This window comes from Esox lucius, chromosome 2 (assembly GCF_011004845.1).
Source record: "Esox lucius isolate fEsoLuc1 chromosome 2, fEsoLuc1.pri, whole genome shotgun sequence".
Taxonomy (NCBI): Eukaryota; Metazoa; Chordata; class Actinopteri; order Esociformes; family Esocidae; genus Esox; species Esox lucius.
The window spans coordinates 15,728,182-15,862,249 of record NC_047570.1 but is presented as its reverse complement, the minus strand read 5'-3'; the positions used below and the strand labels follow the sequence as shown (position 1 = coordinate 15,862,249).

Genomic DNA, 134,068 nt, shown 5'->3' with positions numbered 1-134,068 from the left:
GAGGTTGTGGAGTCTGTTTGATTGAGTGTGTGAACAGGTGTCTTTTATACAGGTAACGAGTTCAAACAAGTGCAGTTAATACAGGTAATGAGTGGAGAACAGGAGGGCTTCTTAAAGAAAAACTAACAGGTCTGTGAGAGCTGGAATTCTTACTGGTTGGTAGGTGATCAAATACTTATGTCTTGCAATAAAATGCAAATTAATTATTAAAAGATCATACAATGTGATTTTCTGGATTTTTGTTTTAGATTCCGTCTCTCACAGTTGAATTGTAGCTATGATTAAAATTACAGACCTCTACATGCTTTGTAAGTAGGAAAACTGGCAAAATCGGCAGTGTATCAAATACTTGTTCTCCCCACTGTATATATTTAAACGAGTGGCCACGTTAATATATTGGAAAAACAGAGTGCCTTATCAATTGATAATAAATACTTATGAAAAGATAAACACTCTGTTATGATTTGATAACCTTTCCGTTTTTAGCTTCTGTCTTTGAATTCTTTCAGTCCCCAATAAATGGTTCATGCGGGGGGATTGGAGTTGCGAATCAGCCACTCCAAGAATGTGCACAAAGCACACTCTCTGGATGACTAAATAATTGCCCGTTGTTTTTTTTCCAAATGACACAACTGATAGGAGAATGTTACAGCAAAATAAATTTGAATGTAGACTACTTCAAAATGTACTTTGTATGTTTAGAAAATATGCATCTACCCTACAGTAGCTTGTGTTCGCAGCCAAAGCAGCGGCGACGTCTTATCTTAAACTGGTTTAACTTACCATTTACCAAGTGTTAAAGTTAGCTTATTTAAAAATCATAAATTGACAAGGCTGTAAAGGAAAAATATTCATTATATTGTTAATGTTATGAAGTTCCGTCAAATTTTGGAACTTCAGATATTGAAAAAACAAAGGATGTGCATTGTTCCTCACCCTCCCCTGATCAATAATATATACTTTTCATAGTTATTGTATACTTTATGTAAGAGCTATTGAAACTATAAGTTTGAAGAAGATGGCTGCATTTGTACACAATTTGAACGCTCCCACAAAGCAGCACCTGCGAAGATCGCTTCCTTTTCGGTTTCGGCTCTGATACACAGCGGTTAGTTCTCCGTGGCTCGCTAACTTTATGCTCGGTTAAAATATAGGGGAAATAAGACCTGTGCAACATCGTATGCACTTTTTTAATCACAATGAGACCAATATTGGATTTCATTAATTCTTCGTTAAAGAGATTTTGAGATTTGAAGAGCCGAATGTCTGTCGAATGTCCAATCTGAAACTAACTTCACCGCAGTGGAAATAATTCAATAAAATGGGACTTGACAGGTTATCTTTCAATTTATGTTTTTTTCGGTATAGTAAGAAAGTTTAAGTTTTAAGTTTCACTTTATTTATCAAATGCATTGGTTGATGATCGCTTCATTCTCCATTTTATTACGTTCAAAATATGCTCATACACAAGACATTCTGTTCGCTTCAATGTACACTCACCTAAAGGATTATTAGGAACACCATACTAATACTGTGTTTGACCCCCTTTCGCCTTCAGAACTGCCTTAATTCTACGTGGCATTGATTCAACAAGTTGCTGAAAGCATTCTTTAGAAATGTTGGCCCATATTGATAGGATAGCATCTTGCAGTTGATGGAGATTTGTGGGATGCACATCCAGGGCACGAAGCTCCCGCTCCACCACATCCCAAAGATGCTCTATTGGGTTGAGATCTGGTGACTGTGGGGGCCATTTCAGTACAGTGAACTCATTGTCCTGTTCAAGAAACCAATTTGAAATGATTCGAGCTTTGTGACATGGTGCATTATCCTGCTGGAAGTAGGCATCAGAGGATGGGTACATGGTGGTCATAAAGGGATGGACATGGTCAGAAACAATGCTCAGGTAGGCCGTGGCATTTAAACAATGCCCAATTGGCACTAAGGGGCCTAAAGTGTGTCAAGAAAACATCCCCCACACCATTAACCACCACCACCAGCCTGCACAGTGGTAACAAGGCATTATGGATCCATGTTCTCATTCTGTTTACGCCAAATTCTGACTCTACCATCTGAATGTCTCAACAGAAATCGAGACTCATCAGACCAGGCAACATTCTTCCAGTCTTCAACTGTCCAATTTTGGTGAGGTCGTGCAAATTGTAGCCTCTTTTTCCTATTTGTAGTGGAGATGAGTGGTACCCGGTGGGGTCTTCTGTTGTTGTAGCCCATCCGCCTCAAGGTTGTGCGTGTTGTGGCTTCACAAATGCTTTGTAACGAATGGTTATTTCAGTCAAAGTTGCTCTTCTATCAGCTTGAATCAGTCGGCCCATTCTCCTCTGACCTCTAGCATCAACAAGGCATTTTCGCCCACAGGACTGCCGCATACTGGATGTTTTTCCCTTTTCACACCATTCTTTGTAAACCCTAGAAATGGTTGTGCGTGAAAATCCCAGTAACTGAGCAGATTGTGAAATACTCAGACCGGCCCGCCTGGCACCAACAACCATGCCACGCTCAAAATTGCTTAAATCACCTTTCTTTCCCATTCTGACATTCAGTTTGGAGTTCAGGAGATTGTCTTGACCAGGACCACACCCCTAAATGCATTGAAGCAACTGCCATGTGATTGGTTGATTAGATAATTGCATTAATGAGAAATTGAACAGGTGTTCCTAATAATCCTTTAGGTGAGGGTACATCCATGGTGCTGACGTCCAGGCCACTTTCCTGTACTGCTCAACATCCCGCTCAACATCCTTCATCGCCCGTGCGTCCGGCTCAAATTCCAGCACAACATCCCTCGTCGCTCATCCGTCCTGCTAAACATCCTCTTGAGTGCTCCCCCTAGCGAGGACGTCCATGTGACGTGGTGGACGTCCGGGTCACTCTGAGGGATGTAGCCCCTACTGAATTTGGCTCCATACCGCAACGCTTGTGATGTCACACCATCAAGGTATGAATGTTAGCTTGAAATGTCTAAAAAGTGTGTGTTCAGTTTACATTTTGTATAGCTCAAAGCGTTTGAACACAGGTGGGCAGTCACCTGTAGCCCCTACTGAATTTCTCTTGGGGAAGGGACTCAGAAGGCCACAGGTTTGTGTCCTATGTGGGAAATGGTAAGGTGTGTGGGGTTAGTTTAGGTGGGGGTGCGAGCTTAGTGGTGGATGAGTTAACAGCACGTTGACGATGGAGCTATACAATTGGTCGTTTTTTTGGTATAGCTGGAAGGTCGTCAGGGAACGTGGTGACGTGTGTTATGAAGTATAGGCCCGCAAGTTCTCGTCCAGTATGGTACCGGCGAACTGATTGTGGAGGAAGTGATGGCAACAGCACACTGACGTCGACATCACTGAATAGTAGGGAAGGGCTAGACATTATTTAAACCCAATAATAATATCTGGGAGCGGACATGCAATCTCAGAGAGAAACCTTGTCATTTACATAAAAAATAACGTTTGTTAATGTTTTCCAGTGTAAGTAAGTTCACATCTCAAAAAAGTTAAGGGAACACGTAGTCATCAGAGATTAACACCAAGTCATTTAAACTTCAGGGATATCAATCTGTCCAGTTAGGAAGCATAAGCGACTGTGAATCAATGTCACCTGTTTTGGTGCAAATGAAAGTTGTTTTGTCGGTGGTGGGCACAGACAACTGACCTCTCCTTATCCTTCCTGACAGATTTCTCTCTAGTTTTGTGTTTTTCTTGTGTCCTTGTCACTACTGGTAGACTGAGGGGGTACCTGCAGGTTGCACATCCATACGTGCTGTTGCAAGAAGATTTGCTTTGTCTCCCACTACAGTTTCAAGAGCATGGAGGAGATACCAGGAGACGGGCTGTTACAAGAGGAGAGCTGGACAGGGCTGTAGAAGGGCATCAACCCAGCAGCAGGACCTGTATCTGCTCCTTTGTGCGAGGGGCAGGGAACAGGAGGGGCACCGCTGGAGCCCTACAAATTGACCTCCAGCGAGCTTCTGATGTGCATGTTTCTAACCAAACTGTCAGAAACAGACTCTGTGAGGGTGGCATGAGGGACTGATGTCCTCTAGTGTAGTGTTTTTCAACCCTGCTCCTGGAGGCACACCAACCAGCATGTTTTAGATCTCTCTCTGCCCTCCCATACCCGATGTAGCTCATCAAGGACTTGATAATGAGCTGATCATTTGAATCAGGTGTGATAGAGCAGGGAGAGATCTAAAACATGCAGGGTGGTGTGCCAGGAGCAGGATCGAAAAACACTGCTCTAGTCGGACTTGTGCTCACAGCACGGTGCAACTCGATTGGCATTCTCCAGAAAACACCAGAATTGGCAGGTCCGCCATTGGCATCACAGATGAGAGCAGGTTCACACTGAGCACATGTGACAGATGTGAAAGTGTCTGGAGATGCTGTGGTGAACGTTATGTTGCCTGCAACATCATCCAGCATGACCAGTTTGGTGGTGGGTCAGTGATGGTCTGGGGAGGCATATCCTTGGAGGGTCGCACAGACCTCCACGTGCTAGCCAACGATACCCTGACAGCTGTTAGGTACCGGGATGAAATCATCAGACCCATTGTCAGATCTTACGCTGGTGCAGTGGTCCCTGGGTTCCTCCTGGTGCAGGTCAATGCCCGGCGTCATGTGGCCAGAGTGTGTAGGTAGTTCCTGGTTGACGAAGTCATTGATGCCATTGCCTGGCCCTCACATTCTCCAGACCTGACTCCAATTGGAAACCTCTGGGACGTTATGTATTGGTGCATCCAACACTGCCAAATAGTGCCACAGACTGTCCAAGAGCTCACTGATGCACAGGGTTCAAATTACAGGGGGATTGCCTGGGTGGACCCCCCTAATTAAGACTTGCCCCCCGCCCAAAGAGGTGAAAACAACAGGTCGGGGGGTTGAAACATTTATTTATCGTTCTTACCTGTAATCGCAAATATTACAATACATTTTCCATATTCATGCCTGGAAGAATCTTGTCATAAGATTTCAGACACCCCTAAAGTGGACCATACAATTTCCTAACCTTGACGTTAGTTAAACGTCTTGTCTGTCTGCCTGCCTGACTCCCAACGTTGCAGTGGAGTTCTTAATGAAAGCCCCCCACAGAAATGTTGACTTAAAGGCAGAGGATATTACACTGCCATCTTGTGTATCGCCAGCCTTGTATTGAATGAACGAATGTCTTCATAGTTTCGGTTTACCTGTTGTAGTAGAGGGGGGTCTTAAATTAATGACACAGCAAAGACATGTGAGTGAAGTCCCGCAAATTCTCAGCAAAAGTTGAACAGCTTTTGAGCTAGTAAGATGTTTTGTGATGCTCTCTCTCTCTTCAGTGGATTCCCTTAAGCTTGCACGTTTAAAAGTAATTTATTCTGGATTAAACTACATGGAAATGGTAACGATAGAAAATTGCTAACGTGTTCTTGAGTTTTGCCCTTCGTTAAAGTCGGCAAAAACAGACGTTTTTTTCTGTTTAATCTGTAGGAGATTGCCCCTCATTTGCCTGTTTTCTGACACGCTGTGTGCCTATGGCTTGGCATTTCATTACAAATATAAAATGTAATATATGATCTAATGTTGGCTAAAACTGATGCTCAGTCATGAGCAGTCAGACAATGGAGGATTTGTTGTAGATTGACATCAATAACACATTTGCCTACCTCTTTGGCATGTTGATAGTGTTTTTGGTTCTGGTACAGCATTGTGTGGGTCTGAGCGCTGCTGTTGGGTCTCTGGGTCAAACTTGCTGTCAGTTTTGCTCTTGAATACTTTCTTGCTGACCACTGAATACAAAGGTTGTGCGGTACGTGCCCCGTGAGGTTTAATGGATTGGATTAATCATCATCTACAGACCAGGCCTGGCGCCACGACTTAGACCAGGTCCAGTTATCACAGTCACATGTTACGATTGACTGTATATACCGCTTCGGTGGACAGTTTGCGTGGTGATTAGATGTGCCCCCTAATTTCTAAAAAATGCCCCCTCAGTCATACCCTTCTGCAGGGCCTGCTACTGACTGTAGACATTACCTTAAACAAGCAAGATACACTGAAACATTCGCCTACGCTGTACTGGGTTCCCTTTATGCCCTGGAGAAAAAATTTACCCCTGAGTGTTCCTGAGCCCACGCAGAATGACTGACAGGACGGTAGAACATGAAAATTAGATTTTCATTAAATAAGGAAAACAGCGTTAGAGCGTGGAAATTCATTTGCAAAGGATGGTGCTGTTTCTCACTTTTCACATTTGAATTAACATTTGAATTATGTTATGTGTTATTGATGTCAATCTGCTACAACAAATCCTTCATTGCCTCACAAAGCGGGGCATGACTGAAGAAAATGACATGCTATATGGCTTTTCATTAACATTTTAATATTGACAGCTAATGTGCATACCAATACATGAAAATTCAAATGAAAATCACATGATTGCATTTTAATTTTCATGTTGCCTGAAATAATGGAGGCAAAAGTGGAAAATGAAAATGCAATGTGGGATTGCATTAACATTTGAATTAAGTTAACTATATGCTTCCATAGCTCTGTCGGTGAAATGACTCTACCATCATTTTAAGATAAAATTTGATCGTACGCACGCTTCATGAATGAGGACCAATGTCTTTTTCAGGGATGACAATGCCAAACCACATTTTCTATGTATTACAACAGCATGGCTCCGTAGCAAAATAATCAGTGTGCTAAACTGGCCTTCCTGCAGTCCAGACCTGTCATCCATTGAAAACATTTGGCGCATTATGAAACGAGAAATGAGAAAAGGAGAACCCGAACTGTTGACCACCTGAAATCCTATATTAAGCAAGAATAGGAAAATATTTCACTTTCAAAACTACAGCAATTGGTCTCCTCAATTCCCAAATGCTTACAGAGAATTTTTTAAAGAGGTGATGCAACACAGTGGTGAACATGCCCCCATCCCAACTTTTTTGAAATGTGTTACTGGCCTCAAATTCAAAACAGGAATGTTTTTCCAGAAACAATAACATTTCTCAATTTCAACATTTAATTTGACTTTGTACTATTTTCCATAAAATATAGGGATAAATAATTTGCACATCATTGCATTGTTTTTATTTGCATTTTAAACAGCGTCCCAACGTTTTTGAAACAGGTTTGTAGAACGTCACGTTTTCAAACTCGATCAGCACTGATCAATGTGAGTGGAACTGCAAGCAGCACCTTGAAAAATGAAAAGCTTACTTGTACTGTATTCATTCCGGAGTGTCCAGCAGTTACCAAAAATTAAACGGTTTTGAATACAATGACAGACCTTGATCGATGACTTGGTTGACACCACCTTGTCTGTTGATTGTGATTACTTTGGAAAATGTGGTTTTGGAGACTGAGTGGCATTGACTTAAACTAAGATTCTATGATAGAAAAAGGGATTTATTTAGACAGCCAGAGAAAAATCACTGAGTCCTACGATGTATACTCACCAGCCACTTTAGGAAGTTAGGAACACAGTGTTGTCTTCTGTTGTTATAGCTCATCCGATTTAAAGTTTGACGCATACCACTGTTTATTACTTTGAGGTCTTTGTCAGCTTAAAAGGAGTCTGGCCATTCTCTCAGCCATTTCATTAGCAAGGCGTTTTCACCCACAGAATTGCCACTCACTGGATGTTTTCTTGTTTATTCATTTTCTGTAATCCCGAGACCGTAATGCACAGATACTGGAACCACTACCTCTAGCGCCAACAATCATACCGCAATCAAAGTGGCATAGATCACGCATCTCCCCATTCTAATGTTTGGTTGAATAACAAAAATCACTTGATCAATTTAAATTGTGTTGTGGCACATGATTTTTCATCTGGCCATTTGCTTTAATGAGCAGGTGTATTAAAATTAAAGGCTGGTGAGTGTAACCATATAATCCCCAAAAGAAAAACCAACTATTTTTAAAGCCCATAAAATTGGTAGCTTTGCTTAATACAGTTCTGTAAGTGAACTGGATTTCAAAAGATCATTATAATTCACAGAACTATATGAAGATATTTTGACACAGGACTACAGAAGCACATTTGTCATTTGTCAAGTTTATTTGTGATAATGGCAGGTAATTGCAGATGAACATATTGTTTTATTTAAAAATAATTAAGTTGTAGAGCATACATAACTTTTAGAACACGAGAAACCTTCAATCGCTAACATACGAGACTAGAATGTTAATCACACTTAAAGACAAAAAGGGGAAAAAGCCTGAAGTAATTCCATGCAACAGCACAGTTTTGATACTTTCTATTAAACTGTAATTGTTGAAAAATATATTTAAAAGTCCCTTATTTTCCACATTAATGCAGATTGCAAGAATTAAGTAAAAAAAAAATGGAAAACTTCAACTCCATCATGACCCACAATGAACGAACCAATTAATGAACGAACCAATTAAGTTCATTCCACAGGTCTCATCATGCCATTGTCGGTAGATATCAGCCAGGTGGTGAGGTCACAATACTAGACAGAAGTGCCCTCTGTGGGAAGGGCTGTCTTGTTGTCATCAGGCTTCATGGCAGGGAAGAGCAGCACCTCCTGTTTAACAAAATCACCCCCATCAGTTGGTCACACAACACATACAAAAATGAAAATTATACAAATGACAACATTTGCACAACCAAATATAGATTAATATAGCTACATGCTAGTGAAATGTTTGGATTAGTTCTGCTAATAAGATTAGTCCAATTATGTGCCCTAACCTTACCGTTGCTAACATTTACTTGGCTTATAATAGCCATATAAGCCTGCTATTATCTTACAATAGGGCAATTAAAGATGTGTAGGCTTGATTTTTTTCTGGCTTAATTGCAGCAAACTGTCATAACTGAAAGTTAGAAATCAAGTAAAATTTCTGGATTTTCTATTTTACACTTATTACCAATTTTAAGGTGGAGCCTTTGTCGAACTGTTCGTTTAACTGCTCATTTAATGCAATGGAGTTTGCAGCGTTCGCTATGTTTGTGCTTATTGCCATAGCTGGTTAGGCAGTATTTCTCAACCCTTGAGGTAGATTTTCTTCCATATTAGGTTTGTTTGTAGGCACCGACATTGAAGACGAAATTTAAATAACCATGCTGTTGTGTATGTGGGACAATATCTTGGTGGCACTCACTAACTTTGATTAATTGTGCAGCTCTAATCCAGACTTACAATTTGAATACAACACAAAAAAAACTGGTGCATTCATGCTTTTACCAACTTAGAAATATTGCCAAAAGAAGATTTATCTTTTGATCGTGTCAAAGGGGTTTTATCTTTTGTGGACACTGAGAAAATTATACACACTTATTTTATCTTGCCTAGACTACTGTAATGCTTAGTTTACATGCCTCAACAATAAGTCCCTAGGTAAACTCCAGGTTGTACAGAATTCAGCTACCAGATGTCTTACAAGGACTAAATCAAGGTCTCATATAACCCCAGTGTTGGCAGCTCTACATCGGTTACTTGTAATATTCAGAGTAGATTTAAAATGCAACTTATCCCTTTTTAGGCACTACATGGTCTGACACTTGATTACATTAGTGACATGCTATACCCATACTGCACTGTTAGGCCTCTCAGATCAGCTGTAAAATGACTTCTGGCTGTCCCAGAGTCTAGACTGAAAACTATCTGGAACCGGGCCTTTGCTATACGAGCCCCTAGACTCTGGAACAGCCCACCACAGAATGTCAGAGATGCTACGTCACTGCATTCCCTCAAATCTTACCTAAACAAAATTTTCATAAGATTTTGATTTTTTTTTACCATTGTGATTTTATATTTTGTTCATTCTTTTCACTTCATTTTTTGTATTTGTATTTTTTTATTATTTTAATGCATTTAAACTTATGTTAAAAACACTGTACTTGTACTAGAAAAGCTCTATGCAAGTTAATATTATATTATCTAGATGGAGATTAAGTCAAAAAGGACCCTTTAAAGCCATCAAAACAGTGTTTAAACTATTATTTTCTCCTTTTGATTTTTTACCAGCTGAGTATGCAAAAAACATTTTCAGCAACGACCTGGAAGCAATTAGGATTGATTTCTTATTCAGGGCTAGAATGACAGGGTTTTTCCACCTTTTGACCACTAGGGAACAAAAGTCACCCATCCAGATGTACTGGCTGGAAGGATGACAAGACAATAGGGGTGGGATGATATTAGAATTTCATGCCACGATTAACCTGGCCAAAATTATCCAGGTTAATCGGCCAGAATTGTTATTATCCCGATTAATAACAATTCTGGCGTCTAGCTCAAAATGGTTGATTGGAAATGCTTCCATTACATAAATATTGTTCTTGTGCATTTAAAAAGCCATTACAATAAAAACCAAAGAAGGTTTTTAATAATTAACTAATACTATAACATGTACATCTCTAAATGTATATGGTTGCCAGCTTCACTGAGGATGTTTAGTGGCATTTAGTGAGGTTTACTCAGGTTTGACATTTCTGTATTGTAAATGTATTAGAATATTTTGAGATACTGGATTTTTGATGTCCATGAGCTGAAACAAAAAAGGCTTGAATGTTTAACTTTGTTTAATTAATCTAGAATATATGAAGTTGTCACTTATTGATTTGAATTACGGCACAAAAACTTTTCCATGATATTCTGATTTTTTTAGATGCACCTGTATGTTTGGCTGTGCCCATAGAACACTACAGACAGTCCTTCACTCCAGTCAGAAAAAAAGGTAACCATCCTATGCCGTCAGTCATACATGCATGCAGGAAAAAAATATTTGCCCTCTTTCTAATTTTCTAAGCCTTTCCATATTTAAATAAGTAGTGACTGAAATCTCATTTTAAATAAAGGGAACTATAATGACCAAATACATGTGAAAAAACAAACCGTTCTATAGTTATTTATTGAACTGCAACACCCTGAGAAAAAGTGGTTACCCTTTTATACTAAACTTGTTAAGCTGCAATGACCTCAACTAACGGCTTCCTTTAGTTGTTTAATCACTCTCACCACTTTGGAGGTGTGTGTGTAATGGCATAACTTAAATATATATTTATTTTTTTACACATTACCTTTATTTAAATTTAGGTTTTGAATGAAGATCTGAAAACATTCAATGACAAAACTATGCTAAATACTCTTCCAGTATTGTTTGTTAGGAACATTAAAAAAAACACTCTCTCCCCACAACTGATGCTAACTCATAATTCAAATTTCCAGGTTATGCGATTAATGTCTAATAGCCTTCTTTTCTATAAAGATGTCCAGTGAGAGCAGGCATGCAATTTGTTGAATCCCCAGTACAGACAGATCATCCCTATTGCTAATCAGTAAAACATTAAAAAAATTAAAAAATCTAATTTCAGCATGGCAGCCGTTCTAAAACCATGCCAAATTCTTATTGATTGCTCTGATGCCATTGTATTTCATAATAATAAACAAGTCCCAGAGATCAAACAATAGATCTAAATTGCCCTTTGTATGTTTGTATGACTGTACCTTGATGTTGTTAGAGTCTGTGAGGAACATGGTAAGGCGGTCAATGCCCATGCCCCACCCAGCAGTCGGTGGCAAGCCATACTCTAGTGCTGTGCAGAAGGTTTCATCAATGGACATGCTCTCCTCATCACCCTCTGCCTTGGCCTACAAAGACAAACATGAATAAACATATTAGCTAGACGAAGAAACAGTCAGGTCAGCTAAAAGTACATTGTCGTGACTCAATCAGTGAAGTTCCCAAAGATTACATTTATAATTTTATGTTGATCAATGATAATGTACGTTTATTCTGGAGACATTTCATCAGTTCATTTCTCACTATTACTTTCTACCCTTGCTTAGTCAACACCGCCAGGCACACTGACCTTAGCCTGTTGCTCAAACAGCTCTCTCTGTCTGATAGGGTCATTCAGCTCAGTGTAGGCATTACAGATCTCCTTCTTCATTACAAACAGCTCAAAGCGCTCCGTCAGGCCTTTCTCTGACCGGTGCCTGTATGGGGACACATCAAGGTGAGGATCCACAAACAGGGGCACTGCTAGAACCACCTCGACAATGCATCATGTGTGTCAAAGGGTAAAATTCAGTCCACAGAATTGTGGATTAAAGCATTAATGCTTGTTTTCAGCTGAGTGTAGGATAGGCTCACCATTTGGCTAATGGGCTCATGATCTGTGGGTGGTCACAGATGTATGTGGGGTTGATACATGTGACTTCCAGGAAGTCTCCCACCAACTGCAGATACAAACATCAACTTCAGTTTAGTCATTATGTCAATACCATTCAGGGGGTAGAGTTATGAGGTATTCATGATGAAGATTAGAAAGGGTACCTTGTCAAGGAGGCGGGCAGTGGTTCTAGGAGGAGGACACTCCACTCCTTTCTGGGTACACAGATCATCAAAGAATTTACGGGTCTCTGTGTTGGATAGGGGCAAGCCAGTTAATCAACACCGATAATGATTACATACATAAAGCAGAGATACACTTGACCAGCATACATTCTCTTACCGTCACTGTCATATGTGTCAGTAGCTGGGAACTTGACACCCATCTCCTTCTCCAGGTCGTGTGTCATGCTGATTCTCCTGAATGGAGGAGTAAAGTCAATCTCAACAGCCTGACCCTCTGGCCCCTCTGGATGATACTTTACTTTGTACCCTCCAGTGATGTGCTTAACCATCCCTGGTGGGAAGAAACAGAGGGGGGGGGGGGGGGGGGGATAAAGAATCAGTTACTAATGGAGGCCAGGAGCTACACTTACATGTCACAGTGAGTGGACAGTACTTAGCAGCACTAACACCATAAACATTCAGGAATGTGAATATAAGTCACCTGAGAGCAGCCTCTCTGTGATGTCCATCAAGTCATGGTAATCGGCGTAAGCCATATAGAATTCACAGGTGGTAAACTCAGGATTGTGGGTAAGGTCAATGCCTTCGTTTCTGAACTGCCGTCCAATCTCATAAACTCTGTCAATCCCCCCAACCACAAGCATCTGGGGAAAGAAAACATAAGCATGGAGCTAAAAAATTTTCTCCTCCCCTTGTTGTTATTGTGTCTTCCTAACAGAAGGTGTTACCTTGTGATAGAGCTCAGGAGCGATCCTCATGTAAAGGTTCATGTCAAGGTCGTTGTGGTAGGTGACAAAGGGTTTGGCCACAGCTCCACCAGGAATCAGATTCATCATGGGTGTCTCAATCTGTAAGAAACATGTGTTGTGGTCTCTCAGTTTCAGTTAACGCTCAATTAAGACCCTGTTTGTGTAAATGGCGCTACTTTAAATGATTTTACAGCGTGGTGCAAGTCGTCTTTTATGAATATCAACGCGGCAAAAACTAAAGAAATGCTGATCGATTTTAGGAAGAATCCCCCCACCCTCTCTCCGACCCTTATTAATGATCAAGCTATCGAAGTGGTGAAGCAATACAAATACCTCGGTATTATAATAGACGACAAACTCACCTTCGAACCTCAGGTTGACGCTGTCTGTAAAAAAGCACACCAGCGTATGTTTTTTTATCGTAAACTTCGCAATTTTAATGTCGATAAGACTTTTATGAGGATGTTTTATTGTTGTTTTATTGAAACTATTCTTTCCTTTGCCTTTGTGAGCTGGTTTGGGTCCCTCACTCTTAAAAACAAAAACAGGCTGCAATACATTACTAAAGTGTGTGGAAAAATTTCCCTGAACTCTCTGACTGACTTAAAATCTCTATACGAGACAAGGACCCTGAAGAAGGCCCAGTCAGTCCTGGCTGATATAAGCCACCCTCTGAACAGCTGCTTCATGTTGTTGCCGTCTGGCCGCAGATTCTGTCTGCCTAAATGCAGGACAAACAGACACAAAAACTCTTTTGTTCCTGCTGCTATAGGTTTTGTTAATTTACTTTACTGTTGTATTTACTTGTGTTCTCCTTCGATAGTATCTGTTGTATGTATGGCTTATGTGTCGTTTATGTTGCACTTTATTTTGCTGCAAAACGAATTGCCCCTCGGGGATAATAAAGACTCCTTGAACCTTGAACTAGGGTGGGTCAGCAGTATATGCTGGGGCCTCCAGTGCACATGTACTGTTGTGGCGTGAAACAATAAAACAATGAATAATATGTTTTATATGTTTTAATAATGAATAACACACACACACACACACACACACACACACACACACACACACACACACACACACACACACACACACACACACACACACACACACACACACACACACACACACACACACACACACACACACACACACACACACACACACACACACACACACACACACACGGCGCAGCCGGGGCCCCACCCTGGAGCCAGGCCCGGGGTTGGGGCTCGTTCGCGAGCGCCTGGTGGCCGGGCCTTTCCCCATGGGGCCCGGCCGGGCCAAGCCCGAACGAGCGACATGGGGCCACCCTCTCGTGGGCTCACCACCCACAGGAGGGACCATAAGGGGCCGGTGCAGAGAGGATCGGGTGGCAGTCGAAGGCGGGGGCCTAGACAACCTGATCCCTGGACACGGAAACTAGCTCTAGGGACGTGGAATGTCACCCCGCTGGCGGGGAAGGAGCCTGAGATCGTGCGTGAGGTTGAGAGGTTCCGACTAGAGGTAGTCGGGATCACCTCTACACACGGCTTGGGCTCTGGAACCACACTCCTTGAGAGAGGATGGACTCTTCACCACTCTGGAGTTGCCCATGTTGAGAGGCGGCGGGCTGGTGTGGGTTTGCTTATAGCTCCCCAGCTCTGCCACCATGTGTTGGAGTTTACCCCGGTGAACGAGAGGGTCGTTTCCCTGCGCCTACGGGTCGGGGATAGGTCTCTCACTGTTGTTTGTGCCTACGGGCCGAACGGCAGTGCAGAGTACCCGACCTTCTTGGAGTCTCTGGGAGGGGTGCTGGAAAGTGCTCCGAATGGGGACTCTATCGTTCTACTGGGGGACTTCAACGCCCACGTGGGCAACGACAGTGACACCTGGAGGGACGTGATTGGGAGGAACGGCCCCCCTGATCTGAACCCGAGCGGTGTTCAGTTATTGGACTTCTGTGCTAGTCACAGTTTGTCCATAACCAACACCATGTTCAAGCATAAGGATGTCCCCATCAATGCACGTGGCACCAGGACACCCTAGGCCGCAGGTCGATGATCGACTTTGTTGTCGTTTCATCTGACCTGCGGCCACATGTCTTGGACACTCGGGTGAAGAGAGGGGCGGAGCTGTCAAATGATCACCACCTGGTTGTGAGTTGGATCCGATGGCGGGGGAGGAAGCTGGACAGACTCGGCAGGCCCAAGCGTACTGTAAGGGTCTGCTGGGAACGTCTGGCTGAGTCTCCTGTCAGAGAGATCTTTAACTCCCACCTCCGGCAGAGCTTTGACTGGATCCCGAGGGAGGCTGGAGATATTAAGTCCGAGTGGACCATGTTCTCCACCGCCATTGTCGAAGAGGCCGCTCGGAGCTGTGGCCGTAAGGTCTCCGGTGCCTGTCGAGGCGGCAATCCCCGAACTCGGTGGTGGACACGGGAAGTAAGGGATGCTGTCAAGCTGAAGAAGGAGTCCTATCAGGCCTGGTTGGCTTGAGGGACTCCTGAGGCAGCTGACGGGTACCGAAAGGCCAAGCGGACTGCAGCCCTGGTGGTTGTGGAGGCAAAAACTCGGGCCTGGGAGGAGTTCGGTGAGGCCATGGAGAAGGACTATCGGCTGGCCTCGAAGAGATTCTGGCAAACCATCCGGCGCCTCAGGAGAGGGAAACCGTGCCCTACCAACGCTGTTTACAGTAGAGGTGGGCAGCCGTTGGCCTCAACTGGGGATGTCGTCGGGCGGTGGAAGGAGTACTTCGAGGATCTCCTCAATCCCGCCCTCACGTCTTCCATTGAGGAAGCAGAGGATGAGGGCTCAGAGGTGGACTCGTCCATCACCCGGGCTGAAGTCACCGAGGTGGTTAAGAAACTCCTCGGTGGCAAGGCACCGGGGGTGGATGAGATCCGCCCTGAGTACCTCAAGTCTCTGGATGTTGTGGGGCTGTCTTGGCTGACACGCCTGTGCAACATCGCGTGGCAGTCGGGGACAGTCCCTCTGGGATGGCAGACCGGGGTGGTGGTCCCTTTTAAGAAGGGGGACCAGAGGGTGTGTTCCAACTATAGGGGGATCACACTTCTCAGCCTCCCCGGGAAAGTCTATGCCAAGGTTCTGGAGAGGAGAATACGGCCGATAGTAGAACCTCGGATTCAGGAGGAACAGTGTGGTTTTCGTCCAGGCCGTGGAACACTGGACCAGCTCTATACCCTCGACAGGGTGATGGAGGGTTCATGGGAGTTTGCCCAACCAGTCCACATGTGTTTTGTGGATTTGGAGAAGGCATTCGACTGTGTCCCTCGCGGCATCCTGTGGAGAGTGCTTCGGGAATATGGGGTCCTGGGTCCTTTGCTAAGGGCTGTCAGGTCCCTGTACGACCGAAGCAGGAGCTTGGTCCGCATTGCCGGCAGTAAGTCAGACTTGTTCCCTGTGCATGTTGGACTCCGGCAGGGCTGCCCTTTGTCACCGGTTCTGTTCGTAATTTTTATGGACAGAATTTCTAGGCGAAGCCAGGGGCCGGAGGGTGTCGGGTTTGGGGACCACACGATTTCGTCTCTGCTCTTTGCGGATGATGTTGTCGTGTTGGCCCCTTCAAGCCAGGACCTTCAACATGCACTTGGAAGTGTGAAGCGGTGGGGATGAAAATCAGTACCTCCAAATCCGAGGCCATGGTCCTCAGTCGGAAAAGGGTGGCTTGCCCACTTCAGGTTGGTGGAGAGTGCCTGCCTCAAGTGGGAGGAGTTTAAGTATCTAGGGGTCCTGTTCACGAGTGAGGGAAGGATGGAACGGGAGATTGACAGACGGATCGGTGCAGCTTCTGCAGTAATGCGGTCGATGTATCGGTCTGTCGTGGTGAAGAAAGAGCTGAGCCGCAAGGCGAAGCTCTCGATTTACCAGTCAATCTACGTTCCTACTCTCACCTATGGCATGAGCTTTGGGTGTCCTCGGTGTCCCCCCGGAAGAGCTGGAGGAAGTGTCTGGGGAGAGGGAAGTCTGGGCATCCCTGCTTAGACTGCTGCCCCCGCGACCCGGCCCCGGATAAGCGGAAGATGATGGTATGGTATAGTTAGCTAATTAACGCAACCACGCGAACAAATGACAGGTACCTGTAACGCGTGTTCCTCTGGCGACTGGCCTGATGTCTGTATCTATAATGCGTGTATTGGTGGCTCTGACTACTATGACGCTATCAACGTTTCTCAAATTGCATGCAGAAAATAGTTCAACGCGCTGAACACCCATAAGAACGGTTATATACACTGACAAATTTGGTGAACGTTGTCTAACAAAACGGTTTTATTCCCATTTGTTTTTCTTGATGCGGTGGCAATTTTTACTTGGCGCCATGGCGGGGCGCCAAGTTAAAATGAACACAACAGAATCTCTGGTATAAATATTTGTATAGGAAAGAAGCAGGCGATAGCAGCTTAACATGAACTCCTTCACACATGATCACTTCCCTGACAGAAAATAAAAATAAACAACATCCCCCAGTTGCCATTGCCCTCACCTCCAGGAATCCCAGCCCGTCCAGGAAACTGCGAAGATAAGTGATGATCTTGGCACGTGTTAGAAACTTCTGCCTCACAAAGTCATTGAGAATTAGATCAAGGTAACGCTGGCGGAATCTTGTTTCCTGAAAAAAAATTAAAATTACACAATGACTCTGAAAATCTGGAAGTGCACTTTAAATGTGGTAAGGCTTTCTTGGCTAGTCTCTTGGGAATATGTAAGTTAGTATATGTAAATCTTTGAAAACCAAAGACTTAATATATATGTATGTTACTTTAAGATACAGATCAGTCCCTAGTTGCAGGGACTGGCCGAATGGCTGTTTGGGATGACGCTGTAGTTAGGGACGGTGGACCAACTGAAACACCCCTGACCTTCGCTCCATCGACCTCAACCCAGGACTCCATACTGCATCAGTGTAATGTGAATTACTGTTTACATTCCAATCCTGATATCAAACTCCATTGTGTCTGTTTTGCGAGTTATGCTTATAGCGAAGTATAAGTCACTGTCCCTACACAATTACATTTTTCAGAAACAAGTCACAAGAGAGGCAGAATGAGAGGAAACCTAGCTAGTGAGGACACAAAGATCATGGCAAATTTCAACATGTAATATGCAATATAAAAAGTTCAAACCAGAGATTGGTTTGAATCTACAAAAAAACTGCTCCCTCTAAATCCAATGTATGCTAATTCCGTTGTCACAGATTTACATGTACTACGTTACATATTTCCCAGGCCAGGTTGGGCCCATACAAGTTAAAATACAGCACAGTCACTCAAAAAGCATTAATATGTTCCTTCACTCATTCACACATTGTTTAAAGCAATTACAATTTCCTGATAGCTAAAAACAAGGTTTTGCCAGTTACTTACAATAAACAGAACCGACAAATGCATAATGACTGGACACAATGCTGGCAGCATTTATTCCAGGCATATTTGCTTGTCCATATTATTTTAACTTAAAAAAAAGCAACTTAGGCTATGCCAGATTTGTAAAATATAAATAAACAATGGACAATTTAGGGAAGGGAGAATCAAAATGTCTGTTTAAAATTATTTTTCTTTGCCACAGTTTAGTTAGTTATATGGACCACATTTCCATGAAAGCAGCCTCTAGTAACCTGTCTCCTGGTGGGTCACCTTCAAAGAGTTACACATTTACCATTACTGTACCTACATTCCCCCATAAAGTAATAAAACCACAGTGAACAAGTTTAGTGGTGGCTCCATGCAGGAAAAAGTTAGTGCTGAAGCAACACCAAAAAATACTGAAAGGAATGTTCTCATTTTTCAATATAGAGAATTAATCTTCAGAATCCTTTTTTCACCAGCAAGCTTTGACTGCTCAACAAGCCAGCACAGCCAACACAGACGCTTTTCCCTTCAGTGTGAAGATCCCAGAAAAATAATAATAATTTTCGATAAAAAAGATTTGCTCTGCACACCCCCAAACTACATCATCACTCACTCATATGAAAGCAGACATGCATTATGTATCTCACTACAGGAATGTGAAGTTGCTCACCTTGTCTTTGAGGCCAAAGTGGAGATGGGGAAGCATATGCAAGCAAGGTGAAAGTAGGGTCATCTCTATGGGAATGATGCTCAGCTCGCCCTTTTTAGTTTTCCCTGGGTTACCACGGACACCAATAATGTCACCACGCCGTAGCTTGTTGTTGATGTGCCCAAACTCATCCTCAGACTTGTAGTTCCTAACAGTGAAGATAGACAGATGGGGTCAGAAAAGATTCATATTTCAGCAATTGGAGCTCCCATGAACAGTAAGTACTAGGAAGGGACAATTTCTATACCTGTTGGTTGCCATAACCTGCAGCTTGACACCTTCCCCTCTCAAATCATAAAATATCAACTTGGCCCCGGATGCCCTCTTGGCATGGACACGGCCTGTCAACAGCAATAGTTTAACAACGGTTAAATATACAGAAAGACCAGTCAAAGACAACATCATCCAATTCATAATGTCAGTGGTTGAAAACAGTGGTTGTCAGTACCTGCTACACAGAGGACAACGTCTGTAAGCTGGTCTCCAGGCTGTAGGTGGTTGTATTTTTCAATGAACTCTGTGAGTGACAGATCTACATGGTACTTGTGTGGGTAGGGGTCCTCTGCTGTGCCTTTTAGAGCCTGGATGGCTTGGCTACGGATCTTAAAGTATTGCTATTGGGATAAACAACATAAAGTGAGGTCAGTGCAAATATTCAATTACTGCAATTATTGTGTGTGTGTAAAACTGCAGACAACATTCTGAAAGCTTAGAAGGGAGAAAGGATGAAAATACACATATATTAAGCTCACATTAGGGTCCAAGGTCTCTTCCTCTGTCCCGTATGCATTCTGATCCGCCTGGTCATTGGTTTCCTTCTTCTGCTCCACTTGCTCTTTGACTTTGGCTTCCTTCTCAGCTGCCTTCTTCTCAGCTTTCATTCGCCTCTTCAGCTCACTGACAACACCGACACAGAGGGTTACATTAGAGTAGGCACTCACAGAACTGGGGGTCAGGGGAGACTACTCAGGAGACAAGGCTGCTCCGAAAAGACATGCAAGTAAAACCTAGATGGGAAGTATCCACAAAAGGTTGGTTGTTTTTCTCATCAAATGGAAAAGCCACCAACCTTTTGTCACCTCTCCAGCGATTCCCCTGAATTAGAGCTGGGACTGCTGCTGTGCAGGGGAGAGCAAACTTTACTCCTTGAGCCCTGACCCCAAAGGCTTGGCACACTTGGTGCCGGGCAGCCCTGACCATCAAAGTCAGCATAGTGAGGCAGGCTGACCTACTGATCAACACCAATCAATGACCATACCTGGAGAGACACAAACACAGAACACAGCTGTCTTTGGCCCACGTCATGTGACTTTGGCCTGTGTCATTATTTCTGCCACACTGAATTTGAGTCGTTTTTCAAAGGGGATGTACTACAATAATGGGGAAGTCTATGTAAATGATGAGTGGTTCTGTTGATGGGTTTATTAGGGTAGCGCAATCCATCCCTCTCTTAAGTCCCCCCTAGACATACAACATTATTACTTTAAACACACCTGTTTAAAATAGTCAAGGGTTTGATTAGCTGAACAACTACATTTGGTGTAGCAGTTTGGGATTTAAACTAAAATGGATGCATCTGGGGACCACATTCTCACTTTCATTTGAGCAGATCAGTCGTTAGATAACTCAATCTAGTAGTAGTAAATTATATGGATTTCGTAGTTCTTTCCGTTAAAAAAGTAGTCCATTTGTACAATGACATGTCAGGACTGCAAGCACCACGTGCGATATGCCAGTTAAAACGAATTGAAGATATGGAACGCTGTTTTATACAAACTGATGCAACTGTGTGCAACACTATCTTTCAAAACGTATCGAATACTTCTACAGGACTGATCCACACACACCATTGAGGTGTTGGCAACGGTTCCATTCATTATTTCTAATATACTACTGAAGCTACATTAGCTTACTTTTTGCTGAGTTTCTCTCCGTCCACCTCGGTAAAGTCAGCCATCTTCTTCGTGCCACGGTTAAATCGAATAAAGCTAGAGATGTTAGAAAATGGAGAAGATATGAACGACTCAATCAATGTATGATGTAACGTTTAAAACACTCCCACCCCGCATATTGTCGACCAATCGCGTGCATGTTGTCATGTAGCGTCACGCAGTTTCTTAAACAATTACGAAACGATTGAATAATACAAATGAAAAGTTACGAATCGCCGATCTTTTAAAATATTCTTAATTGTATTTTTCTTATTCAAAAGATTCGTGCTCATTTTTCGTTCATGAACTATCGCATAATTGACTCCTATTCGATTTTAAGTCCCGGAATTACCCAGAATGCACGCGCTACAGACTGGTTACGTAAACAGTCGTGCTTTAGAGCCTTTGTTTGTCCATCTCCCAAAATTATCTCTGGTAATTGTCCCACTTTCTGACGTTTCATTGTAGCCACGCCCCTCTACTGGGATAAGGAAGTAAAATCCTCAAAATGTGCAGTTGACACCAGTTGCCAGTGTTGCCAGATGGGCCGATTTCGAGACTATTTGGGTTATTTCTAATGACAGTGTACGGGTAAAAATGGGCTGGGTGGGTTGATTTACAGATAAGGTTGTATAAAAATCAGTTTCTGGCGTATTTTTGTAGTCCGCGGGTGATTCTTCGGTTTTTTGTAGTCCGCGGGTGATTCTTCTGTTAATGAATAACAGCTTTGGCAGTTATTCATTTAGTTCTAATGAGGAGTTTGCACCCCACATCATTTGCCACCTGGTATTACAGTATTTATTTTTACGGATGATGAAAACAGGGTGTCATAGGACAAACTGCATCATTTTTTTTTTTACAAAAATAGATAGTATAGTTAAAAAGAACATCCTCAATTTTGACAGGATTCAATCAAACGCCATTGCCTACCTTCTGTGCCCCCGCTCAGTAGCAACGTTTGGTAACTATTGTACTTAAGTTGCTAAATAAGGTGTCCAGTAGAGGTCAGCATTTAAAAGCAACACCATTTTAAGATAAGCATTGACCATAATAAGTCACGTGGATTTGCTACTTTGAAACAACCTGTGTACGATAGTGGTTTAATTACTGAACTGAGCGTTCAATCGTCTCATCACAAAAGACCACATGACAGAGTTTGAGTGTTCTAATGAAAGAAGTTGAACGCCTAACTCCCGTGACCGCTTTTTTAAGATGGATATTTTTTAGGCATCACCACTCATGTGTGCATGCTCAAGGTAGTAACTATTGATATATTGTATACCAATCAGCCATAACATTTTTACCACTGACAGGTGAAGTTAATAACACTGATAATCTTGTTATCATGGCACCTGTCATTGGGTGGGATATATTAGGCAGCAAGTGAACATTCTGTCCTCAAAGTTGATGTGTTAGAAGCTGGAAAAATGGGGAAGCTTAAGGATCTGAGCAGCTTTGACGAGGGCCAAATTGTGACGGCTAGACGACTGGGTCATGGGCGGCCAAGGCTCACTGATACATGTGGGGAGTGAAGACTGGCCCGTATGGTCTGATCCAACAGACAAGCTACTGTAGCTTAAATTGCTGACAAAGTTAATGCTGGTACTGATAGAAAGGTGTCAGAACATACAGTGCATCACAGTTTGTTGCGTATGGGGCTGCGTAGCCGCAGACCAGTCAGGGTGCCCATGCTGACCCCTGTCCACTGCCGAAAATGCTTACCACGAGCATGTGAGCATCAGAACTGGAACACGGAGCAATAAAAGAAGGTGGCCTGGTCTGATGAATCACGTTTTCTTTTACATCACGTGGATGGCCGGGTGCGTGTGTCACTTACCTGGAGAACACATGGCACCAGGATGCACTATGGGAAGGAGGCAAGCTGACGGAGGCGGTGTGATGCTGGGAAACCTTGGGTCCTGCCATTCATGTGGATGTTACTTTGACACGTACCACCTACCTGAGCATTGTTGCAGACCATGTGCACCCTTTCATGGCAATAATATTCCCTGATGGCATTGGCCTCTTTCAGCAGGATAATGCGCCCTGCCACAAAGCAAAAATGGTTCAGGAATGGTTTGAGGAACGAGTTCAAGGTGTTGACTTGGCCTCCAAATTCCCCAGATCTCAATCCAATCGGACAACTGTGGGATGTGGTGGACAAACAGGTCCAATCCATGGAGGCCCCACCTCGCAACTTGCAGGACTTAAAGGATCTGCTGCTAATGTCTTGGTGCCAGATACCACAAGAAAAACCTTCAGAGGTTTAGTGGAGTCCGTGCCTCAACGGGTCAGGCCTGTTTGGTGGAAAAAGGGGGACCTACACAATATTAGGCAGGTGGTCATGATGTTGTGACTGATCAGTGTATACGGCATAGGTTGGAATTATGGATCTATCTGACATCCCCATAGTTCCATCATCTTACCTGGGATCAGTTCGGAAAAGTCAAGCCATTTAACATTAGCCATGGTGGTATTTTGTGGAGCAGCAAGTAGCTCTATCAAAGAACAGTCGGTACGAGAGAGGTTGGAATCACCTTTCATGCGTCAGTAATAGTGTAAATATGATGTGATAATATGATAACATACTTCATTTTATATAGCATGTTGTTAAATCATGAACAATATAACCATTGCTGGGTGCGTAAACTAATCAGAAATCTGTTTTTGGTAAGCAAACAGCAGCATAGTAATTGGAGGGCAGAAAGAGTTAAAGCAGGCAATGTTTTTTCTGGAAAATAGCATCCCAACATCACCACCTGCTGATTATGAACAGTAATAACATTACTTGACTAAAATAGTTATTTCACATAGGTAATGAGCGACACGGGCAGACCTATTGGTATTTCAGTTAGAACTACCTGTCCCATTAATTCTTTAAATCTAATGGTAGTACCTCTCCCATTAGAGTGGCTCAGCCTGGCAGGTGATGCTGCGTCAAAGTATTTACTCAATAACGTGATTACGCACTGCATCAGTGGATACAAAATAGGGATGCCAGGTTACAAACATCTGTTTGCTGTAAGCTAAGGCCAGATTAGGCAAATCAGTGCAGCATCAGTATTGTAGGTGCTACTTACATTCCACCATGGTGCGCAATCCGTGATGAAAATAAGCTCACAGGAACAAATTAACTTGAAAACAACTAATCCTTCATATCACATTTTTATTTAAAGAAAATAAACATGTTATTTTAATTTTGTTCAGCTGTAGGTGATTGGCAAGGTTATAACTAACTACTCAAGCAATATAAGGCCCAAGAGTTCTGCTATTCTGGAAATTCAAGCATTCAGAAAAGCAATAAAAGACATAAAAAGATGTGAATATGTACTAGCTGTCTATCTTCATATTTGGAAACTAAAATGAGATCATCCACTGTAGGACAGGAATTCCTCTGAGTTGGGCCTTAAATATAAAGTTAGTTTGGTATGAAATTCCCATTTAAACGAATAAAAACAAGTTTATACAGATAGTTTATGTGCAAACCAATACAATAGGGAAATACACCAGCTTCGCTGATAGCAGCTAGAGCATTACTTTGATTATTAATTCGACTTTACTATAGATTACAAAATGTAACCAAAACCAATCATTTGGAGGGTAAATAATAAACATGCTAAGGCAAAATTAAGATGTATCTTTTTATATATATATATATATATAGATATATATATATAGATATATATATTACACTCACCTAAAGGATTATTAGGAACACCATACTAATACTACATACACCATACTGTGTTTGACCCCCTTTCGCCTTCAGAACTGCCTTAATTCTACGTGGCATTGATTCAACAAGGTGCTGAAAGCATTCTTTAGAAATGTTGGCCCATATTGATAGGATAGCATCTTGCAGTTGATGGAGATTTGTGGGATGCACATCCAGGGCACGAAGCTCCCGCTCCACCACTCTATATAGATGCTCTATTGGGTTGAGATCTGGTGACTGTGGGGGCCATTTCAGTACAGTGAACTCCATTGTCCTGTTCAAGAAACCAATTTGAAATGATTCGAGCTTTGTGACATGGTGCATTATCCTGCTGGAAGTAGCCATCAGAGGATGGGTACATGGTGGTCATAAAGGGATGGACATGGTCAGAAACAATGCTCAGGTAGGCCGTGGCATTTAAACGATGCCCAATTGGCACTAAGGGACCTAAAGAAAACATCCCCCACACCATTAACCACCACCACCAGCCTGCACAGTGGTAACAAGGCATGATGGATCCATGTTCTCATTCTGTTTACGCCAAATTCTGACTCTACCATCTGAATGTCTCAACAGAAATCGAGACTCATCAGACCAGGCAACATTCTTCCAGTCTTCAACTGTCCAATTTTGGTGAGCTCGTGCAAATTGTAGCCTCTTTTTCCTATTTGTAGTGGAGATGAGTGGTACCCGGTGGGGTCTTCTGTTGTTGTAGCCCACCCGCTTTAAGGTTGTGCGTGTGGTTATTTCTGTCAAAGTTGCTCTTCTATCAGCTTGAATCAGTCGGCCCATTCTCCTCTGACCTCTAGCATCAACAAGGCATTTTCGCCCACAGGACTGCCGCATACTGGATGTTATTCCCTTTTCACACCATTCTTTGTAAACCCTAGAAATGGTTGTGCGTGAAAATCCCAGTGACTGAGCAGATTGTGAAATACTCAGACCGGCCCGTCTGGCACCAACAACCATGCCACGCTCAAAATTGCTTAAATCACCTTTCTTTCCCATTCTGACATTCAGTTTGGAGTTCAGGAGTTTGTCTTGACCAGGACCACACCCCTAAATGCATTGAAGCAACTGACATGTGATTGGTTGATTAGATAATTGCATTAATGAGAAATTGAACAGGTGTTCCTAATAATCCTTTAGGTGAGTGTATATATATATATATATATATATATATATATATATATATATATATATATATATAGCAGCAGATTTAAAGAAATAACTGCAATAGTGTACCAATGCCTTAAACAGCAAAAATATATGTGTGTATATGTATACCAAAATATACAGATGGGTGACAAATGAAACATAGTGTCTCAGTAAGGTGTTGGCCCACAAAAAGCCACCAGAACAGCTTCAATGCACCTTGTTATTAATTCTACAAGTCTTTGGAACACTCCCAGAGGGATAGAACAACAATCATCCAAAGTATATTCTCTCATTTTATGTTTTGATGATGTTGTTGGAGAGCATTATCTAAAACATTGGTCCATAATCTCCCAAAGGTGTTCAATTCGGTTGATATCCATTGACTGCGAAGGCCATAGCATATGATTCACATCATTTTCATACTCATCAAAACATTCAGTGACCCCTTGTGCCCTGTGGATGGGGGCTTTGTAATCCTAGGAGAGACCCTATTTCAAAGAAACCCTCTTTCAAGATTACTCAGATCCTTTCATCTTGCCATCTTGATCCAAAATCGAGGTCAACTGGGCCTGCACAGGATTTTTAAACATGCCACAGACCATGACAGGATGCTAATTGCTTAATCATATGATGTAGTACACCTGTATGGAATAATCTGCATTCTTTATGCTCAGGTTTTTCCTTTGATTTGTCAGCCATCTGTACAAATACAGTATCATTCAAAAGTTTGGACACACCTCAATGAATGGTATTTCTTTATTTTTACTGTTTTCCACATTCTAGAATAATAGTGAAGAAATCAGAACTCTGAAATAACACACATGGAATCATTTAGTAGTCAAATATGTCTTAAACAAATCAAAATACATTTATAGTTTAGACTGTTCAAAGTAGCCAACCTTTGGTTTGATGACAGCTTTGCACACTCTTTGTCATTTTCTCAACCAGCTTCATGAGGTAGGCATCTGGAATGCTTTTCCAACTGCTTTTCCTTTACTCATACCAAACCATCACAAATGGGTTGAGGTCGGGTGTTTCTGGAGGCAAGGTCATTTAATCTTATTTCCTAGTTTTGATGTCTTCATTCTCTTTATTCTATAATTTTGAAAACTGCAAAAATAAAGAAATACCTTGAATAAGTAGGTGTGTCCAAACTTTTGACTGGCACTATTTGTATATATACATTTTCTTCAAAAGGTAATATTACTTCACTACTGATGTGAAACAAACACCTCTATGGAAAATTAAGCAGAATGATTTCTGCAGTATTGTTTGGGCAGTTTTTCAGGGTGGGACTGAGTTCGAGTTGTCAAATGCACAAGTTCTTTGCGTTACCTCAGCTCAGACATTGCCTTTAAATGCAACAAAAACACAACCGACTGAGGAAAATCCAAAGCAGCCACGTTACAAGTTTAAACACACCCCCAACACCGGCAAACATCTACTGTTACAAATTGGTCTGATTGAACCCAGGCCTTTCAATATCAAACTAAAGACAAACAAATCAAGGTGACACTGACTATCTGATGACAAAAAATTTAAACAAAACTCAATCTCAATTACAACTTTGAATTTGAATACATTTTTGTTTGTCTTGAATGACATACGTACTATGACTCAATAAAGTAGATTCCCTGGAACTATTAAAAAAAGAGGCATAAATAATTAACAAAATAAAATATTAATAGTTTCCCCTTAGCAGTGAAGAATCAAGAGATTCCAGACAGAAAAAAAAAATATATATATAAAAAGTAACACAATTATATTGAATCAAGCTGCACAGCAGTTTGATCCTAAACATCAAATGCACCTACAGTGGATAAGGAGTCAACACACCACTTGCTCAGTCTTTTCATTGTGCAACACAACCTATTCCACATTTTCGAAGAAAGTTTAAGTTAGGACTAGGGGTGGTACACTTAGGAACACACAACACCTCTTGGAAAACCAAAAGTGGTACATGTAGGAAAACTCAACACCTCCTGGAAAGCCTGGTGTTTTTGGCAAAAATGTTTTGCACAATTGTCTTACTGAGATGGATTTTTCTTTTTACCTTTGCTCCTTTTATATTTACCTTGATCCTGAGAAACTATGCAGATAACAAGCATACCCATAACATGATGCTGCAACCACAATACGTAGAAAACACAGTGGGTTTCAATTGGTATTGTGTTAAATTTAATTTGACCCCAAAAAATTTTTATATCTAGCCCAACAAGGAAATCATTGAAGGAAGTCTTTGTTTTGTGTTGTCTTGCTGAATTGGGTGACACATATATTGTAAACATAATAAATTATTTGGAGTAGCCCTTTTAATCCAGTCCTTTTCACTTTGTCACGCACATAAGTAATATGGAGTTAATGCAGTGTTTTTTTGGCGGTGGTGTTGGCATCATGTTTTGGGGATGCTTTTTACTGGAAGGAACTGAGGAATCAAAGTAAATGTATATGCAAACGGACTTCTACATTATGAAAACCAAACCCTGGAACACAATTTCATATTTCAGCAGGATAATTAAAAATGTTAATCTGTTGAGATCTCCTGAATGGTCCAGTCTCTGTCCTGACATAAATTCGCTTTACAATATCTATTCAAATGTTGGTTTCCATCAATGATTTCCCACCAAATGTATTGAATTTGAGCAACCCTGAACAAACAGTGGATATATGTTGCCATACGAGAATATTATAAATATATTAATTTTGCAGTGATCTGTTAAAAAAGTGTGTAGACCTTCACTAGTTACTGTATTTATACAACACAAATATAATTTTATATTTTAGAAAAAAAAAATCTAAATATTCATATCCCTTAGGTTTTTTCTTCTTATGTTTTTGCATTACAAAGTAGGATTAAAATGTATTTAATTGTATATACAGCTCTAGAAATAATTAAGAGACCAATGCACCTTTTTCTTAACTTTCCAAAAAGGTTGAATGTTTTGAGTGAGGAACAGAAGCGTTCTAGTTGCAGTCGTCTCTTAATTTTAACCCGTCTGTTCCTCACTCAAAATCTTCCTTTTCAACTTTTTTGTAAAGGAAAGTAAAAGGTGCAGTGGTTGTTTTTCTACCAAAATATCAAAATAATACACTTAAGTATACTTCTGTTTTGCCTTGGGAATCTGGGCTAGCCTAAATTGCAAGAAACAAATGAGCAATCATAAAGGGGCAAAATCTCCCCAGGTACATCTCACACAATTGTAGAAGTCTGTGCCAACCTGGTCAAGTACTACAGGAAATGTATGACCTCTGTAATTGCAAAAAAAAGGTTTCTGTACCAAATATTAAGTTCTGCTTTTCTGATGTATCAAATACTTATGTCATGCAATAAAATGCAAATGACTTATTTAAAAATCATACAATGTGATTTTCTTGATTTTTGTTTTAGATTCCGTCTCTCACAGTTGATGTGTACCTATGATAAAAAGATTACAGACCTCTACATGCTTTGTAAGTGGGAAAATTGGGAGTGTATCAAATACTTGTTCTCCCCACTGTAGAAAAACATTACATTGAATTCAATTGTATCTACAACTTTTCAAAATACAAAATATAGATCAACTTAACTCAAAATGTATTTAAAAGAATTACAGTTTTTTTTTCAGTAAACAAATTAGATTTTTAGTTTCTCAAGTCTAGAGGCAGCCAGAGAAAATATGTATAAAAAATACTGGGAAGGGGGTATAATACCTCAGGGGCATCTTATCCCATGTTGCCCCACAAGTACAAATATAAAGCATGTAGTTGTTATTTTAAATCCCTACCAGGAGAAGAAGCCCAGTGGTCAGGCACTGGAAGCATACGGAGAAAAACAGAACTGGGAAAACAATCAATCAGCAGATTTTCTCATAAAACAAAACCACTGTGGACTATGTTTTATAGACTTCACTCGTCATTTTCTGAAAGTTTCAAAATGTGGTGTTGATTAGGAGTGCAGGGCAAGGCAAACTGAGTTACTGTATATGTGCACCAAAAGGATCTCATTAGCTTGTATTTGGCTCTGCCCACTTCCTGTCTGCCCACTTGGGTTCACTAGCCTCTGATTGGAAGCGACAGCTTATGGTAAATCTTCGGTTAGTTCTAATAAATATTTGCCTGAACTAAGTGTTTATCAAAAACACAAACAAAATTCCTGAGTGGCCAAGTTACAGCTTTGACGTAAATCTACTTAAAGATCTACGGCAAGACTTTAAAATTGATGCTATGATCCTCAACACTTTGACAGAGGTTGAATACTTTTTCTAAAGAATAATGGGCAGATATTGCTAGTAATAAAAAGTTTAATGCATTTAACTCCTACTTTTTAATGCAAAGAAATTAATAAAAAACTTAAAGGGATCAATACCTATACCCACTGTACAACACAAATTGCAAAACAATATAAATGTATCTGGTCATTGAAACACATTCATTAATCACAAGTCGTATGGCTTGCAAGATAATAGTTATTAGCCACTTACACTATTGTCACAGTGGTGAATGAAACAGGCAATAATGGTACAAGATAGATCTGGACTACTACCAAAGTTTATAAAGGCACAAGTACATTATCTAATGTACTGAACAAAACAAAAATATATTTGCTCAATGCTCTGATTTTATAAATAACTGGTTTCCTTTCGGTTGGTCACTTGATAAGAAACTATGGGTTTGCAACTCTAACCATAGAATCACTTCAAACCCAAAAGAAGCCAGGCAATATAAATTACAGCTCAAAATCTCTGACACTTTGGTCTTCGTTGCACTGAGCAAAACGATTCACACTTCTGTAGAATACAGGCAATCTAAGGACTTGAATTGTAAAGTAACGGAAATGTCATTTTTTCCAGTCGTTGTGTGCTAGGATTTGTTTTGTATCCACATTCTTCGTTAAAACCACTGCCTATTCTTACACCTGTTTAGCCAGGCTAACTTCTGACAACAAAATAGTTGGCAAAACCAAGTGATAAAGTTACCACTAAGCTGGGTTGGAATTTGATTATTGACTCTTCCCGAGAACAATACAGTGGTTCTCTCATCTAGGCTTGATTCACAATCGCAATGGTCATGGAACACTGCTCTGGCAGGAGAACATTGCACATTGCTGGAAGGACTTAAAGCTACCAGTGGGGCTAAGGTCAGACATCATAAAGCCCCATGTCAAGTATTGCACCATGACTATATGCTGCAAACATGATCAAATTCCTATTATTTGTCTACTATTTTCTGGCAGAGGTACAATAACTGGCTAGCTGGATACAAAACTGTGAGTGTGGTCCAATCACATTTATTTGTCCTGAAATGGCAAGTACCAAATCTGGGCACATTTTACCATGGATCCCAAGTCTTGTGCAAATGTTTCCCCATGCCAAGTTTTTTTTGTTGGCATCTTTGCATGACTCAAAAGTGGTGTCGTACAATTTTGGATACCAACATAATCAAGCCTCAGCCATGACAGGTTGCTAATCAGCACAAAACCTGTCTGCTGTCTCTGATTGGCCACCAGCTGGTGGCAAGAGGCAAAAGTTGAACACTTTGGCAAGGCCAAATTTTGTGAATGCTCTCGTGGACAGCAGCTGCTTTGCTTCCTCTTGCCAGTCCTGCTGTGGTGAGAGTTAACCTTCCGACATGTGTATATTGAAAACAACAGAGGTGGTAGCATCACTGAGTGTCGTTGTGAAAGGCCCTTAAAGGAGGTACAACCAGTTGAGTGTAAAATTTAATAATTTAAACAAGTATAACAACTTTGTTATATTTTCACCCAGGTTCTCTATTAATTATACACTATTGGTCGAAGATCTGACAATGTCAAGTGTAAAATATCTGCAAAAATGTATTACAATCAGAAAGGGGGTACCACTGTACATGGACCAGATGTGGCATCGGCTTGTGACCAGCTTCTTGTCTGTTTTACCAATCTAGGTCTTTCAAAAAGGCGCCTTTCACACTGGAATGTGGATCTTCATGTGGTCTAACAACTAAGGTATTGCCCAACGGTGTGCATGCCCACTCTACTACTGGGTTGGCAACACATTTCAAACAGTTCAAAGGGTTGCCCATGTCAGAGATTGTGTGGCAGTGAACCAATGTGCAGTTTTATTCAATGGATGTCAAAAATCCCAGCCTGGTGGATGACTTGCACTATGCATTACAGACTGGAAGGGGAAAGGGTGAATAGATTGAGTGCAGGTTGCGCATAACCTAGGCACCTTCCCGGTGTAATTGGATAAACCCATTTGTACAGTACCAAGTGAGTGACTGAAAGGGAACGTATGTTCATAGGTAAAAAGAAAAAGTGTGTGTGTGTGTGTATATATATATATATATATATATATATATATATATATTTGAAAACAAGTTATGAAACATCTCTAGCTGAACATTCATCAGGGTCACTTCTGAATCATTGTTTGGGTTGATAAATATAAAATTCTTAATTTTGAGGTCTTAAATTAATGGAAACAATACACTGAATTTACAGACACAAGAACATGAAGTGCCACCCAATTACAAAAACTCATCATCATCAATGTAAAATGTACTCTACTTGACAAATAGACCCCCATGTTATCAAAGGTACATTTTGTGGGTTATTTCTGAATGTTTTACTCAATATGCTTACACTTGAATATATAATAATCTCATTGGTTATTCATAACACAAAACATTCACATACTGCTGCTAAATTATATTGGCATATGTAATACATATCCAAAATTTACTATAATCACAATTGGTCCATTGGTAAGTAAGGTGGCCTGATAAGCTACCTTGGGTTGAGGTTACAGTTTTGGAGTTTGTCAATCCTATTAACAGGAATATATGGGATGCTGTTAAAATGTCTGTATGGCTTTATAACCGGCGCAGTTATTGAAGGGCTTGCTGTGTTTTCTTTATTCAAGAGGTTAAAACAAAAACAAAATGCTGCAACAATACTGTTGTATCTATCCCTGTCCTAACAAAGTAATCAGCTTCACTGACAGAGAAATCGCAGAAGACCAAGATAATATTAGTTTCAACAGGAGGGGAAGGACTAAATCTTCAATTTATATGAATACAATTAAACCAATGAACCACAACCAAACGTAGACATCAAATCATTTGTTGCAAAAACAATTGTGGGACACAATTTAGACAGTAGCGAATACAAAAAGACAAAAAAATAAATTATGTTTTCTGAAACGAGGTATTAGATATTATAGATAGATTTTCTACATCAGTAAAAAAGATATTGATGATACATTTTTTGTAAATCTTATAAAAATTCACATAAATACTCATACTATTGGAAACAAAAGTACTACTACTTCAAGAGTTGAAGAAAGCCAATCACAGACAGCTCTTTTCTCCAAAGCAATGGTTCATTCTTCATAAGTAGGGTCCCTTTAAATATCTGAAAGAGCAGTATGCTCTGGGATGGGTAATATGGGGCTCACCATCGGCCCAAACAATCACATTTCTAACGAGAGTTTCAATCCTCCCCATTTCAAAAAGCTGCTTGTTTAAAGTGATGTAAAGGTTATGATGTTAAAAACACACAGAAAATACCACTAAGAAAGAATGATGGAGGCACTCAACTGTTCTTGTTGCCTTCACAGAGACCAGCCCCTTTTCACGTGTATACAGAGACGCAGACTAAAAACCAGACCCAATCTTAGTGGTGGCTCAAATGCAGCCCAATACTATGTAAAGAATACAAGCGCAAACCAGTTTGGCAGAAGTACATCGTGCCTGACAAAAAACTAACTACAAACAACCATAAATTGTGAAAGCTCAACAGAAAACTTCTCCAGTCTCTTTTACCACTTTCTCCCTGTCATAACACGGCGAGTCTCAAAGGACAATATGAACACATCAATCCACATAAGCCATAAAACTGGCCATTCGAGAAGTAGGACACGGCTCTGACTTGTGGCCTTGACTGAGGTCCGAGGGAGGCCCACTGTTAGGATGGAAGTTAGTATTTTACAGCCAGATAAACATATGGAACTATAACCCAGTTTCCAAAAGAGTTTGGACGTTGTGTAAAATGCAAATCAAAACAGAATGCAATGATGCGCAAATCATATATCCCAATATTTAATTGAAAATAGTACAAAGACAACATATCAAATGTTGAAACTGAGAAATGAGAAAAGTTTTTGGAAAAATACATGCCCATTTTGAATTTGATGTCAGCAACACATTTAAAAGAAATGTACTACTGTGTTGCATCACCTCTTCTTCAACAATTCTCTGTAAGCGTTTACTCTGTAATACTCTGTAAGGAGACCAATTGCTGTAGTTTTGAAAGTGAAATGCATTCCCTTTCTTGCCTGATATAAAATTGCAGCTTCTCAATAGTTCAGGGTCTCCTTTGTCGTATTTTTAGTTTCAGATGTTTTCAATGGGTAACAGGTCTGGACTGCAGGCAAGTCAGTTTAGCACCCAGATTATTTTACTATGGAGCCATGCTGTTGTAATACATGCAGCATGTGGTTTTGGAATGTCCTGCTGAAATAAGCAAAACCTTCCCTGAAAAAGACATTGTCCAAATGGCAGCATATGTTGCTGCAAAACCTGTAAGTATTGTTCAGCATTAATGGTGCCTTCACAGATGAACATGTCACCTATGCCATGTGCACTAATGCACCCCCATACCATCACGGATGCTGGCTTTTGAACTGTGCGCTTGTAATGAGCTGGATGGTCCCTCTCTTTAGTCCGGAGGATGCGGCATCCATGATTCCCCAAAATAATGTCACATTTTCAATGGTCAGACCACAGGGCAGTTTTTTACTTTGCCTCAGTCCATCTTAAATGAGCTTGAGCCCAGAGAAGGCGGCGGTGTTTCTAGATCTTGTTTATTTATGGTAGCTTATTTGCACGGTATAGTTTTAGCTTGCATTTGTGGATGCAGCAACATACTGTGTTCACAGACAAAGGTTTTCAGAAGTGTTCCTGAGCCCATGCAGTGACGTCTACTATGTATTTAATGCATTGCTGTCTGAGGGCCCAAAGATCATGGCCATCCAATATTGGTTTTCGGCCTTGTCCCTTGTGTAAGGAGATTTATCCGGATTCTCAGAATATTTTAATGATATTATGTACCGTAGATGATGAGATCCCTAAAGTCTTTGCAATTTTACGTTGAGAAAAGTTATTCTTAAATTGTTGCACTATTTGCCTGTGCAGTTTTCACAGAGGGGTGAAGCCCTCCCTTTCTTTATTTCTGAAAGAATCATCCTCTCTGGGATGCTCCTTTTATACCCAATCATGTTACTGACTTGTTGCCAATTAATCTTATTAGTTGTGAGATGTTCCACAAGGTTTTTTTTTTTTTTGCATTACACAAGATTTCCAGTGTTTTGTTGCCCCTGTCCCAGCTTTTTTGAAACGTGTTGCCAAATTCAAAGTAGGCATAATTTTTTCAATAAACAATAACATTTCTCAGTTTCAACATTTGATATGCTGTCTTGGTACTATTTTCTATTGAATACAGGGTTTAAATGATTTACACATCATTGCATTCTGTTTTTCTTTACATTTTACACAGCATCCCAACTTTTTTGGAAACAGGATTGTATATTTCTGAATGATGGGCTCTACTGCTGCATTTAGCAACGTAAATACATGAACCCATTTATGAAATAATGAATGGATGAAGCCTTTCTGTAATATGGCATTATTATTAGGTTGGCACAATGTGACACTCTGGACTATGAAGAAAAGGCCAGTTTCAGTCTAACGAAGGCAAGCTAATACATGCTCTACATCATATAATGATACAAATAATATATTCCTGTAGTATGAACAACTGTGCACATTTGTACACATATTTTTAGGATCTAGGTATGAATGTGTGTATACACATACATTTAAGAACAGTACAAATACCAATAATGGCAGGATGATGTTTTGTCTTAGCCCACATTCATCCTGATCTAGGCTGGAACATCTCTAAAGTAAACAGATGAGTTTAATGTGGGAGAGAAATCCATAGTGTAACACTCAATCATCAAAAGTTACTATGATGGATAGGTAATGGCAAATGAGATAACCAAATTAGATAAAGTATTCCATGAAATGAATAATATAAAACTCATGAAACAATTTCACACACTTGAGTAATAAAGTTGTTGAGATCCAGTAAACATGGGAAGAGATACATTAAATAGTTGACTCGTGAGTGCATGGAGAAAGACATGGGCCAACTTGTCACAGAGGAAAGCATTGTAAGTGCTGAAAAACCTTTGCCAAAAATGTCTTTAAACGGTTCCTTTTTCATGAACTCTAAATAAAAAAAATCCTATTTTGTTTTCCTAAAATACTTTTTATAAGGTATAAAAAGGACAACAATAAACAGATCCAATACAGAGTCCAAACATGTCTGGAAAATGCAGAATGCCGTGCTACCCTGTACCAACATCTTTACAAAACCGCACTGCACATTTACGTACTAAGAATGGATGAGTTATTAAAACATTCTGAAGTGTGATATGTTTCATTCACAGTGACTAGCTGCGAGATACACTCACCACTCTGACACGTGGGGTGACAACAACCTATGTCCTATTTTGTGGGTATATAGCAACTCCTCAGCGTCAGTGATACTTTGGTGCATGACACATGAAGACTGTCCTTAGAGAAGGTAGCTGCTGAGGCATACGTGTAACTTGGAGCACACTGTTGAGTTTATTTCCATACATCTGCCGTCTGTAAAGTAGATCCCAGCTGGATGTCTTCTGGGCATCTAAAGGGAGGGGCAATTAAATGTTCGAAAGATATAATGGTAGATTAAAAGCATGTGATTTGTGGTTCATATTTCAGCTTGAAATCCATTTTGTTAAAATTGCCTTAGAGAGGTACCCAAACATTTTTTAACCTGAACAACAAAAGTGCAAATGTTCTAAAAAATGTGAAAATCACACTTGCGCTTCCATTTACAGAATTTACATAGAGATGAGCATTCACCTGAGACCCACTGCAGACCTAGTAGGAGCGAGTGAGGTTGTTGCCCTGTTCCTGCAGGCTCACGAGCAGGTCATCAATCTTCTCCATGTTCTGGGAAGTGGTCATGCTGTTCTGCATGTTCACTGACTCAGACATGGACTGGTTGAGCAGCGACTGAATTTGGGCCTCACTCTCTCTCTGGTTCTGACCAGACTGACTGATGGCAATGATTTGATCAGACAGAGTTGTTCCGGGGGAATTTATCAGCTGACCACATTCTATATGGAGAGGAAATAGGTAGTTATTGATTAAATGCTGTATTACATTTGAAAGGTTGGCAAAAACTTGATGAAATTTGATAAAAGGGGTGAAATTCTATTAATAAAGACTTACCATTCTGAATCCCAAAGAGGAAGAGGCCTGGCTGGTGGGCCTGGCTGGTCTGGTTAAGGCTCCCACTGACGGGTGTCTGGAATAGAGAGCCTGGCTGCTGCACTGGGGAGGAGGTGGAGGTCTGTAGGCCTACCACGCCCTTTTGGGTGCTGAACATGCCCGTTTGCGGAAGCTCCTGGGCAGCCATGCCACCTTGCAGGGAGGCTATACCGGATTGGGGCATGAAGAGGGAGACAGGCTGCTCCGGGCCATTGTTGGAGCTGGAGACCAGCTGCATGGGCTGCTGCTCCTGGAACAGGGTTTGCTGGCGAGGCTCAGAGGGGTTCCCCACAACCTGGCTCTGGTCCTGGAAAGCCATTGGCTCGGAGGGCTCCTGCTGACTTACTGTTACCACGCTGGCCTGAGAGAACAGCATGGAGGGGCTCTGTGGCTCCTGGGAGTTCAGGTTGCTGCTGCTCATTGGGGGCATCTGACCCTGGCCACTGAAAAGCAGGCTGGGGGGCTGCTCTGGGCTGGACAGGGGGTTGCTGCAGAACAGTAGGCCAGCCTGCTGCTGGTGGCTCTGAGTGTTTGCAGGTGGATGAGGGGAGACGTTCTGAAACATGGAGCTCTGTTGAGGCAGGTGAGACTGGGCTTGGGAGGGCTGCTGCTGCTCCATGGGGGTCCCCTGCTGAATGGGGGAGAGGTGGGTCTGAGCCTGGAAGACTGTCTGGGACTCGGGGACCGATGTCTGCAGGGCACTAAGGAAAGCCAGCTGCTGGCTGCCGTTAGCCGAGGGCTGCCCAGGCAGAGCATTCTGTGGGAGGAACAGGGTGGCGGCAGAGGGAGGTTGCTCTGGGGAGAGGCTGGTACCACTCAACACTGTCAGGCTGTTCTGGAACAGGGCAGCCTGGACCTGCTCCTGGGTGGGGGAGGGCTCCTGAGTGTGAAACAGCTGCCCTTGTGAGTCCTGCACTTCGGCCAGTGGGCTGGGGTTATGGAACAGGGGTGGAGAGGGGTGAGCAGGGGCCTGCTGGAGAAAGTTAGTCTGAATGGAGAGGAGCTCATTGGCTTGCTGAAAGAGCGATGCTTGCTGCTGCTGTTTCTGCTGCTGTTGGTGTTGCTGCTGGGCCTGCTGAAAGAGGGAACCATGGTTCTGCACCATGCCCTGCTGGGAACCCCGCTGTTCAACGTTATCCCCATGAGAGCCCCCCTGAAAGATGCTACACTGCATGGGCATCTGGGACTGAAACAGCTGCTGCTGAAGGCTCTCCAAAACTTGCTGCTGCTGCTGTTGTTGCTGAAGTTGCTGTTGTTTCTGTCGAATTTGTTGCTGTTGAATTTGTTGCTGCTGTTGCTGAATTTGATGTTGCTGAATCTGTTGTTGCTGGAGCTGTTGCTGCTGAAGTTGCTGTTGCTGTTGAATTTGTTGTTGCTGTTGCTGTTGAATTTGCTGTTGCTGTTGTTGCTGAATTTGCTGTTGCTGTTGAATCTGTTGCTGCTGCTGGCTGCAATACCCCTTGGCGTGCAGTTGTCTCACTGCCTGTTCAAGTTGGGCCACATCGTCCACGGGGAATAAAGGAAGCTGGTGCTGCTGTGGGGCCGGCTGTTGGGGCTCTGCTAGTTGACTGAGCCTCCCCACTGCCCCTTTGTTGTTACCGGCCCTGTCCTGCCCCAGACCCTCTCTGGCCTCCAGGAGGAAGGGTTGAGGCCCTGACGGAAGCAGTGAGTCTGCAGGCACAGGGAAGGAGCTAGTGGGACCAATGTCCTGCTTCTGCATGGTGCTCAGAGCCTCTGCACTGTTAAAGACAGCAGTTTGGGATTTGTCAGGGTCATTTGTAGGCCGCGGCAAGGTGTTGGAGAATGGGCTATTGTTGGAACCCAAGTCCAGCTGGGACATGACATCAGGGGTCTGCTGAGTATACGTGAAAGAGAAAATACACCACTTTATATTTGGGGGAAGATATGGTTAATATTGTTTCAACTATATATTATAAGTCATTATCACAGCCATGGCTTATGAATGCGTTTGTAAACACTTTACCTTGAACAGGCCAGCAGAAGGGAGGTTGCTCGAAACCTCCATTGGAGTGACCTCTTCTCTCTTCACAAGAGGCAACATTGGCAAGCCACTGTCAACAACTGTAGGGTGAGAATGACAATGTTAGAATGTTGTTATACTAAAAGCCAAGATGCCAAGAGTCTAATGGCACCTCCCAGTCACACACACATATACACATCTATACATTAAGAACAAGTCCTCAGTGTAAAACATGGTATGGTACATAATACGATACCTTTAATCCGTTCGTCAAAAGAACAGGACTTGCCTAGAGATTCTTTCTTTACAGATATGTCCACTGCTTTTGCTGTGCGAGACAAAAAAGCATTTGGAATTATTGACTTCAGATAATAAATGATCACATTTTTCATAATCTTTTTATTTACACAACATGTAATAGTTGTTGACATAGTTGAGTGAAGTTAAGGAACAACAATAAGTATAACTGCAGTTTCAACAAGGTGTATCATCTATATTTTTATTGTTTTTGTTCATTTTTCTGTCATTTCCCACACTCAGTGATGGTTTGTGTCAAGGTGCCCAAAGGACCATTTGCTGACAGGAAGTGATGAGACAAGAAAAGGAGGTGTCAAATACCCCTGAGTTCCAGGTTGTGGATGGCTTCCTTTACCAAGGACAGCGATGGCAAATTTAGAGAAGGCTAGGGTATTCATTCAACAAATCCGCTAGTAGTGGTAAAGATTGTGATTGACAGTGCTAGGAGAAATGCTCAGAGGAAATTCTGCTTTAGTCCTTATGTGGCATCAGAGGAGTAAAAGGAAAATGCTTTATCCATTGACTTATCACAGACCTGGTTCTGGAGTGTATGTAAAAGGCTGCATGTCGTGAGATCGGCCAGCATTGGTCACTACATAGATCCCCACACACACTGCCGATGCAATGGCTAGGTTCTGGTATGGAGGAACCTTCACAATCAAGTGATTCTGAGGGGGAAAACAAAATAGAAATATCCACTTAACAATATTTTACAGCAGTAGCAAAAACCGCGCAAAAAACTTTACACGTTGGTTTGGGGAACAGGGCTGGATCGTTGGCTAGCTTGCTGGTATTTCCTTATCCATTACATTATTTTCATAATCTAAAGTTTGATTTCAATAGCAGAACTGACTATATTCAAATGAATTACTAAATCAATCCTAAGAATTTAGAAAATGGCTGCAGTTTCTCATAATTTCTTTCAGCTGGTACCAAGATACAACTAAAACGAGCTATCCCCCCAAAAAATGTATACTACTGTATGTATGCACCGAGCTTGCCCCTCAGAACTACTCACTTTCAAACTTGGAATTGTTTGGCTAACTCAGGTATGATAGTAGTTCAACTAACTAGATTTGACCTACCATCCAAGCTAACAATGTAGCAGAGCCAGCCAGTCAACCTTCATGTTACACAATAGAGAATAGGGTGCTAGCACTGTTTCTGCATTGATAACTAGATAACTCATGTTAACTAGCCTTTCATAAATTAGCTGTTGCTACCCACAAGCTGCTGTAATTGACAGGGAGGCAGACTGATATTTGAAAATGTTGTGGCAGTGCCGTTTAACGGGAAGCTTCCTTTGACCTCTGACAGATGACAGATTTGTTCACACTGCAATAATCTGTGAAGAAGATTGTCCTCAGTAAGAGACAGCCGATAATTTACATTTTCACCAGTTAACAGTATTAAAACGTGAATCTAGAAACAATCTAAATTAAACATTTGTTGTGAAAATAGGTCCTAATTCATAAATGTAATGTTTTTATTTTATTTGTTGACTAGTAAAATGTCTGGTGTTGACATGCACACTTTGGCTGGTCACACATTGTGAATAGTTATTTGAGATTGGTCTAACATCTCAAGGCTCAGACATCTGATTGAAGCTTAGATATAGCTTCAACCCTTGTTCTCTGAAGGGCAAAGGTTTACGTAGGACTGTTGGGACATACAGAATTACCAGTGGCTCACAGAAATTAGGTCACAAAACAATGAGTCCAGTCACATTTCCTTAAGTTGGCAGCAATTTAAGATGATTACATACAAACCTTCTACAAATTTTAAATAGTTGCTTTCATATACGGCCAAAGTAAACAAAAACATATAAATATACCTGGTGAAACAGTTCCATGTCAATTTCTGCCTCTGCCTTCCAAGACGTCTCATCTTAGAGGGGAAAATATGTAATAATTATGTTAGATAAAGGAATAAACACCAATACATTATTCACAGTTATTTAATACAATAATTTGTTGTGTAGGCCTACCTGACACATTTTCCTGAAATATGACTTTGGTGTCCTTGAGGAAGTTCTTGCCAATGATGAACACTTCACCACCCCCCCTTACTGAGTAACTGTGTAGGGACTTCTTAAGAATTTCAGGCACACCTGCAGGCTGTGCTGTAGACAGGAAACAGACTGTCAGGCTCAGAGTTCTGCCTGACTTAGCCTTTTTACCTAGTGTTCTGTCACAAATACACAAATGCTGGCATTTTCTGAGGACCCAAGGGAGGCCAAGAGAATAGCTTAAACCAATAGCACCTTGTAATTACTTGGCACATGTTGGGGAAATTGTATTTTGCAGCTAGGAAAAATATTATCTGAGCTGAGCATAAATAGTATTAATCTATTTTTGTTGTTGTTTTTTTAAATAAACTGTGATAATTATCAAGACAGTACAAAACATGTAGGTGATATTTTTACACTACCTTTGCAGACTGACTTTCTCATATGCACTAGAAATGCCAAAGTTCCTATAAATAAATAAATAAGACTCCTCCCACTGTTTTTCTCCAGTTTTCACAGGCCTCCCTGAGTCCTACCACCCTGCTCCACAGCACTGAAGGAGAGATGCCACAGGAGATTCTTATTTTTTATATTCTGGCCAGAGTTTCTCCAGGTCAGATTGCATTCTGGTTCTGTAAACAATGTAAGATCCCCCCAACCTGCCTACATACTTTCCTGTTCTTGACAGTTATGGCCACACCCGTGCCCACAACGGGAGGACTAGAGAAAGGGTAAGAAAAAATGTAACTGCAAACCCTGGGTTATATGACAGATCAAGATAGAAAATTCAACATTCAGGCAAAATGACAAAAAGACACAACTCATTCGTGATCAAGAAATAATTTATGAATTGATCAAATGCAAGTTTATCTCCAGATCAGATTTGGAGATTTGCAGAAGTTGACTGAATCTCTAAATCTCCAAGACTACAATTGGATGCCACCTCTTTTTACAACAATATAATTGGACGTCTTGCCAGAAGAAAGCCTATACTTGCATCATGACATAAATGTCAATATTATCAAACGCCATCATTGGAACTTCAATTGGAACTGGGTTCAGAACAGGGTTAGGTGGTTAAATTAGATAAAAATAGGTAGGTTTGGTGAAAAAACAGGGATGATCATGCAGATAAAAACTCCCCACTGTGAAGAGTGGCAGTGAACATGTGTTGTTGTGGAGCTGTTTGGCTTTCAAATGCCCTGGGAACCCAGTTAGGATACGCTGCATAATAGACTACTTGTCAACAATTTATAAAGTACCTGAATGTTTTACACCAAAATCTGTCTACTTTTGCCAAGTGGTTAAAACTGGGTCATCATTCTATCTTCTAGCAGGACAAAGATCTAAAGCATTCCTCCAGATCCACACAAAAATTTCTCACTGACCACAGAATCAAGCTTCTGCAATGTCAATCCCAGTTCCAACCTGAACCACATTGAAATCCTGTGGGGTGAGCTGAAAACCACAAATAAGGTCCACAAATAAGGACCAAGGACACTGAAGGATACGGAACGATTCTGCATGGATGAATGGTTTCAGATTCCTTTGCTGTGTTCTCCCACCTTATCAAACATAGGAGAAGGCTCAGTGATGCTGCCTTGACTAGGGGTGGGTGCACAAATTACTAAATGCCGGGATACCACAATTGTGCCACAGGTTTTTAAATAAAATAAAAAAATCTTTATACTTCCTAAGAATTAGGGGCAATTGTACATTCTGAAAACTACTCACTGCACAGTATTGGGGAAGAAGACGTCTGTAATGTGAGCACCGAGCCATCCGGCCGGGGAATGTTGACCCTAAACACTAGCCTGGCACGCGTGCTCTTCTTTTTAGAGCCGGCCACACCAATACGAGCCTCTACATCAGCATTGCGTAGCTTCAGGATTCCCACGCAGTCCACCCTGCACAGAGAGACACAGCACAACATTTAAACAGGCTGACAGGCCTGTTGGCCAAGGTCCCAGCTGCCACAACAACTCCTAACACACTAAAACACTTCACAGCAGAAGGTGACTAGAAGGAGCAGTCCTCAGTATGTGGATTTCACAGCAGGACAGAAGTTTTGTTTATAAGCAGAAACATACGCCAGGGTCATGTGGTTGCTGGGGTCCAGGGACACCTCAATGACAGTGGTGCCCTCGATGTCCACCTCCTTACAGGCGGTGGTGTTGCGCCCTGTCACTCTGCAGGCCTGGTAGAACCCATGTGGCTTAACACGCCCAGCGTCATTACCCACAAACACCTGCAGCACCGCCGCCTCATTTACGCCCTCCAGCTGTTGATGACAAGGAAACACATAAAAACAAACAAATAAGAAAACAGCATGGCTCCTCCGAAAGTCATGTATTAATGTGAGTCTTCACAACAGACTAAAGGGTGCAGCGGAAATAACATCAAAAAGATACAGTTCCAGCTTTTTGTTTCTTCAAGATGAAAAAGTTACAGATCTTTGTTTTTTGTGGAAGGTTTAGCGATCCATGGTAGGTCAATAATTCTACAACTGCGTCTATCTTCTGCTATTTATTTTGAGAGTAAAACCTTATAAATATCCTATACATGCTGAGTAGCATTGTGAACATGACAAGGAATTGCAAAGAAAGACACAATTTCCTTTTGTAAAGACAAGTTCTCATAAAGCCTGAAAAGCCAACGGTTGACAGAATTCTTTGCAATTAACATCAGTTGTGTGAATTTATCACGTCACGGTTTGCCTTGTTTGCTGCCACACATCACACATGCAGGCACCTCTCATCATATTTTTATTACCAAAACTACAGTTGCAAACATAACAATGGGTATGGTTAGACTGCATGCATTTGTCTTGTGAAAAGAGCAGGGAAAGCACATTTAGCCAATATGGACTACGTTTACAGTCTCAAAATGAGGTATTCTAGAAACATAACTTAACAGTCAGAAACTAATAAGACACAAGTTAATAAGTAATATCAAAGTTTTTTACTCGCGTTGGTTCTATTTTCTTCATTTTAAAGGGAAGGAAGAGACGAGTAATGTCATTGTTCAAAATTCAGTCTTGTAAATGTTAGTCAGGATTATATATATTTTATATAAAATACCTTCTATACCTTTGTTTTTTCACCAAACCCACCTATTTTTATCAAATCTTTATCTAATACCCATGGTCGATAACCATGTGTGCAGCCATATCCGAAGATGGGATCAAAATTATGGAAAATATTTTCAGTCATTTATGATGTGTACTGTACACAGTGTTTCCCCTATTTTTTCCCCCAGCAGCGGGAGAGTGGCACGCCGACATCAATGACACAAAAGGCTGGATGTGAAAAATGCTACAAAATGTATTACAAAATGGTCAAAAACTTTCTCTGTGTAACATTATCTCACAATAATTTCTTAACATCATTTCCTAATACCAACGTAAGTCCTGCCCCTCAATTAACCATTCTCAAACAGTAAAAAATTCTCAAAAACTAAACGTCTACCAGACTCATAACAAAACCAACTAGCTAGCTAATAATGCAATATGTATTCTGTGTACATTATATTACAGGATGTGGCATTGGGGGTTAAAGAGGGGGTAGAAAATATAATTCTGCTGGATGTAGCACCTAATGCCACCTAATGATTTCACATTATATTTTCAACTTTACACACTCCTGAGTACTCCATACAATACATTCACTGTGACACAGAATTATATTTCCTCAACAATGCAAAATGTATCCCTTGTATATTACAGTGGGGGGAATATAGTGTTGTCACAATCCCTTTCCAAAGCTAATAAGCAGAAGCAAATTAACAACAATTTCAGCAAAATATGCTTCTTTTACATTTTTTTATGTTCTCAACATTAATTTACTTAAAGATGCCTTATGCACCATTTCCCATTTAAAATATTCAATAATAACATTAATTGATGATATTTAAGGGTAAAAAAAGAGTCTATGTGGCAGAGACAGTGGCGGTTCTAGCTTGTATGGCTCCCTGGGCAAACCCCCCGTTCAGCAGCCTAGATGGCTCCTCATCATGGTCAGTGACAGAGGGTGCTCCAAAATCAGAACTGCCCCTGAAGCAGCATTGAAATACAGTATACGAGTCTGACACCCTAAATGCATTTGTTGCACAATTAAATATACATGTCATTATGCAGAATTTATCAAACATTCAGAATAGGAACTAATCATATAACCAATCATACAACCTCCTTTGCATAAGACACCCCAAGAGTCAATATATCAAAAATATACAAAATATCAGCATAAAATACATTTATTTTAAGTTAGCCTACAGCATTGGAAATTCCCCTTACTGAGCTCAGGATCTACTCAATACAATCACATAAAACCTTTTGTGATGTCACCTCAATGAAAGTTAACCAGGTCAATAATGTGCTAGTTAGATTGTAATTTTTAGCTGCAGGCTACACACATTATCATGATGAAACTGTTTGAAATGATATCCAATGTTATGTAAGCTAGTTGGACAGAAAATGGAATATTGTCACCCTATGTGTAATAGTGTAGCAAGCAACAAAGGCTAAGCGTTATGCAAGCCTATTTCATTACATGCATAACATTATACTCAAAAATGACATAGCTGCATACCTTTATCTTTTGCACGTTTCTCCTGTTTCCTCTTTTTTCCTAAACTGGGTACCTGATGGTTAGACCTTTTCTTATCGGAAATGAAATACAGATACTGATAGCAAAAAGATCATATATCTTTGAAATATGTCCATTATGTAAAATATATACAAATTAATTAATAAATTAAACAACTATGTTGTCAAAATGTTGATTATTTTGTTAGTTTAGTATTTCCCATTTTTACCCGGCAACATTTTTACCCATTTCTATTGAAAAAGTCTGAAGCAAACTGTGTCAAAATTGAGGTTGGCTATAATGATGCTGTCTGCACCCAACAAGCGATTCAGTTTTATATCTAAACAAAAAAAAGATAAAAACTGACATTACAATCACATAAGTGTCTGTTACATGGGATGTGGTGTTATACTGCAGTATGTCTGCTAATGTAACCACCCTATCTATAAGGGAATAACTTGTTAAACCGGATTCAACAGGAGTAGTGAGACCTTACGCTTCAACTCAGCCAACTGTTGACAGAACAAGCTTCTATCAAGGTTGTTTGAATGGGTGAGACTGCAAAGACACACCTTGCCAAAATGGCCAGCCCTAACACCAGTACTAATACTGCTCACACATCCTATTGTATCATAACAGATCTATAGTACAATTTACTGAATGTGTTTGTACTGTGTCAGAGATTACAGAACATTTTTAAGTACAACTTAAATGAAAAATACATGTTCAGCCCTCTTATTTTTCACTTATTAGTTAGGTCTTACCTGTAGAAAATTAGTTGGGTAACATGCTAATATTTTTCCTACATAATTACTATATTTATGATGGGTGCTGTGCTAGTCTGAGGCAATTGGCCATATGGTGTTGGCTACAACATCTACCTTCATATTACTAAAATAAATATTGGTTATGACTGCTTTAGAAATATGATAATTTAAACAACATCTCTGTATTTGGAGGTCCTCGACATGAATACGTTTTAAAACCCCAGGTCTAGGAGCCCCCTGCAGGTAGTCTAATCTGGCCTTTGAGTAAGGGCATACCTTTATGGTGGGGAAGCCCTGCTGAGTGCGGTCTTTTACTGACCCCCTGCTGCCCTCAGTCAGGTAACGGGCCCGGTGCTGGGTCTCAGGCTGGACCAGCATCTTGAGCTCTTTGCCCTCACTCTTCTGAGGGAACTGGCATGCTAGGGTCCCCCCTTTTTGATGGGTGGTTTGTGGGCCATCCGCCGAACTGGAAGACAAAACAGGCACAGTTAAACTGCACCTTTAACAACCTACATTTAAAAATGAAACACTACCCCTGGCTTAAATACACATCCTTCCATGCACAGAGCCATTTCCTTCATTTTCCCACGCTAACCTGTACCCAGCATGTAATCAGTGGGGAGAGTGCCGCTGAGGTGGAACCACCAGATCTTGGGTGGAACTGCTAACAACATCCATTGCTGACACCAAGCGTCCTCTCAGTGGAATTGGACTTAACATGACTCGGAGGCTTTGAAGTTACTATCAAAGTTCCAGCAAAGCTAAGACCCCAACAGAGTCAGCCTGAGTCAGAGATAAATGGAAATTGAGAACAACAGGACTAGTGACAGATCCCCAAATAGTTGCCATGGTTGTTTTATTGATACTAGTGAGCGATGCAGAGTTGGGAGGCCCACAGGGGATTCTACGATTCTGTTTATTTAATCTGCTCTGCTTTCTCAACACTTTTCTAGGAGCCTCATTGTGATTCACCATGGCTGACCATTGTTTGTGCTGTGGTATCCTGCACCTCCCTCTAATATCTCCACCCTTCTTAAAGCACAGAGGAAAACACTGAACCAGTGATTTGATTCTTGTTCCGCTTGCAGTACAGAAGTCCTTCCTTACTCATTCTTTCAACAATGGGAGTAAGTACAGAGGTAATTAAAACTGAATAGAAGGTACTGAATGAACAGCTCTCTGCCTATTCAGAGGACAAGTAATAAATGACAACAGCCAATATACGGTAAATACAAAAGCTGTCAACAGTATTCACCCACTTGGACTTTTTTTTGCCACTGAACAACAAAAAAGTCCATTATGTCAGAAAAATAAAATCTACAAATTATTCTAAATTAATTACAAAAACAAAAGAACAATTGATTGTATAAGTATTTACCCCCTTTATTCAATATTTGGTCGAGACGCCTTCAGTAGTAATTACGTCCATTAATCTATATAGCATAGTGTCTACCAGCTTTGCACACCAGGACACAGCATTTTTCCAGGATTTCTCTGTAATTTGCTGCACTCCAATGGGGTGTAATTACTTTTGAGAAGTGAAGTCAAACAGTTTTTTTCCCCCCAGCATTTACACTGTCTCTCAAAAAGATTCAAATGGGGAAAATATTTACCAAATAGTGCTAATCTCAGAGGTGTAAGAACAGTGAACACTAGAATAGTCTAGACATTATTATCCACTCTAAAATATCCAGGTGACACCCACCTTCCTTTAGGGCAGGTCTTGTTTTCTGAACACAGCTGAGAAAGCACAAAGTGTGGTGCTTTGGCACTGTCAGCATCAAACACATCCATGCTGGCCTCCTCGGCTGCAGCATGCTTGGGGCCCGGTCGCTGGCGGGGGGTGCGCTTACGGGACTTCCGGGGCACCTCTGTGTTGTCGTTGTACGAACTGGAGCTGACAATGCTGAAGTTGGAGGCAGATTCATCCATCCAGATGCTACTGCTCTGCTCTGAGTCCTGGAACTGCTCCTCCTGGCAGGACATGCGGCTGTCGTCAAAAAGGTCCTCGGGTGGGGGCGAGATGTTCAGCACCGTCCGCCGCTTGGAGGGGGTCATCTGGTGATGCTGCTGGACCTCCTGAGATGCTGGACCCCTTCCTGATCCTTCTTCACCTAGGGATCCGGCCCCTACTCCTTCACCGCCGCCAGCCCTGCCGCCACCAGCACTCCCACTGTTGCCAGTCCCACCCTCCACGCTGCGCATCTCCACAACTGCTCTGCTACTTACAGCTTCACCTGGTGCGCCACCGGCGGTGTGAGCAGAGGTCTGGTCAGTGGCTGAGGTAGTGGAATGCATGGTGGAGGCGGAAAAGGTGGGACAAGCACTGCGGAGGCCTCCAATGGTCATAGAAGAGGTGATGGTGGTGGCATCTACAGTGCATACAATTGGATAGTGAATAAAGGCATCTCAACCAGCATTGGCTAGCAGTCCCATTCAAGAAGCGAAATTAGTGCATGATTGTTCTTTTGTTTTTCTTTGGTCATCCAATTATAATTTTCACGTTTATTTTATTGCATCATGATGTGTGAGTGCATGTGTGTATGTGTGCGCGCATGTAGCAGAGTATGTGTGTATTCTGAGAAAAAAAAAAAAGAGGCAAACGGTCATAGATATTATGTAGGGTGTGATGTCTGCCCCAGTCTTCTAAAATGATTATCCAATTATCTGATACTGGTACTCAAATTGTTTCAAATTCAATCTGCAAAAAAAGTGCCCCATAATGTGCAGTAATCCAATCATTTAGCCATCTTTCAGTGACACTGGAATGTTGTTTTCAATAGAATTGCTATGAACAGAAAGTAACTGGGAAATCTTAATGATGTTCAAGGATGTTCATATGAAATTTAGATGATCTGGTGTGTAAGATGATGCGTGCCAATTGGAGCTTTTTCACACAGGTTCAAACAATTTAGTTGGGACTGAGCATAGCCACATAGACAAGATAAACAAGCTTCTGACCTATGAAGCAGAGAACTGCAGACCATTTTATATGCAGACACTCCCTGCTTCAGAGGGAACTTCCTGGAATAAAAATGAGACAGCGAATGAGCAATAAGAGCTGAACAATAAAATATAATCTGGAAACAAAATAAAAAACGTTGTTTGTGAAAATGGAACTTGCATTCCAGGTTTTGGTACAGTACTACTCCTGGTCAATGTTTTCTTTTCCCCTAAAAAAAAGGCCACCTCATGAAACCTTAGCCGGAGGTGAAAACAGTAGCAAATGTGGACTAAATTTAAAGCATTCTTAGTTATCAGGTACTCATTGCAGGGTACAATACAGTGCAGAGTTGGAGAAATCTGAAGAAACCATGGTAAAACATTAAAACGAACAAGCAAATCCTAACTGAGTACTGGAGAGAATATGAAGATATTAAAGCCTCCGTGGCTTAAGGGCATAGGCTGAGACTGGTGCAGGTGAAGGGAGAGGACTTAGAGTGGAAAAAACAAACATGCTCTTTAAATTTGTATTAACTATATCTGTAATGATGCTGATGGTGGCAGGACAGAAGCGCAGGGAGAATGGATGGCTTTATCTAAAACAAAACAGTACTTGACAACAGAAAATGAAAACAGGACATGAAACCAAAACAATGTCCATCAAGACTCGAAAGAAGAAGGAACCTGAATAGGGACCTTGAACAAAAACACAAAAACAACAGACAGGTGTCGATGCTCATGAGGGAGAGAGGGCGTTGGGTCTCACTGGCATGACAGGCCTGCAGTGCCAGAATGTGACAATATCTTTACTTGTTATTGAAACAAAATAGGCGCAACTATATTAAACTTCATTCAAAGCAGTAGCTGCAGTGCATACAGTTGTGGATAAAAGTATTGGAACCCTTGCACTTTCTTCAAAATCCTCCCAATTGTCTCTACAAAATATATTGAAATTGTAGATAGTATTTGGTCACCACAGTTCTTTACTTCACTGTTAATATATTTCACTTCTAATATAATTTTTCAGTTTTTGATTTTGGACTTACCTCAAAGGTAATTTGAATTAAAAAAAATTAAGGGAACACTTAAATCACACATTAGGTCTCGATGAACAAAATATATTAAAGATCAAAATCTTTACTGTACATTGTGTAATTCGTTGAGAACAAAATGACGTAACAATGGTCAATGGAAACCAAAATCACAAACCGAGAGCTGGATTCAAACTTACACTGCAAATTAAAGTAAACAATTGAAATCACAGGCTACTCCAACTAATGTGAATTTCATCACAGCCACTGATAATGAGTAGTGTGTATGGCCCCCACATGCCTCTATGCACACCTGACAACATCCGGGCATGCTCCTGATGAGATGGTGTCCTGGGGGATCTCCTCCCAGACCTGGATCAGGGCATCAGGGAGCTCCTGGACAGTCTGTGGCACTACTTGGCGGTGTCGGATGCACCGATACATAACATCCCAGAGGTTCTCAATTGGATTCCGGTCTGGGGAACGTAAGGGCCAGTCAATGGCATCAATGCCTTCGTCATACAAGAACTGCCTGTACACTCTGACCACATGAGGCCAGATGTTGTTCTGCACCAGGAGGAACCCAGGGCCCACTGCACCAGAGTAAGGTCTGATGATGGGTCTCAGGATTTCATCCTGGTACATAACAGCAGTCAGGGTACTGTTGGCTAGCATGTGGAGATCTGTGTGACCCTCAAAGGATATGCCTCCCCAGACCATCACTGACCCACTGCCAAACCGGTGATGCTGGATGAGGTTTCAGACAGAATAAGCGTCACCATGGCATCTCCAGACTCTTTCACGTCTGTCACATGCTCATTGTGAACCTGCTCTCATCTGTGAAGAGAATATGGCGCCAATGGTGGACCAGCCAATCCCACTAGAGGATGTCGGGCCCCTCATGCCACCCTTTTGTAGGGCTCTGGCAGTGCTCCTCCAGTTCCTCCTCACACAAAGGAGCAGATACCGGTCCTGCTGCCTGGTTGATGCCCTTCTACGTCCCTGTCCAGCTCTCCTCTTGTAACAGCCCATCTCTAGGTATCTCCTCCATGCTCTTGAGACTGTACTGGGAGACACAGCAAATCTTCTTGCAACAGCACATATGGATGTTCCATCCTGGAGGAGCTGGACTGCCTGCGCCTCTTTTTCCTATTTGTAGTGGAGATGAGTGGTACCCGGTGGGGTCTTCTGCTGTTGTAGCCCATCCGCCTCAAGGTTGTGCGTGTTGTGGCTTCACAAATGCTTTGCTGCATACCTCGGTTGTAACGAGTGGTTATTTCAGTCAAAGTTGCTCTTCTATCAGCTTGAATCAGTTAGCCCATTCTCCTCTGACCTCTAGCATCAACAAGGCATTTTTGCCCACAGGACTGCCGCATACTGGATGTTTTTCCCTTTTCACACCATTCTTTGTAAACCCTAGAAATGGTTGTGCGTGAAATTCCCAGTAAGTGAGCAGATTGTGAAATACTCAGACCGGCCCGTCTGGCACCAACAACCATGCCACGCTCAAAATTGCGTAAAATCACCTTTCTTTCCCATTCTGACATTCAGTTTGGAGTTCTGGAGATTGTCTTGACCAGGACCACACCCTTAAATGCATTGAAGCAACTGCCATGTGATTGGTTGGTTAGATAATTGCATTAATGAGAAATTTAACAGGTGTTCCTAATAATCCTTTAGGTGAGTGTATATATATATATATATATATATATATATATATATATATATATATATATATATATATATATATATATATATATATATATAGCAGCATATTTAAAGAAATAACTGCAATAGTGTACAAACGCCAAACAGCAAAATATGTGTGTGTATATGTATACCAAAATATACAGATGGGTGACAAATGAAACATAGTGTCTCAGTAAGATGTTGGCCCACAAAAAGCCACCAGAACAGCTTCAATGCACCTTGTTATAAATTCTGCAAGTCTTTGGAACACTCCCAGAGGGATAGAACAACAATCATCCAAAGTATATTCTCTCATTTTATGTTTTGATGATGTTGTTGGAGAGCATTATCTAAAACGTTGGTCCATAATCTCCCAAAGGTGTTCAATTCGGTTGATATCCATTGACTGCGAAGGCCATACCCATTCTGACATTCAGTTTGAAGTTCAGGAGATTGTCTTCACCAGGACCACACCCCTAAATGCATTGAAGCAACTGCCATGTGATTAGTTGATTAGATAATGGCATTAATGAGAAATTGAACAGATGTTCTTAATAATCCTTTAGGTGAGTGTATGTAAATATACAGCTCTGGAAAAAATTACATGTATGGCAGCCATTTCTTTCAAGTGTCTGTTAAATTCCAACAGTCACACCTCATTTTACTTAATGAGGTACTGATTAGGTGATTACCTGAACCAAATCTAATTTAACGAGAAAAAGTATAAAAAAAACACTGCTGTAGTCATCACTATCCTCTTGAAATAGGACCAGCTGGATGGCAAAAACAGTGCAAGTAGTACCTCAAAGGTAATTTGAATAAAACAATAGCTATTCAGCATGACAAAAGCATTGAAAAGAAAGGCTTTGAGTGAGGAAAAGAAGGGTTCAATTCTGGCTTTACTGGAAGTGAGCATCAGGTTGCTTCCATCCTGAAAATTTCAAAGACGGCGGTTCATAAAAACAAGGTCAAGCAACAGACATTGGGGACAACAAAGCTACAGACTGGCAGAGGGCGAAAACGACTGTCCACTGACCGAGATGACCGTCAACTCAATTGAATGTCACTCAGCAACCGTAGGGTGACATCAAGTGACCTATATAAAGAATGGCAAACAGAAGCTGGGGTGAAGTGCGAGGCGAGGATGGTTCAAAACAGGCTTCTAGGGGCAGGGCTGAAGTTGTGCAAAAGCCCTTCATTAATTGAGAAGCAAAGAAGAGCCAGGCTGAAGTTTGCAAAAGACCAAAAGGATTGGACTGTAGAGGAATGGAGTATGGTAATCTTCTCTGATGAGTCAGATTTTCAGCTTTGCCCAACACCTGGTCATCTTATGGTAGTTTTTTGTTCATCCTAACTAGAACAAAAACATTTGAACACATTACTCCTCTCCTAGCGTCCTTACACTGGCTGCCTGTTAGGGTTAGAGCTGATTTTAAGGTTTTACTCTTAACCTATAAATCAATACATGGACTTGCTCCAACTTACCTTGGTGAAATGATCCAGCCACACATACCTACACGTAACCTACGATCGCAAGATGCAGGCCTTTTAATTGTACCTAGTATTTCTAAACAAATAGCTGGCGGCAGGGCCTTTTCTCATAGAGCTCCACTACTGTGGAATGAACTGCCAATTAAGGTTAGAAATGCAAACTCAGTGCAAACTTTCAAGTGTCTACTAAAAACTCATCTCTACAGCACGGTTTATAAGTAGGTGTAGCCTGGCCCGGGGTCGTGAAGGTGACCAGTAGGCTTGATAATGTACACCCTTGCTGTCTTGCCAGGTGGGCTCTCGTCGCCACTGGGATGCCCTCCCTCCAATGCCTTTCGGGGGAAGAGTCACTGGCTTGTTGTTGACTCTCTGTTGCGCACTTGTGCAATTGGGCTGTACGCTGCTGGCAAAACTCGGCCCTCATTCAGGGGGGTTGCGGTTGGTGGGTGTCCTTTTGGTTGATGCCTAGCAATGTGGGTGGATTGATTTCCTGCCCGTTGGGCCCTGTCCAGGGCCTCCCCCGGGTAGGGCCACAGTGTCGCCGGACCCCCCCGTCTCAGTTCCAAGGTGTTACGCTGCTATATTATTGTACTGGGGGATATGAGGAATGCACTTTCTAACTTTTCTCAGTCTATTCCAGTTTTCAATTTTAGGAGGAGATGATTTCCTGGTCCACACCTGCGGAGTACCTGGTTTGGGGGGTCCGTTGCTGTCCCTGTCCTTGTCCACCTGGTCATACTTTTGACCTAGTCTAGAATCAAACAGACTCTGGATTTAGCCCAGATACATTTATTTACTATTCCAATTGGACTCTTAATATCTCACCCGGCACAGCCAGAGGAGGACTGGTCACCCCTCTGAGCCTGGGTCCTCTCTAGGTTTCTTCCTAAAATTCGGCCTTCTTAGGGATTTTGTGCTAGCCACTGAAATCCAACACTACCGTTGTTTGCTTCTTGGGATTTAAGGCCGGGTGTCTCTGTAAAGCACTTTGTGACAACTGCTGTTGTAAAAAGGGCTTTATAAATAAATTTGATTGATTGATTATGGTTAGACGGAGATCTGGAGAGGCCTACAAGCCACAGTGTCTCGCACCCACTGTGAAATTTGAGGATCAGTGATGATCTTGGGATGCTTTAGCAAGGCTAGAATCGGGCAGATTTGACCTTTATGAAAGACTCATGTATCAAGCCAAGTACAAGGTTATTCTGGAACACCTGTTTCCTTCTGCTTTAAAAATGTTCCCCAACTCTGAGAATTGTTTTTTTACCAGCAGGACAATGCTCCATGCTACCCAGCCAGGTCAATAAAGGTGTGGATGGAGGACCACCAGATCAAGACCCGGTCATGGCCAGCCCAATCTCCAGACTTGAATCCCATTGAAGTTTTATCAAGAGGAAGATGGATGGTCACAAGCCATCAAACAAAGCCGAGCTACTTGAATTGTTGTGCCAGGAGTGGCAGAAAGTCTCCCAAAAGCAATCTGACAGACTGGTAGAGAGCAAGACGCATGAAAGCTGTGATTAAAAATCAGGTTTATTCCAACAAATATTGAATTCTGAATTCTTTCTGAACTCTTGTTGAAAAATGAATATGAATTTGTTTTCTTTGCATTATTTGAGGTCTTAAAATAATGACATTATTTTTTTGTTATTTTGACCAGTTTTCCACAAATACTCTAAATTACAATATTTTTATTTAGAATTTGGGTCTAATGTTGTCAGTAGTTTACAGAATAAAACAAAAATTGTAATTTTACTCAAACACATTCCTATGAATAGTAAAACCAGAGAAACTGATAATTTTGCAATGGTCCCTTAATTTGTTCCAGAGCTGTATGTGCATATACACTCACCTAAAGGATTATTAGGAACACCTGTTAAATTTCTCATTAATGCAATTATCTAATCAACCAATCACATGGCAGTTGCTTCAATGCATTTAGGGGTGTGGTCCTGGTCAAGACAATCTCCTGAACTCCAAACTGAATGTCAGAATGGGAAAGAAAGGTGATTTTACTAAATTTTGAGCATGGCATGGTTGTTGGTGCCAGACGGGCCGATCTGAGTATTTCACAATCTGCTCAGTTACTGGGATTTTCACGCACAACCGTTTCTAGGGATTACAAAGAATGGTGTGAAAAGGGAATAACATCCAGTATGCGGCAGTCCTGGGGGCGAAAAATGCCTTGTTGATGCTTGAGGTCAGAGGAGAATGGGCCGACTGATTCAAGCTGATAGAAGAGCAACTTTGACTGAAATAACCACTCGTTACAACCGAGGTATGCAGCAAAGCATTTGTGAAGCCACAACACGCACAACCTTGAGGCGGATGGGCTACAACAGCAGAAGACCCCACCGGGTACCACTCATCTCCACTACAAATAGGAAAAAGAGGCTACAATTTGCACAAGCTCACCAAAATTGGACAGTTGAAGACTGTTGCCTGCTCTGATGAGTCTTGATTTCTGTTGAGACATTCAGATGGTAGAGTCAGAATTTGGCGTAAACAGAATGAGAACATGGATCCATCATGCCTTGTTACCACTGTGCAGGCTGGTGGTGGTGGTGTAATGGTGTGGGGGATGTTTTCTTGGCACACTTTAGGCCCCTTAGTGCCAATTGGGCATCGTTTAAATGCCACAGCCTACCTGAGCATTGTTTCTGACCATGTCCATCCCTTTATGACCACCATGTACCCATCCTCTGATGGCTACTTCCAGCAGGATAATGCACCATGTCACAAAGCTCGAATCATTTCAAATTGGTTTCTTGAACATGACAATGAGTTCACTGTACTGAAATGGCCCCCACAGTCACCAGATCTAAACCCAATAGAGCATCTTTGGGATGTGGTGGAACGGGAGCTTCGTGCCCTGGATGTCCATCCCACAAATACCTATCGACTGCAAGATGCTATCCTATCAATATGGGCCAACATTTCTAAAGAATGCTTTCAGCACCTTGTTGAATCAATGCCACGTAGAATTAAGGCAGTTCTGAAGGAGAAAGGGGGTCAAACACAGTATTAGTATGGTGTTCCTAATAATCCTTTAGGTGAGTGTATGTTTTTCATGAGTTTTCCATGTGGGAGAGACCCAGCTTTCTGACACTGGGTTCAGCATGCCAAAATGCCTTAGCATTCTGCTTATTTCACATTCTCACACATTTCACATATTCAAGGCACCCAGAGCCAGGGGTAGCAAAGCAACCCCAAAACATAGCTGAAACTCTTCAATGTTTGACTGTGCGGAAAGTTTTCTTTTCTTAATTTAGTTTTCTGTAAACATAAAGATTGTGTGCTTTACCAAAAAAAAACTCTCATTTGGTCTCATCTGTCAACAGGAGATGGTTATTATTTCTGGAATAAGCTAAGATTTAGTGAATGATTCTGATTGTTTAAACCTGAATACAGTGTGTGTAGAACAGGACAAATATAAGCACCCCATATTTCACCTTTGACTTATGACTCAATTTGATGTTTATGTAGCAATTGCAGTTATATTCCTCCCACAATCCCCCTACATTTCCCATTCCAAATGTACCAAAACAGGCATAATGTGTGCAACAATGGTTAAATTGCCCCATCCATGAATAAGCTGCACATTTCACTGCCCTTTATAATGTCTTGTTGTCTCCAGAAGAGAATTTTGAATGCAATGAACGTAAAGACAACATGTAATAAACATGGTAAACATGTTTTTTACAAGGGTACCAACACTTTCGGCCTCGACTGTATGACTGAAAATTAAGATGGCTTTATTTTGGAAAAGGAAAAATGCCTGATATCTATGACACACCTGCACAAACCATGTACCAACACACCTGCACAAAATGTGTATGTATGTGTGTAGAACAGGACAAATATAAACACCCCATATTTTACCTTTGACTTATGACTCAATTTGGTGTTTATGTAGCAATTGCAGTTATACTCCTCCCACAATCTACCTACATTTCCCATTCCAAATGTACCAAAACAGGCATAATGTGTGCAACAATGTTTTTATTCTTTTTTTTTTTTCTTCTTCTACAAAATACATTTTTCATCTCCAAACTGACTGGACCCATTGAAGAGTAAGAATGAATAAAGCTGAATCATTGATTTATGCCCTGATAAAAAAGAATGCTTTCAAAATGTACAACACATTGCTTATGTTTAGAAAATTCAATAACATTCAAGTATGAAGAGACAAATAAATACTGATTGCAAATTGTAGAGGGCAACTTTTTTACCCAAGCAAGCGTTGATTCAACAAACAAGAATAATTTCAGTTCTATAGGGATCCAGCAAGAACATGATTTTTTCCCCTATGGAACTAATCAAAAGACCCCACATGAAGTTCCTAATAGATGCCAAATAATTAGTTCCATTTTCACAATGATGAAATATGAAATGAAAATCTGTGTAAAAAATAACAGAAGTGGATTAGAAATTCTGATGGTTTATTTAAATTACTTATATAATTATTTGAAATCAAAATGTGATGCTTTCCTTTGAAAAAACAATACGCTACTCATGCAGATTTCTTTTGAAAACAAACATACAGGCCCCTAAAACTGGAACCACACTTGATTTGCAGCCACTTTAAGTTCTCCCTCACCAGAGTTAAAGGGCAATTCTGCCACTTGTCGACTTCACATAATCTCAAGGCCTATCTTAATCTGCTCCCTCATGACTTTGCTTTGGTAGATTACTGACGGTTAAATTGCCCCATCCATGAATTAGCTGCACATTTCACTGCCCTTTATTATGTCTTGTTGTCTCCAGAAGAGAATTTTGAATGTAATGAAAGTAAAGACAACATGTAATAAACATGGTAAACATGGGTACAACCTGTATGCAACAATCCAAAAAAGGTGCTTACCTCTAGAAAATAGTTGAAACTCAATTCTGCACTGGACAATAAATTATTTGTTGGTGTGAAGACAATGGGTTCACATTCTTACTGACCCTGACCTTTTTTGAGAAGTTCTGTCAAAATAACAAATGTTTTGCCTCATTTAGTTAATTTCAGTACCGCTCAATGTAAGCAGTACCCCCTTCCATGAATGATGAATAAAAATGTATTGCTGTCATTTCTGACAGGGACTTGTGTGATTTATGTATATTTCTGATTGATATGAAAAATATTTTGTATAAGCTGCAGCTGCTGCAATAGATCGTGAGTTACTTTTGCATGACTGCTGCAAGGTTGAAAATCACAAATTGTTTGTGATTAGCAGAAGTTCCATAAATGTATTCTTGAGGTTTTTGTGCAGAAGCTTTGTATATGTTTATGGTTCTACAAAGATGCAGGCTAAATGTGGGCCCAGGAAAACAACACTTCTAACATCTAGATTTTAACCTTTGATCTTGAATATTACACACTACCGTTCAAAAGTTTAGGGTCATTTATAAATGTCCTTGTTTTCCATGAAAACATACCTGAAATTAGTTTGAATAAGAAATATAGCAAAATGAATAGGAAATAGTGATTGACAAGAAATTATGATTTTTAATTGAAATTATAATTGTGTCCTTCAAAATTTGCTTTCGTCAAAGAATCCTCCATTTGGAGTAATTATAGCCTTGCAGACTATTGGCATTCTAGTTGTCAAATTGTTGAGGTAATCTGAAGAAATTTCCCCCCATGATTCCTGAAGCACCTCCCACAAGTTGGATTGGCCTGATGGGCACTTCTTACGTACCATACGGTCAAGCTGCTCCCACAACAGCTCAAGAGGGTTGAGATCCCATGACTGTGTTGGCTTCCTCATTATTGACAGAATACCAGTTGACTGCTTCTTCCCTAAATAGTTATTGTATAGTTTGGAGCTGTGCTTTGGGTTATTGTCCTGTTGTATTGGGTCATCAACCACCAGTCCACAGGGTATGGCATGGTGTTGCAAAATAGAGTGATAGCCTTTCTTCTTCAAGATTTATTTTACCCTGTACAAATCTCCCTCTTTACCAACACTAAAGCACCCCCAGACAATCCCATTGCCTCCACCATGCTTGACCGAGGACATCGCACTCCTCCAGCATCATTTCATTTTTTCTTCATCTCAAGAGTGTTCTTCTTTGTGATCTGAACACCTCCAACTTAGATTTGTCTGCCCATAACACTTTTTTCCAGTGTCTGTGTTATTTTGCACATCTTAATATTTTCTTTAGCCAGCATCCGGAGTCACCTCTTCACTGTTCATATTGAGACTGGTATTTAGCGCATACTATTTAATGAAGCTGCCAGTTGAGGACCTGTGAGGCGTCTGTTTCTCAAACTAGACAATCTTACGTATTGGTCCTCTTGCTCAGTTGTGCCTCGGGACCTCCCACTCCTCTTTCTACTGTGGTTAGAGCCAGTTTGTGCTGTTCTCTGAAAGGAGTAGTACACAGTGTTGTACAAGGTCTTCAGTTTCTTTTGGAAATTCTAAGTGACCACAAAGTTTTAAACGTTAGTGTACATGCGAACAGAGTAGTATATCTGATAACCTTAAAGCATTGGCGCCTATCAATTGAAAAAGAAATTACAGCTGGCCATTATGTCAGCTGTAACCACAAAAATCATCTGCTCTCTTAGTGCATAAGACCCTGGTGAATAAAATGTATTATTCAAATGGAAGATGGCAATAAAATGAAGAGGAATTTATGTATATATGTTTTGTTTCCATACGGAGATAAGAGGAATTAAGTCTACAGACAGGGTGAAGTAAGAAAAATGTATAGATTAAATCTTTAATGTTGCAAATTATGAACAGGCTAGTTCTTATTTGTACTATGAGATGTTGTTTAGTTTGGGTGGTTTTATACAATAGATGTTTGAATGGTGAGCTTTTAGGAAGGAATTGTATTGTGGCCATCCATGGCTTTCTGTTTTGCTGTGGTTGAAAAATGGGGTAACATGCACGAAAACCCATCTAGGAAAATAACTCCGTAATTAATGTGTAGTGTGTATAAGACAGTCAAACTAATATTACAATTCTACTATAAAATTCTATTTGTTTAACCTGTATTTTTACCAGTAATATACAGCATGTTATTCAGTCAACTTTAAGGCAATTTCTTCCACAAACACTTCCAATTTCCCTTTTGAGTAAAAATGCTCAAAGTAGCTGCAAATCCCCATCCTCTTAAATCCCACGTGACACTCCCAACAAATGAAGGCAATGGGATTCATGGTGTACTGTATAATGTTATTAGTGTAGACATATATAGAAATGATAAAACGTTGTGTATTTAAACACACACAAACACTGAGAAATATTTTAATATTTACTCTTATTGTAAATAATGACATTACCAAGAGACCCATGCCCCCAGTTATTGGACCATAACATGTTTAGTCCCAGATCGAAGTCTGATTTTAATATAAACTCTTAAACCCACCCTCTTCTACACTTGTTTTCCACAAACATTTAAATGCAGAAACAAAACATAAAAAAATCAGTTGCAATGCAATACACGAAACTGTAAATGCAATACATTTAAAGAAAATAAGAAGTCTAAAGGTTTAGACGGACCTACTCAACAATCTGGGTGATATTTTTGATGGGTTAAGAGCCCTTGGAACTAATATGTCTTCACTACTGACAGACAGATACAGTCACACAACCCATCACGACACCTGTGGAACCCAGCTAAAATGCAAGTTAAGTTAATTAATAGCAAAACAACTTGCATCCAATCAACAAAAAAGCAATTCACTCTATGCATTTGCAAGACAATTGAAACATATAAAAGAAGAAAATATTTTAAAGAGTTTGTAGAGTATGTTCATTAACCATCATATTGCTGAGGTGTGTGGGTGCTGATATTGTTCAAGTGCTGTCCAGTGTACTTTGTGAGTGTCCTTTGGAGCTTGTAAAATTATAAGCAGCTTTTTTGAAATTCATGCAGAAGTTAAATTAGCACCATACCACAGTGACCCTCCAGCATGGGTGTGAACTAATCATTCATTCCAAAAGATAAACTGGGTGAAATTACAGGCAAAAGTAAAGAATTGTACTTTGTTTCTAATTTGTGTTGCGCTATATAGCCTGTAACTGCTATCACTCACTTAATACTTAAAGAACCGCGGAGTAGTTGATTTTCTTTTCTACCAAGGAGTATTTAACAATACTGGTAAAGTAACAACATTGTTTTTTTGTGTACTACTTGAAATTATCTCCCTTACACAATGGCCTAGCAATAGGACAAAAATGTGGATTTAATTTAATGAAATGGTTTCCATAGATTGACTGAACTGCAGAGAAGGATGTTGACCTAGGACAATGTCAAATGCAAGCTAATTTTAGACTTCAAGATGGAAATAAATAACATTTTACATTAATTAGAAAGAAAATTCAAAGGGGAAAGTGGATCAACGAAGTAAAAGAATATTAATTATCTTTAGTATTGACTAACTACAGGGGAAAATGAGCAGCCTTTGCTACGTGGCAGCTGAAGCCAACCAAGAGCTATGCGCCTTCACCATTCAACCATATCTTAAAGAAGAGAGATCAGGTGAGGTGAAAGGAGGGAGAAGAAACAAATGTATAAAAGTAATAAAGACCTACAGTTGGATGCAGAGTTAGGACAGGGAAAGGTGCAGCCACATAGAGCTAAACAGTAAGGAGACTGGCTTCAGGGTTGTGGCGACAGCCATGCCAAGCTATGAATAGCAGAGTCAGTAGCAGGGCAGGCGAGAGACGGGTGATGGGAGTAGGGTAACAGCCAGCATGCACCTGCCTAGTACAGTACAATAACAGCACAGTACATGTTTAATGGCCAGAATGGCAGCTCGAGCTCAGAGCTTTTCAGGGACACTGTGATGGCCAAACTCCAGTGGAAATCAAAGGTCTACACAGCCTTACTGAAAGTCCAGATTTGTTTGTTATAAAAACAAATCATCTCAGACCTTTTTACACCTTAATAAGATCTTGTAACCAACAATATTTAACTGTGAATATAAATGGATAATAAAAATATTTATAAAACTTTTATAAAATAAACTAATACTTTGTGGAAGCACCTTTTGCTTCAGTAAGTCTGTTTGGATAGGTGTCTACCAATCTAGTGATATTTGTACTTTTATCTAACTCTGAAGCTTTGTCAAATTGCAAAGGGATCTCCACTGCACAGCCCTCTTTAGGTCATTCCACACATTTTGTCCGGGCTTGATCTAGGCAATTCCAGGACAATGATCTTTCTGTTTTTCAAGCCATTCCTTGGTCAATTTGGCTCTGTACCTCAGATCATTGTCATGTTGAAAGCTAAAATGTTTCTATAACTTGAGGTTTCTGGCAGAGGCATCAAGGTTTAAACATCTAGATATCTGGAGTTATCCTGACCAGACCCTGATGAAGAGAAGCCACCCCATAGCATGATGCTGCCAGTACAATGCTTGACAAGTTTGTCCTGTGTACTTGTGATGTACTTGTGATGAGCACATATCTTCTGGAAATAAAATAATAAATTATACAGGCTTGGCTCTGTGTAAACTCCCTGAGCGTTCACTATATTGGGTCTTCAAAGGGACATTCTGATGATTGCAATATACTGGTAGTGCCATCTTGCCTCCACTTATCAAGGATGGTCTTCACAGTGTTCCATGATACCTTAAAATGCCTTTAAAATTATTTGATATCCCTTTTCCGAAATGTAACTTTTAACAATATGATCCAGTAGATTTGGACTATGGAATTCTCGGAGGTATGTAACAAAGAAGTCTTAAAAGAAAAGCTGATTTCATTTAGGGCTAATCATTGAGAATCATGAGAAATTACCTTTGTACATTATTTTAATGTGCTATGTTAAGTCTGAACATAGTTACCACACTCATTAAAAAGCACACATCCAACCAAAGTATTGATGGTTATTTTAATTATTATTTTCTTTCAGAAATGTTTTACTTTAAAAGGTGAAAAAAGGTCTGACATGATTTGTTTTGATTTAAGCCTTTAAATAAAGATGCATTTTCAACGATTGGTGTAGATTTGTGATATCCACTGTATTTGAGCAGAGAGCCAAAGTGACAGTCAACATTGGCTAGTGTGAAAAACAAAAACCTACAGTAACCTCAACTGCCGGTCAGCCTAAAATATAGTTCTCCTCATTTGACAGAGAACCAATAAATACCTCAATTTAAATGTCATACCAATTTTTGTTTGTTCCCGCAGTACATGATTCCAGAGATTTGAGGTAAAAAAAATAAAGTACACAAAAAAGTTCAAAGAAGAGGAGATAGCCAGAAGAATTAAGGCCAATTTGCAGTGAAACCTACAGTCCCAAATTAAAATGTCATGTAAACTGAAAAATACTTCACCTTCCTTCAGCTACAGCCAGTATGTCCCGCCTTGTCAGAGAGCTGCATTGGCTGCAGTGAAGCACTGATGTCCGAAGGCAACAGACTTCTGGTTCTACTGAAACTCACTCTAAACCTGGGCACTTTGGTAAGGGGCAGAGTAAAAAGAACTAAAGTGAATTGCATTTTGAATGTTCAGGTTCTGACAAGTTTGACCTGAAATGTTTTGTTTTGTTTGATCTTTTCCCCTTCTTTTGAAAAAAGTATAAGGTTAATTAACAGTAAGACCTACAGTTGCAAATGTATTAGTTTCAGGGTTTCAGTACGACAGTAGATGTACTATTTAGCCTTACACAGACTGATGCATGGTGCCAGAAGATAGTTTAAATAATGGTATGGCAATAACTGCTGAAAAAAATAAAAAACAAGTAAACAAATACTGTATTTCTGATATTTTGGAAGAAAATATTACTGAATTGTTTAAGATTTCTGGAATCTTAAACAATGCTTTTGTGAGCAGTACCGAAATGGTTTTTTACCCGGCTTCTGACTTGTGTCTACTCTCAAAGAGAGATGGTTTGCATTTTGTTAATGTTTATCTTTACACATGTACAATAACAACAGACTGGGAGCCAATTGCTATTGTCAATGAATGGCATTAATTTAGCTTTTCATAATTTACTGGACCTCAAATAGTCTGGGACTGACATTAAAGGTCTTTCAGACTGCCCAACAAGATCTGGGAATCTGTAGGTAATGCACCCCGTAAGATTCAGGTGTCTCCTCTAATGGCATGGAATGAAGAATGTTTCCTTAGACTTCAACTGCAAGGCACAGAGCTCCCATCAAGGACTGTAGGCATAACTTTGTAATGGCATAATTTAACCACTCAATAAAGTGCAAATTCTTTTGGCCAGTTGTTACGCTGGGATCATAATGCTGGATTTCTATGGAGAGCAAGAATTACCTCTCAGTTTGTGTGTTTACAGCCTCTATTCCATGATGGGAACACCTTTTAAGATTACTACTCTAAAGCAAATACAAAACTAAAGGAAGCCTTTCTGAACTTCTTCCAAAAATAGATGTTTGGATCCTAAAGTCTCTGTATAAAATCACTGTGTCAGCATGAAACCAGGTAATGGTTTTCCAGCCTTCTGATTTGGGATTCTAAATGGAGCAAGCTGGGGTAGATTACATCAGAGCTCCAACCAAAAACAATTCATCATACAACGGGCTCATGGTATTGCATGTCTGCAATAATTAGTTATCCCTGTGTAAAAGACAGGGGAAAATGCACATCAAAACAAAATAACAGGATCAGGTAATCCTCCTCCCTTACAGTCAGAACTGTTCACAGTCTTCAGAGACGTGAGGAGCCTCAGGGCCCAGGGATGACTGGCTGGCATCATGTGCAGTGTTTTCTGAGGGCCACAGGACACCCAGAGGAGAGGTCAGTAAGGCCTCATAACTGGTCTTCAGCAGCTGCTCCTTGCCTGTTTGTCATGGCATTCAAGGCACGCATAATATAAAACGGTGAGGGTTTGCTGTCCTCTCTACATGCAGGCGTAAAGCCTACCAGTGCACACTGTGTGTTGCCTACCCCTACTGTAGTTGGAACTGGTCTTGCAGGTAGCCTAAAGAAGGTGGACTCCAGGAAACAGGATGGAACCATTACCAGCACTGCTCACTGCTACCATTGAGGCAGTAGAGAAGATGAAAGGAGATGGAGGAAGAGGACGGGCTTACCTGAGGCAAGGGCAGCTGAGGGAGGGGGGCCCACCTCTCCACCGCTCTTCTGGCTCATGGCTGCTGCCGGGTTTCGCTGAGTGGAGGACGGCAGCTGCAGCTCTTTGGGGAGAAGATCGTACACTGACTCTGTAGAGGGAGACAGAGGGTTTCTAGTAGGTCAGACCCTTTGTTAGCACTTGAAAGGCAGCTCAGCACCCCCCCCCCCCCATTTTACCAGGAAGGTATGACTGAGAAATGTTGGTTAATTGCCTTGCTTTCAAGGCAGAACAAATTATTTAAACTTGTTATCTCAGTGTTTCATCCAAAGAACCATTTTGTTATTTGCTAGATTCTCTCCAATAGCCATTCTGGCATTTGAAAGGGTGAATATTTAGAAAATTGCACTATTTTGAAAAATACAACCTCATTTCCAAAATAGTTGGGACACTGTGTGAAATGTAAAGAAGAACAGAATGCAATAATGTGCAAATCATTTAAAGCCTATATTCAATAGAAAATAGTACAAAGACAACAACTCAAATGTTGTGTTACGCATGCAGGTACCCTGTATGGGCGTTTGTGTTTTTCCCCTCCTGATGTCCCCAGGTGTCCTTTATGTTCCTGATTGTGGTCGTTGGTGTTTCCCACCTAGCAGTCATGAGTGCATCGCCTGACTGCTGAGGTGGACCAATCAGTAGACACCCCTCCTAATTCATTTTTCCATTACCCAATCACATCCCTGGTTTAAAAACCCAGTCACTTCGTTCTCCCAGAGAAACTTTTTTGCTTTACCCCACATGCACATACTTTGTTAATTCATACATCACTTAGTTTAGCGCATACATCTCACTTTGTCCTGTTTCATGTGAGTATATATTGCTGTGGAGTTTTGTTTGGTTTTGTCTAGTCAATTGTTTGCTGTTTAGTCCTTGTTCAACCTGTGTTTTTGTTTGTCCCTGTGTCCTTGGGAAAATGGGTTCTTTAGCAAGTCACCCTTGGTCATACATAACCTGTAGGAAAACTTGGTCTAAAAACAATAGTTCGGACTGAACAGACCACCCACTGTATTTTTGTATTGGGTAGTAGTCAGCTAAGCGATTTTTGAGGCAGGCAAGTTCAGTTTAGGGGTGTTTAGACTATATTATTTCATTTCTTGGGTCCAGCTCAGCCCCTTTTCCCAAACCCCTTTACCGTGTGTTTATAATAAAAAATGTATGTTTGATGGTAGCTTTGGTAGTCTGTGTTGTTTGTTGTAACTGTTCATTTGCACTACACTAATTTGCTTATGTTATGGGTCTCTGTACCATCCAACCTAGACTGCTAGAGCCACAGCATTCATTACATAACATGGGGGCTCGTCCGGGATCTCTCAGTGATACCCAGCCCACTCATGCGACTTGATTTAAGTGTCTAGTTCAGTGTTGAACTGTGCAGCTATAATTGTATGATCGGCTGGTGTGGTGTTCGGTATTTGTTGGCTTGTGTTTCTGGCTTACGATAGCTACTTTTGGTTTGGTTGTCTTTTTGAATAACCCTACATGGCAGGATTTTGATAGATGCCATAGAGTGAATCTACAGGCTCTGGCTGACCATTTTTCCATTCACATACTGACAAGTTTAGTTAAAGCGGAGGTCAGAATTTATTTTAGACGTGTTGCCATTGCCTGAGCCTGCTGATCCTGTACAGGATGTGGCTGCAGCTCCTGTAAGCCTGTCCATGTCTGAGGACAAGGCCAAGGCTCCAGCCACATTGCCCCGTTTTCACCCACTCTCCCCGCTGTCAGACAGTGATGCCAGAAGGGATGTCCGTTCGACACTGCTCCAAGTGGAGGCAGAAGAGAGAGCACAGATCAGGCGAGAAACTCTCCAGTTGGAGTGTAAACTCGAGGCAGAACAGGAGTCACGTAGACGATCAAGAACTGGAGATGCGTAAGCTTGAACTGGAGGCGGAGACAGCGAGGTTAGCCTCTGCTCGTGCAGTGCCTGCTAGTGAGCCATCCTTACCAGCGGGGTCTTCTACTACTTTTGATATTAGCAGACAGATCGCCTTGGTACCAGTGTTCAGAGAGTCAGAGGTTGACTCTTATTTTAGCGTTTTTGAGCGTATAGCGATAGCATTGAAATGGCCTGAAGAGGTGTGGTGCTTATTGCTCCACTGTAAATTGACAGGCAAAGTCCAAGAGGTTTTGTAAGCACTACCCCTTCAAGACAGTTTGAATTATGACGTGGCTAAAAGCAACTGTTCTTCTTGCCTACGAGCTTGTTCCTGAGGCATATCGGCAGAGATTTAGGTTCCATAAAAAGTTATCTACGCAGAACAGAAAGTGCACTCACTGTCGGAAGCTTCTGTATTGGCAGACAAGAGTGTATTCTCGGCTCGTACAGAGAGCAGGGCTGCGAACCACCGGCTCCTAGCCCTAGTCGACCAACAGTACATCCAATTCGGCCGAAAGATGTACGTCAATGCTTTTATTGTTATCAGCCAGGACATACGGTTAATTAGTGCTTCCTACTGAAACCCATACAAGGGACGCCTCTGCATGCCAAGCAGCCAACAGGTGTTGGGCTAATTCGTACTGTTAGGTCAGAGAAATGACAGGTGCCTCATGGTAAATGTGGCTTGAAGGTCCCAGTCCCAGATTGCAGTTATGAACCATTCACATTTGAGGGATTTGTTTCCCTATCAGGTAACGATGCATCTCAGCGTCCGATTAGAATCCTTAGAGATACTGGTGTGGCGCAGTCATTCATCCTATCTCACGTGTTGCCCATCTCCAAAAATACATAGTGTGTAAGTCCAGGGAATTTAAATGGGAATTGTCCCAGTGCCATTGCAGTTTGTGAACATACACTCTGAGCTAGTCAGTGGATTGTTCAGAGTTAGAGTATGTCCTATGTTGCCAGTAAAAGGGGTGACGTTTGTAATGGGCAACGATATTGCCGGTGGAAAGGTGATACCCATATTGGAGATATTGGATAAAAGTGACCAGTCTCTTTCGGAGGAGCTGGCACAGAGTTATCCACTTGTTCCCCGCTTGTGCTGACGCACGTGTTCAGGCACAACGAATGAGTGACGTGATAGAATTGTCAAACACTATTCTGTCTTTTGACGAAAAGGATAGCTTGTGTGCTACCTCTGGTAAACTAGTGGGGTCTGAAAAACAGCCCAGGATCGGGAAGAAGAATGTGGACCATGTTGCTGATGCAATACAGTTACCAGTAACTCATGAGCAGCTGGTTGATGACCAAAAGGGTGACAAAAGCCTTGCTAAATGTTTTTCCAGTGTTCTCGGTGGAGGAGCTTAAGAAGAAAAACATGGCATACTTCATTGATGGTAATCTCCTCATGCAAAAATAATAAATTAGGTAAATGTCAATGTGCCTCAGATTAATGTGCATGCTACAGCAAGAATAACAATGAATTCAAATGGGATTCAAAGGAGGGTTGCTAGGAAGAAGCGTCTGCTGTCAAAAAAGAACCAAATTGCCCATCTTCACTTTGCCAGAGAACATCTGGACAAACCTGAAGGTTTCTGGAAGTCCATTCTGTGGATTCCTTATTGGTCACAATCAAAACCACTATGTTTGGCAAAAACCCAACACTACGTACCACCAAAAAAAACATATTATTGTAAGTTGACACTGTTTGAAAACATTTTGTAAGAAAAATAAACTGAAATACATATGTGGCTTCAATAAGTATTCAACCCCTGTGCTTTGGAAGTTCCAGTTTACAAACATGAAAGAAATTGCCAACTGAATATCAATAATCAGGAAGTGGTAGCTGCATCATAATACTCTGGTACTGCCAAAGAAAGAATGTCCCTCAAAACTCAAGACACCCCACTCCTATAGTGACGTATGGCAGTGGCAGCATCATGTTGTGGGGATGATTCACATCAATAAGGGCATCTCGAAAAAAGGTAAGGAAAGAATGTATGGTCAGTCAAAGTCTGGTCTCCATCCCTTTGAGAACCGGTGGCACTGTTGCAATCCACAAGTGTCATCCAACAAACCTGAACAACCTGCAACAAATCTGCCAAGAAGAATTGCCCAAAATCACTCCAACACTGTATGCAGAGATGGTGCATACTTACCCTGAAATACTTAAAATAGTTATTATTAATAATGGTTATATCTACCAAATATTTTTGTGTGAGGATGGAATACTTATACAATCACCATATTTTTTTTCTTACAAATACTGTATGCATGCTGGTAATACACAATAAGGAATTCACATAATTAACCCCAATATAAAATGATATTCCTGCATAGACCAGCATTGCCTATCTGCTGCTTCTTAATGGCCACACCACCGCACATCCAGCTTCACCACATGTCTGTGTTGGGTGCCCGGGACTGGTTGCTCTGCCTCCTCCCTTCATGCTTTTTAGGGGAACATTAGCACAATGCCCTCAAGCCATGTTTAGTATGCTGATGAACACCACACCGAAAACCAAAAGTTTAAGAATGACTAGAAGAGGGCAGTTTTGGGCGGAGGGCCAGCACATTCACACATCCTATTAATCTACAGACAGTTAGCCTAAACAAACAAGTCCTGATGAGCATCAAATTCTCCAGCTCAAATATCACTTCAATTCAACTTCTGTATCCTAGTAAAGCCACTGTTGATATTTTATATCTCAGTAGTTACTTTATTTTCATGAATGAGCATGCAATACCAGATCTGAATGAATCTTTGCAGTCAAGTCAAACTAGAATCAGTGGAATGGCCTGCGGAGTGCTTCTATGAGGAGAAACCATCTATTACTTTCAAACCTGAGACAGTAACTAGGCCCGGGAACCTCAGGGATAAACAACTTCTATGGAAAAAATAATATGCCTAACAAGACTATGCAGGTCACAGCAAAAACTCTGACATGCCAATAACTAAGGTTTCAGATCTGATTACATTAGAGGGAGCAGGATTTACAGAGCGGACTTTCCCCTTAGGGCAAACAGGACACAGGGAAGGGGAGCTAGAAAGCCTTAGGTCAACAACATGACAACACGTTTACTACCAGACCCTATTCATCAACCAAATATTATGGTATGAACTTACAGCCGCCATTACACTCGCCTGACTTTCTGCCAACTGCCAGCTTTAATTACTTGCAGCTGACTCCTGGGGTTTGGTGTGTGTATCAGATACTTAACCCTCCTATTGTTATCACTGGCAATCTACTATAGTACAGATGAACCTGGGAAGCAGGCAGTGAAACCAGCCCACAGGCCTCCAGAGTCCCACAACAATGCTCATTCTGGATGAGAACACATTTTCCCACACAGAGGGTCCTAAAAATGACAAACTCCTCCACCACCTCTGCCCAGCTCCACACTGCAGCAGCACAGCTAGACCTGTTGTAGTTTTAATGCTTCTGTGTTAACTAACCTCTTCAGAAAATAAAGGCATAAAAACATACTCTCTAACTCTCTGCTCCTCCATTTACTGTTTCCTTTCTGCAAGTCCACCCTGTACTCACTGACTGCACATGCAAGGACATGTGCTTTCTGCGCGGGGCCCTTCCAGTAAACAGATTGCTGACCGCACAGACTGAAAATATGTACTCTGCTCTCAGAGCTCTGCTCTCGAATCAGTGACTGGCCTGTTTCAAAGTGTTTCCACAGTTCCAGGACTTTATAAAGTCTGAACATTTCTATTCTGCTGCATAGTTTCCTCCCTTGCAAACAGAGCACAGTGCTTTTTCACATCGCAAAACACGATTTCCCTTTTGCCCAGTAAAAAGAAAAACAAGGGTCAATATCATCAACTAGCACAATAAACACATTGACTCAACACCATGTGACGCCTACATTCAAACACACTATTTTCTGACACCCTTTTTTGCTGTGCTGTGACTTATATCAAATCAGATTGCAAATGGGGATTACTGTTTTTATTTACTTCCTCTGCTTCTCAGATGTAATGGTTGAAAATGAATTAAGGACACCAAGCTCCAATCCCATTTCTTATAAAGAAAACATGCTGTTTCTGTACATGAATTGATGTGTGTGTATATATATATATATATATATATATATATATATATATATATATATATATATATATATATGTATATATATAATACACACCAGGTATTACATTCATTAAATAACCGGTACAATGTATTGATCATAATCTCTGCCACATGAAGTTCTACTCGCCAAAGATCCACCTTCTTTAGGCAAGGTGGATCTTTGAAGAGTAGACAACACCAAGCAAAGTTGATCTCAAAACATCCACACAATTAAATATCATACCCATACCATGTCCCACGCTTGTTTTCAGTTTTAACCTAACCCTAACTCTAAAATTGCAGTAATGGTACAAAAAAGAAAGCACTCACCCAGTGAAAGGCAGGACTTACACTCCCATTCATTTCCCTAACATTCCTGCTGCTTGCTCTTACTAGCCCTGGCACCTGGGGCGTGGCACTGTGTTTTTGGCCAAGGGTCTGCTAACCTCCCTTCTGTCCCCCTCATCTACCCTCCTCTCCCTACCACTCTCCTTCCACTTTTCTTGTTTACGGTGTTCACCCACTGTTTTCTATCAGCTTGTTCAACAAGTTGGTGGCAATGTTATTGGAAGCTTGTAAAGCAGACAAATGGAAGCCATTGAGAAAAACAAACAAAAAAACAACCAAAGCAGGAGACAACCAAAGCAGGAGAAAGGTTAGAGTGGCTAGGCTACATTGTGGTGGAACACCATTAAACATACAGACCTAAAGAAGGATAAACAATAGGCTTACCTTTACAACAGCACATCTGATGGGTAACCCAGGCAGGGAGAAACCCATTCAGGGGGCTGGCACCTGCAGTGAGCTATTTACAACACTCCTGATATGTTTACAACCAAGCCTACATGAGGGCTGCCACTGACACCATAGCAACAGAGAACACGGGGGCACTTTCCATCAGAGTTGTCTCCTCTCATGAGCTAATAAGGAGAAAAACAGCTTCACATATCCCTAATATATATAAATGCCAAAATAAATACATTAACCTGTCATTACAGGTAGATATTTCAAAAACTAGAAATTAAGAGCTGCTACAAATAGGCTACAGCAGATCAATCTTAGTAACATGGTAACCAAGGTTGAAAAACAATCTTGCCTATGGCCTTCTTTGACAAAACTGAAAAAAAACTTCCCACCCCTTAATTCTATTTTCAAATAAAGTTCTACTCTGGTATGACCCAAGAGGAAAAACAACATTTTTGCAAAAGACACTCCCAAAGACAAACATACGAACCATTGAAACACAAGAAACATTGGATGAGATATCAAAAATCTACACCTTTCCTTTGCATGACTTTCCTTTGCACTTCTCAAGTTTCAATTCAGAATGACATGATGCAGGTGCACAACACACTCTACAGGTACCACTAATTTGTCGTATTGAATACATTTAATTTAATTAATTTTAATTGAGAAAACTCAATGACAGATTTTCTCCAGGAGTTTTCATTCAATTGGGTTAACAGTAAAACATGCAAAAACAATAATAAATAACAAATACAAAGTACAGCAAATAAGTATTTTTTGAAACCTTACATTTTCTGTGGTATGTGTAATAATGTTGTTTATATGTGGCTATGAGTAGAATCACTACACCTCAGTTAGCCAAGAAATGCTGATGACATAAGGCACATACTGTATACTGTAGACACATACAATAATTAAACACGTTTGTCTCACTTTCAGTAAAGATTTTTGTATAGTAAGTGTCATTATACACATTTTGTGTCAGGCTAGCCTCCTAGCAGAGTGTTTGGTCAATTACCAGAAGGTTGCTGGTTTGAATCTCAGGGGACTATGAAGCAAATCTATTGACCTGCCCTTGACAAGCAACTTACCCTACTTGTTCCCATGTCAGTGTAAATAATGGGAGCAATCCCTGGCTTTGAACTGACTTTCTGAAGAGGTCACAGGGAGTGGGTAATGGAACAGAAATACATCTTTCACACCTAGTGGGTCTGTGTGGAACAGCACAAACACCTCTGGTTTTCCATATTACTGAGGGTTAGAAAAGTTGCCCCACAGGGGTTAAATTGGGCCAGAGCCAGTTGGAGCACAGCTGCAAAAGCGTGAAAATGGACAGACAGAACAAATAGCATGAAAAAAACAAAGAAATCTCCATCTGCAATTGCTCGTTTGAAGAGATGTAATCATGTTACAGCAACACCAATGAAAAAGACGGTACCAATTTAACAAGAGGATTTGTATGCATTCAAAATCATTTCTGGTTCTCATTATGAAACAGAGATAAACCGGTTTCCTACATGTAAGACTCCATGCTAACACTGCAAGGTAAAGATGAATGTAGTATTATTCATGATTATTGATGTCTGATAAATTTATGTTTATTGCAGATAATCTTTTTGGCCTTCAGAACTAAGCCTGTGCCTTGGGTTGCAGAGATAAACCTGTCCTTCTGTCTGGAGGGGTTCTCAGTACAGATGTAAGCTATAGGTCTGAGGTAAGACTCCAAAAAAACAGTGCAGAACTACCATAAAATTTATAACAATATTTACTTTTTTTCAATCTACGTAACAGTAATTTTTTTAAGATCAGTTCTTCAGTTCTCTAACCACACATGAGTTTTGTTAATGCAGTTTTATTGTCTTATGTGTACTACTTTGATAGATCCCTTTGACTAAATTCCTGCTATTCCTTCGTTGAGAATTCAGAAATAGTTGCTTGCTCCAGTGTAACTTTTATCCTTCTGATGTTAACCACCTCATACAGTATAACATGATTTTACTATATTTTCTTGCTTTCTTGTTGTTCTTCTCAGGTTTTCATAATTAAAAATCTTTCTCCGAAACAACAACACTCACCATTGTGAGGACTAAAAGCCTGTCACAGTAAGCCTATTGAGCCTCCCACCTAGGCCAAACCACCCATGTAGAACATTTTCAAAACAAACTTCATGAAACAGTAGAGGAGTGTTTGTGGTTTCCATGCTGTGATGGTTCTACCTCCTCGACAGTTCTGCCATACCCTTCTTGTTGCATGGACAGTATGGCTCACAAAAACATTCACATGAAAAGCACCTCATACTGAGGAATAACATTAGCTGAAAAAAGGTCTAGAAAGCAACATGCCTGTGTCTCCAATGCGTTTACCCCGTGGCTTGAGTGAGGAGGACAGACACTGGGATGAAAAACTTGACTTTAAACTCAGAAACCTGTGGAATTCAACCCATTTAAAAAAAAAATTAACTCTATACACACACACACACACACACACAGGTCAACTGAACTATGGATGGCATGCCATCTGGTCCGGGCTGGTAGTCATCAGCATAGGGTCGATCAGCTAATTTATATCAGGTGACTGCCTCATTCAAAGAGCACAAATCACAGGACTGCCATTCCCCCACGCCACCATTATCAAAAGGACACTGCTGCACAATGAGCTTAGTGTACCCACATAGGCATTTCTCCATCCAGTGGGAAAACCATGGTGAGGCAACAAGACAGCTTCTGGTCACAAACATACTCACTGTAAGACATCACCAAACAATGCTCCCTCTGATAACTTTTGATAACTTTTCTTAAAACACAAGCTATACCCACTTTAAATTAAAGTTTTAACAGTGGCTGAGTAGGCGACTGTGGCTAATTAATAATTTAGTTTCATTACAAATGCTGGGATTCACATTAAAAGGTGTCAAACTATTATTTTGATACGCATGAAACAAAAGGCTTCAGTAAATAACACATGATTAAAAACAAAAATACAAAAATCTTGGAAGGATAACTACCAGGAAGTATGAAAAGACAGGATGAGTGGGCAGGGCACTTGTATTTATGAGCTCACCTTGACTGACACCCTTGCGGTAGTTGCCAGGTAACTAGTTAAACAATGGGAGCCTGTAATATTTCAGAACCTATTTTCTCTGCAAAATGCCCTCACAGTCGTTCTGTTAGGCAACTGAAACTCAGCAGTAATACCCAATTTTAAGTCAAGCTGTAGTCACCTTAGAAGACTAGACATAAGGGAATGAATGTAAAAAAAGCTTACAAGAAATGTTCTGGACAATTTATTGGAGCTTCTGTATTAGTAACTGATAATTTTCAATAGTCCAGTACAACATAAATTTTCATCAATTTGAATAACAGACACTTTCTTCGATAAATAATGCTCTTTATTATAATTTATTTTAATAATTTTTCATACAGTGGCTCTAAAGGTTATTCACCCCTTGGACTTTCCAAATGTTATTGTGTTACAACATGAAATCAAAATGGATGGATTTTTTTGGCACTGATGAACACAAAAACACTGCAATGTCCTATTTACAGGGTGGACACATACTGGATATGTTTATGGTACAACAATAGTACAGTTCCCTGTTTTACATGCATTTGTACACGATTTCAGAGTAAGTATCACCACTAGGGGCAGTAGTACACACATGTAGCTATAAATAAAGTACATTTTTTCTAGAGAGTCATGGTCAGGGATGTGGGCAATAAACCGACTTGGACACCAAAGCCTGCGAGCTTAAATCATGAGATGAACAATGCACTTTTTCCTGGAGGTAATCTCACCATAATCCCACAGACGCTCAATTGTATTGGGAACTCTTCATAATATTCCTCAAACCATTCCATACAATATGTGCAGTGAGACAGGGTGCATTATCCTGCTGAAAGAGGTCACTGCCATCATGGAATACCATTGCCATTGAAGGGGTGTACCTGGTCTGCAACAATGTCTAGGTAGGTGCAGAGTGTTCATGTCCATGGTGGTTATCAATGTTATTTTGAGTTTAAATTGCAGCTGCTACTGATAACATCAAATTACTAACAGTGTAGTGAGAATTTTGCTAGCCAGTAACAGAGGAATACAATTCTCTCACAGATGCAAGTGCAGTTGTCTCCGTTACCACTGTAACATCCTTTCAGCAGCAGCTTAAAATATTTTGGCTTAGACTCAGGTCACAAGCCATGTGTATGATTATCAATGTCAAACAATGTGGAGCAGAGGATTAGAGGGCACTACACAACACCAAAACCAAAATATACAAGAGAAAGTCATTGGAAAGACAAACTCTACTAACTGTAGCTACACCATCAATAACAAACTAATTTTTCTAATACCCTTTTGAATGTAATTAGCCAGCTAATTACCTCTTCTGACTTAAACAACTTGCTTAATTATGCATTCAATTTACCCTAAAATTGTAAACATGCTGCCTCAGTGTCTGTTATTGTAAGTAAGTCATTAGATCAGTATTTTTATGGAAAATTACTACATCTGATCAGCTGTGTATAGAAGCAACTGACAGGAGTTTACTTTAGTAAAACATGGCATCAGGTAGACTGCAAAACTGTATAATAATGTAAGCTAGTATACGCAGGTAGCAACTGTAGCCAGGTAGATAGTGAAAGAAATTTAACATGTGTGTTACACTGAAAAGCTGGATTCTTTTAAAAAGTATAACTCAGCTAACATTAGCATGCATAAGAAACTAACTCTGACCAAATTATGCTAGTTGTCGCAATTGCCAAACTTTCAAAACACAGAAACAAAATTGCGAGATGTAAATGGTACAAATAAGACTCCCATCATCAAATATTGTTCACATTATCTACAGATTTATTGCTTAAAGGTTTTTTACAATAAATTCTGCCGTTGTTAGCAATGGAGACCTAAAGAGTCCTAAAGAGAGCGCAAATATGCTGTTACATAATTTGACAGTTAGGACGAAGCATTAAGGAACACTGTCACCAAGGCAGGCCTTGACTCATGCTTTTAGCTTGACAGCTTTCTAAACAAGATAGCCATTAAAACAACCAACAACCTTACAACATCAAAATAACAGATAATTTCATCTCTGTTTCAAAAGACAAAAGGGCAGAACTATTTTCCCAGGATCATATGAAGGAGAAAAATGTTCATACATCTCTTCCCAAGTGAATGATTGATGAACAATGGTTAGTGGTTGAGGCTCTATCACTACCAGCTATGTTGACATAGGAGAACTATGAAAGACTCCAAACCATTTACCCAGCAGCCCATGAAATCCACAGCCAAACATCACCTCCAGAGTATGAGGGAAAATAAACTAATGTCTTACCACCCATTTAAAAAGCCCAGGGGCCTCATTTACAAACATTAGTTATGAACAAAACTGAATAAAATTAGCTCAATCTGTCCTTTCCTCCACGCAAACCTTTAAAGTACCTTCTTAAGGGGTTTAAGTATGATCAGGCATTAAGGATGAATAAAATATACTGGTAGCTTTTATAAAATATTTTAAATGATGTAGTGTTTCCCTTCTGTTAATTGAGCCCACCGCTGTTTAATAGTTGGTGCGGTTCCAAATGTTATTCCTTTATTGTGTCTGAAATATCGTCGGAATTTAAAGCAATCTGCTGATACCGATTATTACATTCTTACTATAATCAGCGTGTACTGACTGCTGGCCGATATATCGGTGAGTCCGTACTTGTATGTTCAACATTATTCTGAACAGACCACAAAAAACAAAACAAAAAACAAAAAAAATTGGTTTTCTATTCATAAGTCTTTTAAATAAACATGTATATATTAATTACATTTTTCAACGTTAAGTTGTTTGACCCTCCGTACTTCTGGAAAATGTCAGTCAACAAACCATACCAGAACAACCATATGGAGCACTACCTGTAGAAGAACACTCCGCAATGCATGAGAAGCTATGTGTGGCAATCATAGGAAATCAAGACACTGATTGCAGGCCTAAACTCAAAATTGGATAGTAATAACACTACAGTACCCTCACTATGGTAACCGTACATCCATTTCACAGATGGAAGAGTGCATCACAAGGAGAAATTAGTCTAACCTAATGGGCAGTTGACTCCATCATCAAAGACCTGCCCACAACCACAGGCGCAAATAAACCAATTAACTGCTGATTGTTGAGTTGTGGCTTACAATGTGGCTGTCAGTGAACTGCTGGCAACAACAAAATGGCCTTAAGTGAAAATTCGAAGTACATACAATTGCTGGAAGGACTGTTTAGATGAGTTTGTTTTTCAAATGGCTACTGCTGCCAGTTAGGGTACTCCTTTGAAGACCATGAGGGGTGGCCATTATACCAGGAAAAGGTGTTGTATTTTTAAAAAATTATAACGTCACTTGTGTTATTTATTGATTATTTAGTACACTGAAGGTAGGTCAGCGTGGAACCAAGTGTTTTGGGGTTTGTTTGTCCTGAGACTGGTCTCTCTTTAGCTTTAAAGCTGGCATACCATTTTTTTAAGATCTGGTACACACAGTCCAAGACGAGTCCTAATACATTTGTCCACGGTTTGTCAACAGTTACTGCATTATTTTATGTGGGCAATCTCTATTTGAAATATGGCTGAAGGCATCAGAAATAACTAATCTGAACTTGTCAGTGAATTTGTTAAAAATACAGAATGATTCGCTGGCTTGAATTTTTGTAAAAGTCCTGTTACTATTAAAGTGAAACAGTTGAGTAGGCTTCTATTGTAATCTTAACCTAATGGTCAGGCCTGCTAATTGGCATTTGTGCCATTAAATGCTTCATTCTCTGCCTGATGCTGGCTTAGCACTCTGATATTGTGATCTGGCCTCAACCATAGATTGTAATAAGCTTGAATTTTCACATTTGAGGGTAACTGAGCATTCATAATCATGAACCTTGAATGAATTACCTCCCCATGAGCATTTTAGGGGTCCAATATAATAATGTAATTTGCAGTTATTCAGAGACCGTTTGACTTTAAAATGACTGCACTGAACATACGCACCATTCATCATAGACACCATGATCATACATCAAGCCAGGGAATAGGCTTGCCTACAGTACAGGTGCTGGTCATAAAATTAGAATATCATCAAAAAGATCAGTAATTCCATTCAAAAAGTGAAACTTGTATAATGTATACATTCATTCCACACAGACTGATATATTTCAAGTATTCATTTCTTTTAATTTTGATGATTATAACTGACAACTAATGAAAGCCCCAAATTCAGAATCTCATAAAATTAAAATATTGTGAAAAGGTTTAATATGGAAGACACCTGGTGCCACACTCTAATCAGCTAATTAACTCAAAACCCCTGCAAAGGCCTTTAAATGGTCTCTCAGTCTTGTTCAGTAGGCTACACAATCATGGGGAAGACTGCTGACTTGACAGATGTCCAAAAGATGACCATTGACACCTTGCACAAGGAGAGCAAGACACAAAAGGTCATTGCTAAAGAGGCTGGCTGTTCACAGAGCTCTGTGTCCAAGCACATTTATAGAGAGGCGAAGGGAAGGAAAAGATGTGGTAAAAAACAGTGTACGAGCAATAGGGATAACCGCACCCTGGAGAAGATTGTGAAACAAAACCCATTCAAAAATGTGGGGGAGATTCACAAAGAGTGGACTGCAGCTGGAGTCAGTGCTTCAAGAACCACCACGCACATATGCAAGACATGGGTTTCAGCTGTCGCATTCCTTGTGTCAAGCCACTCTTAAACAAGACACAGTGTCAGAAGCGTCTTGCCTGGGCTAATGACAAAAAGGACTGGACTGCTGCTGAGTGGTCCAAAGTTATGTTCTCTGATGAAAGTAAATTTTGCATTTCCTTTGGAAATCAAGGTCCCAGAGTCTGGAGGAAGAGAGGAGAAGCACAGAATCCACTTTGCTTGAAGTCCAGTGTAAAGTTTCCACAGTCAGTGATGGTTTGGGGTGCCATGTCATCTGCTGGTGTTGGTCAAGTGTTTTCTGAGGTCCAATCTCAATGCAGCCGTCTACCAGGAAGTTTTAGAGCACTTCATGCTTCCTGCTGCTGACCTACTTTATGGAGATGCAGATTTCATTTTCCAACAGGACTTGGCACCTGCACACAGTGCCAAAGCTACCAGTACCTGGTTTAAGGACCATGGTATCCCTGTTCTTAATTGGCCAGCAAACTCGCCTGACCTTAACCCTATAGAAAATCTATGGGGTATTGTGAAGAGGAAGATGCGATACGCCAGAGCCAACAATGCAGAAGAGCTGAAGGCCACTATCAGAGCAACCTGGGCTCTCATAACACCTGAGCAGTGCCACAGACTGATCAACTCTATGCCACGCCGCATTGCTGCAGTAATTTAGGCAAAAGGAGCCCCAACTAAGTATTGAGTGCTGTACATGCTCATACTTTTCATGTTCACAGTTTTCAGTTGGCCAACATGTCTAAAAATCCTTTCTTTGTATTGGTCTTAAGTAATATTCTAATTTTCTGAGATACTGAATTTGGGATTTTCATTAGTTGTCAGTTATAATCATCACAATTAAAAGAAATAAACATTTGAAATATATCAGTCTGTGTGCAATGAATGAATATAATATACAAGTTTCACCTTTTTGAATGGAATTACTGATATTAATAAACTTTTTGATGATATTCTAATTTCATGACCAGCACCTGTATTCAGACCAGCCCAATAAAATATCTAGAGCAGAAGTCACAATCCAGAGGTTGGCAGGACAATGCTGGCTCGTTTAAATATACGAAAAAGAACGTAAATTAAATAAACCTTCATTACAGCCACTTCTGACTATGTCCATTTAATATGAGAGCATGACTGATGGAAACCACAACAAAACCGTCCTAAGTAAATGAAGTGTCCATGTTTCCATCTGTGAGTGTTGCTAGGGGCGCTGGAGATAAAACAGCTCATGCATTAATTGGGTAGACCTGAAACAAAGTCACGAGTACGCATGAAATACTGGATGATGGATAATTGGTCATTTTTATAGACTTTATGTTAGTGGGAGAGGCCACGGCAAGGTTAGCATCAACATAAGAAATGCTATTAAGCGTGATGCTATCAAGGCACAATTAGTAAGGCATTTTGATATTTCTTAAATTGTTTATACATTAAAATGGATTTTATCAAATGGTATTCATTTGTACAACAAAGCCTTGCTGTTGCAAATTCCCTTTTTTTATACCAAAATGTATCAGTTAAACATTAGCAACATGTTTTGAATGAATGACTGAACATTAGTTGAAAAGGTTGAATGTATGTATGTATTTCAGGTATTAGAATTTAGTCAGTACTCCTTTATCTGTGTCCGTTACTGAAAATCTATATAAGATACCTTATATTTTATTAACTTATCTAAACAATACACATTTCTAAAAATATATATATTATTAAATTGTTAAATGTGCACCATATGAGGCTTTATTCAATGGACACCAAGCATCTATGACCTTTTGTCTTGCACCTCTGCTATTGATAAAAGTGACTAAGAATTTGTGCAGGTTTCAGAAAATGATTTCAAATCAGACAGGCACACAAGGTAAACTCAACACAAGATAATTAGATAAAACAATTCCATGGTAACAGAATTACATAGTTGGCCTCTGATCTGTTCTGTACAAAAATATTAAGATACAATATAGTTTTTACATGTTAAGGCATGACACACTATCCATTCAATATATGATAATATTATAATCAGCTTCACCACAACCCCAGCCCACTTGTGGTAGGCCCAGACTGGGTCAGATCTGCACCATCATAAACTGCAGCAGTATATGGATCTTGAAAATGGACCTTGGGCAGCGACTATTCCAAGGTCGATGAAGGATGATTTCCAACACCTCAACTAAGTTCACATACTTTGGTGGTGACAGACAGCTATCCACACCCAGACAAATATGTCAGCAATGAGCTATACAGATGGCATAGCATTTTGTAGTCATTGGATGAATTCAATACAAAGAGTGATCTAGATATACAGATTTGTGTCAAAGCTATAGCTGGCTCATTGAACATTCCTTATCTCTAACCAGCAATTCATGTACATGACCATGACTCTTTTAAAATAGTTTTTCATTAAGATAATTCTATAGAAGGAAATAGACCAGAAAAAAAACTATCGTATTACAAATGTTCAGACCACATGCGAAACAAAAAACTGCAATTTGACTCCTGCAGTCAGAGTCCTAAACTAAGACAATTTTCATCAATGGAAATTCAGGAACAGTTAAAGCCTAAAGCAATCTTTTCATCATTATTCTCATTTACATCAGAATAATTGATACAGTATGAAAATATATAGTGTAGTTTGTAACAATGTTCCTACTGTGATGATACATAAAAGCAGCAGCCTAAGGCTAAATATGATACGAAATAGCATGATAATATTGCACGCAAAAGCCGGTGGACTTGGCAGTGAAATTAGGCATAAAGAAATGCATCCACTTTGGAAAATAATTAACAATACGGTCACTCCATACTTGGCTGCAACCAATGGCGTAGGTTTAGGGTGGGACTGTAGATAGATTTAGGGTGGGACGGTAGATGTCGAACATCTAATCAATGTAGCTAGTAAGTAAGCAGATGTAAGAAAAATATGTTTTAGGTAACTACATGACTATGTGAACGTGCGCGCATAGGCTTTTTGTCTGCTCATGCTTTAAACGACAGGGTAGGGGAACCTCTGCCCTTGGCCGTAACCAACGGGGGGATCCTGAACTTGAAATGGAGGGCCCTTTAGCAGCCTTTTGTGGTCTCTGTGCCCATAGCCCTGGAACTGCGAGTCTTATTATACCTTGCATGGCTTATCATAATCTGGCAGTAGAAACACTAACACCTTTCTGTATGCCTTAAGAATTCAAAACGAGAGAACAAAACCACTTTCAAGCCTTACAATACCAGGAAAACACAAGCAACAATCCAGCAAACAAGATTATTTCATAAGGATAGGTCTGAGAACATATAACCTACTCCTTATTCTGCACATAGTTATTATATAGCTGTAGATGTTTCACAAGTGTGTCTGTGTTGCAGTGTGAAAGTGATACCATGAACTGCTTCGAATAGGCTACATAGAAAGAGAGGGGGAACTGATTTCTTTTAGATTCCAGCAGCTTTCTAAAACCAGGCTAATCCCAAAGGTTAAAAAGAGGGGAAAACTAATCCTCCCGGCTTTCTTTGTGTATTCCATTCCTGATGATTTGAGGCAGGAGTGCAAGAACGGGACTGTGGGAATGATTGTGTGTGACTTTTTAAGAGAGAGCAAGATATAGACAGAACATTTGAATTAAGAATTAAGAATCAAATCAAAAGCTGTCAGCATTTGTTATCCTTCTGAGGTCTTTCGTCTTTCGTCATCAGAAATCTATGCACATTCAAGGCAATTAAGAATTTTTAACCACACGATACCAGGTTTGTTTAACATACCAGAGTCAATATTAATTGAGTGAAAGCAAAGGTTTACCCACAAAGCCTCCCGCTCCCCTTCTCCTGGTTAATGATTGACCCTATGGGCTCTGGTGGGACAGTTGAATTAAGATTTTGCAGGCCAGTGAGATCTGCTGTCCACAGTAGAGATAAGACACCAATACTCACAGAAAGCATCACTGTGAATAAACAGCAATTAAAAGGAGAATTTCACTATTTTACAACTTGTTGTTCGATGATTCCACAACTTGAAAGTAGTCTATTGCCCAAAAGACACATTAATCCATGGTAAATTTTTCTTTAAACGCCATAATTCACTTCAGTAAACTAGCCACTGCTTGTTACAAAGAAATGGGAAAGCGCATACTAATTTTCAAGCAACACTATGCTCTGACAATAGAGTTGACTGCTTCTCGGCTCTCCCTTGACTAGTCCTCTGGTCTCTCTGTTTGATTTTCTACAATTTAGCTACTGGTATTTCTCCTCTCTGAGCTTGAGTTCCAGCAAGTGTGGCTATAATATTTTTCTTTGAAGTGGCATCTGCACTCACATGATTTTTCAGCCATATTTGACACCATATGTGAATGAAACTGTCACACTGTAGACCCCTGTTGTAGGCTTGTTGTTAAATGTCAGACAACATGAATTTAGCTTGGATTTGGATTATACACAATGTTGTTCACAATTACAATACATAACACACACAGCTAACATTCACACTTGACATGTAGTAGCTACATGAAATGTGTGTTTTTGCAAGGTGGTAAATAGTAGCTAAATCAAGTTTCTATCCTGGTACTTCTGTACAATATGAAAATAACACACTTAAATTATTCAAAAATAAACCCGCTGGAATTTAGTTGTCATTTTGATCTCATGTTGATGATGTACAAGGTAAAGTAACAGACATTATCGACCAGTTTGCAACGATCAAAGGATAGCCTCATGAATAGCCGTACATAGGCCTAAAGCACGTTTGCTTGATGAACACGATAAATTTGATAAAGTAAAGGATGATTTACAGTAGCCTTCACTGTCACGGTGCCTCCTGTGATCATGCCAGCCTCCGGCTGCTAGCTCTGCATTCACGGATCACCCTGGACTCTCCACTATTACGCACACCTGTTCCTCATCACATCACCCCAGACTTCCTATCATTACGAACATCAGATCCTCATTACTACAGCTTATAACTGCCCTTCACGGCCTTCCCTTCAAGTAAACACATTGCAGTGTATTATTCAAAACATTTTATTTGTAAATTACATTAGCAGAGTAAAAGGATGATCAAACAATGATTTACAGTAACCAACATGAATAGCAATATTGACAATTTTATAAAATATATAAAATGTGTTTGTCATTGCTTTGGACGATGGGGGCTACAAGAACCCATGCATTTATAAATCTTGCTCGAACTTCAAACATCTACCCCAGTCAGCACACAGTTTGTGTGAGCAAGACCGGCAAACAAAACGGTTGTACTGCACACAGTTCTCATTGTTCTTGTTCCATGTGCACTTGCCGACTTGACACTGTGTCTGTCTTCTTGCCAGGTGTGAGCTGCCGAGGCTTTCAAAGAATGATTTACAGTAGCCTACATGAAAATATAGAAAAGTCATTTGTCGATTGTATTGATGAAAAACAATAACGCGTAATATGTTTGCTGAATTGATAATTGGTGCTCGTTGGTATTTTGTTTTGTGAATAATTATTTAGCCTAATACATTTGTAGAATCTTACTCTTCAGTAAAATAAGCAGAGAAAATTCAAAGCGAGATGATAGGATGTGTATGTTATTTTGTCTTGTCCTCTAATGAAACAGTAACGGTGTAATAAGTTTGTTGAATTGGTCATTGGTGATTGCTAAATAATTTCTGGTATTTCGTTTTGTGAATAATGATTTACATTTTAGATTTACATTTGATGAATTGGCCTACACAAGAATTTGAACATAGTTTCAAGAATAGCCAAATGAAATTGTTCATGGAAGTCTTGTATATCATATGTAAGTTAATTCAAATTCATCCAAGAGCCTCTCATTCATCTGGGAGTATCGCGCGTTCATCCATTGACATCATGCATGATTAGCGCCTGGGTTCCATTAGCGGTTTGCCTGTGTACCAACGCTAAGTTCTGTGGGCTATTGGCCCGATTAAGTCGGAAAACATGGTAAAAAAACAGGTCTCTAAATAGTTTTCTGTTTGTGAGTTTAGAATTCTAACAATGGAACAATGTAATATAAGCCTATTTAGGAAAAGTAATGGAAGGAGGAGGGTGTAGCTTTCAAAGTGGCAGTTTTATATTAATTACAAACTCAAATGCCAATTCCTGTAGGCATTTGGTAGTCTTAGTGTTAATAATGAAGATACCCCAAATGATGCTGACAGTCCCCATATATGAATTGCTTTGTATTACAGAGGAGACAGGTGCAGTGGAGGTACCTAGGTGAAGGGTGGAGATTAAACCATGGCGGAGACGCACATGGTTCACTGTATTTTAAACCATGGCGGAGACACACATGGTTCACTGTATTTTAAACCATGGCGGAGACGCACATGGTTCACTGTATTTTAAACCATGGCGGAGACGCACATGGTTCACTGTATTTTAAACCATGGCGGAGACTCACATGGTTCACTGTATTTTAAACCATGGCGGAGACGCACATGGTTCACTGTATTTTAAACCATGGCGGAGACGCACATGGTTCACTGTATTTTAAACCATGGCGGAGACGCACATGGTTCACTGTATTTTAAACCATGGCGGAGACTCACATGGTTCACTGTATTTTAAACCATGGCGGAGACTCACATGGTTCACTGTATTTTAAACCATGGCGGAGACGCACATGGTTCACTGTATTTTAAACCATGGCGGAGACTCACATGGTTCACTGTATTTTCTTGAAATAATCAACGAATCCCATTTTACACCTAAAAGCAGTTTGGCTTGTACATTTCATGAAAGGCACTTAAATGGCTGTACCTTGATCTCACGATCCAAAAACCTCTACATATAGACAGTGAATTACATCAGAAACAGATGTAACAGAATAGATTATATAAAAATAGAACAGCCTCATAAACGTCTCCATGGTTCAGGGCAGCAGACACATATGTAATAGAATAGATTATATAAAAATAGAACAGCCTCATAAACGTCTCCATGGTTCAGGGCAGCAGACACATATGTAACAGAATAGATTATATAAAAATAGAACAGCCTCATGCACTTCTCCATGGTTCAGGGCAGCAGACACATATGTAACAGAATAGATTATATAAAAATAGAACAGCCTCATACACTTCTCCATGGTTCAGGGCAGCAGACACATATGTAACAGAATAGATAATATAAAAATAGAACAGCCTCATAAACGTCTCCATGGTTCAGGGCAGCAGACACATATGTAACAGAATAGATTATATAAAAATAGAACAGCCTCATACACTTCTCCATGGTTCAGGGCAGCAGACACATACGCAAAGGTTTCCAAAGGATGCAAAACTCACTAGGCCAGAGGGATAAACACTACAAGCTGATCACCATCTTTCCACGAAGGACTAAAAAGTAGCTACTGTATTATTTTCGCAACATTCATTGTCTTCTGTACTGTCTTTCTAATGCTCATTACTGTGCTTCAGCTGCTAGCAACATTTAGTGTATAATCCTTCTCCTACCTTAATGGAAGGGTAGCTGAGAATTGGATGCATCCATTTTAGTTTTCAGGTTATGGGTAATAACAGACACTGGTTTAAAATGCAAGTCTGTTAACGTTTTAGTTTACAGATCATGGGTAATAACAGACACTGGTTTAAAATATAAGTCTGTTAATGTTTTAGTTTTCAGGTCATGGATAATAACAGACACTGGTTTAAAATGTAAGTCTGTTAACGTTTTAGTTTTTAGGTCATGGGTAATAACAGACACTGGTTTAAAATGTAAGTCTGTTAACGTTTTAGTTTTCAGGTCATGGATAATAACAGACACTGGTTTAAAATGTCATCATCATCATCTTCTGCTTATCCGGGGCGGGTCGCGGGGACAGCAGTCTAAGCAGAGATGCCCAGACTTCCCTCTCCCCAGACACTTCCTCCAGCTCTTCCGGGGGGACACCGAGGCGTTCCCAGGCCAGCCGGGAGACATAGTCCCTCCAGCGTGTCCTAGGTCTTCCCCGGGGTCTCCTCCCGGTGGGACGGGACCGGAAACAACTTCCCAGGTAGGCGTTCAGGAGGCATCCGAAACAGATGCCCAAGCCACCTCAGCTGACCCTTCTCGATGTGGAGGAGCAGCGGCTCTACTATGAGCTCCTCCCGGGTGACCGAGCTTCTCACCCTATCTCTAAGGGATCGCCCAGCCACCCTGTAGAGAAAGCTCATTTCGGCCGCCTGTATCCAGGATCTTGTCCTTTCGGTCATGACCCAAAGCTCATGACCAAAGGTGAGAGTAGGAACGTAGATTGACCGCTAAATCAAGAGCTTCGCCTTGCGGCTCTTCAATAAAAATGTATAACAATTTGCCAGCCAGTCTAAAGAAACATAATAACTTTGCAGAAGAACAATACTAGTTCTTTTTCCCCAAATTGTTCCTTATCATTAATTCCACCCTAAAACAAGTGACAAAATTACACTCATAGCCCACTATAATGAAAGCAATTTCTAGGCCCTCAAAGTCCCAGTGAATACACTAGACCTAGATACATTTGTTTTATCTTGCCATTGCTTTTTCCTAAGAATACTACGACCAACACCTTTGCATTAAAGGCTGATGGCAGTCAAGATAGATTTTTGTATTTCCTTGAGACAAAAACATACTGAAAGAATAGAAGCAGAGTGATGACCGTCACCAAATAACTCTATATTTTGTCCTCAAGGGGGGGCCTCCTGCCCATTATCCTGACTGACCAAGGGACTCATGAAGGATCTTTGAAGTTGTACAAAGTAAAGCAAATCAAGACCAGGGAAAAACTAGAAACTAAGGTCCACAAAAAGGTTCCCTTTGGAAAGACATTAACAGAACAACAAAATGTGACTTGGAAAAAGCAGTCCTGCAGTACTAACGGAAGTCTTTCAAGAACCCCTGGGCAGACAATGTTTTCTCCAAAACCTCTTTTGCCACTCCAGTTGGGCTACTTCAGTAGAGCTTCCCATTTGGGCTGCACAGATCTGCAGCCATGTTCCAGCAACTAATGGATACATTGCTGCATCCTCAACAGTCCTTTGTCCTTTAACAGTCATATAGAGCAAGGACTGGGAAGACCACCTGTAATGTTTACGCTTGATGTTGGCAAGCCTGGAGACGGCCAGGCTGACAGTGAACCCAAAGTAGAGCCACCTGGGGTTTGACAAGGCTTAATACCAAGGGTACACCATCCATAGCGAACTGATCCCCAGGTGGAGAAGACTCAAGCCATGTGGAGTGGCCACATTCCAGGGACAAGAAGAGAGCCTGCTCATTCTTAGGAATCATTGGTTAATATAGGCGGTTTATTTTTGGGTATGTCACCATGAAGATGGTGTGGAGCCCTGAGGCTGAGAAGGCATTCCACCGCCTAAAGGAAATACTCTGCTCCAAGCCAGTGCTCAGAGCATCCGAATTTTCACTGTCCATACAGATGCATCAGACTCAGAGTCTCTTCTAAGCAGACTCTGCGGAAGTGAACGCTACTATACTATACTATATTTTTTTAAGACAAAGGTGTAAACTAAGGAAACATTACTCTTAATTCAGATTGAAAACCTTATTCTTGCAAAGGTGTACACTGAACCTTTTATAATTTATCACATTAAACAATCCTCACATGTGAGCTAGCATGACAACAAGATTGGTTCTTGGTACAGCAGCACAATTGTTTTTTATTTATCCACAGCACACACAAAGACACACACAACAGAGACACACACAACAGAGAATATCATAAAGCAGGTTGGGGTCTAGAGGTGCATAGGTGGAACTAACAGTTTGATATGACCAATATGAAATGGCAAAGAAAATAACACCTTTAATAAAACAAAGAAAACATCCAACAGTCATGAACAGACAACTTCATTTTCTTTTTATGAATATAGGAAGCTCCATTGCAAATGGTTTAGGAACAGTGGTTTCACAAGAGGCTTTGCCAGAGGTACTTTATGTTTAAATGCATAAAACCGGTACTTAAAATGTAGTCAGACCCTTTATTCAGAACCTCTGGCAAAGATCACAGCTTCAAGTCTTCCTGAGCATACTTTACCAGCTTTGTAAACCTGTATTTGGGCAGTTTTTCACATTCCTCCTTGTAGATCCTTTCAAGCTCTATCAGATAAGATGAGGAGCATCAGTGAACAACGATCTTCAGGTTTGCCCAAAGATGATCAATGAGGTTTAAGTCCAGGCTTTGGCTGGACCACTCAAGGACATTCACAGACTTGTCCCTTCTTATGCTGAAAGATTAACCTTCGCCTACATTTTAGGTCTTGTGAGCTACTGTAACGATCAGTTATTTTTCTTATCTCTGGAATTTGATGAGTGCATTCTTCTCTCAATATTGACCAATCTCCTTGTGATCAGACATACATTTTTTTATTGTATACAGGAGAACACTTAATTGTCGAACACTACCTTCACAAGGTTATGTGGAAAACGTCCCTGACATAATCTCCTCACGGCTAAAGAGGTCTAAAGATGATTATTGCACAGTGTGTGTTGGAGTGGACAAATACTGTTCTTTCTCCTTGTATAAACAGCCATTTTATGTTTATGTTATTTAAATGATCTATGTATATATCCTGTAAAATTTGTGCAAAAGCCTTCTTAGTTTGGCCGAATGGCCACCACTAAGAGAAGACTTGGCGGTTACAAACTTGCTATAATTCACAATGAGGGAGCCAGCTGCGGTCTTTTGAATTTTCAGTGTTTTAGACATTTATTTTATAACCTTCCCCAGATGTATGCCTTAAAAAATTTTATCTTGGAGGACTACTGAAAGTTCCTTGGACTCCGTGGCTTGTGTTTATTCCTTGGACATGATCAAACAATGCAGGATAGAATTTGGAGCGCCATGGCAAAAGGTCTGAATACTCATGTAAATGAGATATTTCAGTTTTAATTTTGAATAAATTGACACATATTTCTGAAAACATGTTTTCACTTCTTTGTTATGAGGTATTTTGTGTGATTGATGAAAAAATAATCTATAATCTATACATTACTCCATAACAATATAAATGTGGACAAAGTAAAGGGGTCTGAATACCATGTGCCACATTGAAAAGCATATGAAATTGTCAAGCCTTAATATACAGTACCAGTCAAAAGTTCGGACACACCGAGTCATTCAAGGGTATTTCTTTATTTTTACTATTTTCCCCAGAGTAGAATTAGTGAAGACATCAAAACTATAAAATAACACATACGGAATCATGAAGTAACCAAAAAAAGTGTTGAACAAAACAAAATACATTTATTTTTTAGATAATTCAGTAGCCATTCTTTGCCTCTACGAAAGCTTTGCACACGCTTGGTACTCGCTCAAACAGCTTAATGAGGTAGTCACCTGGAATGCATTTCCAACTGTCTTGAAGGAGTTTCCACTTATGCTGAGCTGCTTTTTCTCCACTCTGTGTTCCAACTCATCCCAAACCATCTCAAATGAGTTTAGGTTGGGTGATTTTGGAGGCCAGGTCATCAGATGCAGCACTCCATCACTCTCCATGATCAAATAGACTTTACACAGCCTGGAGGTGTGTTTTGGGTCACTGTCCTGTTGAAAAACAAATGATAGTCCCACTAAGCGCAAACCAGGTGGGATGGTGTATCGCTGCATAATGCTGTGGTAGCCATGCTATATGAGTGTGCCTTGAATTCTAAATAAATCACAGACAGTGACACCAGCAAAGAACCCCCGGTTGAAATTAAATCTGAAAAAAAATCTCAAATGTTGACTCATCAGACCAAAGGACAGATTTCCACTGTTATAATGTAAATTTCTTGTGTGTTTTGGCCCAAGTCTCTTCTTATTGGTGTCCATCAGTAGTTTCTTTGCAGTAAAGCCTGATTAATGCAGTCTCCTCTGAACAGTTGATATGGAGATTTGTTAGTTGCTTGAACTCCATGAACCAATTATTTGGTCTAAAATCTGAAGTGGAGTTAATAGCCGATTTCTGAGGCTGGTAACTCGGATTAACTTGTCCTCTACAGGAGAGGTAACTCTGGGTCTAGCAAGTTTCATATTAGAGCTTGATGTTTTTTGGGACAGCACTTTAAGAAACTTTCAATGTTCTTGAAATCTTCTGGACTGACAGACCTTCATGTGTTAAAGTTATGATGGAATGTTGTTCTCTTTGATTATTTAAGCTGTTCTTGACATGATATGTGCTACTACAGTACCAACCCTACCTTGTCAAAACACATTCATGTCTCAAACGCTTGAAGAAATACAGAAATTCCACAAATCAACTTATAAAAAGGCACACTTATTTAAAGAAATGCATTCCAGGCGACTACCCTGTGAATCTGGATGAGAGAATACAGTGTGCAAAGGTGTCATAAAGGCAAAGGGAGTCTACCTTGAAGAAACTACAAAATTAAATGTATTTTCAATCTGTTCAACACTTATTTTGGTTGCTACTTGATTCAGTATGTGTTATTTCATATTTTTCATGTATTCACTGTTATTCTACAATGTCGAAAATAGTCAAACTAAAGGAATACCCTTGAATGAGTGGTATAGTATTTATTTGCCTTTTTGAAATTGCATAGTCCTCAAATATCTAATTACAGAGCAACCGACTGAGCATGAACTTGCTCCAGTGTTACATGAGTATTGTGATACTCGCGTATTATTTTTTTTTACAGACTTATGACTTTGCTGTGGTCGACAAGCAACGCAGAAGGATGCGTTCACGCCAATATAGGCGGAAAACATAACGCTACGGCAGTGCTCTCACAACACACATGCACATGCACGAGAACAACAACATATATTACAAAGAATAAATACAGAGAAAACAACAAGACAGACTCTTTATGTAAGAAACATATAAGTATTTTCCTACCTTTGGAATATAGGGATTTGGGGGAATTCAGGTCGAGGTCCGCGCTGAATAGGGATATGAAATCAGAGGGCATCGCTATGCTTTTGAAGAGGAGGGGAAATCGGACACCCTCGGAGATGAACGTCGCTGAGTTAACACATATTTTAGTGACACTAAGTTCTTGTAAAAATAAACATTCCGATAACAAACAAACCAGTATTTGACATATACCTATGTTTTCAAACAGCTGTTGTTAACACAATTATTCACGCCTTCGTTGAGATCCGTGTTTTGGCAAATGCACCCAGTCCGACTATTTTCTAAGCAGCCCCGCCCACCTTCCATTACGCAAACGCTAAGAGAAACAGACACTAGTCAACATTCAGATAAAAAACGTTCTCGAACGTTGTAGATAGGCATGAAAAGAGCAACATGATTCCTACTTGCTGTATACGCGTATTTGTTTTACATAGCATTATGTCTGTTTGAACGTTCCAAAACGTTTAAACGATTCTGCTATATGTTTTTAGGCTTACAAGAACTCGTTTGATGTTTGCGTAATTGAAAGTGTAAAGACACAAATTAGCTTACCATTTGGAGCAGCAGTTAAGTGTTGAGCTGGTAATCAACAGGTTGGTGGTTTGAATCCCTACTCTGGCAAGGTGGAAAATAAGTAGTTGTACGGTTGAGCAAGTTAATTCACCTAAATAGAACGGGACTAACTCCACAAAATATGATATTAGTGGTGAGCATAAATGTACACAGATTTACAGTTTATGTACACATTTAGAGTATTGGAATAGTAGATCTAGATACAGCTGGCTGAGCAGTATTTGAGTGTAATTTAGTGCAGCTATTTAGTTTACCGTTATCTGAGGTGGCTTGATGTGGTGCGCAATGTCTTATTTGTCCATGAGGGAAAGATGGCTTGATGGTTGCTGAGATGGTTACTGAGCACCATAGCACAGGAAAATATACTGTTCAGTTGGCTGGATTCTTTGGTCAGCACTGACCTGTACTGCCCCCCAGTGAAAGTGATCACATCACTTTCTTTCATTCTTCCTTGGCTCTAGGCTATGCAAGTATATCAAAGTCATCAGTTTGGGTTTTCTAATGTGATATTATTTTAGTTTAGTACACAACTAAACCAGTACAAATACTGTAACTACTATACCTTTCAAAATTACTAAATTGACTTTTTAGTCAATATATCACTCATGCCAAAGGCTTTATGACTTGTCACCTAAACTAACCTATCACATATCAAAGTCTTAAATTGTTATAATGATCAAAGCATAACATAAATTCCACATTTATTTTGACTATGCAACATAATAACTAACATAAAAATAGCAAACCAATTGAACAGTTGTGTGAGACCCAGGTTTCACATTAGTATCTCCTATTTAGCAACACATCTGTAATGCACGTCTCCTACTTAGCAACACATGTGTAATGCACGTCTCCTACTTAGCAACACGTCTGTAATGCACATGTCTCCTTCTTAGCAACATGTCTGTAATGCACGTCTCTCCTACTTAGCAACACGTCTGTAATGCATGTCTCCTACTTAGCAACACGTCTGTAATGCATGTCTCCTACTCAGCAACAGGTCTGTAATGCATGTCTCTCCTACTTAGCAACACATCTGTAATACACGTCTCTCCTACTTAGCAACATGTCTGTAATGCACATGTATCCTACTTAGCAACATGTCTGTAATGCACATCTCCTACTTAGCAACACGTCTGTAATGCACGTCTTCTACTTAGCAACATCTGTAATGCACGTCTCCTACTTAGCAACAAGTCTGTAATGCACGTCTCTCCTACTTAGCAACACATCTGTAATGCACGTCTCCTACTTAGCAACGTCTGTAATGCACGTCTCCTACATAGCAACACGTCTGTAATGCACGTCTCTTACTTAGCAACACGTCTATAATGCACAGGTCTCCTACTTAGCAACACATCTGTAATGCACATCTCCTACATAGCAACATGTTTGTAATGCATGTCTCCTACATAGCAGCATTTCTGTGGCGAACTGTGGCTAATGGCAGTTGTATAATATTGAAGGCCCACAGAATTCAACACAAATCACCAAAATGACTGGTTATTTTGAATATGACAAATATGAGTAAATTTGTCCTGTAATAGTACTTTCAATTTTGGATATGAATTCTGAACAGACTTAACCAACCACTGAAATATAGACCATAGATGACAGTTCCAATTCAATTCAGTAATGCTAACCATTGGCAGTGTGTCCATTTCAAAACAAAATTGTTTCCAAAATCTTCTGAAGAAAACCCATCTGTGGATTATATGGTATGTTTATGGACACAATGCAACAACTACGCAACAAAATCTTCCATGCAGTGTTACAAAATTTGCGTCTGACTCTTGGGCTCTAAATGATTCCGACCTGGAACCGTTGTGCACCAACTGAAACCTGAATGTAATTCATTATGGACTTAGACTACATTCTATTTGTATTCTATCATTTTACAGCCCATGTTGACAACAATACTAGTTTGCTGTTGTTTAAACACCATTTTATTACTTCCACAAAGGTATCACTAACATAGCTTGGGAGTTATCTTTGTATCCTGCTCTTTGACATTATTACATGTTTCTATACCTACATGTATTTATGACAGAAATGTTAACGGGAAAGCAGTTTTTTTCTTCTAACATATTTGTAAAGCTGTACAAATGGTCTCATTTATGCATGCTACTGTTTTCAGAAAGCATTCAATCCTCTTTTTTTCCCACATTTTGTTATTATATCCTATATTTAAAAAGGACTGAAATTGTGTCACTCCTGTAAACACTACATCCCAAAGTTATGTGAAACATTATTGTTTTGGGGTGAAAATTTTACAAACAGTGAGTTATAAACTCCTTTGTTATGGCAGGCATTAATATGTTCAGGCATAAACAATTATCTAACAAATCACATAAGATGAATAAACATTAAAAAAATCATGTAAAAGTTTTAAGGTAGGCTTAAACAACTAAAAATCAAATCATGGTCTGAGAACCTCTTAGAAACGTAACAAAAAAGACTCAATAATGTACATGCCGCCATGGTGTTTCAAGCAATAGGCCTATGTATTGTCTCAGGGGGTTGAATACTTATGGCATATCATTTTTTTTATTGAACACAAATATTTTAGCATGAAGTCAATTTTAATCCCACTTTGTAATGCAACAAGAAAAGTTAAGGGGGTTTAAATACTTTCTGAAGACACCGTAGGCATTAGATTAGCTAATCAAAAAGGCAACAGGTCAACAACATGAATCTCCATGCCTATGAAATTACAGCTCCATATGAATATAATAAACCAATAATAGTAATTACAGTATCTATAAGTTAAAAGACAGTTGGTTGTTAGAGAGTTGTTTGTTAAAGTAGAAGATTTGTCTGAAGCATTCTTGACATTCACCTTTCACATATTAACACATTTTCTCCTCTTTCTTAACTTTAATCCCAAACAGGCTGCAGAGCTTCATCATCATCAGATCCACTATCTCCTCCTCCTCTGAGGGCTGTGGAAAAATGAACAGTCAGCTCAGAAAGGAGAGTTAAGTGGCAGCCTTGATCCATTAGATCTATAAGTCTTACATTAATGAATCATGAAAAGGTCCCTGTTGATAAACTGATGTTCCATTAAAGGGATGTTTAGTTATATTCTCCACTTTTGCCGTTGTAGCTTCATGCAGACAGTACACTTTGTAAAATATCCATTACTGATCTTTTTTGAATAACTTAGTCGCTTGCATGAGCCATACTTCTGGTAGTTAATGGACTCACAAAAAAAGCCACAGCAATGTCCTTAAAAATGCTCTCACCAGAAACATCTAATGCCTTGTGGACTATATACACACATCAGTATCAAAATACACAGATCAGCCATAACATTATGACCAATGACAGGTGAAGTGAATAACACTGATAATTTCATTATCATGGCACCTGTCAGTGGGTGGGATATATTAGGCAGCAAGTGAACATTCTGTCCTCAGAGTTGATGTGTTAGAAGCTGGAAAAATGGGAAGCATAAGGAGCTGAGCGACTTTGAAAAGGGCCAAATTGGGATGGCTAGACAACTGGGTCAGAGCATCTCCAGAACTGCAGCCCTTGTGGGGTGTTCCCGGTCTGCAGTGGTCAGTACCTATCAAAAGTGGTCCAAGGAGAGAAAAGCATTGACAGGGTCATGGGCGGCCAAGGCTCACTGATACATGTGGGGAGCAAAGGCTGGCCCGTGCGGTCCGATCCAACAGACGAGCTACGGTAGCTCAAATTGCTGAAAAGGTGAATGCTGGTACTGATAGACAGGTGTCAGAACACACAGTGCATCACAGTATGTTGCGTATGGGGCTGCATAGCCGCAGACCTGTCAGGGTGCCCATGCTGACCCCTGTCCACTCCTGAAAGTGCCTACAATGGGCATGTGAGCATTAGAACTGGACCACGGAGCAATGGAAGGTGGCCTGGTCTGATGAATCCCGTTTTCTTTTAAATCATGTGGATGGCCGGGTGTGTGTGTTTCGCTTACCTGGAGAACACATGGCACCAGGATGCACTATGGGAAGAAGGCAAGCCGGCGGAGGCAATGTGGCGCTTTGGGCAATTTTCTGCTGGGAAACCTTGGGTCCTGCCATTCATGTGGATGTTACTTTAACATGTACCACCTACCCAAGCATTGTTGCAGACCATGTGCACCCTTTCATGGCAACGGTATTCCCTGATGGCATTGGTCTCTTTCAGCAGGTTTATGCGCTCTGCCACAAAGCAAAACATTTTCAGGAATGGTTAGAGGGACACAAGAATGAGTTCAAGGTGTTGACTCGGCCCCCAAATTGCCCAGATCTCAATCCAATCGAACATCTGTGGGATGTGCTGGACACACAGGTCTGATCCATGGAGGCCCCACCTCGCAATTTACAGGACTTAAAAGATCTGCTGCTAATGTCTTGGTGTCAGATACCACAGCACACCTTCAGAGGTCTAGTGGAGTCCGTGCTTCAACAGGTCAGGGCTGTTTGGGTGGCAAAAGGGGGATCTACACAATATTAGGCAGGTGGTTATGATGTAATGGCTGATCGGTGTACTGTAATTAATTAATAACAGGGGTTTTCTTCACCGGTCCTGGAGGGCTAAGCACTCCTTGTTTTCATCCTCTCTAATAAGACACTAACTCAGACCTGGGATACCAGGTTAATTTTATAAATTGATTGGTAAAATCAAAAACGGAACAGAGTTGAATATCCCTGAAGCTATGCTGCTATTTTCTAACAAACGATTAGAGAATATTCGCCTTATGACCTTCAATATGTTCCTTAACCTCTGAAACCACTGACATGTTACACACTTGACTTAAAATAAAAATATTATTTAAATTCAGTAAAAATTTGCTTTCTATTTGCTTTCTAGTTAAGAAAATAAAAACGTGTCATATCTCTTAACAAATTGGAATTCCTGCAATAGACATTTATTTTGGGGACCTTGTTGAGCACAATGCGACGTCTATTTACCACCACTAGTTTGGCTCATGTAAGGGACTAAGCCAACAAGACACAGATATAAAAAAAGCTAAAGTAAGTAAATATAAGTTCTATCTTGGCAACCTAAAGATGGAACCAGCTCGTCTTTGAATCAAGGGCATTTTTCCCAAACTTCTGAAACCCTTCCTTTTTAAAGAGAACTCTCTGCTGCCTTTTGTGAACTAACGATTTTTGATTCTGTGACTATGCTGATACAGTAGCTACGTTATTGACTAGGTTGTATTGTATTTTCTAAGACTGGGTTGTGTGCTGGTCCCACCTAAATGTTTTAGAGTGAATGCACCAAGTTGCTCTAGATAAAACTGTCTTACTAAATTGCTAAAAAGTAAAACTGTCTGCAAGCTAAAACTAAATAAAAGAAGTGGACAATTAGGTAGTGGACATGATAAAACCTGGAAAATCCATTTAAGATCTATTGCATTGTGTTAAATTATGATGCATGGTACCTTGTGATGTATTTGCTCTTGACTGAAGGCCACCAGGATGACAGAGATGAACAAGTTCAGCACCACAAAGGTCATGAATATAATGCAGGAGCCAATGAGAAACGCCCCGAGCACCGGGTTGTAATCAAGAACCTGGATTAGGAGAAGTTGAAGAATTTAGAAAGCTACTATTATTACTAGGCCACAGCTGTAATCAGAGTCTAATAGTCATCTTTACTTACCTCTTCATAGTTAAAGATGCCCAGTTGCAAGCTGACCATTGTTAGAGCAGAATCCAAGATAGTCCTATATGAGTACAGCTTCCAGCCATACATCAGATTAGACTGCAGACCAACAACAATGATCACAATTTACACAGGCTCCCAGTGTCAGTAATGGGTACAACCAAGTAAAACACATCACAAAAATGAAGAAGTGGTTGGAGACTGACATTACCATGTACAACTTACAGTCAAGACGTTTCAGCAAGACACTTACAGCGATAGAATAAGCCAGAAACATAACGGTCATGACAACAAGGAATCCTGATATGTCGGTCCAGGCACGTTGCAGAGTAGCTGTGATCATGTGTAGTTTGGGGTTGAGCCTCAGCAGGTGCCACAGTTTGACCGTAGCCAGAAGCACCAGGAATGCAATCAGATACCCCAATATAGCATCTGCTATGGCTGTCTCATGGAAACTGGCAAACCTGGACAGAGCAGAAAATGTAATCATCATACAGGACACACTGACCAACAGTAAAAATGGGATTGAATGAAGCAGCTGGGAAACAAACCATGAAACCCCAACACAGCGTGAACTCACTGGTCTTTATGGTTCTGATAATATTCCATATCCCGGTTCCCTAACAGGGCCCTCTTGATGAAGACAGACAGTGCGCTCCAGCTCAGGAGGATGATGGCCAACTCGAGCATGTTCTGCTTGGTCTTGAAGTAAGCCCACCTCTGTTGTTTCATTAACTTGCCCTGTCAGGAGATGTAGACAATCAGGCTGAGAAGAATGTCTGGAGCCTTGTAGCATTACGCCACAGGGTTAATACCTACAGTGCAGTCAGAATGTATTTAGACAGTGACACAAGTGTTGTGGTTTTGGCTCTGTACTCCAGCGCGATGGATTTGGAATGAACAAATTGAATGAAATGAAACAAATAATTTGAGGCTATTTACAGGACATCCAAAAAACAAATTAAATCACTTTTACACATTGTCCATCCACATATTTTAGGGGACCAAAAGTAATTGGACAAGTTAACAATCTTACATGAAGTCATCATATTTTGTACTTGGGTGCAACCTAAAAACAGTGGATATAAAAAGTCTACACACCCTGGATAAAATGCCAGATTCTTGTGATGTAAAAAAATTAGATAAAGATAAATCATGTCAGAACTTTTTCCACCTTTATTATGACCTATAACGTGAACAATTCATTTGAAAAACAAAAACAAATTTTTTTGGGGGGGAAAAATACAAAATAAAAAACTCACAAAAAACCTGTGTGCTCACCCTTAAACTAATACAGTGTTGAAGCACCTTTTGATTTTATTACAGACATTTTCCCACGTGCTTTTGGGGTACTTGATGTTTGTTTTTGCAAACTTCAGCCGGGCTTGGATGTTTTTCTTTCTATGAAAAGGCTTCCGTTTCTTGACACGCTACCCCATAGCCCATTCATATGAAGAATACGGGATTGTTGTTACATGTAGCACACACGAGTAAAACATGAAACGAGAAAAAAATTAGCATTCCTAATGTTTTGGCTGTGTCTGTGATATAATTATTTTGATTAATCTGCAAAAATGTAAAGTGTTATTGAAATACTCTCAACGCTGACAGTCTGTGCTTCAAACCCATTTTCATTTAATCATTTAACATGTGCTGGCGTGCAGAGCCTCAACAACAAAACTTGTGTCACTGTCAAAACTAAGACAGTAGTTATGGACTACAATGTAAATTGAGCAGTATAAGAAGTCTGTGTCAAGAAGTGCTTACCTGAACATACATGTAGTAGAGGATAAACAGGAAATAGATTACTTCAGATGCCATGACAAAGCTGTGGAGGCCACCAGTAGACTGGTACAATCGAACACTCTGCAAATCACTGCGAAACTGGAATGCTCCTGAGAGAATAAGAAGGTTCTGACAATCTGTGCTTTAGGTGCCTTAATTTACTGTCTGTGTAGTGATAACTGTCTCACCTACAGCTGCGGTCTCCAGCATTAGTGTGACAATGCAGAAGAGGTTGACATTGGCATTGTACACAGTGAACTCAACAAAGACTGCTCGGGTGAACATGTCAAGCCAGGTGCTGTCAAACAGGTACTGAAGGGTACTATATGGACAGAAAACATGCAGGTAAATAAAATATTTCTAAATCATTAAACTTACTTGGTGTACTTCAGATAATTATGAAACAGTTGTAAATATTAATTTACCTGCTAGCGTTCTGTGAGTCAGGGCCCAGTTCCACCACAAAACCCCCTCCTCTGTAAAGAACTACGCTGCCCCAGATGGGCTGGGCTCTGAGGCTGGCCTGGGTTTGGTACTGCCAAGGGCTGCGGAGTGTCTTTGAGGTGTTTACACTCACAGAGCGGTTCCAGCCAGGCCCATAGGAGCCCATGTCCTCCACCTCCCATGAGTATGGAGCATTGCAGTCTGGTACAGCCTGGCGCATGGAGTGAGCAACGCCACAGGAGTTCTTCTGCACCCTCACCTGGCGAAGACGGGCATTACCAACCAGTTTGGAGTTCCCATCGGTGATGAAACCTATAAAAAAACATTGGCATGTGTTCACACAAGATTCAATCAATATATTCATTTGTCAACATTCCTTCAGGATTGTTTCCTTTGGACATTATTTGAGCATTCTCCAATAAACATTTTTTTGGTGCCTTCTCTATAACTCTGTTGAGTAACAGAGAATACTACCTGGGTAAACTCCAAAGAGGTTGCGGAGAAGAGAAGTATTTGCCCAGGTGAACACATCTCTGTGGGTCATGCTCTCTGAGATTCCATGGCTGAAGCTCTGCCGAATGTGCTGAGTCAGGAAGAAAGCGTTTGGGTCCCGCTGACCGTACGCCACCAGGAGCAACATCCACATGAACCCCATGTAGGCTGCAACAGAAGCACAGACCTTAAACGTCCATGTTAACAAAAAAGTGTGGTGAATGACAGTCTAGCTAATCAGCTCAAACAGATCTTCTTACTGAGAATCTCTTTGATAAGGGCAAATACTTTCTGCTCCTTAATCATGTTGTTTTTCATCCTCTCAATGTCTGAGGGAGGAGGGGGCTGATAGAAGCTACATGTGCTATCCCTCCTGGCAGCCTGCACTGCATCAGGGTCATCTGTGGACAAGATGGTTGTAAAAGTTGAAAACAAGTTGTAGGTAGTCTTAGCAAGCTCATATATAAATACACACAATATCCCCAGAAATATAAATAACGAAAGCTGAAAGAATATGCATTTATGCTATGCTCATGGAAAATTGAAGTACCAGGTTTTCGGAGATCCCCCTCGAACTTTGGATACCCATAATCCTCCTGATCAACTTTCTTAAGAACGAGAGCAAAGAAGGTTGCAAAGCCTAGCACCTGGAAAACAACAAATGAAAACCCAGATTCCAGATACATCATGCAGAATGTTTTTCCTTTGACTGTATAGTGTGCAGGGTTGGAATAAATATCATTTACATTTCAGTAAATTTTTTAAGTAAATCAAACCAAATTATTCCTCATTGAAAAACATTGAGAATATAAATGAAAATGTAAGAATAGAATAGAAATGATACCATATCTGTCTCACCTTTAGCGGCTGAGTGATGAAGAGGCTCTCAAAGAACGATACAACCATGGAGATCAACCAGCTTATAGAGCGGTCCTTCCCATAGGTCAGCCCATACATCATAGTGAAGTACCCCGATACCCCACTGGTGGCCAACACCAGAATCCAGCCGATAAACACAAACCACCAGGGAAGCCCGCCCTGCTTCTTACTACTGCTGTTTCCGTCACTGCTCTCTGGGCTGAGGCTTCGAAGTAGCTGGTCTCCTCCTAGGCTGGAAGAGGAGTGGTGGGACTCTAGCAGCCCCTTCATACACTGAACCTGCTGCACTGCTCGGCGGTACCTGTCTGGATTGGGAAAGCGACCTGGCCCCAGTAGACTCAGCTCCTTCTCTACATGGCAGAGCTGCCTGTACAAATACTGACTGTTGCTCCTTTTCTGACTCCCATCACCGGGACTCTTGACTGGGCTCCCAGATAAGCTGGTCTCTTAAAAATGGAACACACACGACAACACAGCAATGATTATTCTATAGCTGATTGACAGCAAAGGCTGGGAAATGGGAGTAGAAATGTACATATCTCCATTACATATTTCCACTACTTGACATTTTATTGAACTTCGGCCACTTTGAAAATGTACTGCACCTATTGAGAGGATGAGAGATCCCTCTTTCTTAGATGCTTCAGAATAGAACTCCCCACCAGATCGGTTCTGCTGCCGGATGATTTCTTCCACCAAATTGAGCAAAGTGTTGATATCAGTTACCTGTCCAGGCATCATCTCTAATTCCAGACGTGGAATTGGGCTCTTCATAGCTTTAGAGAGTGACTGTGCAATTCTCTTTATGTCCTAGAGCATATAGTACATTTTTAATTAACAGCTTGCTATTGCAATTGGTCAAACAGTCTGCCAATGTTTTTTCCTATTTATTTTGTACCTTTGTGACAGTGTCCGGCGTGAGTTCTTTGTCCCTCTGTGGGGAGGGGGGCTGTGAGGGAGAGACTCTGCCAGTCTTGCCCTGATTGGACACCTCTGGCTTGGACTTTCCTGGCTTGTCCCTAGGACGAGTGTTTCTGAAGATACTCACGATGAGGAGATTAACTGGAAACATTATGATTGAACTCTGAATGCCAATCATCACCTGCTGCCATGTGAACTCAATATGACCTATGAGAAAGAGAGTGAGGGAAAGGATTCATGTTCTGCCAAACTACCATTACCATTCCACATCAATATTTCCCATGTGTTCATACCCAGATCCATTGTCTGTTCAGAGGGGTTGGTAGGGATGCCCCAGAACATGATGTTGGTCAGCATGGTGCAAAGGAGTAGAGAAAAACAGCAGGACACTCGCTGGACACATGTGAAGGTGCTCGTTGGGGGGCGGCTGATCACAGAAAACCAGATGTGGCCATCACGGAAATCCTTTGCTGTCTTCATGAAGAAGAGATTACTGAAGAATAAACAAAGGAAGAAGCTTGAGTTCGTCAACAGATAAAGGCCTAGGAATTTATATTTTGCCTTAACATCGAGCAACAATATTATACCAGACCTGAATTTCTTCAAATCCATCTCGGTGGCAACAGTGAAAACTTTATCAAGAACACACTCGCCCATATCTATGGCCAACCATGAGTTACACAGGAAATGCCACTTCTGTCCAGTTTCTAGATCCTCCACCACCACTTTGTTTATATACCTGCAATGAAACATGATTACATCAACAAGTTCAAATGTCAACTAATGTAAAATCGTTAGAGTGTGTTTATAACCATGAGGAAATAATGTATGAAACTAATGGGTAAACACTTGGGTGGGTGAACACCTTAGTGCATTGAGGAACTTATTAAAATCACGCTTTTAGAGATTTGGCCGCTTTTCATGGCAAAAAGATGGCACAGACTACATAATGTCTTTCCCCTTTTTGCCTCCTTCAGAAAAATAGGTTACAAACATCAGCTAAACATGCTAAGAAAGCACTTGTAGCTTTGTCGACTTTGCAAAAATAAAGAGCTGGTTGCACAACCGAAAAACACAGCTACAGTTCACATAGGGTATTCTTCAAGGCTTGGTATTGGGTCCATAACTGTTTTCACTATATATGCTGCCTCTGGGTGATGTCATCCAGAACCACAGTGTACATTTTCACTGTTAAACTGATGAAATAGTTGTATATTTTTATGAAACATGGAGAAGCCCCAAAATTAGCTACTTTGGAAGCATGTGTTTCAGATATTAGGAAGTGGGTGATGGAGAACGTCTCGCTTCTAAACAGAGGATAAACAGAAATGCTTGTGTTAGGTGATGAAAAAAAATATTGAGTACCGTGACGTCGCCCGGTATGGCGCAGCCGGGGCCCCACCCTGGAGCCAGGCCCGGGGTTGGGGCTCGTATGCGAGCGCCTGGTGGCCGGGCCTTCCCCCATGGGGCCCGGCCGGGCTCAGCCCGAACGGGCGACGTGGGGCCGCCCTCCCGTGGGCTCACCACCCACAGGAGGGACCATAAGGGGCCGGTGCGAAGAGGATCGGGCGGCAGTCGAAGGCAGGGGCCTAGACAACCCGATCTCTGGACACGGAAACTAGCTCTAGGGACGTGGAATGTCACCTCGCTGGCGGGGAAGGAGCCTGAGCTAGTGCGTGAGGTTGAGAGGTTCCGATTAGAGGTAGTCGGGATCACCTCTACGCACGGCTTGGGCTCTGGAACCACACTCCTTGAGAGAGGATGGACTCTTCACCACTCTGGAGTTGCCCATGGTGAGAGGCGGCGGGCTGGTGTGGGTTTGCTTATAGCTCCCCAGCTCTGCCGCCATGTGTTGGAGTTTACCCCGGTGAACGAGAGGGTCGTTTCCCTGCGCCTACGGGTCGGGGATAGGTCTCTCACTGTTGTTTGTGCCTACGGGCCGAACGGCAGTGCAGAGTACCCGACCTTCTTGGAGTCTCTGGGAGGGGTGCTGGAAAGTGCTCCGACTGGGGACTCTATTGTTCTACTGGGGGACTTCAACGCCCACGTGGGCAACGACAGTGACACCTGGAGGGGCGTGATTGGGAGGAACGGCCCCCCTGATCTGAACCCGAGTGGTGTTCAGTTATTGGACTTCTGTGCTAGTCACAGTTTGTCCATAACGAACACCATGTTCAAGCATAAGGGTGTCCATCAGTGCACGTGGCACCAGGACACCCTAGGCCGCAGGTCGATGATCGACTTTGTTGTCGTCTCATCTGACCTGCGGCCGTATGTCTTGGACACTCGGGTGAAGAGAGGGGCGGAGCTGTCAACTGATCACCACCTGGTGGTGAGTTGGATCCGATGGCGGGGGAGAAAGCTGGACAGACTCGGCAGGCCCAAGCGTACTGTAAGGGTCTGCTGGGAACGTCTGGCCGAGTCTCCTGTCAGAGAGATCTTTAACTCCCACCTCCGGCAGAGCTTCGACTGGATCCCGAGGGAGGTTGGAGATATTGAGTCCGAGTGGACCATGTTCTCCACCGCCATTGTCGAAGCGGCCGCTCGGAGCTGTGGCCGTAAGGTCTCCGGTGCCTGTCGAGGCGGCAATCCCCGAACCCGGTGGTGGACACCGGAAGTAAGGGATGCCGTCAAGCTGAAGAAGGAGTCCTATCAGGCCTGGTTGGCTTGTGGGACTCCTGACGCAGCTGACGGGTACCGACAGGCCAAGCGGGCTGCAGCCCGGGTGGTTGTGGAGGCAAAAACTCGGGCCTGGGAGGAGTTCGGTGAGGCCATGGAGAAGGACTATCGGCTGGCCTCGAAGAGATTCTGGCAAACCATCCGGCGCCTCAGGAGAGGGAAACAGTGCCCTACCAACGCTGTTTACAGTAGAGGTGGGCAGCTGTTGACCTCAACTGAGGATGTCGTCGGGCGGTGGAAGGAATACTTCGAGGATCTCCTCAATCCCACCGCCACGTCTTCCATTGAGGAAGCAGAGGATGAGGGCTCAGAGGTGGACTCGTCCATCACCCGGGCTGAAGTCACCGAGGTCGACGTGGTCGACGTGGTCGACGTCCGCGATCCCGCGGACAGTGCTAATTTGCATACATATTTCGAAAAATAGATTCTCCATAATCGTCCGATTCCAATGGTATATTATTTGTAGCCACTTTCCTGAAGCGTTCCGTGTATAATTGGGGTTTTCCGTGTATAATATGGGTTGTATAGTTGTATAGTTTGGGTTGCTATGAGAACTTTTCACCAGGCAACGACATTGCCTATTCATCTTAGAAAGGCTCATTTGTACATCAGTATAAATATTACAAGCGTGTACATCACTATATATGATGTTTTTAACCATAATACATCGTTTGTATTATATATAAGATATAAAAATTAATATTTAGTCAAAATAGTATGGGGATGTTCTTGAGTTTTTGGGAAGAAGTTGGTAATTTTTCTGAGTTTATAAAATATATAAGTCCAAACGTAACTAGCGATCTAGTGCTGCCATCTGCTGGCCGTTTTGAGTCATTACACCTATTACATGGGATTTTACATTCAATCTTATTTATTTCATAATGTTTTATTTCTAGGTAGAAGAACCACATTTTTTGGGGGTGCCTATATTTTTTACCTTCTATTATATTATTTTTCATTATTTTCAACCCAATTACAGTGTAATTTGATAGTAAAGGCATGAAAGTATGAGGAAATACCATTGACACAAAATCTAATAATGCTTTAAAAAAAAAATCTTGATGCTGAATGGCAGAAATGTTTTCCGAAAACATTTTTTTTGCCTGTCAAACAGATGAGTTTTATAAATATTGACCCAGAAGTCTGTTTTTATGTGTTTTTATTGTAGCCAGAGGGGTTGCTATTAAAAGGATACATCATAATAGGTTGTATCTGTTACAGAAATGAATCTAGGACCCAAAATGTCCCACTAGTGAAATCCGGCCGAAAGCCCCATAGGCTACCAAGGGTTAAGAAACTCCTCGGTGGCAAGGCACCGGGGGTGGATGAGATCCGCCCTGAGTACCTCAAGTCTCTGGATGTTGTGGGGCTGTCTTGGCTGACACGCCTGTGCAACATCGCGTGGCAGTCGGGGACAGTGCCTCTGGGATGGCAGACCGGGGTGGTGGTCCCTCTTTATAAGAAGGGGGACCGGAGGGTGTGTTCCAACTATAGGGGGATCACACTTCTCAGCCTCCCCGGGAAAGTCTATGCCAGGGTTCTGGAGAGGAGAATACGGCCGATAGTAGAACCTCGGATTCAGGAGGAACAGTGTGGTTTTCGTCCAGGCCGCGGAACACTGGACCAGCTCTATACCCTCTACAGGGTGATGGAGGGTTCATGGGAGTTTGCCCAACCAGTCCACATGTGTTTTGTGGATTTGGAGAAGGCATTCGACTGTGTCCCTCGTGGCATCCTGTGGAGGGTGCTTCGGGAATATGGGGTCCTGGGTCCTTTGCTAAGGGCTGTCAGGTCCCTGTACGACCGAAGCAGGAGCTTGGTCCGCATTGCCGGCAGTAAGTCAGACTTGTTCCCTGTGCATGTTGGACTCCGGCAGGGCTGCCCTTTGTCACCGGTTCTGTTCGTAATTTTTATGGACAGAATTTCTAGGCGCAGCCAGGGGCCGGAGGGTGTCAGGTTTGGGGACCACACGATTTCGTCTCTGCTCTTTGCGGATGATGTTGTCGTGTTGGCCCCTTCAAGCCAGGACCTTCAGCATGCACTTGGACGGTTTGCAGCCGAGTGTGAAGCGGTGGGGATGAAAATCAGTACCTCCAAATCCGAGGCCATGGTCATCAGTCGGAAAAGGGTGGCTTGCCCACTTCAGGTTGGTGGAGAGTGCCTGCCTCAAGTGGAGGAGTTTAAGTATCTAGGGGTCTTGTTCACGAGTGAGGGAAGGATGGAACGGGAGATTGACAGACGGATCGGTGCAGCTTCTGCAGTAATGCGGTCGATGTATCGGTCTGTCGTGGTGAAGAAAGAGCTGAGCCGTAAGGCGAAGCTCTCGATTTACCGGTCAATCTACGTTCCTACTCTCACCTATGGTCATGAGCTTTGGGTCATGACCGAAAGGACAAGATCCCGGATACAGGCGGCCGAAATGAGCTTTCTCCGCAGGGTGGCTGGGCGATCCCTTAGAGATAGGGTGAGAAGCTCGGTCACCCGGGAGGAGCTCAGAGTAGAGCCGCTGCTCCTCCACATCGAGAGGGGTCAGCTGAGGTGGCTTGGGCATCTGTTTCGGATGCCTCCGGGACGCCTTCCTGGGAAGGTGTTCCGGTCCCGTCCCACCGGGAAGAGACCCCGGGGAAGACCTAGGACACGCTGGAGGGACTATGTCTCCCGGCTGGCCTGGGAACGCCTCGGTGTCCCCCCGGAAGAGCTGGAGGAAGTGTCTGGGGAGAGGGAAGTCTGGGCATCCCTGCTTAGACTGCTGCCCCCGCGACCCGGCCCCGGATTAAGCGGAAGATGATGCGATGCGATGCGATGCGATGCGATGCTTGTGTTAGGACCCAAGAAACAAAGAGCGTTGTTAGCAGATCTCACAGTGAACCCCGGCGGTTGTATGGCCGTATCCCAAAAAACTGTGAGAAACCTCGGCGTTACCCTCGACCTTGATCTCTCCTTTGATGAGAGGTCACAGGGTTTTACGCTGCTATATTATTGTGCCGGGGGAGTAGAGTCTCTCCTTCCCCATTGTAAATCCTTGTAAATGTAAGAAATGCACTCTAAAATGTTTCCTTGTCTCCTGCTCCGTTAAAACATAGGAATACATGAGGTCTTGGCCCATGGCTTAAAAGACTTGTTGCTGTCCCTGTCCAAAGTCCTCCTGTTTGTGTTGCAGATCAAGATGATACCTGATCATTCCAGCTGCCACTCCGCTGTCCACCCTCCCCCCCCGGGTGCTTGTCCCTGTTCTTGTCCATCTAGTCATGCTTCTGACCTGGATTAGGTTTTACAGACACAGCCAACATGCATTTATTAATTATTACAACTTGTAGCCTTAAAATGTTCACCCGGCACAGCCAGAAGTGGACTGGTCACCCCTCCCAGCCTGGTTCCTCCCCAGGGTTCTCCCTGAATGTTGGCCTCTTGTAGGGAGTTTTACCTAACCTCTGTGTTTCAACACTGTTGTTGCTTGCTCTTTGGTGTTTCAGGCTTGGTGTTTTGTAAAAGCACTGTGACAACTGCTGATGTAAAAAGAGCTTTATAAATACATTTGATTGATTGATTGATTGATAAAACTTCCAAGGGAGAGAGCTTATAGCTCTGTTGATCCTCGGAAGCAAATGAAGGGAGGAAATAAGGCACCAGCTCGAAATAAAGAAACTGGAAAAGACAGGTTGTGCCTACAGAAATGTTTCGAGCTTACCTACGAATTAACCAAAACCAGAGCCATAAGCACTATGGTCTTGTATGACAGAATCCTGAGGTCCACTGTCCCAGCTCTTCAAAGGAATAGTGCATCCAAAATCATAGCCAAACCCCATGTTGGGGCACTACGTCTAGAAACATGATGCACACCTGTCAGAAATTATATAGCCATGCTACATAGCCACCAAATACACATTCGGCTTAGAGAAAAACTTTGCTTGTACAGCTTCTGTAGGAACAAGAGATCTCCAAGTCTCCAACCAGGTTCTGGGAATAAACAATACCATGTCACGGAAGCCTGCCATACATAGCCTGCTTACATAGAGACTCCTTAACTGGATAGTGGCTGTGTAGATTGGCTTGGAAGACGGCACTTGCCGTCAGAGTGGACCTTTCAGGAACCATGGCCATGGGTTCAGGGGTTGTACCAGCCTTCCTGGGTCTAAGCCATAGGTACTGACCAGATAACCAGTTTTTGAAAATATTTTCTCCCTCAGAGCAGGCACTAGGGCTTTGGGAACAAATGGCGTATCCATCATACCCAGACAATAGCCTGTAACACGATGTAAGCATTTTCATAGATAAGTCAGACAAAAGGCAAATGATGCCTCTTCTGAACTGGCCGTCTTCAGTGTGATAATATAAAGTTCTTCCAGTAAATGTGTGTTTTTGAGTGTTGAGTGTCCCATTAGTGTCCTACCTAGTGACTGAATGAAAGAGAATGACCCCCGTCCCCTTTCCTCTCCTACCAGGCAGGGTGCCCCCCTGAGTTGTCGTGCCACAGCCTGATGCTCTGCAGCTCCCCCAGGGAGAAGGGTGTGGTCAACAGGAAGGTATCCACTGCACCCCTCTCAAAGACAGGCTTGTCAGGGTCGGTGAGGTGATGTGGCTCACTCTCTCCCTCTGTGCCCAGTAATGTAACGGTAACCTGCAGCAACAACACAAGGTCATGGTGTCTGGGTGTGTTTTACCTGGGAGACGGCTGTAATGTGGCAGTGGTAACAGTTGGCCCTGACCTGAGAGGAGGTGGAAGCACCTCGCCTATGCCCAGTGCTGACATTCAGCATGTAACGGTACTCAGCCAATGGGTCATTGTCTTCCAGCACTGTTACCTTCACCTATAGAAAGTAATACTTGAAGGTAAAGCTCATTCAAAGCACACATTCATTTTATATAAGCACTTGGCATTAATAGCAAAACCAACAGGATCATACTTCTCAAATCGTTACATTTAAGAAATAATCTCAAGATGTCAGTATAGTCAGGACAAATACAGTAGACAATGTCATCTGTGATTGTTTTAGAGAAACCTTTGCTACATCCTGGATGTCCTTCCTGCGTGCCCACACGACCACCAGGAGATAAGCTATGAAGATGGCACCAACAAAGCACACCACCACGGGGTTGTCTGAGAAGGTGGCAAATAGCTCAGCCGTACGGGACACATCCACGAGGTTGGGCATGACGAAGAAAGAGCTCCCGAAGAAGGTCAAATGGTTACATAAGCACTGGGTGACCAATGGTGTGGTTAAAGGACCGACCTAAGAAGACTACAGTCAGTTTATACATTTCACTTTCACAGTGCCTGGTCCAGCTATATGCTGTTGTTTTATTATAAGGTGTTGTGTTGTACTTTTAGCACTCACCCTGCAGCCATCTTCTTTCCAGGTGGATTTGGTTTCATCCCAATACTTGCACTGGGCAGCAATGGAGGTGACAGTAACAGTAACATTGATGGATTTAACCCCTGGCTCCACAATGGGCATCAACACAACATAGTGGACCCCCACTCTTCCTATCAGATCGCTGAGACCCAGGACCCAGGTGTATCTCTCCTCTGTACCCAAAACAAACAAGCACATTTATATTTCCTAACACCTTTTTATATTTCTAAACTTTTTAGTTCACGCTTCACAATAACTAGGACATTCAGGAGATTAATCACCTCTTGAATTGCCTTGGTGAGGCATCTTGGTCTTAGCTACATATTGCTTATCATTTGGGTAGTCTTGATACCCGAGCAGCACTAAAAAATGTATGTCCTCTGAGGGCTCCATCTTCAGCACTAGGGTTACATCTGGTGAAGGGACGTCAATCATCAGTGTGCTGTAGTTTCCCAGGTCGAGGATAGTGCTGTTGACTTGCCCTTCTTCAAGCCTTGGCAAGAAGATCTAAGAATCATACGCCAATTTCAGACAAATAACACAGTACCATGTCTATGGTGACAGTTAATAACCTGAGGTGATTATGTATTGGCATTTGTAACGTTAATTAAATAACATTTTTATTGGAAGGAAACACTTTCAACATGGCACATTTTTTCTCTGAAAAGGTTTATAGTGTCACAGATGTTACAAATACTCTTCATTGTTGGGAATGCTTTGGCCCAGGTGCTCCTAATCAATGTGTTGTGTCACCTCTTATTCATTTGTTAAGTCAATTGTTTCCCTGTGTTTCCCTGCCTTCTGGAGTTTTTTTCTGGTTTCCTAACCATTTAGGAGGTTTTTCCTAGCAACACTGACATCATATTGCTTATTCTTTGGGTTTTGGCGGGATGTCTGTATAGATAGGTAGGGTAAATATACTGTAGGTTTCACGTCTGTCACGCCAGTACTACAACGAGCACAGTCCTCCGGTTCCCAGCGCACCATGCCCAGTACCGCAGTTTCCCAGTAGCCACGATCGTCGTCTCCTGTTTATTGAGTGCACCTGTTACATTTGTTTTCCTCCACTATTTTAGGTACACCTCTGTCACGGATTCATTGTTGAGTATTGTTTCGGTCAGAACCCAGGTCACTCTCTGTCTCAGTTGTTTATCCCTTTGCCTAGACGTTATATTGCTCCAAGGAGTGTTTTGTGTTCGCTGGAGTATTTGTTTATTAAAACCTTTCTTTGAGCACTTGCATCCTGAGCATGCAACATTATTCGTCACAGTAGGAAGCCGTGAATAAATGGCATGAAATTGCTTCTGTATATAGCCAGAGAACTCATTATCTACAAAGAGGTGATAAATATATTTCATAAACCTTTGTATATAAACTGTCTAGTACTGTATTTTGCTAGTTATAAACATCTACAGTAAGTGCTGTCTATCTTCCCACATAGCTGCTAGTTGATTGTTGACAGATAAGCTAGTTTTCAAAGCAAGGGAAATGTGTAATAGTCTGCATTGTAGGGGCAGTGATGAAAACAGGAAACATACTGTTGACACATACACTCACCTAAAGGATTATTAGGAACATCATACTAATACTGTGTTTGACCCCCTTTCACCTTCAGAACTGCCTTAATTCTACGTGGCATTGATTCAACAAGGTGCTGAAAGCATTCTTTAGAAATGTTGGCCCATATTGATAGGATAGCATCTTGCAGTTGATGGAGATTTGTGGGACGCACATCCAGGGCATGAAGCTCCCGTTCCACCACATCCCAAAGATGCTCTATTGGGTTGAGATCTGGTGACTGTGGGGGCCATTTCAGTACAGTGAACTCATTGTCATGTTCAAGAAACCAATTTGAAATGATTCGAGCTTTGTGACATGGTGTATTATCCTGCTGGAAGTAGCCATGAGAGGATGGGTACATGGTGGTCATAAAGGGATGGACATGGTCAGAAACAATGCTCAGGTAGGCTGTGGCATTTAAACGATGCCCAATTGGCACTAAGGGACCTATAGTGTGCCAAGAAAACATCCCCCACACCATTACACCACCACCACCAGCCTGCACAGTGGTAACAAGGCATGATGGATCCATGTTCTCATTCTGTTTACCCCAAATTCTAAGTCTACCATCTGAATGTCTCAACAGAAATCGAGACTCATCAGACCAGGCAACATTCTTCCAGTCTTCAACTGTTCAATTTTGGTGAGCTTGTGCAAATTGTAGCCTCTTTTTCCTATTTGTAGTGGAGATGAGTGGTCCCTGGTGGGGTCTTCTGCTGTTGTAGCCCATCCGCCTCAAGGTTGTGCGTGTTGTGGCATCACAAATGCTTAGCTGCATACCTCGGTTGTAACAAGTGGTTATTTCAGTCAAAGTTGCTCTTCTATCAGCTTAAATCAGTCAGCCCATTCTCCTCTGACCTCTAGCATCAACAAGGCATTTTCGCCCACAGGACTGCCGCATACTGGATGTTTTTCCCTTTTCACACCATTCTTTGTAAACCCTAGAAATGGTTGTGCGTGAAAATCCCAGTAACTGAGCAGATTGTGAAATACTCAGACCGACCCGTCTGGCACCAACAACCATGCCACGCTCAAAATTGCGTAAAATCACCTTTCTTTCCCATTCTGACATTCAGTTTGGAGTTCAGGAGATTGTCTTGACCAGGACCACACCCCTAAATGCATTGAAGCAACTACCATGTGATTGGTTGATTAGATAATTGCATTAATGAGAAATTGAAAAGGTGTTCCTAATAATCCTTTAGGTGAGTGTAAATAAACCTATAGCAATACCCCCAGTCCTAAGATTTACCATTGTTTTAATAGAGACATAGATTTCAAATTTAATGTAATGTAAGTTTGGAGTGTGTATTTAGAGGGTTTAAGTCCTGTTCATCAGTTAAGTCCTTAAGTCCTGTTCACCACTTGAATTGCAGCATTCTGACCTGAATCTCTTCAGATAGGTTCTCCACAGTGATGACCGATCCATCCTCTCTGGTGAGAGACAAAGACCCCATGGCTCCAGTGATATTACCCCCCTCCCTCCAAGAATATGGATTCTTCTCAAAACTCAGCATCTGTAAAAAGAAGAACACAAGTGTTCAGACCACAATGAGCTGAAACAATTACTATATATAACCAATGAGAAACATGTTGCTGACATATTTGATTTGATAAATCCATCCTTACATTTACAGACACTTGCAGGCATTCATACTTACTCTGACATCCACTGGCATATCTGGAGAAAGAACATCAGCACCCAGGGAAGGGAAGGAAAAGCTGGCTGATGAGCTGTCTGGGATGTTTATAGGCTGCATCTGAATGCTATTTGGAGACATTCTAAAAAGGAAGAGTTCATGCTAATATACTGTAACTCCATATTGACGTAATTTAACAGAAGTGTTTTCTTTAAAATAATTGTAAAACAGACATTTGGAGGTCACTAAAAGTTCAGTATAATTGTTACAGATCTTTAATTTTTTTTAGAGCATTATCTGTTCTATCATTCCGTTTTCCATGTTCCTCTTACCTGCTAGCATACACACTGATTTCCGAGCTTTTGATAATGGAAGGCTCTTGACCAACCATTTTCCCATTTAAAAGTGCACTCTGCACATTGTCCAAACTGCTGAGCAGAATCTTTGAGACTTTTCTCTGTAAAGACAAAACAAGTTCAGTAGGGCTTCTTGAGTTGTAAAGTAAACTCTTTTAGTAATTTAGCAGACACACTTATCAAGAGCAACTTACAGAAGCAATTAGTGTTAACTGTCTTTATCAAAGACAAAAAAAACTGATGTTTCACCTAGCCTACTCAGGGATCTAGCAACCTTTCAGTTATTGCTCTGATGCACTAACCACTTGGGTATCTGCTGTCAACACCATAGCAATATCCTAGGTTGTCGGTGTTGTTGCAGAAAGGGGCAGGACACAGGCGCATGGATAATGGGGGACTTAAATAATATAACCATAACATAACAGAACTAAAAATAATAGAACAGAACAATGCACAGAGGGCAATAACAGCAATGATTGGATGTCATGCTCCACATGTTGGGTCTCACTCACACAGTGTGAAATCCATAGAAAAAAAGTGAATAAATAAATTCAAGACAGTGGCCTGTAGGACCATGGCGTATTTATGTTGTAACGCAGTTGAAGCATTGTTTTAACCCTTTGCTTGTTATAATCCTGAATCGTCTCAGTCAAACAGCACAAAACATCCAGATTTGAAATAATTGGCTCCTCAAGAAAAGGTTTAAATCTCTCATAGATGTGTGATGGCTTTTAAGAACCACATTACTGAAAAACAATATGGAAAATGACTTGGCTAGAAAAGGTAAACTCTTAGAAGGTTTTACAAATGAGCTTAACTTACTAAAACTCTGGAAAACAAGGTCCATACAGTATGACATTTTTTTCATGGAAACCTAAAAGACTCTGAGCAGGTCATTTTAATTTATGCCATCATGCAACTCAGAGAAGGTGAAGTATGTCACCTGTGTGCTTGCATTTGAAGAGACTCCCAAGATATTGCTGGCAGCCTCCACAATTGATGTAGCTGCCTCTACCATCTCTACTTCTCCTCCAGTCATGGAAGCTAGGGAAGAGCTGAGGTCTGCCACCAGGAAGCTAGCTTGTAGCTGGAGAAGACCCATATTAGGAACAACTTTCTGGATTTCAGAAATACATGTTAAGGAAAAAGTATGGTAATGTGCTTTCATTTCCAAGTGTACCTGAGCAGCAGAATTGACCTCGTCCACCTGCTTGGTGAGTCCTGCCACGGCTGTGGCTGTCAGCAGCACCTCCTGAGGAGATGTGTTGGGGACATTCTTCAGCCCTGCAGTCATGCTGTTCAGCATCTGTTCTCGTAGCTGGAACATTAATGTAATACCTCACCAACAAAGTATGAATTCTGACATGAGCCCCCGAAATGCAACAATCAGGTTTTTGCAACTTAGCTTTTTACCATTTGGTTTTGTAGGGTAAAAAAGCCCTACAGGCGGCAATGCAGGCTATATATTTTACTAACCAGAGCATATTTGTGTAAATCATTTAAATGTATACTGAAATTTTATAACTGCAACTGAGATAATCTATTGATATTGCTAGCTAGATGTGAGTTGTGTATTAGATTAGAGTTTTTGATTTTGAAAATTCGGCATTCGACTGTGTCCCTCGCGGCATCCTGTGGAGAGTGCTTCGGGAATATGGGGTCCTGGGTCCTTTGCTAAGGGCTGTCAGGTCCCTGTACGACAGAAGCAGGAGCTTGGTCAACATTGCCGGCAGTAAGTCAGACTTGTTCCCAGTGCATGTTGGACTCCGGCAGGGCTGCCCTTTGTCGCCGGTTCTGTTCGTAATATTTATGGACAGAATTTCTAGGCGCAGCCAGGGGCCAGAGGGTGTCAGGTTTGGGGACCACACAATTTCGTCTCTGCTCTTTGCGGATGATGTTGTCGTGTTGGCCCCTTCTAACCAGGACCTTCAGTATGCACTGGGATGGTTTGCAGCCGAGGGTGAGGCGGTGGGGATGAAAATCAATACCTCCAAATCCGAGGCCATGGTCCTCAGTCGGAAAAGGGTGGCTTGCCCACTTCAGGTTGGTGGAGAGTGCCTGCCTCAAGTGGAGGAGTTTAAGTATCTAGGGGTCTTGTTCACGAGTGAGGGAAGGATGGAATGGGAGATTGACAGACGGATCGGTGCAGCTTCTGCAGTAATGCAGTCGATGTATCAGTCTGTCGTGGTGAAAAAAGAGCTGAGCCGCAAGGCGAAGCTCTCGATTTACCGGTCAATCTACGTTCCTACTCTCACCTATGGTCATGAGCTTTGGGTCATGACCGAAAGGACAAGATCCCGGATACAGGCGGCCGAAATGAGCTTTCTCCGCAGGGTGGCTGGGCAATCCCTTAGAGATAGGGTGAGAAGCTCGGTCACCCGGGAGGAGCTCATAGTAGAGCTACTTCTCCTCCACATCGAGAGGGGTCAGCTGAGGTGGCTTGGGCATCTGTTTCGGATGCCTCCGGAACGCCTTCCTGGGAAGGTGTTCCGGTCCCGTCCCACCGGGAGGAGACCCCGGGGAAGACCTAGGACAGCTGGAGGGACTATGTCTCCCGGCTGGCCTGGGAACGCCTCGGTGTCCCCCCGGAAGAGCTAGAGGAAGTGTCTGGGGAGAGGGAAGTCTGGGCATCCCTGCTTAGACTGCTGCCCCCGCGACCCGGCCCCGGATAAGCGGAAGATGATGGATGATGGACTTGGTGAGACATTTTTTTTTTCAGTAGAACAGATCTTTTGAGATTGATTTCCTGATCTCTATTTGTCCCAACTCCAACTCTAGAAATGTAAAAAGTGTGGTTCCTACAGAGCTACAAGGTTATATGAAATACCATGTCTTCTCTGTCTGTCTCAATGTGTCTGTGAGTTAATGTGTTTAACAGTATTTTTGCTGCACAGGTATCCTACTTCATACATCATAAATATTGTGTTCATGCTACATAAAAAATAAATACATTTTTACTATTGAATGATAGCAAAGTTAGCACCCCCCGCAAAGAAAATATCTCACTGCACCCAAAAGAGATCCCTCAATGTCACATAATTCATACTCTTCTTACAAATACCCATCTAAGCATACAATTACTTTTTGTCTGTTTTCTATCATATTTCTTCTTTGTCTTTAACTATGAATGTTTTACCGTAAGACACCCATGCTGTATTTGCATACTAAAAACTTGAAGTCAATCCGTTTGATGTGATTTAGATCACATTTAGATACACATTGTAAAATAGTGTCTTGTAGATAAACTGATGTACTGTGAGCTAAATTTTAGAGCAGCTGGTGCTAGGAAACTGCATCACAGCGTACCACTATATTTTGCCTATTGATGAGAAAAATAACAGTTTTTTGTATTACAATAAATGTGATTAGCTTTCTGTTATGTAAACTGATTTTGTTACATGATCCTCCATTAATTAAGTTTTGAGCTAACTTTATTAAACAAGCACCAATCGCAAGAGTAGTCTGTTCTCTTTGACCAAACAGATATATGGAAGCTTTAGATTTTTGGCAAGGAGAAGGAAAGGTCCAGAAAACTGTGGAATGTAAATTATGGCTGTTTTTATTTTTCATACCAAATGTAATCTTACATTTGTGATTCATATTATACTGATGAAATTGATTAATTGTGTGTCTTAGAATATAACCATCTAGGCATGAACAAACCAGCTACATAATGGTTCTGTTATAAGTTTATTCTGTGAATAGGCTACATCTTGATGATTCATCAGTCAGGCTAGTTGGAGTTGAATTAACAAACCTGAGAACCACTAAACGAGTACTGTGTAGCCACTCTTATCAACTAGGTACACATTCCAATCTATGCTTCCCTGTATTATATCATATGGCAGAGTGATCGACTCATGGGTCAAGATAGTGTGATTAAGGCATGACCTTAGAACCTGTATTCAGACTCTACAGAGGCATCTGTGTAGTATTGCCAGTTCAGTGGTGGCATGTGATCAGACACACAGGGTGGAGGTTAGACAGGTATGGAGGAGCTGAATTAGACTGGTCAGATAGGCCCTAAACCAAGACTAGACACAACCACGGTCAGTGAAGAGGTCAGTGGGAGGTAACTTGGAGTTGGTTAACATTTCATTGCAAAAGGATTCCTAAACTGTTTTTTGTTGTCATACACTTTTGTCTTGCACTGAGGTTGTGCACTGATGTCATATGTTGCTGAACACTTTCTGTAACAACTGTCGTATCACCTACAAGCTTGTAATACATTCTCTTGAGTAGATTATATTGGTTTCCTGAATCGTTTATTTATAGTTTATAGTCTATAACATTTTGTTACGTTTCTGGGAGAACTTGCTAATGAACCTAAAGTTGCACACAGAGTTTTGACCGCATCAAAACATATACTGCCTAGACATTCCTGGTGTTTTTTTCACATTCCCAGCATATTAACCCCTGTTCTCACCTCCTCTCTGGCACCTTTCTGATCCTCACTAGATCCCTTATTCAGCATATCGGACACGGACTTAAACATCTGTCCCAGGACCTCCCCGCTGAACAGCCCTCGCTGCTGTAGCTGAACAACAGTGTTCTCCACCACAGACTTCAGATCGGTCACGGAGGAACTGGAGTTGGCCGGCCGTACCTTGAAAAACAGCAATCAAATCACAGCTCATGATTCTAAATGATTAATGCAAGTGTCATGGAGTGGAAAGACAAAAACATGTAAATAATAATTATGCAATTTATTTAACTTGATGAGTATTAAGTAATGACAAACCTCAGTGGTGAGTGTGGCATTTGTTTTTCTATTCTCATTTACTACAGTAACCACCACAGACAAACTGTAGTTGTAACTACTGTTCCCAAGAGGTAGGAAGATGGACTTCACTTCATTTTCATAACTGCAGTGCAAATAATTACCTGTAACATAAAGACATTTGATGTACACTTTTCTCATAGAGCGGATGAAGCGATCTATAACTTAATTTCAATACAGAGAACTACATTTCCCGGATTACTGTCCTGTTGCTCAACTTTTGAATAGGGCAAAGTCTCATGAAAGAAACAACATTTCGAATACATTTCCGAGAACTCACCGTTGTCAGTTTTGAAACAATACTGACATTTGCCTGTGGGGCAGGAGGCTTTTGAGCAGGCGATATGGAAAGCGTCTAGAACAGTGCCTGACTGAGGTGAAATTATACAAGAAGGGGTGGTGGTGAAGGTAGCTTTAGGTCCAGTTAGAACAGCAGTTGCCGGTATGGACACATCAGCTGGTTCAGTAGTAGCTGACAGGGGGATGACTGTTGGAGCCTGAATGGTTGTGGCAAGTGTTGCCCCATCAGGTATTTGAATGGTGTACCTGACGACGCCAGATGTCGTCTTACCTACAAAAATAGGTGAAAGCTTAGATGAAATGAGTTGTATAAAGCTCCGGAAAAAATTAAGAGACCACTGCACCTTTTACTTTCCTTTCCGAAAAAGTCGAAAAGGAAAGTTTTGAGTGAGGAACATAAGCGTTCAATTTGCAGTGGTCTCTTAATTTTTATCCTTACAGGTGCTGGTCATAAAATTAGAATATCATCAAAAAGTTGATTTATTTCAGTAATTCCATTCAAAAAATTAAACTTGTATATTATATTCATTCATTACACACAGACTGAAATATTTCAAATGTTTATTTCTTTTAATTGTGATGATTATAACTGACAACTAGTGAAAATCCCAAATTCAGTATCTCTGAAAATTAGAATATTACTTAAGACCAATACAAAAAAATTATTTTTAGAAATGTTGGCCAACTGAAAAGTATGAAAATGAAAAGTATGAGCATGTACAGCACTCAATACTTAGTTGGGGCTCCTTTTGCCTGAATTACTGCAGCAATGCGGCGTGGCATGGAGTCGATCAGTCTGTGGCACTGCTCAGGTGTAATGAGAGCCCAGGTTGCTCTGATAGTGGCCTTCAGCTCTTCTGCATTGTTGGGTCTGGCGTATCGCATCTTCCTCTTCACAATACCCCATAGATTTTCTATAGGGTTAAGGTCAGGCAAGTTTGCTGGCCAATAAAGGGTACCATGGTCCTTAAAGGTACTGGTAGCTTTGGCACTGTGTGCAGGTGCCAAGTCCTGTTGGAAAATGAAATCTGCATCTCCATAAAGTTGGTCAGCAGCAGGAAGCATGAAGTGCTCTAAAACTTCCTGGTAGATGGCTGCGTTGACCTTGGACCTCAGAAAACACAGTGGACCAACACCAGCAGATGACATGGCACCCCAAACCATCACTGACTGTGGAAACTTTACACTGGACTTCAAGCAAAGTGGATTCTGTGCCTCTCCTCTCTTCCTCCAGACTCTGGGACCTTGATTTCCAAAGGAAATGCAAAATTGACTTTCATCAGAGAACATAACTCAGCAGCAGTCCAGTCCTTTTTGTCTTTCGCCCAGGTGAGACGCTTCTGACGCTGTGTCTTGTTCAAGAGTGGCTTGACACAAAGGCATGCGACAGCTGAAACCCATGTCTTGCATACGTCTGTGCGTGGTGGTTCTTGAAGCACTGATTCCAGCTGCAGTCCACTTTTTGTGAATCTCCCCCACATTTTAGAATGGGTTTTGTTTCACAATCCTCTCCAGGGTGCGGTTATCCCTATTGCTTGTACACTGTTTTCTACCACATATTTTCCTTCCCTTCGCCTCTCTATAAATGTGCTTGGACACAGAGCTCTGTGAACAGCCAGCCTCTTTAGCTATGACCTTTCGTGTCTTGTCTCCTCCTTGTGCAAGGTGTCAATGGTCGTCTTTTGGACAGCTGTCAAGTCAGCAGTCTTCGCCATGATTGTGTTGCCTACAGAACTAGACTGAGAGACCATTTAAAGGCCTTTGCAGGTGTTTTGGGTTAATTAGCTGATTAGAGTGTGGCACCAGATGTCTTCAATATTGAACCTTTTCACAATATTCTAATTTTCTGAGATATTGAATTTGGGTTTTTCATTAGTTGTCAGTTATAATTATCAAAATTCAAAGAAATAAACACTTGAAATATATCAGTCTGTGTGGAATGAATGTATACATTATACAAGTTTCACTTTTTGAATGGAATTACTGAAATAAATAAACTTTTTTATGATATTCTACTTTTATGACCAGCACCTGTATGTTCCTCACACAAAACCTTCCTTTTCAACTTTTTTAGAAAGGAAAGATTTTTTTTTTTCTTCCAGAGTTGTATATAAATAAATACAGTGACCTTAAATAGGTGACTGTCTGCCAAGTACGCACTGCAGAAGTGAAGACAAGTGAGCCTGTTCCAGCTGCAGCTATACATGCCCAAGCAATAGATGTAGTTTGGACCAGGAGCAGTTCCTTTTCTATCACCACTTTCCACTTTACATCAGTACAGGGTAATCTTTATCAAATCGAACCATAACAACATTAACAAACATTTTAGCTAAATGAAACTGGGCCACTCTCTTCTTGTTTACTTGTGATTTGCATCTAAAGATTTACTAGTGTAAACTCTATGCTGCATGTGGTAGTCTTTGACACATGAATGTCTGCCTCCCGGAGAGTGATGCTGATCTTTCTTGGGGGATTTGTGTTCACCACTGGAAATATTCTTCACTCATCCACTATAGTGGTCTTCCTTGGTCTACTAGGTTGCTGCCATTGCTGAGGTCACCGGAGCTTAATTTTTTCTCCTTAAAGTATCAATTAGTTAATTTCGTTGCCCCAAATATGTTGGCAATTTGTCTGGTTAATTCTGATTCATCTGCCTGATGACTGACAGCTTCAGTAGCACTGACACTTCTTTGGTTCCTAATTTGTCAGACACCAGCAAATGCATTAACAATGCTGTGCTCTAACCAAGCTACGAATGTTCTACTCCACCTCTACTGCACTCATAATATGCCTTGGGGCTGTTTGATCAATTTACCATGTCATCAAATATAATTGATTGTCTTGCATTACAGCTTAATTACATATCAGGTGCATCAAGTAAATGAGTGCTGCTGTGATTCTGTGTTCATTTCCCCCCACAGAAGACCTTGGTTCAGTAGCCATGGTTTGCTGCTGGTTACCTGTATATATATTGTGTAGATGTGGATCTTTGAATTGTAGGGATGTATTGTATTTACATTAAATATCCAGGAAGTGACCTAGATTTCCAATGACAAATTGAAATTCCTTCCTTGATTATATGGATAATTTGACATTTTGTCAGGTTCAACCTTAAGTGATGCTTTTTTTTTTGTTTTGTTACTATTACCAGTAACTAATGCACATTTAACAACACATACTATAAAGTCACAGAATACCTACCATATGCTATCACACTGAGATTCAGAGACTGAGACTGGGCTATCTTCAGGTTTTCACTTGACACTATGTATTCATTGCCACCTTCTTTTCTCTTGAGCAGTGGTCTTTGATTTGCTTCTTTGTAGCAGTCTTTGAAGGTCTCCTAAAACAATTTTGCTCAAAATGTAATCTCCGTACTTCTGTTGCTCAGGATTATTACAGCATTTATTCACATTAATTTTAGAAACATACTTTACTCATTTCACTTCTTTTAAACAATTTAAAGATTGGTGTCAGACAAGCTGGGCAAAAGTAGAATGTGTTTACGTGTAATATAATCCACAATTACAAAAAAAAAGTTTATATTTTCATGCAAAAATAGCAAAAATTCCAACATATTAAAGTGCCACAGTCTTACTGTCAAAGGTCTTGTGTCCTCAATATGCCAAACTACTGTTGGGCAACTCGTTGATGTGGTACACTCCAATGTTAGTCTTACATCACTGTTTATGTTTACTGGGTTACAGTTAGAACAACTACAAGGACAAATGTAAAATGTTATCATACAGCACCATAGATCTTCTGGGGTAGATAACTGTGACTTTTAAGTTGATTGAAATAAGCCATTTGGCTTCCTCCTTTCATAAAACGTTCTCAGTGCCAATCAGTGTTACATACGTTAGCTGTGCCATTACTTACCTTATGGCAACGTCAGTGAATTCAGGAGGAATAACAATGATGCATTTCTCTGCTTTAGTCACTTCAGTCAGATTTTTCACTGTGAAACTGTAGAGATAAAAATGAAATGGATCTGGAAGACAGGCTGGTTTAATCACATACGTCGTCTGGTTTGTTTTGTCTTTACATTTACATTGCTCCTCTGTGGAAAGGAAATAGGGAACATTGTTGAGTGTCACATCGATATTGATAGGACATTCAAGGTAATACACAATCAATACTTTAATTGCAAAACTGGGGAAATATCATTGTTATTTTGAGTTATGAAGGTGGCTTAAAGCTCTTCAGATGTGTGACTAGCACAGGCCCAGAAAATAAGACTTGATCAAGTGAACCACATGCTTAGCCTTGACAGAGTTTGTTACGAAAGCCTACTATTGAGTTGAACTGAAAAGTGAATGTTCTCTATGATAGCTCTGGTACTTACTGCATTCCCATTCAAATTGTATCCCAGGTTCACTCAGTCCACTCAAGTGAGTTAACCCAAGTGTGACACTTTGTCTGAAGTCAGATGGACTTTCCGGATCAGAAGTAATTTCCATATTGGCCCTCGGAAGTATTTTATGTTCTTCTATCTGAATGTCAGATTGATTTTGACAAACATCTGATGTGCCCCCCACGTTTACATCCATGTACGAGAAGACATTCCAGGCCTTGACTTTCACTTGCAACGCCCCTGTTAGAAAACAGATCATAGAAATAAGCAATTTTTTACATTTACATTTCCTATGTCAATATTAATGATTATATTTGGTTGGGTACCTTGAATTGAGTTTGAGATATTATAAATCTGCATGCTGGTGGTTTGCATGTCTCTGGTCTCAGACAGACTGTCATTGGTTCCAGACACCTGGAAGAGGAGCTGCACTGGTGCCCCTCGTTCTAGAGAGACACTAATATAAAGGTCTGCTTTAGAACATTCAGCCGTGAGTGAGGCCAGCAGGCCCTCCACAGGCTCCAGCAGACACACCTGCAGCTCAGTGGACATGCCCAAGACTGAGACCCCATTAGAGGCATGAAGTGTCAGCTGGTGGCAGCCAGAGCCCAGCTGTAGCTCTACATCTGGACCCACAGTGATGTTGTGGGGGATGATTCCTCTGTTTACTGATGAACTGGCCACCAACATCTTACCACTGTGGATTTCATAGGTCACATTCGTACCTGCACATAAAAAAGACCTCATTCTACCACTGGTTGTTGTGTCAGAAATATCAGACTTATTCCTATACATCACAGGTGTCAAACCGGTTCCACGGAGGGCTGAGTGTCTGCAGGTTTTTGCTCTCTCCTTGTACTTGATTGGTTAGTTTCTACCCTCACCTGGTTGTGTAGGTATGAACTAGGAACCAATTTATAGGAAAAACCAAAAACCTGCAGACACTCGGCCCTCCGTGGAACCGGTTTGACACCCCTGCGTATACATGAAGGTTTTATTTACCTGCTTCTACTTCAACTTGGATTTGAAAGGGGCTGTCATACAGGGCCTTGCAGTTCCTGGCATCTGTTGACTGATTCATGCTGTAGCACTTGAGGACACCAAACTCCCCAATGGGCTCCTGGATGGTTATAGCTTTCTGAGCTGTCACATGCCAGTCACTGGTGGAACACTCCACCCCGACCACGAAGACTCCCGGACGGGTGTACTTATGAATCACACTGCTATCCAGCCTGTCCGAGTGGAAATCCCATTCATGGTTAGTGAATGAGAGACTTTGAATGCCTCTGCTGGGGGATTTACATTTCTTAGTAACTCACATTTCTGGATTATATGGATCAATGTCATGCCCATCTCCAGTACTTAGAGTGCAGGTAAGGTTGCCCTGGTATGGATGAAGGAGCCACTTCACTGTGATGGTGACATTGTCAAAAACAGCAACTGACTGGCTCATTAATATGCGGAGACCTGTTGATCACAGACATGGCTGCTGGTTAAATTGTGACTGTGTGCTACTGTAGCCACTACTCCTAATTTCTGGTAACTAAATTAGGTAATCCAGATAAGCAAAAAAATGTGTTAGAATATTTAAATGTAATATTAAAAGGGAGAAAGGGAGTGTACTGTGATCAGACCGTCTTTGCAGTGGTATTCCACCGACAGATAACTTCCCAGCCCTGGGCATGGTTCACCAAAAGAGGCCACATCAGCAGTGATCTGGCAGGCCTGTAGCCCATGGCAGTCTTCTGGATAGGATGTCAGGAGAACAGAGGTGAATGCTTTTACAGATGCTGTATTTTAATTTGACCCACATTTTAAATGAAAACTACAAACTATATTGCAAATTATATCCTATTGTGCAGAATAGTTCAATAACCTTCAATAACAGGATGACCATATTAAGATACCATCTGTCAGAGAGTATTCCATACATGATTATCAAAATTATTAATAACATTATTCACATCATTATTGAGACACGTTCTGTTGTGCTTTGCAATATCTTATTGCTTAAGTGGAATTTTATTTCTAGCACAAATAATCTAATCCCTTTGTTTAATCTGTGTTTGTTTTACAATATTCACAGGTCTGCTGTGTGCATCCCAAACCAAACCATGTTATACGAACTGAATGTTTAAATGGTGTACATCCAGTAGTTGTTTCAGAATAGCTTCTTGCTAAAGTAGAATTAGGTTTCACTGCTGTTTCATCACAACTGAGCCCTTTGTTGAGCCTGTTCTGTATTAAGCCTGTTTTAAAAAGTACCAAGGATCCTAAGTGGCGCAGTGGTTGAAGGCACTGCATCACTATTCTGATTTTGGCACATCACAGCTTTCCACCACAGTCATGGTTTAAGTCTTGGCAGTTCCATTTGTGCCATTGTGTCATTTTGAGCACCATGCGGTGGTCAACATTTGCCAGCATACCCCAAGGTGGGAGGATGCAATGTTGCAGTAATGTCCATCGACTGTTGTATACTACTGACTCCCTCAGGTGAGCTGGGTCCCTGCAAGCTAAACTAAGGTGGTTAGTGTTGTAGTGTGAAGTGTGAAAAGAAGCAGAAAGGCTTGGTGTGACATGTCTCAGAGGAAGCATATAGTAAGCTGCAACTTTTTTCAGCTTGTTTGGAGTTGCAGCAATAAAACAAGGTTGTAGAATTAGAATACAGCTCATTACCTTTATTGATATTTTACACAGACTTTTTGGCTAATCTGCATTTGTGCTACTCATAATTTTGCAGCAGACTGTATTTTTTTGTAAACTGTCAAAACCAAAGCAAATATTTATATCTAAGTATGGAGTAAGATGAATAGAGAAATGTACATATTTCAACACTTTTATAACCATTAGACTTCATACCTGTCACTGAATCTATAACATCTATCCAGCTACACTCCTCCTGTGTGGAGGTGGCTGAAGACCCAGAACTCGTCCTGCAGTAGTGAACCGTCTTACGACCATAGAAGCTGTCATCAATCTCTATCACCTCGCCGGACCCACATTGCAATGTGGCATTGTGGTCAGCACAAGCAATGGAGCGCACGGACTCTGAGACAAACAAACAAATAACATTTTAGAGGGACCGAGAACAACAACCATGTTCCCTATCCACTAACCTTGATCCTAACCTTAACCCTAATCTTAACCTAACCCTAACTTAACTTCAACAGTCTAATGTTCATGCCTAAACTTTACCAGTAATGCATAAACCTAAAATAACCCCAATTCAAACACTTTTTAGGATTTACCCTTAACCTAACCTCTCTACATTTTCCTAGTGGGGACTGATTTTCAAGTTTTTTAATCTTTGAATCTTTGTGGAGAAATCTGGTCCCCACATCTACACATATAGAACAGGATGAAACACACACACACACACCAAATTGGCAGATGAAGTGCAGCTCCTGGCTACAGCTGTCTGTTGCCTCCCACTGAAACCCTGAGTTCCTCAAGATGTGGGCACAATGAGCTCCTGGAGCAGGGTCATTCAACCAGTTAGAATAGCTGACATCAGAGCCATCAAGCCAGGAGAGAGGACCTGAGGATCACACAAACACACACACCAATCCATGTTTTCTATATCCTGTATTATTTAATTGCATTCATTTAAATCTGTTCTTACAAAATGATACAGCTGTTTAATCCTGGATATCAGACTGTTAAGGTGTGTGTAATGAGTTGTTATTCAGGCTAGGTAGGTTCCTACTCATACTCAATTTGTTAGGTTCTGGTGTACAGTGGTGTTTTGCTATAACAACAATCTGACAAAGCTAAATAACTAAATAGTCAGTGTTACTGGGCTGTTCTCACCTTTTTCTCCATCTGAGAAATTCTACATTTGAAATTTTACAAATCCTTGGCATTAAGAAGGATACACTATATCTGACAATGAATACCAGTAAGCTGGTATACAGGGGGTTTTTTTTATGAGAAGGGAAACCAGTGTTATTATGTAAGAATTCTGTTGAGTAAATTTATATATTTTAATATTTGTTGCAATTATTAATAAATGATGGCACACAGGTCCAAATTTGACAGTCTTGCTCAGGGTGATGAAGATACACAGCTGCAGTAGTGTCCAAAGTTAGTGAAAGACTGTAAGTGTTTTAAAGTGGTACATTTGAGTGTGGCTACATTTACATTGAGACTCACTCTAAGAAATCCTAACTGTTTACTGCATGCCAGCAAATTACAAAGGTAGAAAGATACTAGTGAAAGACAATCCTTTATATCAATACAGTGATTGACCCTGAGGTTAATTTCTTGACTGACACAGAAGTAAATGAAAGGATACAGCAAATGTTGTATAATTTTCTTGCATTGGGGAAGGCAAGAGGATAAGTGATGAGGAAAGAGAAATAGCAGATATTGTCAGGGAAGAGACACTCACATTTTAGTCATTCTGGTATTTTGAGTGGGTATTTTTATAGAACAGATATTAATAACATAACAATGCATGTTCTTCCATTTTTAAGTTTAAAAAGCTTTACAACCCACAACCCACATATGTAATTACACGTGTTTATAATAAAACAATTGTCGAGAGAGGAGTCGAGAGAGGAGTCGAAGAGAGGGGAAATTGGCACAGACTATTGACTTGGTCATAGATAAATCCCAAATTGAATCTCTCTTTTGTGACAAAGTTTTCAAAGGTTAAGCTTTTTGTATTGATTCAAGTGAGCAGAGAGCAGAAATTGTTGTTACCATGGCTTAAATTGAAAATCAAAATCAAAGGTTATAAAGCATTGTAGAAATTTTTTTTGAGAAGAGATCAAGTATTCAACGCACATTTTTAACAACTTTAAAACTGATTATACTATTCAGTTTTTGCCCTCAAAACTCTCTCTCATTTTCTAGCATAAGGAATAGGTTGCTGCAACTCATGAGCTCAGTATTTCTAGGCCTAGATACAGCCTTGGTTATCTTCTGGCTCAACTTGCATCTGAATATCACTGTTGAACAGCACTGGAGGAGTCATGCAGTGATTACATAAAACACTTCCCTAGCAAGTTAGTTGTACAGCAATATTGCATGGTGATTCACAAATATTTGTTTGGGTATTTAGTTAGCAAAATTGTATGGAAACCAGTAGTCAAAAGAATAGACGCTATAGGCTTAATCATATGTTTATATTTTAACAATTATTTTCTGAGTTGAATTGTCTGGCTGTTTGAGTTCTCTTTATGATGTTACCCCTCTGTAAAAATTTTCTGATATGTAAATCTGTTACATTTTTGATTGATTTTATGTAATAAATAGAAAAGCTGGGTGTAACTTGCATTTAGAAGATGGATGTATAAGCTAATCCAAATCCAATATTACACGTGGTTATATTAAATTTGACCTACTCTTAAACAGCCTCATATACCTAATTACTAAATAGTGTAATAAGGTATATGACATTATAAAACAAAATAATTAGCCACGGGACCTGAGATTGAAAGGTTGTTTTTTGTCTGGGAATTGAAAAGGCCTGTGTAAGTCAAAGGACTGGACTGCCAGCCCAGTTGAAAACATATATTGAATGTCAAGTGTTCCTCATCAGCCGAGGGCTGCAAAAAGGAGATATCCAAATGTGTCTCCTATCAATGGTGCAAGATAAACACATACATAAAACAGATATATATCACTCAGCAAGAGACAGACAGGCCAGCTGACTTGTGAGATAGCCACTAAACACAGCTGTCTTTGTTCATTTTTACTGCAGATCTAAGAGGGTGCACTGGTCATACAAGACCAAGATTAACCATCTTTATCTCCAGAGATCTGATGTGGAGGTGGGCGGATCATGTAAGTTTAGCAGACATCAGGGGACCTTTACTGATTTCTCAGTAAAATAATCATAAAAATATGTTTCCACCACAGCTCAGGAAAGGGGTAGAAATATTACTGCAATATTTACTGTCATCAAGTCCTCATTAGAAATATCTTATTTCCATAAGACCTTTAATAAACCATACAGTGGACAAAATCATAAAATATTTTCAAATATGTTTTTGCATATTAGATTTCCATCCAATATTCATACATATTATTATAAAATATGTTATCAGCAATTTGGGTTTTCTTCAATCATCCTCTTACCCTCAGCTGCAGAGTCCAGTGTTAGGTTCACAGAGGCAGGTGCCAAACCCAGCCACCAGTCCTTCTCCGGCTGCAGGTGCTTCTGAAGGAACTGCTGGGTTTCATCATTCAGGATAAAGGCTAGGTGTCCACCACCCCGCTCACACCAACTCTGTGCACTGAGGAAAGTACGCTGTATAACCACAAATTCATAGCAGGATCCGTCAAAGCCCTCTTGGTACTCTGGACAGGATAGAACCACTATCTCATCCTCTGAACTACAGATCCCTAAGAAAACAGCCATCAAGACCAACACATAGCGATGAGTGCTGACCATGTTCACTTCCATGTTCAGTGTAGCAAACTGCCTGGTGACATGCCGTATTTAAAGGGGACTGACGTCAGTTTCCCTGACATTATCTCAGCATCACTGAATGACATGATCTAGCTCCAAAAAGGATGTCACCTTACTGCCTGGCTTTGAGAGGTACCATCATGCATTATCCTTGTTCACACACAATAGAACAGAGGTCGACAGTGACTGGGCTGTAATAAGGACTTAAGGCCCCTCTGTCAACAGCCTTTGGATATTCTCTGTCTTTGAATGCTGACAATGATTTATACAGACAAACCAGTGTTGGGTATGTTACATTCTAAATAGGCCTACAATCAATCTCGTAATTTTTTTACTGCTCAACCATTTTAATCAGTTATGTACATTATGGTTCACCCAATCTCAGTATTTTGAGATTAGAATCAAACAGGATTTGGGAAAAAAATAACAATTTCTACTTTGCAAATATTGACTTAATTTTTGTAAACCTTAATCCCTATCCTAGCTAATATTAGCCACCTAGTTGCCTAGCTCATGTTAGCCACAACAAATTAGAATTGACAATATATGTGTAACATATAGTATGAATTGCAATATATAAAAAACAGTATACAAAAAGTAAATATGTACCAAATCATACAAAATGAATTATCATCATCCAGAAATAAAACATATCAGGTAAAATCATACCAAACTGATTGACCTTTATTTATACAGAGCAATCAACTGAGAATAATTTGTCTTTTACAGCAATAGTCCAGTATTACAACAACAAAAACACATGCAAAACAAAACAATCCCAATTGACAATTAAAACATAATTAAAAATAAATGTAAAATGTCTTACAGTCACTAAAACATTCAACTTGGGGTAGTTCGTCCAAACTTCTTATTTTTCTGAGGTTTCACTTACCAAGAGATGTTCCAGAAGGCCCATAGTCCTTTATTCAAACAATCCATTATTGAGCTCTGTCCCAGTATGTAATTAGCGTTATTAGTAGTGCTGTGCCAATACAACGATTTCATGTAAAATCGCGATTCTTTTGTTTCACAATATTGTATCGATATTCTGATCTTTAGAATATATGTTCATTTATTTACTATGCTGTCCAAAGCCGCCTTTTAAATTACTTTAGCGACCGTTGAACTGGCCTGCTTCATTAACATTAGTTGTGTATCACAAAATCTACCTGATAAAAGCCTATGACTGTATTCCCATGGATGCCATCAATAAATCCCCTTCAGACCCTGTGTCCATTACAATGGACATCACATAACAGTCAATTTATTTTGCTTCTGGAGCATTTCTCCTCGTTGAAAGCTTGAAGTCCATTATATTTGACCCTTGTAAACCAATTAGGTGGCATGGCTCTGCATGTTGTAAAAAAATCCACTACATTTAAGAGAGGCATGGCACACTGTAATAATTAACATTTTCAACAGTTTTTTTTTTCATATTTATTGATGTTTTTACAAGATTTGTTGCCAAAAAGGAGACGTATAGGAGAGAAGAAATTTGTATATATTTGCTGTTTTTTGATTTTGGTATGTTGTTTGTGAAGTACGACTGTTACGACCTGACATCCACTGAAATGGACCAAAACATTTTACTAAAAAACTTTTAATACAATTAAAGATTTGAAATTTGTGTTATTACATTTGGTCTAATTTATGGATGCCTCAGGAAAAAGACAAAAAAAATCTAAATTGTTCAGAAGTGGTACACAATTCAGGTCTGAAAGGATTAATAAAGAAACCAGAAAATGGTATGCTGTCATCTGAATTTATTTTATTTATTTCATTACTCAAAATGCTAGCGCCAAAGCGGCCACAACTTGTTGCTTTAAAAGAGATTGTTTCTGTGTTGTTTGGTGATACGAGGTTAGAAACGTACTTAAAGCGATAATGATGTCGAGGTGAGTAAAACATAAACTGTGGCCATAAGTTTTGTGTTGTCCATACTTCATGCTGTGAAATGTTGGTAATATATTTTAGATTACAACAGCAACCCTGTCATGATAACTTGATAGACAAGCACATCTGCTGTGAAGCTCATACGGTTGCTTGGTCAGTCTTCTAGCTATGGAAAACGTTGCAGTAGGTGTAGTCGGCTGATTAGTAAGTTGGTTGTTTTCTCCCGTTTCTTCTAAATTCATTCAAATATGCAAACTGTCATTGCTAAAAAGACAACTAATTGTCCGGTTTGTTTCGTCTGTCAAACAAAAATAAAGTTGTCTGCCCGCAAATGTTCCGCAATTTCACTAGCTAGCCAAGAGGCAGTAATGTGCTTCGCTGACGAATTCGTCACTTGATCGCGATGATGTCCTTCATCTGCCAAAAGATGTACACCACACATTTCCCCTAATAATTTATAAACACTTGTATGTCTTGAGATTTGCTTGTTCTTACTTTATCATGGTCATATTAGCTGTACGGACCTAGTTTAACTGCTGGCTGAATCTCGTCGCAAAATGTCGTTTAATGCAAACCTAGACGTTCGTTCGTTCAATTGCTTGTTAATGGGAGAAAACAAATATTATTATTCCAAGTTACATTAACGTGTTGTCAAATTAAAGTATGTGCTCTTTAAAACAAAGTTAA

General features: G+C 41.0%; 3 protein-coding genes across 15 annotated transcripts; all 3 read right to left on the bottom strand.

The window, feature by feature from the left end:
* Nucleotides 1-8,032: 8,032 nt before the first annotated feature.
* On the bottom strand, nt 8,033-21,138 carry kars1 (lysyl-tRNA synthetase 1). Of its 2 annotated transcripts, XM_029114561.2 has the most exons (15): nt 21,045-21,124; nt 20,201-20,389; nt 19,884-20,028; nt 19,580-19,745; nt 19,379-19,472; nt 19,093-19,279; nt 17,558-17,683; nt 13,052-13,171; nt 12,805-12,967; nt 12,481-12,654; nt 12,303-12,388; nt 12,120-12,205; nt 11,836-11,962; nt 11,471-11,614; nt 8,033-8,545 (listed from the first exon to the last, which is right to left on the bottom strand). In XM_029114561.2, exons 2-15 carry the CDS (start codon nt 20,341-20,343, stop codon nt 8,471-8,473), a joined length of 1,836 nt encoding a protein of 611 aa, XP_028970394.1. In that variant the 5' UTR covers nt 20,344-20,389; nt 21,045-21,124; the 3' UTR covers nt 8,033-8,470. The 2 variants fall into 2 exon arrangements, with proteins under 2 accessions (XP_028970394.1, XP_028970396.1); XM_029114563.2 differs by lacking the exon at nt 20,201-20,389 and having other exon boundaries at nt 21,045-21,138.
* A 14,301-nt stretch (nt 21,139-35,439) lies between these two features.
* nfat5b (nuclear factor of activated T cells 5b) lies at nt 35,440-94,210 on the bottom strand. Of its 12 annotated transcripts, none has more exons than XM_020055432.2 (15): nt 93,875-93,961; nt 93,305-93,430; nt 66,079-66,207; nt 48,623-49,289; nt 47,194-47,383; nt 43,655-43,845; nt 43,299-43,471; nt 41,544-41,678; nt 41,391-41,443; nt 40,092-40,224; nt 39,516-39,587; nt 39,263-39,360; nt 37,240-39,133; nt 36,868-37,124; nt 35,440-36,646 (listed from the first exon to the last, which is right to left on the bottom strand). In XM_020055432.2, the coding sequence occupies exons 2-14, from the start codon at nt 93,375-93,377 to the stop codon at nt 36,886-36,888; spliced, it is 4,047 nt and encodes a 1,348-aa protein (XP_019910991.2). In that variant the 5' UTR covers nt 93,378-93,430; nt 93,875-93,961; the 3' UTR covers nt 35,440-36,646; nt 36,868-36,885. The 12 variants fall into 12 exon arrangements, with proteins under 12 accessions (XP_019910991.2, XP_019910988.2, XP_019911045.2 ...); XM_020055429.2 differs by lacking the exon at nt 93,875-93,961 and adding an exon at nt 93,515-93,609; XM_020055486.2 differs by lacking the exons at nt 93,305-93,430; nt 93,875-93,961 and adding exons at nt 49,879-49,941; nt 64,354-64,475 and having other exon boundaries at nt 66,079-66,164.
* A 1,445-nt stretch (nt 94,211-95,655) lies between these two features.
* pkd1l2a (polycystic kidney disease 1 like 2a) lies at nt 95,656-131,459 on the bottom strand. Its single transcript, XM_029125022.2, has 40 exons — nt 131,155-131,459; nt 128,450-128,608; nt 127,930-128,118; nt 126,705-126,815; nt 126,390-126,537; nt 126,073-126,302; nt 125,397-125,795; nt 125,062-125,310; nt 124,596-124,776; nt 124,315-124,432; nt 123,918-124,059; nt 120,697-120,987; nt 120,378-120,520; nt 120,063-120,242; nt 116,817-116,954; nt 116,580-116,723; nt 115,613-115,737; nt 115,302-115,422; nt 115,026-115,157; nt 112,362-112,587; nt 112,063-112,253; nt 111,727-111,957; nt 111,433-111,534; nt 111,166-111,344; nt 104,640-104,786; nt 104,341-104,540; nt 104,025-104,254; nt 103,732-103,936; nt 103,106-103,572; nt 102,798-102,894; nt 102,508-102,648; nt 102,230-102,415; nt 101,737-102,067; nt 101,500-101,633; nt 101,294-101,421; nt 100,107-100,267; nt 99,780-99,990; nt 99,524-99,625; nt 99,303-99,434; nt 95,656-96,837 (listed from the first exon to the last, which is right to left on the bottom strand). Exons 1-40 carry the CDS (start codon nt 131,435-131,437, stop codon nt 96,745-96,747), a joined length of 7,377 nt encoding a protein of 2,458 aa, XP_028980855.2. The 5' UTR covers nt 131,438-131,459; the 3' UTR covers nt 95,656-96,744.
* Between the last annotated feature and the right edge of the window lie 2,609 nt (nt 131,460-134,068).

Excerpts from the sequence above, each read along its gene's own strand:
- kars1 (XM_029114561.2), bottom strand. The coding sequence starts at position 20,343 with ATGCTGACTTTGATGGTCAGGGCTGCCCGGCACCAAGTGTGCCAAGCC. Across the intron at positions 19,746-19,883 it reads AAGAGACCTTGGACCCTAAT|CAATACTTTAAGATCCGTAG; the intron begins GTGAGCTTAATA and ends TTATCCCAATAG. Across the intron at positions 17,684-19,092 it reads ACTTTGGCCTCAAAGACAAG|GAAACAAGATTCCGCCAGCG; the intron begins GTGAGCAACTTC and ends ATTTTTTTTCAG.
- nfat5b (XM_020055432.2), bottom strand. The coding sequence starts at position 93,377 with ATGCCCTCTGATTTCATATCCCTATTCAGCGCGGACCTCGACCTGAAT. Across the intron at positions 66,208-93,304 it reads CAAATCCCTATATTCCAAAG|AGTCAGTGTACGATCTTCTC; the intron begins GTAGGAAAATAC and ends CTCCCTCTACAG. Across the intron at positions 40,225-41,390 it reads ACATGGAACTGTTTCACCAG|AATCACTTGATTGTGAAGGT; the intron begins GTATATTTATAT and ends TTTCCCCCTCAG.
- pkd1l2a (XM_029125022.2), bottom strand. The coding sequence starts at position 131,437 with ATGGCTGTTTTCTTAGGGATCTGTAGTTCAGAGGATGAGATAGTGGTT. Across the intron at positions 128,119-128,449 it reads GCACTTCATCTGCCAATTTG|AGTCCGTGCGCTCCATTGCT; the intron begins GTGTGTGTGTGT and ends TGTTTGTCTCAG. Across the intron at positions 102,068-102,229 it reads CCTCTTTGGAGTTTACCCAG|GTTTCATCACCGATGGGAAC; the intron begins GTAGTATTCTCT and ends GTTTTTTTATAG.